This window comes from Balaenoptera borealis, assembly GCF_965194805.1.
Source record: "Balaenoptera borealis genome assembly, contig: HAP1_SCAFFOLD_172, whole genome shotgun sequence".
NCBI lineage: Eukaryota > Metazoa > Chordata > Mammalia > Artiodactyla > Balaenopteridae > Balaenoptera > Balaenoptera borealis.
The window spans coordinates 603,805-747,983 of record NW_028123941.1 but is presented as its reverse complement, the minus strand read 5'-3'; positions in this window follow the sequence as shown (position 1 = coordinate 747,983).

Here is a 144,179-nt window from a genome sequence, read left to right as displayed (position 1 = left end):
TACCTAACAGAGGCCCAGATGCTAGTACTAACTAAGGCCTTGACACTGTCCCTAACTAAGGCCCTGCTGCCATCAATATCTAATGTCCTGACACTATCCTGAGGTAATTTCCGGACCCATCTCTTACCAAGCTCCTGAAACTGTCCCTAAGTAAGCCCTGACGCTGTCCCTAAGGGAGGCCCTAAGGCTGTCCCTAACAGAGGCCCTGAGAATGTCTTTAACAAAGCCCCTGAGGCTGATCCTACCAAGGCCCTTATGCTGCTCCTAAGTCATGCCCTGATACTATCCCTAGCTAAGGCTCTGACACTAGGCCTCACTCAAGCCCTGTCGCTCTCCCTAAGTCAGGCTCTGACGCTATCCCTACCTGAAGCCCTGACACTGGTCCTAAATTAGGCCCTGATGCCCTAAGTAACTAAGGTCTTGACACTATCCCTAGGTCATGCCCTGACACAATCCCTAGACCTTAACCTAACCTTGTCTTTAACTAATGTTGAGCTTCTTATGCTAAATAAATCCCTGATGCTCTTCCTAACTAAGGCCCTAAAATTAGTCCCGAGGCCATGACCCTGGCCCTAACTGAGGCCTGGAGGCTCGTCCTAACTCAGGCCCTGACACTGTACCTAACAAAGGCTCTGATGCTAGTCCTAAGTCAGGCTGAGACACTGTCTCTAAGGCCCTGCTGCAGTCAATATCTAAAGTCCTGACATTATCCCGAGCTAATATCCTGACCCATGTCTTACCAAGGTCCTGAAACTGTCCCAAAGGAAGCCCTGACGCTGTCCCTAAGTGAGGCCCTGAGGCGGTCCCTAACAGAGGCCCTGAGAATGTCTTTAACGAAGACCCTAATGCTGATCCTACAGAGGCCCTTATGCGGCTCCTAAGTCATGCCCTGACACTGTCCCTAACTCAGGCCCTAAAGATAGGCCTCACTTAGGCCCCGTTGCCGTACCTTAGTTAGGCTCTGACGCTGTCCGTAAGTGAAGCCCTGACACTGGTCCTGATGAAGGCCCTGACGCTGGTCCTAACTAAGGCCCTGATGCTCTCAATAACTAAGGTCTTCACCCTATCCCTAGCTCACATCCTGACACTACCACTGGCCTGGAACCTGACTCTGTCCCGAGCTAACGTCCTGCCCCTTATCCTCACCGAAGCCGTAATGCTCTCCCTAACTAAGGCCCAGACTAGTCCTAATTAAGGCCCTGACACTGTCCCTAACTAAGGCCCGGAATCTATCTCTAATATAGGCCTTGCTGCCGGTAATAACTAAAATCCGGACACTATCCTGAGCTAATATCCTGACCCATTTCTAACCAAGGTCCTGACACCGTCCCTAAGAAAGCCCTGTCGCTGTTCCTAAGTGAAGACCTGAGGCTGTCCGTAACTCAGTCCCTGAAGCTATGCCTAACTGAGGCCTTGACGCTGTGACTAACTCAGGCCCTGATCATGTCTGTAACTAAGACACTAATGCTGATGCAACAAAGGCCCTGATGCTGCTCCTACATCATGCCCTGACAGTGTCCCCAGCTATGGGCCTGACGCTAAGCCTCACTCAGGCCCTGTTGCTCTCCCAGAGTCAGGCACTGACGCTATCCCTACCTGAAGCCCTGACACGGGTCCTAAATAAGGCCCTGATACTGTAACTAAGCTCTTGACACTATCCCTAGGTCATTTCCTGACACGATCCCTAAACTTTACCCTAACCCTGTCCCTAGCAAATGTCCTGCCTCTTATGCTAACTAAAGCCCTTAGGCTGTGACTACCTCAGGCCCTGAATTTAGTCCCAAGGCCGTGATACTGTCCCTAACTAAGGCCCTAACACTATTCCTAACTCAGGCCCTGACACTGTACCTAACAGAGGCCCAGATGCTAGTACTAACTAAGGCCTTGACACTGTCCCTAACTAAGGCCCTGCTGCCGTCAATATCTAATGTCCTGACACTATCCTGAGGTAATTTCCGGACCCATCTCTTACCAAGCTCCTGAAACTGTCCCTAAGTAAGCCCTGACGCTGTCCCTAAGGGAGGCCCTAAGGCTGTCCCTAACAGAGGCCCTGAGAATGTCTTTAACAAAGCCCCTGAGGCTGATCCTACCAAGGCCCTTATGCTGCTCCTAAGTCATGCCCTGATACTATCCCTAGCTAAGGCTCTGACACTAGGCCTCACTCAAGCCCTGTCGCTCTCCCTAAGTCAGGCTCTGACGCTATCCCTACCTGAAGCCCTGACACTGGTCCTAAATTAGGCCCTGATGCCCTAAGTAACTAAGGTCTGGACACTATCCCTAGGTCATGCCCTGACACAATCCCTAGACCTTAACCTAACCTTGTCTTTAACTAATGTTGAGCTTCTTATGCTAAATAAATCCCTGATGCTCTTCCTAACTAAGGCCCTAAAATTAGTCCCGAGGCCGTGACCCTGGCCCTAAATGAGGCCTGGAGGCTCGTCCTAACTCAGGCCCTGACACTGTACCTAACAAAGGCTCTGATGCTAGTCCTAAGTCAGGCTGAGACACTGTCTCTAAGGCCCTGCTGCAGTCAATATCTAAAGTCCTGACATTATCCCGAGCTAATATCCTGACCCATGTCTTACCAAGGTCCTGAAACTGTCCCAAAGGAAGCCCTGACGCTGTCCCTAAGTGAGGCCCTGAGGCGGTCCCTAACAGAGGCCCTGAGAATGTCTTTAACGAAGACCCTAATGCTGATCCTACAGAGGCCCTTATACGGCTCCTAAGTCATGCCCTGACACTGTCCCTAACTCAGGCCCTAAAGATAGGCCTCACTTAGGCCCCGTTGCCGTACCTTAGTTAGGCTCTGACGCTGTCCGTAAGTGAAGCCCTGACACTGGTCCTGATGAAGGCCCTGACGCTGGTCCTAACTAAGGCCCTGATGCTCTCAATAACTAAGGTCTTCACCCTATCCCTAGCTCACATCCTGACACTACCACTGGCCTGGAACCTGACTCTGTCCCGAGCTAACGTCCTGCCCCTTATCCTCACCGAAGCCGTAATGCTCTCCCTAACTAAGGCCCAGACTAGTCCTAATTAAGGCCCTGACACTGTCCCTAACTAAGGCCCGGAATCTATCTCTAATATAGGCCCTGCTGCCGGCAATAACTAAAATCCGGACACTATCCTGAGCTAATATCCTGACCCATTTCTAACCAAGGTCCTGACACCGTCCCTAAGAAAGCCCTGTCGCTGTTCCTAAGTGAAGACCTGAGGCTGTCCGTAACTCAGTCCCTGAAGCTATGCCTAACTGAGGCCTTGACGCTGTGACTAACTCAGGCCCTGATCATGTCTGTAACTAAGACACTAATGCTGATGCAACAAAGGCCCTGATGCTGCTCCTACATCATGCCCTGACAGTGTCCCCAGCTATGGGCCTGACGCTAAGCCTCACTCAGGCCCTGTTGCTCTCCCAGAGTCAGGCACTGACGCTGTCCCTACCTGAAGCCCTGACACGGGTCCTAAATAAGGCCCTGATACTGTAACTAAGCTCTTGACACTATCCCTAGGTCATTTCCTGACACGATCCCTAAACTTTACCCTAACCCTGTCCCTAGCAAATGTCCTGCCTCTTATGCTAACTAAAGCCCTTAGGCTGTGACTACCTCAGGCCCTGAATTTAGTCCCAAGGCCGTGATACTGTCCCTAACTAAGGCCCTAACACTATTCCTAACTCAGGCCCTGACACTGTACCTAACAGAGGCCCAGATGCTAGTACTAACTAAGGCCTTGACACTGTCCCTAACTAAGGCCCTGCTGCCATCAATATCTAATGTCCTGACACTATCCTGAGGTAATTTCCGGACCCATCTCTTACCAAGCTCCTGAAACTGTCCCTAAGTAAGCCCTGACGCTGTCCCTAAGGGAGGCCCTAAGGCTGTCCCTAACAGAGGCCCTGAGAATGTCTTTAACAAAGCCCCTGAGGCTGATCCTACCAAGGCCCTTATGCTGCTCCTAAGTCATGCCCTGATACTATCCCTAGCTAAGGCTCTGACACTAGGCCTCACTCAAGCCCTGTCGCTCTCCCTAAGTCAGGCTCTGACGCTATCCCTACCTGAAGCCCTGACACTGGTCCTAAATTAGGCCCTGATGCCCTAAGTAACTAAGGTCTTGACACTATCCCTAGGTCATGCCCTGACACAATCCCTAGACCTTAACCTAACCTTGTCTTTAACTAATGTTGAGCTTCTTATGCTAAATAAATCCCTGATGCTCTTCCTAACTAAGGCCCTAAAATTAGTCCCGAGGCCATGACCCTGGCCCTAACTGAGGCCTGGAGGCTCGTCCTAACTCAGGCCCTGACACTGTACCTAACAAAGGCTCTGATGCTAGTCCTAAGTCAGGCTGAGACACTGTCTCTAAGGCCCTGCTGCAGTCAATATCTAAAGTCCTGACATTATCCCGAGCTAATATCCTGACCCATGTCTTACCAAGGTCCTGAAACTGTCCCAAAGGAAGCCCTGACGCTGTCCCTAAGTGAGGCCCTGAGGCGGTCCCTAACAGAGGCCCTGAGAATGTCTTTAACGAAGACCCTAATGCTGATCCTACAGAGGCCCTTATACGGCTCCTAAGTCATGCCCTGACACTGTCCCTAACTCAGGCCCTAAAGATAGGCCTCACTTAGGCCCCGTTGCCGTACCTTAGTTAGGCTCTGACGCTGTCCGTACGTGAAGCCCTGGCACTGGTCCTGATGAAGGCCCTGACGCTGGTCCTAACTAAGGCCCTGATGCTCTCAATAACTAAGGTCTTCACCCTATCCCTAGCTCACATCCTGACACTACCACTGGCCTGGAACCTGACTCTGTCCCGAGCTAACGTCCTGCCCCTTATCCTCACCGAAGCCGTAATGCTCTCCCTAACTAAGGCCCAGACTAGTCCTAATTAAGGCCCTGACACTGTCCCTAACTAAGGCCCGGAATCTATCTCTAATATAGGCCCTGCTGCCGGCAATAACTAAAATCCGGACACTATCCTGAGCTAATATCCTGACCCATTTCTAACCAAGGTCCTGACACCGTCCCTAAGAAAGCCCTGTCGCTGTTCCTAAGTGAAGACCTGAGGCTGTCCGTAACTCAGTCCCTGAAGCTATGCCTAACTGAGGCCTTGACGCTGTGACTAACTCAGGCCCTGATCATGTCTGTAACTAAGACACTAATGCTGATGCAACAAAGGCCCTGATGCTGCTCCTACATCATGCCCTGACAGTGTCCCCAGCTATGGGCCTGACGCTAGGCCTCACTCAGGCCCTGTTGCTCTCCCAGAGTCAGGCACTGACGCTGTCCCTACCTGAAGCCCTGACACGGGTCCTAAATAAGGCCCTGATACTGTAACTAAGCTCTTGACACTATCCCTAGGTCATTTCCTGACACGATCCCTAAACTTTACCCTAACCCTGTCCCTAGCAAATGTCCTGCCTCTTATGCTAACTAAAGCCCTTATGCTGTGACTAACTCAGGCCCTGATACTGTAACTAAGCTCTTGACACTATCCCTAGGTCATTTCCTGACACGATCCCTAAACTTTACCCTAACCCTGTCCCTAGCAAATGTCCTGCCTCTTATGCTAACTAAAGCCCTTATGCTGTGACTACCTCAGGCCCTGAATTTAGTCCCAAGGCCGTGATACTGTCCCTAACTAAGGCCCTAACACTATTCCTAACTCAGGCCCTGACACTGTACCTAACAGAGGCCCAGATGCTAGTACTAACTAAGGCCTTGACACTGTCCCTAACTAAGGCCCTGCTGCCGTCAATATCTAATGTCCTGACACTATCCTGAGGTAATTTCCGGAACCATCTCTTACCAAGCTCCTGAAACTGTCCCTAAGTAAGCCCTGACGCTGTCCCTAAGGGAGGCCCTAAGGCTGTCCCTAACAGAGGCCCTGAGAATGTCTTTAACAAAGCCCCTGAGGCTGATCCTACCAAGGCCCTTATGCTGCTCCTAAGTCATGCCCTGATACTATCCCTAGCTAAGGCTCTGACACTAGGCCTCACTCAAGCCCTGTCGCTCTCCCTAAGTCAGGCTCTGACGCTATCCCTACCTGAAGCCCTGACACTGGTCCTAAATTAGGCCCTGATGCCCTAAGTAACTAAGGTCTTGACACTATCCCTAGGTCATGCCCTGACACAATCCCTAGACCTTAACCTAACCTTGTCTTTAACTAATGTTGAGCTTCTTATGCTAAATAAATCCCTGATGCTCTTCCTAACTAAGGCCCTAAAATTAGTCCCGAGGCCGTGACCCTGGCCCTAACTGAGGCCTGGAGGCTCGTCCTATCTCAGGCCCTGACACTACACCTAACTCAGTCCCTGACACTGTACCTAACAAAGGCTCTGATGCTAGGCCTAAGTCAGGCTGAGACACTGTCTCTAAGGCCCTGCTGCAGTCAATATCTAAAGTCCTGACATTATCCCGAGCTAATATCCTGACCCATGTCTTACCAAGGTCCTGAAACTGTCCCAAAGGAAGCCCTGACGCTGTCCCTAAGTGAGGCCCTGAGGCGGTCCCTAACAGAGGCCCTGAGAATGTCTTTAACGAAGACCCTAATGCTGATCCTACAGAGACCCTTATACGGCTCCTAAGTCATGCCCTGACACTGCCCCTAACTCAGGCCCTAAAGATAGGCCTCACTTAGGCCCTGTTGCCGTACCTTAGTTAGGCTCTGACGCTGTCCGTACGTGAAGCCCTGGCACTGGTCCTGATGAAGGCCCTGACGCTGGTCCTAACTAAGGCCCTGATGCTCTCAATAACTAAGGTCTTCACCCTATCCCTAGCTCACATCCTGACACTACCACTGGCCTGGAACCTGACTCTGTCCCGAGCTAACGTCCTGCCCCTTATCCTCACCGAAGCCGTAATGCTCTCCCTAACTAAGGCCCAGACTAGTCCTAATTAAGGCCCTGACACTGTCCCTAACTAAGGCCCGGAATCTATCTCTAATATAGGCCCTGCTGCCGGCAATAACTAAAATCCGGACACTATCCTGAGCTAATATCCTGACCCATTTCTAACCAAGGTCCTGACACCGTCCCTAAGAAAGCCCTGTCGCTGTTCCTAAGTGAAGACCTGAGGCTGTCCGTAACTCAGTCCCTGAAGCTATGCCTAACTGAGGCCTTGACGCTGTGACTAACTCAGGCCCTGATCATGTCTGTAACTAAGACACTAATGCTGATGCAACAAAGGCCCTGATGCTGCTCCTACATCATGCCCTGACAGTGTCCCCAGCTATGGGCCTGACGCTAAGCCTCACTCAGGCCCTGTTGCTCTCCCAGAGTCAGGCACTGACGCTGTCCCTACCTGAAGCCCTGACACGGGTCCTAAATAAGGCCCTGATACTGTAACTAAGCTCTTGACACTATCCCTAGGTCATTTCCTGACACGATCCCTAAACTTTACCCTAACCCTGTCCCTAGCAAATGTCCTGCCTCTTATGCTAACTAAAGCCCTTAGGCTGTGACTACCTCAGGCCCTGAATTTAGTCCCAAGGCCGTGATACTGTCCCTAACTAAGGCCCTAACACTATTCCTAACTCAGGCCCTGACACTGTACCTAACAGAGGCCCAGATGCTAGTACTAACTAAGGCCTTGACACTGTCCCTAACTAAGGCCCTGCTGCCATCAATATCTAATGTCCTGACACTATCCTGAGGTAATTTCCGGACCCATCTCTTACCAAGCTCCTGAAACTGTCCCTAAGTAAGCCCTGACGCTGTCCCTAAGGGAGGCCCTAAGGCTGTCCCTAACAGAGGCCCTGAGAATGTCTTTAACAAAGCCCCTGAGGCTGATCCTACCAAGGCCCTTATGCTGCTCCTAAGTCATGCCCTGATACTATCCCTAGCTAAGGCTCTGACACTAGGCCTCACTCAAGCCCTGTCGCTCTCCCTAAGTCAGGCTCTGACGCTATCCCTACCTGAAGCCCTGACACTGGTCCTAAATTAGGCCCTGATGCCCTAAGTAACTAAGGTCTTGACACTATCCCTAGGTCATGCCCTGACACAATCCCTAGACCTTAACCTAACCTTGTCTTTAACTAATGTTGAGCTTCTTATGCTAAATAAATCCCTGATGCTCTTCCTAACTAAGGCCCTAAAATTAGTCCCGAGGCCATGACCCTGGCCCTAACTGAGGCCTGGAGGCTCGTCCTAACTCAGGCCCTGACACTGTACCTAACAAAGGCTCTGATGCTAGTCCTAAGTCAGGCTGAGACACTGTCTCTAAGGCCCTGCTGCAGTCAATATCTAAAGTCCTGACATTATCCCGAGCTAATATCCTGACCCATGTCTTACCAAGGTCCTGAAACTGTCCCAAAGGAAGCCCTGACGCTGTCCCTAAGTGAGGCCCTGAGGCGGTCCCTAACAGAGGCCCTGAGAATGTCTTTAACGAAGACCCTAATGCTGATCCTACAGAGGCCCTTATACGGCTCCTAAGTCATGCCCTGACACTGTCCCTAACTCAGGCCCTAAAGATAGGCCTCACTTAGGCCCCGTTGCCGTACCTTAGTTAGGCTCTGACGCTGTCCGTACGTGAAGCCCTGGCACTGGTCCTGATGAAGGCCCTGACGCTGGTCCTAACTAAGGCCCTGATGCTCTCAATAACTAAGGTCTTCACCCTATCCCTAGCTCACATCCTGACACTACCACTGGCCTGGAACCTGACTCTGTCCCGAGCTAACGTCCTGCCCCTTATCCTCACCGAAGCCGTAATGCTCTCCCTAACTAAGGCCCAGACTAGTCCTAATTAAGGCCCTGACACTGTCCCTAACTAAGGCCCGGAATCTATCTCTAATATAGGCCCTGCTGCCGGCAATAACTAAAATCCGGACACTATCCTGAGCTAATATCCTGACCCATTTCTAACCAAGGTCCTGACACCGTCCCTAAGAAAGCCCTGTCGCTGTTCCTAAGTGAAGACCTGAGGCTGTCCGTAACTCAGTCCCTGAAGCTATGCCTAACTGAGGCCTTGACGCTGTGACTAACTCAGGCCCTGATCATGTCTGTAACTAAGACACTAATGCTGATGCAACAAAGGCCCTGATGCTGCTCCTACATCATGCCCTGACAGTGTCCCCAGCTATGGGCCTGACGCTAGGCCTCACTCAGGCCCTGTTGCTCTCCCAGAGTCAGGCACTGACGCTGTCCCTACCTGAAGCCCTGACACGGGTCCTAAATAAGGCCCTGATACTGTAACTAAGCTCTTGACACTATCCCTAGGTCATTTCCTGACACGATCCCTAAACTTTACCCTAACCCTGTCCCTAGCAAATGTCCTGCCTCTTATGCTAACTAAAGCCCTTATGCTGTGACTAACTCAGGCCCTGATACTGTAACTAAGCTCTTGACACTATCCCTAGGTCATTTCCTGACACGATCCCTAAACTTTACCCTAACCCTGTCCCTAGCAAATGTCCTGCCTCTTATGCTAACTAAAGCCCTTATGCTGTGACTACCTCAGGCCCTGAATTTAGTCCCAAGGCCGTGATACTGTCCCTAACTAAGGCCCTAACACTATTCCTAACTCAGGCCCTGACACTGTACCTAACAGAGGCCCAGATGCTAGTACTAACTAAGGCCTTGACACTGTCCCTAACTAAGGCCCTGCTGCCGTCAATATCTAATGTCCTGACACTATCCTGAGGTAATTTCCGGAACCATCTCTTACCAAGCTCCTGAAACTGTCCCTAAGTAAGCCCTGACGCTGTCCCTAAGGGAGGCCCTAAGGCTGTCCCTAACAGAGGCCCTGAGAATGTCTTTAACAAAGCCCCTGAGGCTGATCCTACCAAGGCCCTTATGCTGCTCCTAAGTCATGCCCTGATACTATCCCTAGCTAAGGCTCTGACACTAGGCCTCACTCAAGCCCTGTCGCTCTCCCTAAGTCAGGCTCTGACGCTATCCCTACCTGAAGCCCTGACACTGGTCCTAAATTAGGCCCTGATGCCCTAAGTAACTAAGGTCTTGACACTATCCCTAGGTCATGCCCTGACACAATCCCTAGACCTTAACCTAACCTTGTCTTTAACTAATGTTGAGCTTCTTATGCTAAATAAATCCCTGATGCTCTTCCTAACTAAGGCCCTAAAATTAGTCCCGAGGCCGTGACCCTGGCCCTAACTGAGGCCTGGAGGCTCGTCCTATCTCAGGCCCTGACACTACACCTAACTCAGTCCCTGACACTGTACCTAACAAAGGCTCTGATGCTAGGCCTAAGTCAGGCTGAGACACTGTCTCTAAGGCCCTGCTGCAGTCAATATCTAAAGTCCTGACATTATCCCGAGCTAATATCCTGACCCATGTCTTACCAAGGTCCTGAAACTGTCCCAAAGGAAGCCCTGACGCTGTCCCTAAGTGAGGCCCTGAGGCGGTCCCTAACAGAGGCCCTGAGAATGTCTTTAACGAAGACCCTAATGCTGATCCTACAGAGACCCTTATACGGCTCCTAAGTCATGCCCTGACACTGCCCCTAACTCAGGCCCTAAAGATAGGCCTCACTTAGGCCCTGTTGCCGTACCTTAGTTAGGCTCTGACGCTGTCCGTACGTGAAGCCCTGGCACTGGTCCTGATGAAGGCCCTGACGCTGGTCCTAACTAAGGCCCTGATGCTCTCAATAACTAAGGTCTTCACCCTATCCCTAGCTCACATCCTGACACTACCACTGGCCTGGAACCTGACTCTGTTCCGAGCTAACGTCCTGCCCCTTATCCTCACCGAAGCCGTAATGCTCTCCCTAACTAAGGCCCAGACTAGTCCTAATTAAGGCCCTGACACTGTCCTTAACTAAGGCCCGGAATCTATCTCTAATATAGGCCTTGCTGCCGGCAATAACTAAAATCTGGACACTATCCTGAGCTAATATCCTGACCCATTTCTAACCAAGGTCCTGACACCGTCCCTAAGAAAGCCCTGTCGCTGTTCCTAAGTGAAGACCTGAGGCTGTCCGTAACTCAGTCCCTGAAGCTATGCCTAACTGAGGCCTTGACGCTGTGACTAACTCAGGCCCTGATCATGTCTGTAACTAAGACACTAATGCTGATGCAACAAAGGCCCTGATGCTGCTCCTACATCATGCCCTGACAGTGTCCCCAGCTATGGGCCTGACGCTAAGCCTCACTCAGGCCCTGTTGCTCTCCCAGAGTCAGGCACTGACGCTGTCCCTACCTGAAGCCCTGACACGGGTCCTAAATAAGGCCCTGATACTGTAACTAAGCTCTTGACACTATCCCTAGGTCATTTCCTGACACGATCCCTAAACTTTACCCTAACCCTGTCCCTAGCAAATGTCCTGCCTCTTATGCTAACTAAAGCCCTTAGGCTGTGACTACCTCAGGCCCTGAATTTAGTCCCAAGGCCGTGATACTGTCCCTAACTAAGGCCCTAACACTATTCCTAACTCAGGCCCTGACACTGTACCGAACAGAGGCCCAGATGCTAGTACTAACTAAGGCCTTGACACTGTCCCTAACTAAGGCCCTGCTGCCATCAATATCTAATGTCCTGACACTATCCTGAGGTAATTTCCGGACCCATCTCTTACCAAGCTCCTGAAACTGTCCCTAAGTAAGCCCTGACGCTGTCCCTAAGGGAGGCCCTAAGGCTGTCCCTAACAGAGGCCCTGAGAATGTCTTTAACAAAGCCCCTGAGGCTGATCCTACCAAGGCCCTTATGCTGCTCCTAAGTCATGCCCTGATACTATCCCTAGCTAAGGCTCTGACACTAGGCCTCACTCAAGCCCTGTCGCTCTCCCTAAGTCAGGCTCTGACGCTATCCCTACCTGAAGCCCTGACACTGGTCCTAAATTAGGCCCTGATGCCCTAAGTAACTAAGGTCTGGACACTATCCCTAGGTCATGCCCTGACACAATCCCTAGACCTTAACCTAACCTTGTCTTTAACTAATGTTGAGCTTCTTATGCTAAATAAATCCCTGATGCTCTTCCTAACTAAGGCCCTAAAATTAGTCCCGAGGCCGTGACCCTGGCCCTAAATGAGGCCTGGAGGCTCGTCCTAACTCAGGCCCTGACACTGTACCTAACAAAGGCTCTGATGCTAGTCCTAAGTCAGGCTGAGACACTGTCTCTAAGGCCCTGCTGCAGTCAATATCTAAAGTCCTGACATTATCCCGAGCTAATATCCTGACCCATGTCTTACCAAGGTCCTGAAACTGTCCCAAAGGAAGCCCTGACGCTGTCCCTAAGTGAGGCCCTGAGGCGGTTCCTAACAGAGGCCCTGAGAATGTCTTTAACGAAGACCCTAATGCTGATCCTACAGAGGCCCTTATACGGCTCCTAAGTCATGCCCTGACACTGTCCCTAACTCAGGCCCTAAAGATAGGCCTCACTTAGGCCCCGTTGCCGTACCTTAGTTAGGCTCTGACGCTGTCCGTAAGTGAAGCCCTGACACTGGTCCTGATGAAGGCCCTGACGCTGGTCCTAACTAAGGCCCTGATGCTCTCAATAACTAAGGTCTTCACCCTATCCCTAGCTCACATCCTGACACTACCACTGGCCTGGAACCTGACTCTGTCCCGAGCTAACGTCCTGCCCCTTATCCTCACCGAAGCCGTAATGCTCTCCCTAACTAAGGCCCAGACTAGTCCTAATTAAGGCCCTGACACTGTCCCTAACTAAGGCCCGGAATCTATCTCTAATATAGGCCCTGCTGCCGGCAATAACTAAAATCCGGACACTATCCTGAGCTAATATCCTGACCCATTTCTAACCAAGGTCCTGACACCGTCCCTAAGAAAGCCCTGTCGCTGTTCCTAAGTGAAGACCTGAGGCTGTCCGTAACTCAGTCCCTGAAGCTATGCCTAACTGAGGCCTTGATGCTGTGACTAACTCAGGCCCTGATCATGTCTGTAACTAAGACACTAATGCTGATGCAACAAAGGCCCTGATGCTGCTCCTACATCATGCCCTGACAGTGTCCCCAGCTATGGGCCTGACGCTAGGCCTCACTCAGGCCCTGTTGCTCTCCCAGAGTCAGGCACTGACGCTGTCCCTACCTGAAGCCCTGACACGGGTCCTAAATAAGGCCCTGATACTGTAACTAAGCTCTTGACACTATCCCTAGGTCATTTCCTGACACGATCCCTAAACTTTACCCTAACCCTGTCCCTAGCAAATGTCCTGCCTCTTATGCTAACTAAAGCCCTTATGCTGTGACTAACTCAGGCCCTGATACTGTAACTAAGCTCTTGACACTATCCCTAGGTCATTTCCTGACACGATCCCTAAACTTTACCCTAACCCTGTCCCTAGCAAATGTCCTGCCTCTTATGCTAACTAAAGCCCTTATGCTGTGACTACCTCAGGCCCTGAATTTAGTCCCAAGGCCGTGATACTGTCCCTAACTAAGGCCCTAACACTATTCCTAACTCAGGCCCTGACACTGTACCTAACAGAGGCCCAGATGCTAGTACTAACTAAGGCCTTGACACTGTCCCTAACTAAGGCCCTGCTGCCGTCAATATCTAATGTCCTGACACTATCCTGAGGTAATTTCCGGAACCATCTCTTACCAAGCTCCTGAAACTGTCCCTAAATAAGCCCTGACGCTGTCCCTAAGGGAGGCCCTAAGGCTGCCCCTAACAGAGGCCCTGATAATGTCTTTAACAAAGCCCCTGAGGCTGATCCTACCAAGGCCCTTATGCTGCTCCTAAGTCATGCCCTGATACTATCCCTAGCTAAGGCTCTGACACTAGGCCTCACTCAAGCCCTGTCGCTCTCCCTAAGTCAGGCTCTGACGCTATCCCAACCTGAAGCCCTGACACTGGTCCTAAATTAGGCCCTGATGCCCTAAGTAACTAAGGTCTGGACACTATCCCTAGGTCATGCCCTGACACAATCCCTAGACCTTAACCTAACCTTGTCTTTAACTAATGTTGAGCTTCTTATGCTAAATAAATCCCTGATGCTCTTCCTAACTAAGGCCCTAAAATTAGTCCCGAGGCCGTGACCCTGGCCCTAACTGAGGCCTGGAGGCTCGTCCTAACTCAGGCCCTGACACTACACCTAACTCAGTCCCTGACACTGTACCTAACAAAGGCTCTGATGCTAGTCCTAAGTCAGGCTGAGACACTGTCTCTAAGGCCCTGCTGCAGTCAATATCTAAAGTCCTGACATTATCCCGAGCTAATATCCTGACCCATGTCTTACCAAGGTCCTGAAACTGTCCCAAAGTAAGCCCTGACGCTGTCCCTAAGTGAGGCCCTGAGGCGGTCCCTAACAGAGGCCCTGAGAATGTCTTTAACGAAGACCCTAATGCTGATCCTACAGAGGCCCTTATACGGCTCCTAAGTCATGCCCTGACACTGCCCCTAACTCAGGCCCTAAAGATAGGCCTCACTTAGGCCCTGTTGCCGTACCTTAGTTAGGCTCTGACGCTGTCCGTACGTGAAGCCCTGGCACTGGTCCTGATGAAGGCCCTGACGCTGGTCCTAACTAAGGCCCTGATGCTCTCAATAACTAAGGTCTTCACCCTATCCCTAGCTCACATCCTGACACTACCACTGGCCTGGAACCTGACTCTGTCCCGAGCTAACGTCCTGCCCCTTATCCTCACCGAAGCCGTAATGCTCTCCCTAACTAAGGCCCAGACTAGTCCTAATTAAGGCCCTGACACTGTCCTTAACTAAGGCCCGGAATCTATCTCTAATATAGGCCTTGCTGCCGGTAATAACTAAAATCCGGACACTATCCTGAGCTAATATCCTGACCCATTTCTAACCAAGGTCCTGACACCGTCCCTAAGAAAGCCCTGTCGCTGTTCCTAAGTGAAGACCTGAGGCTGTCCGTAACTCAGTCCCTGAAGCTATGCCTAACTGAGGCCTTGACGCTGTGACTAACTCAGGCCCTGATCATGTCTGTAACTAAGACACTAATGCTGATGCAACAAAGGCCCTGATGCTGCTCCTACATCATGCCCTGACAGTGTCCCCAGCTATGGGCCTGACGCTAAGCCTCACTCAGGCCCTGTTGCTCTCCCAGAGTCAGGCACTGACGCTGTCCCTACCTGAAGCCCTGACACGGGTCCTAAATAAGGCCCTGATACTGTAACTAAGCTCTTGACACTATCCCTAGGTCATTTCCTGACACGATCCCTAAACTTTACCCTAACCCTGTCCCTAGCAAATGTCCTGCCTCTTATGCTAACTAAAGCCCTTAGGCTGTGACTACCTCAGGCCCTGAATTTAGTCCCAAGGCCGTGATACTGTCCCTAACTAAGGCCCTAACACTATTCCTAACTCAGGCCCTGACACTGTACCTAACAGAGGCCCAGATGCTAGTACTAACTAAGGCCTTGACACTGTCCCTAACTAAGGCCCTGCTGCCATCAATATCTAATGTCCTGACACTATCCTGAGGTAATTTCCGGACCCATCTCTTACCAAGCTCCTGAAACTGTCCCTAAGTAAGCCCTGACGCTGTCCCTAAGGGAGGCCCTAAGGCTGTCCCTAACAGAGGCCCTGAGAATGTCTTTAACAAAGCCCCTGAGGCTGATCCTACCAAGGCCCTTATGCTGCTCCTAAGTCATGCCCTGATACTATCCCTAGCTAAGGCTCTGACACTAGGCCTCACTCAAGCCCTGTCGCTCTCCCTAAGTCAGGCTCTGACGCTATCCCTACCTGAAGCCCTGACACTGGTCCTAAATTAGGCCCTGATGCCCTAAGTAACTAAGGTCTGGACACTATCCCTAGGTCATGCCCTGACACAATCCCTAGACCTTAACCTAACCTTGTCTTTAACTAATGTTGAGCTTCTTATGCTAAATAAATCCCTGATGCTCTTCCTAACTAAGGCCCTAAAATTAGTCCCGAGGCCGTGACCCTGGCCCTAAATGAGGCCTGGAGGCTCGTCCTAACTCAGGCCCTGACACTGTACCTAACAAAGGCTCTGATGCTAGTCCTAAGTCAGGCTGAGACACTGTCTCTAAGGCCCTGCTGCAGTCAATATCTAAAGTCCTGACATTATCCCGAGCTAATATCCTGACCCATGTCTTACCAAGGTCCTGAAACTGTCCCAAAGGAAGCCCTGACGCTGTCCCTAAGTGAGGCCCTGAGGCGGTCCCTAACAGAGGCCCTGAGAATGTCTTTAACGAAGACCCTAATGCTGATCCTACAGAGGCCCTTATACGGCTCCTAAGTCATGCCCTGACACTGTCCCTAACTCAGGCCCTAAAGATAGGCCTCACTTAGGCCCCGTTGCCGTACCTTAGTTAGGCTCTGACGCTGTCCGTAAGTGAAGCCCTGACACTGGTCCTGATGAAGGCCCTGACGCTGGTCCTAACTAAGGCCCTGATGCTCTCAATAACTAAGGTCTTCACCCTATCCCTAGCTCACATCCTGACACTACCACTGGCCTGGAACCTGACTCTGTCCCGAGCTAACGTCCTGCCCCTTATCCTCACCGAAGCCGTAATGCTCTCCCTAACTAAGGCCCAGACTAGTCCTAATTAAGGCCCTGACACTGTCCCTAACTAAGGCCCGGAATCTATCTCTAATATAGGCCCTGCTGCCGGCAATAACTAAAATCCGGACACTATCCTGAGCTAATATCCTGACCCATTTCTAACCAAGGTCCTGACACCGTCCCTAAGAAAGCCCTGTCGCTGTTCCTAAGTGAAGACCTGAGGCTGTCCGTAACTCAGTCCCTGAAGCTATGCCTAACTGAGGCCTTGATGCTGTGACTAACTCAGGCCCTGATCATGTCTGTAACTAAGACACTAATGCTGATGCAACAAAGGCCCTGATGCTGCTCCTACATCATGCCCTGACAGTGTCCCCAGCTATGGGCCTGACGCTAGGCCTCACTCAGGCCCTGTTGCTCTCCCAGAGTCAGGCACTGACGCTGTCCCTACCTGAAGCCCTGACACGGGTCCTAAATAAGGCCCTGATACTGTAACTAAGCTCTTGACACTATCCCTAGGTCATTTCCTGACACGATCCCTAAACTTTACCCTAACCCTGTCCCTAGCAAATGTCCTGCCTCTTATGCTAACTAAAGCCCTTATGCTGTGACTAACTCAGGCCCTGATACTGTAACTAAGCTCTTGACACTATCCCTAGGTCATTTCCTGACACGATCCCTAAACTTTACCCTAACCCTGTCCCTAGCAAATGTCCTGCCTCTTATGCTAACTAAAGCCCTTATGCTGTGACTACCTCAGGCCCTGAATTTAGTCCCAAGGCCGTGATACTGTCCCTAACTAAGGCCCTAACACTATTCCTAACTCAGGCCCTGACACTGTACCTAACAGAGGCCCAGATGCTAGTACTAACTAAGGCCTTGACACTGTCCCTAACTAAGGCCCTGCTGCCGTCAATATCTAATGTCCTGACACTATCCTGAGGTAATTTCCGGAACCATCTCTTACCAAGCTCCTGAAACTCTCCCTAAATAAGCCCTGACGCTGTCCCTAAGGGAGGCCCTAAGGCTGCCCCTAACAGAGGCCCTGATAATGTCTTTAACAAAGCCCCTGAGGCTGATCCTACCAAGGCCCTTATGCTGCTCCTAAGTCATGCCCTGATACTATCCCTAGCTAAGGCTCTGACACTAGGCCTCACTCAAGCCCTGTCGCTCTCCCTAAGTCAGGCTCTGACGCTATCCCAACCTGAAGCCCTGACACTGGTCCTAAATTAGGCCCTGATGCCCTAAGTAACTAAGGTCTGGACACTATCCCTAGGTCATGCCCTGACACAATCCCTAGACCTTAACCTAACCTTGTCTTTAACTAATGTTGAGCTTCTTATGCTAAATAAATCCCTGATGCTCTTCCTAACTAAGGCCCTAAAATTAGTCCCGAGGCCGTGACCCTGGCCCTAACTGAGGCCTGGAGGCTCGTCCTAACTCAGGCCCTGACACTACACCTAACTCAGTCCCTGACACTGTACCTAACAAAGGCTCTGATGCTAGTCCTAAGTCAGGCTGAGACACTGTCTCTAAGGCCCTGCTGCAGTCAATATCTAAAGTCCTGACATTATCCCGAGCTAATATCCTGACCCATGTCTTACCAAGGTCCTGAAACTGTCCCAAAGGAAGCCCTGACGCTGTCCCTAAGTGAGGCCCTGAGGCGGTCCCTAACAGAGGCCCTGAGAATGTCTTTAACGAAGACCCTAATGCTGATCCTACAGAGGCCCTTATACGGCTCCTAAGTCATGCCCTGACACTGCCCCTAACTCAGGCCCTAAAGATAGGCCTCACTTAGGCCCTGTTGCCGTACCTTAGTTAGGCTCTGACGCTGTCCGTACGTGAAGCCCTGGCACTGGTCCTGATGAAGGCCCTGACGCTGGTCCTAACTAAGGCCCTGATGCTCTCAATAACTAAGGTCTTCACCCTATCCCTAGCTCACATCCTGACACTACCACTGGCCTGGAACCTGACTCTGTCCCGAGCTAACGTCCTGCCCCTTATCCTCACCGAAGCCGTAATGCTCTCCCTAACTAAGGCCCAGACTAGTCCTAATTAAGGCCCTGACACTGTCCTTAACTAAGGCCCGGAATCTATCTCTAATATAGGCCTTGCTGCCGGTAATAACTAAAATCCGGACACTATCCTGAGCTAATATCCTGACCCATTTCTAACCAAGGTCCTGACACCGTCCCTAAGAAAGCCCTGTCGCTGTTCCTAAGTGAAGACCTGAGGCTGTCCGTAACTCAGTCCCTGAAGCTATGCCTAACTGAGGCCTTGACGCTGTGACTAACTCAGGCCCTGATCATGTCTGTAACTAAGACACTAATGCTGATGCAACAAAGGCCCTGATGCTGCTCCTACATCATGCCCTGACAGTGTCCCCAGCTATGGGCCTGACGCTAAGCCTCACTCAGGCCCTGTTGCTCTCCCAGAGTCAGGCACTGACGCTGTCCCTACCTGAAGCCCTGACACGGGTCCTAAATAAGGCCCTGATACTGTAACTAAGCTCTTGACACTATCCCTAGGTCATTTCCTGACACGATCCCTAAACTTTACCCTAACCCTGTCCCTAGCAAATGTCCTGCCTCTTATGCTAACTAAAGCCCTTAGGCTGTGACTACCTCAGGCCCTGAATTTAGTCCCAAGGCCGTGATACTGTCCCTAACTAAGGCCCTAACACTATTCCTAACTCAGGCCCTGACACTGTACCTAACAGAGGCCCAGATGCTAGTACTAACTAAGGCCTTGACACTGTCCCTAACTAAGGCCCTGCTGCCATCAATATCTAATGTCCTGACACTATCCTGAGGTAATTTCCGGACCCATCTCTTACCAAGCTCCTGAAACTGTCCCTAAGTAAGCCCTGACGCTGTCCCTAAGGGAGGCCCTAAGGCTGTCCCTAACAGAGGCCCTGAGAATGTCTTTAACAAAGCCCCTGAGGCTGATCCTACCAAGGCCCTTATGCTGCTCCTAAGTCATGCCCTGATACTATCCCTAGCTAAGGCTCTGACACTAGGCCTCACTCAAGCCCTGTCGCTCTCCCTAAGTCAGGCTCTGACGCTATCCCTACCTGAAGCCCTGACACTGGTCCTAAATTAGGCCCTGATGCCCTAAGTAACTAAGGTCTTGACACTATCCCTAGGTCATGCCCTGACACAATCCCTAGACCTTAACCTAACCTTGTCTTTAACTAATGTTGAGCTTCTTATGCTAAATAAATCCCTGATGCTCTTCCTAACTAAGGCCCTAAAATTAGTCCCGAGGCCGTGACCCTGGCCCTAAATGAGGCCTGGAGGCTCGTCCTAACTCAGGCCCTGACACTGTACCTAACAAAGGCTCTGATGCTAGTCCTAAGTCAGGCTGAGACACTGTCTCTAAGGCCCTGCTGCAGTCAATATCTAAAGTCCTGACATTATCCCGAGCTAATATCCTGACCCATGTCTTACCAAGGTCCTGAAACTGTCCCAAAGGAAGCCCTGACGCTGTCCCTAAGTGAGGCCCTGAGGCGGTCCCTAACAGAGGCCCTGAGAATGTCTTTAACGAAGACCCTAATGCTGATCCTACAGAGGCCCTTATACGGCTCCTAAGTCATGCCCTGACACTGCCCCTAACTCAGGCCCTAAAGATAGGCCTCACTTAGGCCCCGTTGCCGTACCTTAGTTAGGCTCTGACGCTGTCCGTACGTGAAGCCCTGGCACTGGTCCTGATGAAGGCCCTGACGCTGGTCCTAACTAAGGCCCTGATGCTCTCAATAACTAAGGTCTTCACCCTATCCCTAGCTCACATCCTGACACTACCACTGGCCTGGAACCTGACTCTGTCCCGAGCTAACGTCCTGCCCCTTATCCTCACCGAAGCCGTAATGCTCTCCCTAACTAAGGCCCAGACTAGTCCTAATTAAGGCCCTGACACTGTCCCTAACTAAGGCCCGGAATCTATCTCTAATATAGGCCCTGCTGCCGGCAATAACTAAAATCCGGACACTATCCTGAGCTAATATCCTGACCCATTTCTAACCAAGGTCCTGACACCGTCCCTAAGAAAGCCCTGTCGCTGTTCCTAAGTGAAGACCTGAGGCTGTCCGTAACTCAGTCCCTGAAGCTATGCCTAACTGAGGCCTTGATGCTGTGACTAACTCAGGCCCTGATCATGTCTGTAACTAAGACACTAATGCTGATGCAACAAAGGCCCTGATGCTGCTCCTACATCATGCCCTGACAGTGTCCCCAGCTATGGGCCTGACGCTAGGCCTCACTCAGGCCCTGTTGCTCTCCCAGAGTCAGGCACTGACGCTGTCCCTACCTGAAGCCCTGACACGGGTCCTAAATAAGGCCCTGATACTGTAACTAAGCTCTTGACACTATCCCTAGGTCATTTCCTGACACGATCCCTAAACTTTACCCTAACCCTGTCCCTAGCAAATGTCCTGCCTCTTATGCTAACTAAAGCCCTTATGCTGTGACTAACTCAGGCCCTGATACTGTAACTAAGCTCTTGACACTATCCCTAGGTCATTTCCTGACACGATCCCTAAACTTTACCCTAACCCTGTCCCTAGCAAATGTCCTGCCTCTTATGCTAACTAAAGCCCTTATGCTGTGACTACCTCAGGCCCTGAATTTAGTCCCAAGGCCGTGATACTGTCCCTAACTAAGGCCCTAACACTATTCCTAACTCAGGCCCTGACACTGTACCTAACAGAGGCCCAGATGCTAGTACTAACTAAGGCCTTGACACTGTCCCTAACTAAGGCCCTGCTGCCGTCAATATCTAATGTCCTGACACTATCCTGAGGTAATTTCCGGAACCATCTCTTACCAAGCTCCTGAAACTCTCCCTAAATAAGCCCTGACGCTGTCCCTAAGGGAGGCCCTAAGGCTGCCCCTAACAGAGGCCCTGATAATGTCTTTAACAAAGCCCCTGAGGCTGATCCTACCAAGGCCCTTATGCTGCTCCTAAGTCATGCCCTGATACTATCCCTAGCTAAGGCTCTGACACTAGGCCTCACTCAAGCCCTGTCGCTCTCCCTAAGTCAGGCTCTGACGCTATCCCAACCTGAAGCCCTGACACTGGTCCTAAATTAGGCCCTGATGCCCTAAGTAACTAAGGTCTGGACACTATCCCTAGGTCATGCCCTGACACAATCCCTAGACCTTAACCTAACCTTGTCTTTAACTAATGTTGAGCTTCTTATGCTAAATAAATCCCTGATGCTCTTCCTAACTAAGGCCCTAAAATTAGTCCCGAGGCCGTGACCCTGGCCCTAACTGAGGCCTGGAGGCTCGTCCTAACTCAGGCCCTGACACTACACCTAACTCAGTCCCTGACACTGTACCTAACAAAGGCTCTGATGCTAGTCCTAAGTCAGGCTGAGACACTGTCTCTAAGGCCCTGCTGCAGTCAATATCTAAAGTCCTGACATTATCCCGAGCTAATATCCTGACCCATGTCTTACCAAGGTCCTGAAACTGTCCCAAAGGAAGCCCTGACGCTGTCCCTAAGTGAGGCCCTGAGGCGGTCCCTAACAGAGGCCCTGAGAATGTCTTTAACGAAGACCCTAATGCTGATCCTACAGAGGCCCTTATACGGCTCCTAAGTCATGCCCTGACACTGCCCCTAACTCAGGCCCTAAAGATAGGCCTCACTTAGGCCCTGTTGCCGTACCTTAGTTAGGCTCTGACGCTGTCCGTACGTGAAGCCCTGGCACTGGTCCTGATGAAGGCCCTGACGCTGGTCCTAACTAAGGCCCTGATGCTCTCAATAACTAAGGTCTTCACCCTATCCCTAGCTCACATCCTGACACTACCACTGGCCTGGAACCTGACTCTGTCCCGAGCTAACGTCCTGCCCCTTATCCTCACCGAAGCCGTAATGCTCTCCCTAACTAAGGCCCAGACTAGTCCTAATTAAGGCCCTGACACTGTCCTTAACTAAGGCCCGGAATCTATCTCTAATATAGGCCTTGCTGCCGGTAATAACTAAAATCCGGACACTATCCTGAGCTAATATCCTGACCCATTTCTAACCAAGGTCCTGACACCGTCCCTAAGAAAGCCCTGTCGCTGTTCCTAAGTGAAGACCTGAGGCTGTCCGTAACTCAGTCCCTGAAGCTATGCCTAACTGAGGCCTTGACGCTGTGACTAACTCAGGCCCTGATCATGTCTGTAACTAAGACACTAATGCTGATGCAACAAAGGCCCTGATGCTGCTCCTACATCATGCCCTGACAGTGTCCCCAGCTATGGGCCTGACGCTAAGCCTCACTCAGGCCCTGTTGCTCTCCCAGAGTCAGGCACTGACGCTGTCCCTACCTGAAGCCCTGACACGGGTCCTAAATAAGGCCCTGATACTGTAACTAAGCTCTTGACACTATCCCTAGGTCATTTCCTGACACGATCCCTAAACTTTACCCTAACCCTGTCCCTAGCAAATGTCCTGCCTCTTATGCTAACTAAAGCCCTTAGGCTGTGACTACCTCAGGCCCTGAATTTAGTCCCAAGGCCGTGATACTGTCCCTAACTAAGGCCCTAACACTATTCCTAACTCAGGCCCTGACACTGTACCTAACAGAGGCCCAGATGCTAGTACTAACTAAGGCCTTGACACTGTCCCTAACTAAGGCCCTGCTGCCATCAATATCTAATGTCCTGACACTATCCTGAGGTAATTTCCGGACCCATCTCTTACCAAGCTCCTGAAACTGTCCCTAAGTAAGCCCTGACGCTGTCCCTAAGGGAGGCCCTAAGGCTGTCCCTAACAGAGGCCCTGAGAATGTCTTTAACAAAGCCCCTGAGGCTGATCCTACCAAGGCCCTTATGCTGCTCCTAAGTCATGCCCTGATACTATCCCTAGCTAAGGCTCTGACACTAGGCCTCACTCAAGCCCTGTCGCTCTCCCTAAGTCAGGCTCTGACGCTATCCCTACCTGAAGCCCTGACACTGGTCCTAAATTAGGCCCTGATGCCCTAAGTAACTAAGGTCTTGACACTATCCCTAGGTCATGCCCTGACACAATCCCTAGACCTTAACCTAACCTTGTCTTTAACTAATGTTGAGCTTCTTATGCTAAATAAATCCCTGATGCTCTTCCTAACTAAGGCCCTAAAATTAGTCCCGAGGCCGTGACCCTGGCCCTAAATGAGGCCTGGAGGCTCGTCCTAACTCAGGCCCTGACACTGTACCTAACAAAGGCTCTGATGCTAGTCCTAAGTCAGGCTGAGACACTGTCTCTAAGGCCCTGCTGCAGTCAATATCTAATGTCCTGACATTATCCCGAGCTAATATCCTGACCCATGTCTTACCAAGGTCCTGAAACTGTCCCAAAGGAAGCCCTGACGCTGTCCCTAAGTGAGGCCCTGAGGCGGTCCCTAACAGAGGCCCTGAGAATGTCTTTAACGAAGACCCTAATGCTGATCCTACAGAGGCCCTTATACGGCTCCTAAGTCATGCCCTGACACTGCCCCTAACTCAGGCCCTAAAGATAGGCCTCACTTAGGCCCCGTTGCCGTACCTTAGTTAGGCTCTGACGCTGTCCGTACGTGAAGCCCTGGCACTGGTCCTGATGAAGGCCCTGACGCTGGTCCTAACTAAGGCCCTGATGCTCTCAATAACTAAGGTCTTCACCCTATCCCTAGCTCACATCCTGACACTACCACTGGCCTGGAACCTGACTCTGTCCCGAGCTAACGTCCTGCCCCTTATCCTCACCGAAGCCGTAATGCTCTCCCTAACTAAGGCCCAGACTAGTCCTAATTAAGGCCCTGACACTGTCCCTAACTAAGGCCCGGAATCTATCTCTAATATAGGCCCTGCTGCCGGCAATAACTAAAATCCGGACACTATCCTGAGCTAATATCCTGACCCATTTCTAACCAAGGTCCTGACACCGTCCCTAAGAAAGCCCTGTCGCTGTTCCTAAGTGAAGACCTGAGGCTGTCCGTAACTCAGTCCCTGAAGCTATGCCTAACTGAGGCCTTGACGCTGTGACTAACTCAGGCCCTGATCATGTCTGTAACTAAGACACTAATGCTGATGCAACAAAGGCCCTGATGCTGCTCCTACATCATGCCCTGACAGTGTCCCCAGCTATGGGCCTGACGCTAGGCCTCACTCAGGCCCTGTTGCTCTCCCAGAGTCAGGCACTGACGCTGTCCCTACCTGAAGCCCTGACACGGGTCCTAAATAAGGCCCTGATACTGTAACTAAGCTCTTGACACTATCCCTAGGTCATTTCCTGACACGATCCCTAAACTTTACCCTAACCCTGTCCCTAGCAAATGTCCTGCCTCTTATGCTAACTAAAGCCCTTATGCTGTGACTAACTCAGGCCCTGATACTGTAACTAAGCTCTTGACACTATCCCTAGGTCATTTCCTGACACGATCCCTAAACTTTACCCTAACCCTGTCCCTAGCAAATGTCCTGCCTCTTATGCTAACTAAAGCCCTTATGCTGTGACTACCTCAGGCCCTGAATTTAGTCCCAAGGCCGTGATACTGTCCCTAACTAAGGCCCTAACACTATTCCTAACTCAGGCCCTGACACTGTACCTAACAGAGGCCCAGATGCTAGTACTAACTAAGGCCTTGACACTGTCCCTAACTAAGGCCCTGCTGCCGTCAATATCTAATGTCCTGACACTATCCTGAGGTAATTTCCGGAACCATCTCTTACCAAGCTCCTGAAACTCTCCCTAAATAAGCCCTGACGCTGTCCCTAAGGGAGGCCCTAAGGCTGCCCCTAACAGAGGCCCTGATAATGTCTTTAACAAAGCCCCTGAGGCTGATCCTACCAAGGCCCTTATGCTGCTCCTAAGTCATGCCCTGATACTATCCCTAGCTAAGGCTCTGACACTAGGCCTCACTCAAGCCCTGTCGCTCTCCCTAAGTCAGGCTCTGACGCTATCCCAACCTGAAGCCCTGACACTGGTCCTAAATTAGGCCCTGATGCCCTAAGTAACTAAGGTCTGGACACTATCCCTAGGTCATGCCCTGACACAATCCCTAGACCTTAACCTAACCTTGTCTTTAACTAATGTTGAGCTTCTTATGCTAAATAAATCCCTGATGCTCTTCCTAACTAAGGCCCTAAAATTAGTCCCGAGGCCGTGACCCTGGCCCTAACTGAGGCCTGGAGGCTCGTCCTAACTCAGGCCCTGACACTACACCTAACTCAGTCCCTGACACTGTACCTAACAAAGGCTCTGATGCTAGTCCTAAGTCAGGCTGAGACACTGTCTCTAAGGCCCTGCTGCAGTCAATATCTAAAGTCCTGACATTATCCCGAGCTAATATCCTGACCCATGTCTTACCAAGGTCCTGAAACTGTCCCAAAGGAAGCCCTGACGCTGTCCCTAAGTGAGGCCCTGAGGCGGTCCCTAACAGAGGCCCTGAGAATGTCTTTAACGAAGACCCTAATGCTGATCCTACAGAGGCCCTTATACGGCTCCTAAGTCATGCCCTGACACTGCCCCTAACTCAGGCCCTAAAGATAGGCCTCACTTAGGCCCTGTTGCCGTACCTTAGTTAGGCTCTGACGCTGTCCGTACGTGAAGCCCTGGCACTGGTCCTGATGAAGGCCCTGACGCTGGTCCTAACTAAGGCCCTGATGCTCTCAATAACTAAGGTCTTCACCCTATCCCTAGCTCACATCCTGACACTACCACTGGCCTGGAACCTGACTCTGTCCCGAGCTAACGTCCTGCCCCTTATCCTCACCGAAGCCGTAATGCTCTCCCTAACTAAGGCCCAGACTAGTCCTAATTAAGGCCCTGACACTGTCCTTAACTAAGGCCCGGAATCTATCTCTAATATAGGCCTTGCTGCCGGTAATAACTAAAATCCGGACACTATCCTGAGCTAATATCCTGACCCATTTCTAACCAAGGTCCTGACACCGTCCCTAAGAAAGCCCTGTCGCTGTTCCTAAGTGAAGACCTGAGGCTGTCCGTAACTCAGTCCCTGAAGCTATGCCTAACTGAGGCCTTGACGCTGTGACTAACTCAGGCCCTGATCATGTCTGTAACTAAGACACTAATGCTGATGCAACAAAGGCCCTGATGCTGCTCCTACATCATGCCCTGACAGTGTCCCCAGCTATGGGCCTGACGCTAAGCCTCACTCAGGCCCTGTTGCTCTCCCAGAGTCAGGCACTGACGCTGTCCCTACCTGAAGCCCTGACACGGGTCCTAAATAAGGCCCTGATACTGTAACTAAGCTCTTGACACTATCCCTAGGTCATTTCCTGACACGATCCCTAAACTTTACCCTAACCCTGTCCCTAGCAAATGTCCTGCCTCTTATGCTAACTAAAGCCCTTAGGCTGTGACTACCTCAGGCCCTGAATTTAGTCCCAAGGCCGTGATACTGTCCCTAACTAAGGCCCTAACACTATTCCTAACTCAGGCCCTGACACTGTACCTAACAGAGGCCCAGATGCTAGTACTAACTAAGGCCTTGACACTGTCCCTAACTAAGGCCCTGCTGCCATCAATATCTAATGTCCTGACACTATCCTGAGGTAATTTCCGGACCCATCTCTTACCAAGCTCCTGAAACTGTCCCTAAGTAAGCCCTGACGCTGTCCCTAAGGGAGGCCCTAAGGCTGTCCCTAACAGAGGCCCTGAGAATGTCTTTAACAAAGCCCCTGAGGCTGATCCTACCAAGGCCCTTATGCTGCTCCTAAGTCATGCCCTGATACTATCCCTAGCTAAGGCTCTGACACTAGGCCTCACTCAAGCCCTGTCGCTCTCCCTAAGTCAGGCTCTGACGCTATCCCTACCTGAAGCCCTGACACTGGTCCTAAATTAGGCCCTGATGCCCTAAGTAACTAAGGTCTTGACACTATCCCTAGGTCATGCCCTGACACAATCCCTAGACCTTAACCTAACCTTGTCTTTAACTAATGTTGAGCTTCTTATGCTAAATAAATCCCTGATGCTCTTCCTAACTAAGGCCCTAAAATTAGTCCCGAGGCCGTGACCCTGGCCCTAAATGAGGCCTGGAGGCTCGTCCTAACTCAGGCCCTGACACTGTACCTAACAAAGGCTCTGATGCTAGTCCTAAGTCAGGCTGAGACACTGTCTCTAAGGCCCTGCTGCAGTCAATATCTAAAGTCCTGACATTATCCCGAGCTAATATCCTGACCCATGTCTTACCAAGGTCCTGAAACTGTCCCAAAGGAAGCCCTGACGCTGTCCCTAAGTGAGGCCCTGAGGCGGTCCCTAACAGAGGCCCTGAGAATGTCTTTAACGAAGACCCTAATGCTGATCCTACAGAGGCCCTTATACGGCTCCTAAGTCATGCCCTGACACTGCCCCTAACTCAGGCCCTAAAGATAGGCCTCACTTAGGCCCCGTTGCCGTACCTTAGTTAGGCTCTGACGCTGTCCGTACGTGAAGCCCTGGCACTGGTCCTGATGAAGGCCCTGACGCTGGTCCTAACTAAGGCCCTGATGCTCTCAATAACTAAGGTCTTCACCCTATCCCTAGCTCACATCCTGACACTACCACTGGCCTGGAACCTGACTCTGTCCCGAGCTAACGTCCTGCCCCTTATCCTCACCGAAGCCGTAATGCTCTCCCTAACTAAGGCCCAGACTAGTCCTAATTAAGGCCCTGACACTGTCCCTAACTAAGGCCCGGAATCTATCTCTAATATAGGCCCTGCTGCCGGCAATAACTAAAATCCGGACACTATCCTGAGCTAATATCCTGACCCATTTCTAACCAAGGTCCTGACACCGTCCCTAAGAAAGCCCTGTCGCTGTTCCTAAGTGAAGACCTGAGGCTGTCCGTAACTCAGTCCCTGAAGCTATGCCTAACTGAGGCCTTGACGCTGTGACTAACTCAGGCCCTGATCATGTCTGTAACTAAGACACTAATGCTGATGCAACAAAGGCCCTGATGCTGCTCCTACATCATGCCCTGACAGTGTCCCCAGCTATGGGCCTGACGCTAGGCCTCACTCAGGCCCTGTTGCTCTCCCAGAGTCAGGCACTGACGCTGTCCCTACCTGAAGCCCTGACACGGGTCCTAAATAAGGCCCTGATACTGTAACTAAGCTCTTGACACTATCCCTAGGTCATTTCCTGACACGATCCCTAAACTTTACCCTAACCCTGTCCCTAGCAAATGTCCTGCCTCTTATGCTAACTAAAGCCCTTATGCTGTGACTAACTCAGGCCCTGATACTGTAACTAAGCTCTTGACACTATCCCTAGGTCATTTCCTGACACGATCCCTAAACTTTACCCTAACCCTGTCCCTAGCAAATGTCCTGCCTCTTATGCTAACTAAAGCCCTTAGGCTGTGACTACCTCAGGCCCTGAATTTAGTCCCAAGGCCGTGATACTGTCCCTAACTAAGGCCCTAACACTATTCCTAACTCAGGCCCTGACACTGTACCTAACAGAGGCCCAGATGCTAGTACTAACTAAGGCCTTGACACTGTCCCTAACTAAGGCCCTGCTGCCGTCAATATCTAATGTCCTGACACTATCCTGAGGTAATTTCCGGAACCATCTCTTACCAAGCTCCTGAAACTCTCCCTAAATAAGCCCTGACGCTGTCCCTAAGGGAGGCCCTAAGGCTGCCCCTAACAGAGGCCCTGATAATGTCTTTAACAAAGCCCCTGAGGCTGATCCTACCAAGGCCCTTATGCTGCTCCTAAGTCATGCCCTGATACTATCCCTAGCTAAGGCTCTGACACTAGGCCTCACTCAAGCCCTGTCGCTCTCCCTAAGTCAGGCTCTGACGCTATCCCAACCTGAAGCCCTGACACTGGTCCTAAATTAGGCCCTGATGCCCTAAGTAACTAAGGTCTTGACACTATCCCTAGGTCATGCCCTGACACAATCCCTAGACCTTAACCTAACCTTGTCTTTAACTAATGTTGAGCTTCTTATGCTAAATAAATCCCTGATGCTCTTCCTAACTAAGGCCCTAAAATTAGTCCCGAGGCCGTGACCCTGGCCCTAACTGAGGCCTGGAGGCTCGTCCTAACTCAGGCCCTGACACTACACCTAACTCAGTCCCTGACACTGTACCTAACAAAGGCTCTGATGCTAGTCCTAAGTCAGGCTGAGACACTGTCTCTAAGGCCCTGCTGCAGTCAATATCTAAAGTCCTGACATTATCCCGAGCTAATATCCTGACCCATGTCTTACCAAGGTCCTGAAACTGTCCCAAAGGAAGCCCTGACGCTGTCCCTAAGTGAGGCCCTGAGGCGGTCCCTAACAGAGGCCCTGAGAATGTCTTTAACGAAGACCCTAATGCTGATCCTACAGAGGCCCTTATACGGCTCCTAAGTCATGCCCTGACACTGCCCCTAACTCAGGCCCTAAAGATAGGCCTCACTTAGGCCCTGTTGCCGTACCTTAGTTAGGCTCTGACGCTGTCCGTACGTGAAGCCCTGGCACTGGTCCTGATGAAGGCCCTGACGCTGGTCCTAACTAAGGCCCTGATGCTCTCAATAACTAAGGTCTTCACCCTATCCCTAGCTCACATCCTGACACTACCACTGGCCTGGAACCTGACTCTGTCCCGAGCTAACGTCCTGCCCCTTATCCTCACCGAAGCCGTAATGCTCTCCCTAACTAAGGCCCAGACTAGTCCTAATTAAGGCCCTGACACTGTCCTTAACTAAGGCCCGGAATCTATCTCTAATATAGGCCTTGCTGCCGGTAATAACTAAAATCCGGACACTATCCTGAGCTAATATCCTGACCCATTTCTAACCAAGGTCCTGACACCGTCCCTAAGAAAGCCCTGTCGCTGTTCCTAAGTGAAGACCTGAGGCTGTCCGTAACTCAGTCCCTGAAGCTATGCCTAACTGAGGCCTTGACGCTGTGACTAACTCAGGCCCTGATCATGTCTGTAACTAAGACACTAATGCTGATGCAACAAAGGCCCTGATGCTGCTCCTACATCATGCCCTGACAGTGTCCCCAGCTATGGGCCTGACGCTAAGCCTCACTCAGGCCCTGTTGCTCTCCCAGAGTCAGGCACTGACGCTGTCCCTACCTGAAGCCCTGACACGGGTCCTAAATAAGGCCCTGATACTGTAACTAAGCTCTTGACACTATCCCTAGGTCATTTCCTGACACGATCCCTAAACTTTACCCTAACCCTGTCCCTAGCAAATGTCCTGCCTCTTATGCTAACTAAAGCCCTTAGGCTGTGACTACCTCAGGCCCTGAATTTAGTCCCAAGGCCGTGATACTGTCCCTAACTAAGGCCCTAACACTATTCCTAACTCAGGCCCTGACACTGTACCTAACAGAGGCCCAGATGCTAGTACTAACTAAGGCCTTGACACTGTCCCTAACTAAGGCCCTGCTTCCATCAATATCTAATGTCCTGACACTATCCTGAGGTAATTTCCGGACCCATCTCTTACCAAGCTCCTGAAACTGTCCCTAAGTAAGCCCTGACGCTGTCCCTAAGGGAGGCCCTAAGGCTGTCCCTAACAGAGGCCCTGAGAATGTCTTATCAAAGCCCCTGAGGCTGATCCTACCAAGGCCCTTATGCTGCTCCTAAGTCATGCCCTGATACTATCCCTAGCTAAGGCTCTGACACTAGGCCTCACTCAAGCCCTGTCGCTCTCCCTAAGTCAGGCTCTGACGCTATCCCTACCTGAAGCCCTGACACTGGTCCTAAATTAGGCCCTGATGCCCTAAGTAACTAAGGTCTTGACACTATCCCTAGGTCATGCCCTGACACAATCCCTAGACCTTAACCTAACCTTGTCTTTAACTAATGTTGAGCTTCTTATGCTAAATAAATCCCTGATGCTCTTCCTAACTAAGGCCCTAAAATTAGTCCCGAGGCCATGACCCTGGCCCTAAATGAGGCCTGGAGGCTCGTCCTAACTCAGGCCCTGACACTGTACCTAACAAAGGCTCTGATGCTAGTCCTAAGTCAGGCTGAGACACTGTCTCTAAGGCCCTGCTGCAGTCAATATCTAAAGTCCTGACATTATCCCGAGCTAATATCCTGACCCATGTCTTACCAAGGTCCTGAAACTGTCCCAAAGGAAGCCCTGACGCTGTCCCTAAGTGAGGCCCTGAGGCGGTCCCTAACAGAGGCCCTGAGAATGTCTTTAACGAAGACCCTAATGCTGATCCTACAGAGGCCCTTATACGGCTCCTAAGTCATGCCCTGACACTGCCCCTAACTCAGGCCCTAAAGATAGGCCTCACTTAGGCCCCGTTGCCGTACCTTAGTTAGGCTCTGACGCTGTCCGTACGTGAAGCCCTGGCACTGGTCCTGATGAAGGCCCTGACGCTGGTCCTAACTAAGGCCCTGATGCTCTCAATAACTAAGGTCTTCACCCTATCCCTAGCTCACATCCTGACACTACCACTGGCCTGGAACCTGACTCTGTCCCGAGCTAACGTCCTGCCCCTTATCCTCACCGAAGCCGTAATGCTCTCCCTAACTAAGGCCCAGACTAGTCCTAATTAAGGCCCTGACACTGTCCCTAACTAAGGCCCGGAATCTATCTCTAATATAGGCCCTGCTGCCGGCAATAACTAAAATCCGGACACTATCCTGAGCTAATATCCTGACCCATTTCTAACCAAGGTCCTGACACCGTCCCTAAGAAAGCCCTGTCGCTGTTCCTAAGTGAAGACCTGAGGCTGTCCGTAACTCAGTCCCTGAAGCTATGCCTAACTGAGGCCTTGACGCTGTGACTAACTCAGGCCCTGATCATGTCTGTAACTAAGACACTAATGCTGATGCAACAAAGGCCCTGATGCTGCTCCTACATCATGCCCTGACAGTGTCCCCAGCTATGGGCCTGACGCTAGGCCTCACTCAGGCCCTGTTGCTCTCCCAGAGTCAGGCACTGACGCTGTCCCTACCTGAAGCCCTGACACGGGTCCTAAATAAGGCCCTGATACTGTAACTAAGCTCTTGACACTATCCCTAGGTCATTTCCTGACACGATCCCTAAACTTTACCCTAACCCTGTCCCTAGCAAATGTCCTGCCTCTTATGCTAACTAAAGCCCTTATGCTGTGACTAACTCAGGCCCTGATAGTGTAACTAAGCTCTTGACACTATCCCTAGGTCATTTCCTGACACGATCCCTAAACTTTACCCTAACCCTGTCCCTAGCAAATATCCTGCCTCTTATGCTAACTAAAGCCCTTATGCTGTGACTACCTCAGGCCCTGAATTTAGTCCCAAGGCCGTGATACTGTCCCTAACTAAGGCCCTAACACTATTCCTAACTCAGGCCCTGACACTGTACCTAACAGAGGCCCAGATGCTAGTACTAACTAAGGCCTTGACACTGTCCCTAACTAAGGCCCTGCTGCCGTCAATATCTAATGTCCTGACACTATCCTGAGGTAATTTCCGGAACCATCTCTTACCAAGCTCCTGAAACTCTCCCTAAATAAGCCCTGACACTGTCCCTAAGGGAGGCCCTAAGGCTGCCCCTAACAGAGGCCCTGATAATGTCTTTAACAAAGCCCCTGAGGCTGATCCTACCAAGGCCCTTATGCTGCTCCTAAGTCATGCCCTGATACTATCCCTAGCTAAGGCTCTGACACTAGGCCTCACTCAAGCCCTGTCGCTCTCCCTAAGTCAGGCTCTGACGCTATCCCAACCTGAAGCCCTGACACTGGTCCTAAATTAGGCCCTGATGCCCTAAGTAACTAAGGTCTTGACACTATCCCTAGGTCATGCCCTGACACAATCCCTAGACCTTAACCTAACCTTGTCTTTAACTAATGTTGAGCTTCTTATGCTAAATAAATCCCTGATGCTCTTCCTAACTAAGGCCCTAAAATTAGTCCCGAGGCCGTGACCCTGGCCCTAACTGAGGCCTGGAGGCTCGTCCTAACTCAGGCCCTGACACTACACCTAACTCAGTCCCTGACACTGTACCTAACAAAGGCTCTGATGCTAGTCCTAAGTCAGGCTGAGACACTGTCTCTAAGGCCCTGCTGCAGTCAATATCTAAAGTCCTGACATTATCCCGAGCTAATATCCTGACCCATGTCTTACCAAGGTCCTGAAACTGTCCCAAAGGAAGCCCTGACGCTGTCCCTAAGTGAGGCCCTGAGGCGGTCCCTAACAGAGGCCCTGAGAATGTCTTTAACGAAGACCCTAATGCTGATCCTACAGAGGCCCTTATACGGCTCCTAAGTCATGCCCTGACACTGCCCCTAACTCAGGCCCTAAAGATAGGCCTCACTTAGGCCCTGTTGCCGTACCTTAGTTAGGCTCTGACGCTGTCCGTACGTGAAGCCCTGGCACTGGTCCTGATGAAGGCCCTGACGCTGGTCCTAACTAAGGCCCTGATGCTCTCAATAACTAAGGTCTTCACCCTATCCCTAGCTCACATCCTGACACTACCACTGGCCTGGAACCTGACTCTGTCCCGAGCTAACGTCCTGCCCCTTATCCTCACCGAAGCCGTAATGCTCTCCCTAACTAAGGCCCAGACTAGTCCTAATTAAGGCCCTGACACTGTCCTTAACTAAGGCCCGGAATCTATCTCTAATATAGGCCTTGCTGCCGGTAATAACTAAAATCCGGACACTATCCTGAGCTAATATCCTGACCCATTTCTAACCAAGGTCCTGACACCGTCCCTAAGAAAGCCCTGTCGCTGTTCCTAAGTGAAGACCTGAGGCTGTCCGTAACTCAGTCCCTGAAGCTATGCCTAACTGAGGCCTTGACGCTGTGACTAACTCAGGCCCTGATCATGTCTGTAACTAAGACACTAATGCTGATGCAACAAAGGCCCTGATGCTGCTCCTACATCATGCCCTGACAGTGTCCCCAGCTATGGGCCTGACGCTAAGCCTCACTCAGGCCCTGTTGCTCTCCCAGAGTCAGGCACTGACGCTGTCCCTACCTGAAGCCCTGACACGGGTCCTAAATAAGGCCCTGATACTGTAACTAAGCTCTTGACACTATCCCTAGGTCATTTCCTGACACGATCCCTAAACTTTACCCTAACCCTGTCCCTAGCAAATGTCCTGCCTCTTATGCTAACTAAAGCCCTTAGGCTGTGACTACCTCAGGCCCTGAATTTAGTCCCAAGGCCGTGATACTGTCCCTAACTAAGGCCCTAACACTATTCCTAACTCAGGCCCTGACACTGTACCTAACAGAGGCCCAGATGCTAGTACTAACTAAGGCCTTGACACTGTCCCTAACTAAGGCCCTGCTGCCGTCAATATCTAATGTCCTGACACTATCCTGAGGTAATTTCCGGAACCATCTCTTACCAAGCTCCTGAAACTCTCCCTAAATAAGCCCTGACGCTGTCCCTAAGGGAGGCCCTAAGGCTGCCCCTAACAGAGGCCCTGATAATGTCTTTAACAAAGCCCCTGAGGCTGATCCTACCAAGGCCCTTATGCTGCTCCTAAGTCATGCCCTGATACTATCCCTAGCTAAGGCTCTGACACTAGGCCTCACTCAAGCCCTGTCGCTCTCCCTAAGTCAGGCTCTGACGCTATCCCAACCTGAAGCCCTGACACTGGTCCTAAATTAGGCCCTGATGCCCTAAGTAACTAAGGTCTGGACACTATCCCTAGGTCATGCCCTGACACAATCCCTAGACCTTAACCTAACCTTGTCTTTAACTAATGTTGAGCTTCTTATGCTAAATAAATCCCTGATGCTCTTCCTAACTAAGGCCCTAAAATTAGTCCCGAGGCCGTGACCCTGGCCCTAACTGAGGCCTGGAGGCTCGTCCTAACTCAGGCCCTGACACTACACCTAACTCAGTCCCTGACACTGTACCTAACAAAGGCTCTGATGCTAGTCCTAAGTCAGGCTGAGACACTGTCTCTAAGGCCCTGCTGCAGTCAATATCTAAAGTCCTGACATTATCCCGAGCTAATATCCTGACCCATGTCTTACCAAGGTCCTGAAACTGTCCCAAAGGAAGCCCTGACGCTGTCCCTAAGTGAGGCCCTGAGGCGGTCCCTAACAGAGGCCCTGAGAATGTCTTTAACGAAGACCCTAATGCTGATCCTACAGAGGCCCTTATACGGCTCCTAAGTCATGCCCTGACACTGCCCCTAACTCAGGCCCTAAAGATAGGCCTCACTTAGGCCCTGTTGCCGTACCTTAGTTAGGCTCTGACGCTGTCCGTACGTGAAGCCCTGGCACTGGTCCTGATGAAGGCCCTGACGCTGGTCCTAACTAAGGCCCTGATGCTCTCAATAACTAAGGTCTTCACCCTATCCCTAGCTCACATCCTGACACTACCACTGGCCTGGAACCTGACTCTGTCCCGAGCTAACGTCCTGCCCCTTATCCTCACCGAAGCCGTAATGCTCTCCCTAACTAAGGCCCAGACTAGTCCTAATTAAGGCCCTGACACTGTCCTTAACTAAGGCCCGGAATCTATCTCTAATATAGGCCTTGCTGCCGGCAATAACTAAAATCCGGACACTATCCTGAGCTAATATCCTGACCCATTTCTAACCAAGGTCCTGACACCGTCCCTAAGAAAGCCCTGTCGCTGTTCCTAAGTGAAGACCTGAGGCTGTCCGTAACTCAGTCCCTGAAGCTATGCCTAACTGAGGCCTTGACGCTGTGACTAACTCAGGCCCTGATCATGTCTGTAACTAAGACACTAATGCTGATGCAACAAAGGCCCTGATGCTGCTCCTACATCATGCCCTGACAGTGTCCCCAGCTATGGGCCTGACGCTAAGCCTCACTCAGGCCCTGTTGCTCTCCCAGAGTCAGGCACTGACGCTGTCCCTACCTGAAGCCCTGACACGGGTCCTAAATAAGGCCCTGATACTGTAACTAAGCTCTTGACACTATCCCTAGGTCATTTCCTGACACGATCCCTAAACTTTACCCTAACCCTGTCCCTAGCAAATGTCCTGCCTCTTATGCTAACTAAAGCCCTTAGGCTGTGACTACCTCAGGCCCTGAATTTAGTCCCAAGGCCGTGATACTGTCCCTAACTAAGGCCCTAACACTATTCCTAACTCAGGCCCTGACACTGTACCTAACAGAGGCCCAGATGCTAGTACTAACTAAGGCCTTGACACTGTCCCTAACTAAGGCCCTGCTGCCATCAATATCTAATGTCCTGACACTATCCTGAGGTAATTTCCGGACCCATCTCTTACCAAGCTCCTGAAACGGTCCCTAAGTAAGCCCTGACGCTGTCCCTAAGGGAGGCCCTAAGGCTGTCCCTAACAGAGGCCCTGAGAATGTCTTTAACAAAGCCCCTGAGGCTGATCCTACCAAGGCCCTTATGCTGCTCCTAAGTCATGCCCTGATACTATCCCTAGCTAAGGCTCTGACACTAGGCCTCACTCAAGCCCTGTCGCTCTCCCTAAGTCAGGCTCTGACGCTATCCCTACCTGAAGCCCTGACACTGGTCCTAAATTAGGCCCTGATGCCCTAAGTAACTAAGGTCTTGACACTAACCCTAGGTCATGCCCTGACACAATCCCTAGACCTTAACCTAACCTTGTCTTTAACTAATGTTGAGCTTCTTATGCTAAATAAATCCCTGATGCTCTTCCTAACTAAGGCCCTAAAATTAGTCCCGAGGCCGTGACCCTGGCCCTAACTGAGGCCTGGAGGCTCGTCCTAACTCAGGCCCTGACACTGTACCTAACAAAGGCTCTGATGCTAGTCCTAAGTCAGGCTGAGACACTGTCTCTAAGGCCCTGCTGCAGTCAATATCTAAAGTCCTGACATTATCCCGAGCTAATATCCTGACCCATGTCTTACCAAGGTCCTGAAACTGTCCCAAAGGAAGCCCTGACGCTGTCCCTAAGTGAGGCCCTGAGGCGGTCCCTAACAGAGGCCCTGAGAATGTCTTTAACGAAGACCCTAATGCTGATCCTACAGAGGCCCTTATACGGCTCCTAAGTCATGCCCTGACACTGCCCCTAACTCAGGCCCTAAAGATAGGCCTCACTTAGGCCCCGTTGCCGTACCTTAGTTAGGCTCTGACGCTGTCCGTACGTGAAGCCCTGGCACTGGTCCTGATGAAGGCCCTGACGCTGGTCCTAACTAAGGCCCTGATGCTCTCAATAACTAAGGTCTTCACCCTATCCCTAGCTCACATCCTGACACTACCACTGGCCTGGAACCTGACTCTGTCCCGAGCTAACGTCCTGCCCCTTATCCTCACCGAAGCCGTAATGCTCTCCCTAACTAAGGCCCAGACTAGTCCTAATTAAGGCCCTGACACTGTCCCTAACTAAGGCCCGGAATCTATCTCTAATATAGGCCCTGCTGCCGGCAATAACTAAAATCCGGACACTATCCTGAGCTAATATCCTGACCCATTTCTAACCAAGGTCCTGACACCGTCCCTAAGAAAGCCCTGTCGCTGTTCCTAAGTGAAGACCTGAGGCTGTCCGTAACTCAGTCCCTGAAGCTATGCCTAACTGAGGCCTTGACGCTGTGACTAACTCAGGCCCTGATCATGTCTGTAACTAAGACACTAATGCTGATGCAACAAAGGCCCTGATGCTGCTCCTACATCATGCCCTGACAGTGTCCCCAGCTATGGGCCTGACGCTAGGCCTCACTCAGGCCCTGTTGCTCTCCCAGAGTCAGGCACTGACGCTGTCCCTACCTGAAGCCCTGACACGGGTCCTAAATAAGGCCCTGATACTGTAACTAAGCTCTTGACACTATCCCTAGGTCATTTCCTGACACGATCCCTAAACTTTACCCTAACCCTGTCCCTAGCAAATGTCCTGCCTCTTATGCTAACTAAAGCCCTTATGCTGTGACTAACTCAGGCCCTGATACTGTAACTAAGCTCTTGACACTATCCCTAGGTCATTTCCTGACACGATCCCTAAACTTTACCCTAACCCTGTCCCTAGCAAATGTCCTGCCTCTTATGCTAACTAAAGCCCTTATGCTGTGACTACCTCAGGCCCTGAATTTAGTCCCAAGGCCGTGATACTGTCCCTAACTAAGGCCCTAACACTATTCCTAACTCAAGCCCTGACACTGTACCTAACAGAGGCCCAGATGCTAGTACTAACTAAGGCCTTGACACTGTCCCTAACTAAGGCCCTGCTGCCGTCAATATCTAATGTCCTGACACTATCCTGAGGTAATTTCCGGAACCATCTCTTACCAAGCTCCTGAAACTCTCCCTAAATAAGCCCTGACGCTGTCCCTAAGGGAGGCCCTAAGGCTGCCCCTAACAGAGGCCCTGATAATGTCTTTAACAAAGCCCCTGAGGCTGATCCTACCAAGGCCCTTATGCTGCTCCTAAGTCATGCCCTGATACTATCCCTAGCTAAGGCTCTGACACTAGGCCTCACTCAAGCCCTGTCGCTCTCCCTAAGTCAGGCTCTGACGCTATCCCAACCTGAAGCCCTGACACTGGTCCTAAATTAGGCCCTGATGCCCTAAGTAACTAAGGTCTTGACACTATCCCTAGGTCATGCCCTGACACAATCCCTAGACCTTAACCTAACCTTGTCTTTAACTAATGTTGAGCTTCTTATGCTAAATAAATCCCTGATGCTCTTCCTAACTAAGGCCCTAAAATTAGTCCCGAGGCCGTGACCCTGGCCCTAACTGAGGCCTGGAGGCTCGTCCTAACTCAGGCCCTGACACTACACCTAACTCAGTCCCTGACACTGTACCTAACAAAGGCTCTGATGCTAGTCCTAAGTCAGGCTGAGACACTGTCTCTAAGGCCCTGCTGCAGTCAATATCTAAAGTCCTGACATTATCCCGAGCTAATATCCTGACCCATGTCTTACCAAGGTCCTGAAACTGTCCCAAAGGAAGCCCTGACGCTGTCCCTAAGTGAGGCCCTGAGGCGGTCCCTAACAGAGGCCCTGAGAATGTCTTTAACGAAGACCCTAATGCTGATCCTACAGAGGCCCTTATACGGCTCCTAAGTCATGCCCTGACACTGCCCCTAACTCAGGCCCTAAAGATAGGCCTCACTTAGGCCCTGTTGCCGTACCTTAGTTAGGCTCTGACGCTGTCCGTACGTGAAGCCCTGGCACTGGTCCTGATGAAGGCCCTGACGCTGGTCCTAACTAAGGCCCTGATGCTCTCAATAACTAAGGTCTTCACCCTATCCCTAGCTCACATCCTGACACTACCACTGGCCTGGAACCTGACTCTGTCCCGAGCTAACGTCCTGCCCCTTATCCTCACCGAAGCCGTAATGCTCTCCCTAACTAAGGCCCAGACTAGTCCTAATTAAGGCCCTGACACTGTCCTTAACTAAGGCCCGGAATCTATCTCTAATATAGGCCTTGCTGCCGGCAATAACTAAAATCCGGACACTATCCTGAGCTAATATCCTGACCCATTTCTAACCAAGGTCCTGACACCGTCCCTAAGAAAGCCCTGTCGCTGTTCCTAAGTGAAGACCTGAGGCTGTCCGTAACTCAGTCCCTGAAGCTATGCCTAACTGAGGCCTTGACGCTGTGACTAACTCAGGCCCTGATCATGTCTGTAACTAAGACACTAATGCTGATGCAACAAAGGCCCTGATGCTGCTCCTACATCATGCCCTGACAGTGTCCCCAGCTATGGGCCTGACGCTAGGCCTCACTCAGGCCCTGTTGCTCTCCCAGAGTCAGGCACTGACGCTGTCCCTACCTGAAGCCCTGACACGGGTCCTAAATAAGGCCCTGATACTGTAACTAAGCTCTTGACACTATCCCTAGGTCATTTCCTGACACGATCCCTAAACTTTACCCTAACCCTGTCCCTAGCAAATGTCCTGCCTCTTATGCTAACTAAAGCCCTTAGGCTGTGACTACCTCAGGCCCTGAATTTAGTCCCAAGGCCGTGATACTGTCCCTAACTAAGGCCCTAACACTATTCCTAACTCAGGCCCTGACACTGTACCTAACAGAGGCCCAGATGCTAGTACTAACTAAGGCCTTGACACTGTCCCTAACTAAGGCCCTGCTGCCATCAATATCTAATGTCCTGACACTATCCTGAGGTAATTTCCGGACCCATCTCTTACCAAGCTCCTGAAACTGTCCCTAAGTAAGCCCTGACGCTGTCCCTAAGGGAGGCCCTAAGGCTGTCCCTAACAGAGGCCCTGAGAATGTCTTTAACAAAGCCCCTGAGGCTGATCCTACCAAGGCCCTTATGCTGCTCCTAAGTCATGCCCTGATACTATCCCTAGCTAAGGCTCTGACACTAGGCCTCACTCAAGCCCTGTCGCTCTCCCTAAGTCAGGCTCTGACGCTATCCCTACCTGAAGCCCTGACACTGGTCCTAAATTAGGCCCTGATGCCCTAAGTAACTAAGGTCTTGACACTATCCCTAGGTCATGCCCTGACACAATCCCTAGACCTTAACCTAACCTTGTCTTTAACTAATGTTGAGCTTCTTATGCTAAATAAATCCCTGATGCTCTTCCTAACTAAGGCCCTAAAATTAGTCCCGAGGCCATGACCCTGGCCCTAAATGAGGCCTGGAGGCTCGTCCTAACTCAGGCCCTGACACTGTACCTAACAAAGGCTCTGATGCTAGTCCTAAGTCAGGCTGAGACACTGTCTCTAAGGCCCTGCTGCAGTCAATATCTAAAGTCCTGACATTATCCCGAGCTAATATCCTGACCCATGTCTTACCAAGGTCCTGAAACTGTCCCAAAGGAAGCCCTGACGCTGTCCCTAAGTGAGGCCCTGAGGCGGTCCCTAACAGAGGCCCTGAGAATGTCTTTAACGAAGACCCTAATGCTGATCCTACAGAGGCCCTTATACGGCTCCTAAGTCATGCCCTGACACTGCCCCTAACTCAGGCCCTAAAGATAGGCCTCACTTAGGCCCCGTTGCCGTACCTTAGTTAGGCTCTGACGCTGTCCGTACGTGAAGCCCTGGCACTGGTCCTGATGAAGGCCCTGACGCTGGTCCTAACTAAGGCCCTGATGCTCTCAATAACTAAGGTCTTCACCCTATCCCTAGCTCACATCCTGACACTACCACTGGCCTGGAATCTGACTCTGTCCCGAGCTAACGTCCTGCCCCTTATCCTCACCGAAGCCGTAATGCTCTCCCTAACTAAGGCCCAGACTAGTCCTAATTAAGGCCCTGACACTGTCCCTAACTAAGGCCCGGAATCTATCTCTAATATAGGCCCTGCTGCCGGCAATAACTAAAATCCGGACACTATCCTGAGCTAATATCCTGACCCATTTCTAACCAAGGTCCTGACACCGTCCCTAAGAAAGCCCTGTCGCTGTTCCTAAGTGAAGACCTGAGGCTGTCCGTAACTCAGTCCCTGAAGCTATGCCTAACTGAGGCCTTGACGCTGTGACTAACTCAGGCCCTGATCATGTCTGTAACTAAGACACTAATGCTGATGCAACAAAGGCCCTGATGCTGCTCCTACATCATGCCCTGACAGTGTCCCCAGCTATGGGCCTGACGCTAGGCCTCACTCAGGCCCTGTTGCTCTCCCAGAGTCAGGCACTGACGCTGTCCCTACCTGAAGCCCTGACACGGGTCCTAAATAAGGCCCTGATACTGTAACTAAGCTCTTGACACTATCCCTAGGTCATTTCCTGACACGATCCCTAAACTTTACCCTAACCCTGTCCCTAGCAAATGTCCTGCCTCTTATGCTAACTAAAGCCCTTATGCTGTGACTAACTCAGGCCCTGATACTGTAACTAAGCTCTTGACACTATCCCTAGGTCATTTCCTGACACGATCCCTAAACTTTACCCTAACCCTGTCCCTAGCAAATGTCCTGCCTCTTATGCTAACTAAAGCCCTTATGCTGTGACTACCTCAGGCCCTGAATTTAGTCCCAAGGCCGTGATACTGTCCCTAACTAAGGCCCTAACACTATTCCTAACTCAAGCCCTGACACTGTACCTAACAGAGGCCCAGATGCTAGTACTAACTAAGGCCTTGACACTGTCCCTAACTAAGGCCCTGCTGCCGTCAATATCTAATGTCCTGACACTATCCTGAGGTAATTTCCGGAACCATCTCTTACCAAGCTCCTGAAACTCTCCCTAAATAAGCCCTGACGCTGTCCCTAAGGGAGGCCCTAAGGCTGCCCCTAACAGAGGCCCTGATAATGTCTTTAACAAAGCCCCTGAGGCTGATCCTACCAAGGCCCTTATGCTGCTCCTAAGTCATGCCCTGATACTATCCCTAGCTAAGGCTCTGACACTAGGCCTCACTCAAGCCCTGTCGCTCTCCCTAAGTCAGGCTCTGACGCTATCCCAACCTGAAGCCCTGACACTGGTCCTAAATTAGGCCCTGATGCCCTAAGTAACTAAGGTCTTGACACTATCCCTAGGTCATGCCCTGACACAATCCCTAGACCTTAACCTAACCTTGTCTTTAACTAATGTTGAGCTTCTTATGCTAAATAAATCCCTGATGCTCTTCCTAACTAAGGCCCTAAAATTAGTCCCGAGGCCGTGACCCTGGCCCTAACTGAGGCCTGGAGGCTCGTCCTAACTCAGGCCCTGACACTACACCTAACTCAGTCCCTGACACTGTACCTAACAAAGGCTCTGATGCTAGTCCTAAGTCAGGCTGAGACACTGTCTCTAAGGCCCTGCTGCAGTCAATATCTAAAGTCCTGACATTATCCCGAGCTAATATCCTGACCCATGTCTTACCAAGGTCCTGAAACTGTCCCAAAGGAAGCCCTGACGCTGTCCCTAAGTGAGGCCCTGAGGCGGTCCCTAACAGAGGCCCTGAGAATGTCTTTAACGAAGACCCTAATGCTGATCCTACAGAGGCCCTTATACGGCTCCTAAGTCATGCCCTGACACTGCCCCTAACTCAGGCCCTAAAGATAGGCCTCACTTAGGCCCTGTTGCCGTACCTTAGTTAGGCTCTGACGCTGTCCGTACGTGAAGCCCTGGCACTGGTCCTGATGAAGGCCCTGACGCTGGTCCTAACTAAGGCCCTGATGCTCTCAATAACTAAGGTCTTCACCCTATCCCTAGTTCACATCCTGACACTACCACTGGCCTGGAACCTGACTCTGTCCCGAGCTAACGTCCTGCCCCTTATCCTCACCGAAGCCGTAATGCTCTCCCTAACTAAGGCCCAGACTAGTCCTAATTAAGGCCCTGACACTGTCCTTAACTAAGGCCCGGAATCTATCTCTAATATAGGCCTTGCTGCCGGCAATAACTAAAATCCGGACACTATCCTGAGCTAATATCCTGACCCATTTCTAACCAAGGTCCTGACACCGTCCCTAAGAAAGCCCTGTCGCTGTTCCTAAGTGAAGACCTGAGGCTGTCCGTAACTCAGTCCCTGAAGCTATGCCTAACTGAGGCCTTGACGCTGTGACTAACTCAGGCCCTGATCATGTCTGTAACTAAGACACTAATGCTGATGCAACAAAGGCCCTGATGCTGCTCCTACATCATGCCCTGACAGTGTCCCCAGCTATGGGCCTGACGCTAGGCCTCACTCAGGCCCTGTTGCTCTCCCAGAGTCAGGCACTGACGCTGTCCCTACCTGAAGCCCTGACACGGGTCCTAAATAAGGCCCTGATACTGTAACTAAGCTCTTGACACTATCCCTAGGTCATTTCCTGACACGATCCCTAAACTTTACCCTAACCCTGTCCCTAGCAAATGTCCTGCCTCTTATGCTAACTAAAGCCCTTAGGCTGTGACTACCTCAGGCCCTGAATTTAGTCCCAAGGCCGTGATACTGTCCCTAACTAAGGCCCTAACACTATTCCTAACTCAGGCCCTGACACTGTACCGAACAGAGGCCCAGATGCTAGTACTAACTAAGGCCTTGACACTGTCCCTAACTAAGGCCCTGCTGCCATCAATATCTAATGTCCTGACACTATCCTGAGGTAATTTCCGGACCCATCTCTTACCAAGCTCCTGAAACTGTCCCTAAGTAAGCCCTGACGCTGTCCCTAAGGGAGGCCCTAAGGCTGTCCCTAACAGAGGCCCTGAGAATGTCTTTAACAAAGCCCCTGAGGCTGATCCTACCAAGGCCCTTATGCTGCTCCTAAGTCATGCCCTGATACTATCCCTAGCTAAGGCTCTGACACTAGGCCTCACTCAAGCCCTGTCGCTCTCCCTAAGTCAGGCTCTGACGCTATCCCTACCTGAAGCCCTGACACTGGTCCTAAATTAGGCCCTGATGCCCTAAGTAACTAAGGTCTTGACACTATCCCTAGGTCATGCCCTGACACAATCCCTAGACCTTAACCTAACCTTGTCTTTAACTAATGTTGAGCTTCTTATGCTAAATAAATCCCTGATGCTCTTCCTAACTAAGGCCCTAAAATTAGTCCCGAGGCCATGACCCTGGCCCTAAATGAGGCCTGGAGGCTCGTCCTAACTCAGGCCCTGACACTGTACCTAACAAAGGCTCTGATGCTAGTCCTAAGTCAGGCTGAGACACTGTCTCTAAGGCCCTGCTGCAGTCAATATCTAAAGTCCTGACATTATCCCGAGCTAATATCCTGACCCATGTCTTACCAAGGTCCTGAAACTGTCCCAAAGGAAGCCCTGACGCTGTCCCTAAGTGAGGCCCTGAGGCGGTCCCTAACAGAGGCCCTGAGAATGTCTTTAACGAAGACCCTAATGCTGATCCTACAGAGGCCCTTATACGGCTCCTAAGTCATGCCCTGACACTGCCCCTAACTCAGGCCCTAAAGATAGGCCTCACTTAGGCCCCGTTGCCGTACCTTAGTTAGGCTCTGACGCTGTCCGTACGTGAAGCCCTGGCACTGGTCCTGATGAAGGCCCTGACGCTGGTCCTAACTAAGGCCCTGATGCTCTCAATAACTAAGGTCTTCACCCTATCCCTAGCTCACATCCTGACACTACCACTGGCCTGGAACCTGACTCTGTCCCGAGCTAACGTCCTGCCCCTTATCCTCACCGAAGCCGTAATGCTCTCCCTAACTAAGGCCCAGACTAGTCCTAATTAAGGCCCTGACACTGTCCCTAACTAAGGCCCGGAATCTATCTCTAATATAGGCCCTGCTGCCGGCAATAACTAAAATCCGGACACTATCCTGAGCTAATATCCTGACCCATTTCTAACCAAGGTCCTGACACCGTCCCTAAGAAAGCCCTGTCGCTGTTCCTAAGTGAAGACCTGAGGCTGTCCGTAACTCAGTCCCTGAAGCTATGCCTAACTGAGGCCTTGACGCTGTGACTAACTCAGGCCCTGATCATGTCTGTAACTAAGACACTAATGCTGATGCAACAAAGGCCCTGATGCTGCTCCTACATCATGCCCTGACAGTGTCCCCAGCTATGGGCCTGACGCTAGGCCTGACTCAGGCCCTGTTGCTCTCCCAGAGTCAGGCACTGACGCTGTCCCTACCTGAAGCCCTGACACGGGTCCTAAATAAGGCCCTGATACTGTAACTAAGCTCTTGACACTATCCCTAGGTCATTTCCTGACACGATCCCTAAACTTTACCCTAACCCTGTCCCTAGCAAATGTCCTGCCTCTTATGCTAACTAAAGCCCTTATGCTGTGACTAACTCAGGCCCTGATACTGTAACTAAGCTCTTGACACTATCCCTAGGTCATTTCCTGACACGATCCCTAAACTTTACCCTAACCCTGTCCCTAGCAAATGTCCTGCCTCTTATGCTAACTAAAGCCCTTATGCTGTGACTACCTCAGGCCCTGAATTTAGTCCCAAGGCCGTGATACTGTCCCTAACTAAGGCCCTAACACTATTCCTAACTCAAGCCCTGACACTGTACCTAACAGAGGCCCAGATGCTAGTACTAACTAAGGCCTTGACACTGTCCCTAACTAAGGCCCTGCTGCCGTCAATATCTAATGTCCTGACACTATCCTGAGGTAATTTCCGGAACCATCTCTTACCAAGCTCCTGAAACTCTCCCTAAATAAGCCCTGACGCTGTCCCTAAGGGAGGCCCTAAGGCTGCCCCTAACAGAGGCCCTGATAATGTCTTTAACAAAGCCCCTGAGGCTGATCCTACCAAGGCCCTTATGCTGCTCCTAAGTCATGCCCTGATACTATCCCTAGCTAAGGCTCTGACACTAGGCCTCACTCAAGCCCTGTCGCTCTCCCTAAGTCAGGCTCTGACGCTATCCCAACCTGAAGCCCTGACACTGGTCCTAAATTAGGCCCTGATGCCCTAAGTAACTAAGGTCTTGACACTATCCCTAGGTCATGCCCTGACACAATCCCTAGACCTTAACCTAACCTTGTCTTTAACTAATGTTGAGCTTCTTATGCTAAATAAATCCCTGATGCTCTTCCTAACTAAGGCCCTAAAATTAGTCCCGAGGCCGTGACCCTGGCCCTAACTGAGGCCTGGAGGCTCGTCCTAACTCAGGCCCTGACACTACACCTAACTCAGTCCCTGACACTGTACCTAACAAAGGCTCTGATGCTAGTCCTAAGTCAGGCTGAGACACTGTCTCTAAGGCCCTGCTGCAGTCAATATCTAAAGTCCTGACATTATCCCGAGCTAATATCCTGACCCATGTCTTACCAAGGTCCTGAAACTGTCCCAAAGGAAGCCCTGACGCTGTCCCTAAGTGAGGCCGTGAGGCGGTCCCTAACAGAGGCCCTGAGAATGTCTTTAACGAAGACCCTAATGCTGATCCTACAGAGGCCCTTATACGGCTCCTAAGTCATGCCCTGACACTGCCCCTAACTCAGGCCCTAAAGATAGGCCTCACTTAGGCCCTGTTGCCGTACCTTAGTTAGGCTCTGACGCTGTCCGTACGTGAAGCCCTGGCACTGGTCCTGATGAAGGCCCTGACGCTGGTCCTAACTAAGGCCCTGATGCTCTCAATAACTAAGGTCTTCACCCTATCCCTAGCTCACATCCTGACACTACCACTGGCCTGGAACCTGACTCTGTCCCGAGCTAACGTCCTGCCCCTTATCCTCACCGAAGCCGTAATGCTCTCCCTAACTAAGGCCCAGACTAGTCCTAATTAAGGCCCTGACACTGTCCTTAACTAAGGCCCGGAATCTATCTCTAATATAGGCCTTGCTGCCGGCAATAACTAAAATCCGGACACTATCCTGAGCTAATATCCTGACCCATTTCTAACCAAGGTCCTGACACCGTCCCTAAGAAAGCCCTGTCGCTGTTCCTAAGTGAAGACCTGAGGCTGTCCGTAACTCAGTCCCTGAAGCTATGCCTAACTGAGGCCTTGACGCTGTGACTAACTCAGGCCCTGATCATGTCTGTAACTAAGACACTAATGCTGATGCAACAAAGGCCCTGATGCTGCTCCTACATCATGCCCTGACAGTGTCCCCAGCTATGGGCCTGACGCTAGGCCTCACTCAGGCCCTGTTGCTCTCCCAGAGTCAGGCACTGACGCTGTCCCTACCTGAAGCCCTGACACGGGTCCTAAATAAGGCCCTGATACTGTAACTAAGCTCTTGACACTATCCCTAGGTCATTTCCTGACACGATCCCTAAACTTTACCCTAACCCTGTCCCTAGCAAATGTCCTGCCTCTTATGCTAACTAAAGCCCTTAGGCTGTGACTACCTCAGGCCCTGAATTTAGTCCCAAGGCCGTGATACTGTCCCTAACTAAGGCCCTAACACTATTCCTAACTCAGGCCCTGACACTGTACCGAACAGAGGCCCAGATGCTAGTACTAACTAAGGCCTTGACACTGTCCCTAACTAAGGCCCTGCTGCCATCAATATCTAATGTCCTGACACTATCCTGAGGTAATTTCCGGACCCATCTCTTACCAAGCTCCTGAAACTGTCCCTAAGTAAGCCCTGACGCTGTCCCTAAGGGAGGCCCTAAGGCTGTCCCTAACAGAGGCCCTGAGAATGTCTTTAACAAAGCCCCTGAGGCTGATCCTACCAAGGCCCTTATGCTGCTCCTAAGTCATGCCCTGATACTATCCCTAGCTAAGGCTCTGACACTAGGCCTCACTCAAGCCCTGTCGCTCTCCCTAAGGCAGGCTCTGACGCTATCCCTACCTGAAGCCCTGACACTGGTCCTAAATTAGGCCCTGATGCCCTAAGTAACTAAGGTCTGGACACTATCCCTAGGTCATGCCCTGACACAATCCCTAGACCTTAACCTAACCTTGTCTTTAACTAATGTTGAGCTTCTTATGCTAAATAAATCCCTGATGCTCTTCCTAACTAAGGCCCTAAAATTAGTCCCGAGGCCGTGACCCTGGCCCTAAATGAGGCCTGGAGGCTCGTCCTAACTCAGGCCCTGACACTGTACCTAACAAAGGCTCTGATGCTAGTCCTAAGTCAGGCTGAGACACTGTCTCTAAGGCCCTGCTGCAGTCAATATCTAAAGTCCTGACATTATCCCGAGCTAATATCCTGACCCATGTCTTACCAAGGTCCTGAAACTGTCCCAAAGGAAGCCCTGACGCTGTCCCTAAGTGAGGCCCTGAGGCGGTCCCTAACAGAGGCCCTGAGAATGTCTTTAACGAAGACCCTAATGCTGATCCTACAGAGGCCCTTATACGGCTCCTAAGTCATGCCCTGACACTGCCCCTAACTCAGGCCCTAAAGATAGGCCTCACTTAGGCCCCGTTGCCGTACCTTAGTTAGGCTCTGACGCTGTCCGTACGTGAAGCCCTGGCACTGGTCCTGATGAAGGCCCTGACGCTGGTCCTAACTAAGGCCCTGATGCTCTCAATAACTAAGGTCTTCACCCTATCCCTAGCTCACATCCTGACACTACCACTGGCCTGGAACCTGACTCTGTCCCGAGCTAACGTCCTGCCCCTTATCCTCACCGAAGCCGTAATGCTCTCCCTAACTAAGGCCCAGACTAGTCCTAATTAAGGCCCTGACACTGTCCCTAACTAAGGCCCGGAATCTATCTCTAATATAGGCCCTGCTGCCGGCAATAACTAAAATCCGGACACTATCCTGAGCTAATATCCTGACCCATTTCTAACCAAGGTCCTGACACCGTCCCTAAGAAAGCCCTGTCGCTGTTCCTAAGTGAAGACCTGAGGCTGTCCGTAACTCAGTCCCTGAAGCTATGCCTAACTGAGGCCTTGACGCTGTGACTAACTCAGGCCCTGATCATGTCTGTAACTAAGACACTAATGCTGATGCAACAAAGGCCCTGATGCTGCTCCTACATCATGCCCTGACAGTGTCCCCAGCTATGGGCCTGACGCTAGGCCTCACTCAGGCCCTGTTGCTCTCCCAGAGTCAGGCACTGACGCTGTCCCTACCTGAAGCCCTGACACGGGTCCTAAATAAGGCCCTGATACTGTAACTAAGCTCTTGACACTATCCCTAGGTCATTTCCTGACACGATCCCTAAACTTTACCCTAACCCTGTCCCTAGCAAATGTCCTGCCTCTTATGCTAACTAAAGCCCTTATGCTGTGACTACCTCAGGCCCTGAATTTAGTCCCAAGGCCGTGATACTGTCCCTAACTAAGGCCCTAACACTATTCCTAACTCAGGCCCTGACACTGTACCTAACAGAGGCCCAGATGCTAGTACTAACTAAGGCCTTGACACTGTCCCTAACTAAGGCCCTGCTGCCGTCAATATCTAATGTCCTGACACTATCCTGAGGTAATTTCCGGACCCATCTCTTACCAAGCTCCTGAAACTGTCCCTAAATAAGCCCTGACGCTGTCCCTAAGGGAGGCCCTAAGGCTGCCCCTAACAGAGGCCCTGATAATGTCTTTAACAAAGCCCCTGAGGCTGATCCTACCAAGGCCCTTATGCTGCTCCTAAGTCATGCCCTGATACTATCCCTAGCTAAGGCTCTGACACTAGGCCTCACTCAAGCCCTGTCGCTCTCCCTAAGTCAGGCTCTGACGCTATCCCAACCTGAAGCCCTGACACTGGTCCTAAATTAGGCCCTGATGCCCTAAGTAACTAAGGTCTTGACACTATCCCTAGGTCATGCCCTGACACAATCCCTAGACCTTAACCTAACCTTGTCTTTAACTAATGTTGAGCTTCTTATGCTAAATAAATCCCTGATGCTCTTCCTAACTAAGGCCCTAAAATTAGTCCCGAGGCCGTGACCCTGGCCCTAACTGAGGCCTGGAGGCTCGTCCTAACTCAGGCCCTGACACTACACCTAACTCAGTCCCTGACACTGTACCTAACAAAGGCTCTGATGCTAGTCCTAAGTCAGGCTGAGACACTGTCTCTAAGGCCCTGCTGCAGTCAATATCTAAAGTCCTGACATTATCCCGAGCTAATATCCTGACCCATGTCTTACCAAGGTCCTGAAACTGTCCCAAAGGAAGCCCTGACGCTGTCCCTAAGTGAGGCCCTGAGGCGGTCCCTAACAGAGGCCCTGAGAATGTCTTTAACGAAGACCCTAATGCTGATCCTACAGAGGCCCTTATACGGCTCCTAAGTCATGCCCTGACACTGCCCCTAACTCAGGCCCTAAAGATAGGCCTCACTTAGGCCCTGTTGCCGTACCTTAGTTAGGCTCTGACACTGTCCGTACGTGAAGCCCTGGCACTGGTCCTGATGAAGGCCCTGACGCTGGTCCTAACTAAGGCCCTGATGCTCTCAATAACTAAGGTCTTCACCCTATCCCTAGCTCACATCCTGACACTACCACTGGCCTGGAACCTGACTCTGTCCCGAGCTAACGTCCTGCCCCTTATCCTCACCGAAGCCGTAATGCTCTCCCTAACTAAGGCCCAGACTAGTCCTAATTAAGGCCCTGACACTGTCCTTAACTAAGGCCCGGAATCTATCTCTAATATAGGCCTTGCTGCCGGCAATAACTAAAATCCGGACACTATCCTGAGCTAATATCCTGACCCATTTCTAACCAAGGTCCTGACACCGTCCCTAAGAAAGCCCTGTCGCTGTTCCTAAGTGAAGACCTGAGGCTGTCCGTAACTCAGTCCCTGAAGCTATGCCTAACTGAGGCCTTGACGCTGTGACTAACTCAGGCCCTGATCATGTCTGTAACTAAGACACTAATGCTGATGCAACAAAGGCCCTGATGCTGCTCCTACATCATGCCCTGACAGTGTCCCCAGCTATGGGCCTGACGCTAAGCCTCACTCAGGCCCTGTTGCTCTCCCAGAGTCAGGCACTGACGCTGTCCCTACCTGAAGCCCTGACACGGGTCCTAAATAAGGCCCTGATACTGTAACTAAGCTCTTGACACTATCCCTAGGTCATTTCCTGACACGATCCCTAAACTTTACCCTAACCCTGTCCCTAGCAAATGTCCTGCCTCTTATGCTAACTAAAGCCCTTATGCTGTGACTACCTCAGGCCCTGAATTTAGTCCCAAGGCCGTGATACTGTCCCTAACTAAGGCCCTAACACTATTCCTAACTCAGGCCCTGACACTGTACCTAACAGAGGCCCAGATGCTAGTACTAACTAAGGCCTTGACACTGTCCCTAACTAAGGCCCTGCTGCCGTCAATATCTAATGTCCTGACACTATCCTGAGGTAATTTCCGGACCCATCTCTTACCAAGCTCCTGAAACTGTCCCTAAATAAGCCCTGACGCTGTCCCTAAGGGAGGCCCTAAGGCTGCCCCTAACAGAGGCCCTGATAATGTCTTTAACAAAGCCCCTGAGGCTGATCCTACCAAGGCCCTTATGCTGCTCCTAAGTCATGCCCTGATACTATCCCTAGCTAAGGCTCTGACACTAGGCCTCACTCAAGCCCTGTCGCTCTCCCTAAGTCAGGCTCTGACGCTATCCCAACCTGAAGCCCTGACACTGGTCCTAAATTAGGCCCTGATGCCCTAAGTAACTAAGGTCTTGACACTATCCCTAGGTCATGCCCTGACACAATCCCTAGACCTTAACCTAACCTTGTCTTTAACTAATGTTGAGCTTCTTATGCTAAATAAATCCCTGATGCTCTTCCTAACTAAGGCCCTAAAATTAGTCCCGAGGCCGTGACCCTGGCCCTAACTGAGGCCTGGAGGCTCGTCCTAACTCAGGCCCTGACACTACACCTAACTCAGTCCCTGACACTGTACCTAACAAAGGCTCTGATGCTAGTCCTAAGTCAGGCTGAGACACTGTCTCTAAGGCCCTGCTGCAGTCAATATCTAAAGTCCTGACATTATCCCGAGCTAATATCCTGACCCATGTCTTACCAAGGTCCTGAAACTGTCCCAAAGGAAGCCCTGACGCTGTCCCTAAGTGAGGCCCTGAGGCGGTCCCTAACAGAGGCCCTGAGAATGTCTTTAACGAAGACCCTAATGCTGATCCTACAGAGGCCCTTATACGGCTCCTAAGTCATGCCCTGACACTGCCCCTAACTCAGGCCCTAAAGATAGGCCTCACTTAGGCCCTGTTGCCGTACCTTAGTTAGGCTCTGACACTGTCCGTACGTGAAGCCCTGGCACTGGTCCTGATGAAGGCCCTGACGCTGGTCCTAACTAAGGCCCTGATGCTCTCAATAACTAAGGTCTTCACCCTATCCCTAGCTCACATCCTGACACTACCACTGGCCTGGAACCTGACTCTGTCCCGAGCTAACGTCCTGCCCCTTATCCTCACCGAAGCCGTAATGCTCTCCCTAACTAAGGCCCAGACTAGTCCTAATTAAGGCCCTGACACTGTCCTTAACTAAGGCCCGGAATCTATCTCTAATATAGGCCTTGCTGCCGGCAATAACTAAAATCCGGACACTATCCTGAGCTAATATCCTGACCCATTTCTAACCAAGGTCCTGACACCGTCCCTAAGAAAGCCCTGTCGCTGTTCCTAAGTGAAGACCTGAGGCTGTCCGTAACTCAGTCCCTGAAGCTATGCCTAACTGAGGCCTTGACGCTGTGACTAACTCAGGCCCTGATCATGTCTGTAACTAAGACACTAATGCTGATGCAACAAAGGCCCTGATGCTGCTCCTACATCATGCCCTGACAGTGTCCCCAGCTATGGGCCTGACGCTAGGCCTCACTCAGGCCCTGTTGCTCTCCCAGAGTCAGGCACTGACGCTGTCCCTACCTGAAGCCCTGACACGGGTCCTAAATAAGGCCCTGATACTGTAACTAAGCTCTTGACACTATCCCTAGGTCATTTCCTGACACGATCCCTAAACTTTACCCTAACCCTGTCCCTAGCAAATGTCCTGCCTCTTATGCTAACTAAAGCCCTTAGGCTGTGACTACCTCAGGCCCTGAATTTAGTCCCAAGGCCGTGATACTGTCCCTAACTAAGGCCCTAACACTATTCCTAACTCAGGCCCTGACACTGTACTTAACAGAGGCCCAGATGCTAGTACTAACTAAGGCCTTGACACTGTCCCTAACTAAGGCCCTGCTGCCATCAATATCTAATGTCCTGACACTATCCTGAGGTAATTTCCGGACCCATCTCTTACCAAGCTCCTGAAACTGTCCCTAAGTAAGCCCTGACGCTGTCCCTAAGGGAGGCCCTAAGGCTGTCCCTAACAGAGGCCCTGAGAATGTCTTTAACAAAGCCCCTGAGGCTGATCCTACCAAGGCCCTTATGCTGCTCCTAAGTCATGCCCTGATACTATCCCTAGCTAAGGCTCTGACACTAGGCCTCACTCAAGCCCTGTCGCTCTCCCTAAGTCAGGCTCTGACACTATCCCTACCTGAAGCCCTGACACTGGTCCTAAATTAGGCCCTGATGCCCTAAGTAACTAAGGTCTGGACACTATCCCTAGGTCATGCCCTGACACAATCCCTAGACCTTAACCTAACCTTGTCTTTAACTAATGTTGAGCTTCTTATGCTAAATAAATCCCTGATGCTCTTCCTAACTAAGGCCCTAAAATTAGTCCCGAGGCCGTGACCCTGGCCCTAACTGAGGCCTGGAGGCTCGTCCTAACTCAGGCCCTGACACTGTACCTAACAAAGGCTCTGATGCTAGTCCTAAGTCAGGCTGAGACACTGTCTCTAAGGCCCTGCTGCAGTCAATATCTAAAGTCCTGACATTATCCCGAGCTAATATCCTGACCCATGTCTTACCAAGGTCCTGAAACTGTCCCAAAGGAAGCCCTGACGCTGTCCCTAAGTGAGGCCCTGAGGCGGTCCCTAACAGAGGCCCTGAGAATGTCTTTAACGAAGACCCTAATGCTGATCCTACAGAGGCCCTTATACGGCTCCTAAGTCATGCCCTGACACTGCCCCTAACTCAGGCCCTAAAGATAGGCCTCACTTAGGCCCTGTTGCCGTACCTTAGTTAGGCTCTGACGCTGTCCGTACGTGAAGCCCTGGCACTGGTCCTGATGAAGGCCCTGACGCTGGTCCTAACTAAGGCCCTGATGCTCTCAATAACTAAGGTCTTCACCCTATCCCTAGCTCACATCCTGACACTACCACTGGCCTGGAACCTGACTCTGTCCCGAGCTAACGTCCTGCCCCTTATCCTCACCGAAGCCGTAATGCTCTCCCTAACTAAGGCCCAGACTAGTCCTAATTAAGGCCCTGACACTGTCCTTAACTAAGGCCCGGAATCTATCTCTAATATAGGCCTTGCTGCCGGCAATAACTAAAATCCGGACACTATCCTGAGCTAATATCCTGACCCATTTCTAACCAAGGTCCTGACACCGTCCCTAAGAAAGCCCTGTCGCTGTTCCTAAGTGAAGACCTGAGGCTGTCCGTAACTCAGTCCCTGAAGCTATGCCTAACTGAGGCCTTGACGCTGTGACTAACTCAGGCCCTGATCATGTCTGTAACTAAGACACTAATGCTGATGCAACAAAGGCCCTGATGCTGCTCCTACATCATGCCCTGACAGTGTCCCCAGCTATGGGCCTGACGCTAGGCCTCACTCAGGCCCTGTTGCTCTCCCAGAGTCAGGCACTGACGCTGTCCCTACCTGAAGCCCTGACACGGGTCCTAAATAAGGCCCTGATACTGTAACTAAGCTCTTGACACTATCCCTAGGTCATTTCCTGACACGATCCCTAAACTTTACCCTAACCCTGTCCCTAGCAAATGTCCTGCCTCTTATGCTAACTAAAGCCCTTAGGCTGTGACTACCTCAGGCCCTGAATTTAGTCCCAAGGCCGTGATACTGTCCCTAACTAAGGCCCTAACACTATTCCTAACTCAGGCCCTGACACTGTACCGAACAGAGGCCCAGATGCTAGTACTAACTAAGGCCTTGACACTGTCCCTAACTAAGGCCCTGCTGCCATCAATATCTAATGTCCTGACACTATCCTGAGGTAATTTCCGGACCCATCTCTTACCAAGCTCCTGAAACTGTCCCTAAGTAAGCCCTGACGCTGTCCCTAAGGGAGGCCCTAAGGCTGTCCCTAACAGAGGCCCTGAGAATGTCTTTAACAAAGCCCCTGAGGCTGATCCTACCAAGGCCCTTATGCTGCTCCTAAGTCATGCCCTGATACTATCCCTAGCTAAGGCTCTGACACTAGGCCTCACTCAAGCCCTGTCGCTCTCCCTAAGTCAGGCTCTGACGCTATCCCTACCTGAAGCCCTGACACTGGTCCTAAATTAGGCCCTGATGCCCTAAGTAACTAAGGTCTTGACACTATCCCTAGGTCATGCCCTGACACAATCCCTAGACCTTAACCTAACCTTGTCTTTAACTAATGTTGAGCTTCTTATGCTAAATAAATCCCTGATGCTCTTCCTAACTAAGGCCCTAAAATTAGTCCCGAGGCCATGACCCTGGCCCTAAATGAGGCCTGGAGGCTCGTCCTAACTCAGGCCCTGACACTGTACCTAACAAAGGCTCTGATGCTAGTCCTAAGTCAGGCTGAGACACTGTCTCTAAGGCCCTGCTGCAGTCAATATCTAAAGTCCTGACATTATCCCGAGCTAATATCCTGACCCATGTCTTACCAAGGTCCTGAAACTGTCCCAAAGGAAGCCCTGACGCTGTCCCTAAGTGAGGCCCTGAGGCGGTCCCTAACAGAGGCCCTGAGAATGTCTTTAACGAAGACCCTAATGCTGATCCTACAGAGGCCCTTATACGGCTCCTAAGTCATGCCCTGACACTGCCCCTAACTCAGGCCCTAAAGATAGGCCTCACTTAGGCCCCGTTGCCGTACCTTAGTTAGGCTCTGACGCTGTCCGTACGTGAAGCCCTGGCACTGGTCCTGATGAAGGCCCTGACGCTGGTCCTAACTAAGGCCCTGATGCTCTCAATAACTAAGGTCTTCACCCTATCCCTAGCTCACATCCTGACACTACCACTGGCCTGGAACCTGACTCTGTCCCGAGCTAACGTCCTGCCCCTTATCCTCACCGAAGCCGTAATGCTCTCCCTAACTAAGGCCCAGACTAGTCCTAATTAAGGCCCTGACACTGTCCCTAACTAAGGCCCGGAATCTATCTCTAATATAGGCCCTGCTGCCGGCAATAACTAAAATCCGGACACTATCCTGAGCTAATATCCTGACCCATTTCTAACCAAGGTCCTGACACCGTCCCTAAGAAAGCCCTGTCGCTGTTCCTAAGTGAAGACCTGAGGCTGTCCGTAACTCAGTCCCTGAAGCTATGCCTAACTGAGGCCTTGACGCTGTGACTAACTCAGGCCCTGATCATGTCTGTAACTAAGACACTAATGCTGATGCAACAAAGGCCCTGATGCTGCTCCTACATCATGCCCTGACAGTGTCCCCAGCTATGGGCCTGACGCTAGGCCTCACTCAGGCCCTGTTGCTCTCCCAGAGTCAGGCACTGACGCTGTCCCTACCTGAAGCCCTGACACGGGTCCTAAATAAGGCCCTGATACTGTAACTAAGCTCTTGACACTATCCCTAGGTCATTTCCTGACACGATCCCTAAACTTTACCCTAACCCTGTCCCTAGCAAATGTCCTGCCTCTTATGCTAACTAAAGCCCTTATGCTGTGACTAACTCAGGCCCTGATACTGTAACTAAGCTCTTGACACTATCCCTAGGTCATTTCCTGACACGATCCCTAAACTTTACCCTAACCCTGTCCCTAGCAAATGTCCTGCCTCTTATGCTAACTAAAGCCCTTATGCTGTGACTACCTCAGGCCCTGAATTTAGTCCCAAGGCCGTGATACTGTCCCTAACTAAGGCCCTAACACTATTCCTAACTCAGGCCCTGACACTGTACCTAACAGAGGCCCAGATGCTAGTACTAACTAAGGCCTTGACACTGTCCCTAACTAAGGCCCTGCTGCCGTCAATATCTAATGTCCTGACACTATCCTGAGGTAATTTCCGGAACCATCTCTTACCAAGCTCCTGAAACTCTCCCTAAATAAGCCCTGACGCTGTCCCTAAGGGAGGCCCTAAGGCTGCCCCTAACAGAGGCCCTGATAATGTCTTTAACAAAGCCCCTGAGGCTGATCCTACCAAGGCCCTTATGCTGCTCCTAAGTCATGCCCTGATACTATCCCTAGCTAAGGCTCTGACACTAGGCCTCACTCAAGCCCTGTCGCTCTCCCTAAGTCAGGCTCTGACGCTATCCCAACCTGAAGCCCTGACACTGGTCCTAAATTAGGCCCTGATGCCCTAAGTAACTAAGGTCTTGACACTATCCCTAGGTCATGCCCTGACACAATCCCTAGACCTTAACCTAACCTTGTCTTTAACTAATGTTGAGCTTCTTATGCTAAATAAATCCCTGATGCTCTTCCTAACTAAGGCCCTAAAATTAGTCCCGAGGCCGTGACCCTGGCCCTAAATGAGGCCTGGAGGCTCGTCCTAACTCAGGCCCTGACACTGTACCTAACAAAGGCTCTGATGCTAGTCCTAAGTCAGGCTGAGACACTGTCTCTAAGGCCCTGCTGCAGTCAATATCTAAAGTCCTGACATTATCCCGAGCTAATATCCTGACCCATGTCTTACCAAGGTCCTGAAACTGTCCCAAAGGAAGCCCTGACGCTGTCCCTAAGTGAGGCCCTGAGGCGGTCCCTAACAGAGGCCCTGAGAATGTCTTTAACGAAGACCCTAATGCTGATCCTACAGAGGCCCTTATACGGCTCCTAAGTCATGCCCTGACACTGCCCCTAACTCAGGCCCTAAAGATAGGCCTCACTTAGGCCCCGTTGCCGTACCTTAGTTAGGCTCTGACGCTGTCCGTACGTGAAGCCCTGGCACTGGTCCTGATGAAGGCCCTGACGCTGGTCCTAACTAAGGCCCTGATGCTCTCAATAACTAAGGTCTTCACCCTATCCCTAGCTCACATCCTGACACTACCACTGGCCTGGAACCTGACTCTGTCCCGAGCTAACGTCCTGCCCCTTATCCTCACCGAAGCCGTAATGCTCTCCCTAACTAAGGCCCAGACTAGTCCTAATTAAGGCCCTGACACTGTCCCTAACTAAGGCCCGGAATCTATCTCTAATATAGGCCCTGCTGCCGGCAATAACTAAAATCCGGACACTATCCTGAGCTAATATCCTGACCCATTTCTAACCAAGGTCCTGACACCGTCCCTAAGAAAGCCCTGTCGCTGTTCCTAAGTGAAGACCTGAGGCTGTCCGTAACTCAGTCCCTGAAGCTATGCCTAACTGAGGCCTTGACGCTGTGACTAACTCAGGCCCTGATCATGTCTGTAACTAAGACACTAATGCTGATGCAACAAAGGCCCTGATGCTGCTCCTACATCATGCCCTGACAGTGTCCCCAGCTATGGGCCTGACGCTAGGCCTCACTCAGGCCCTGTTGCTCTCCCAGAGTCAGGCACTGACGCTGTCCCTACCTGAAGCCCTGACACGGGTCCTAAATAAGGCCCTGATACTGTAACTAAGCTCTTGACACTATCCCTAGGTCATTTCCTGACACGATCCCTAAACTTTACCCTAACCCTGTCCCTAGCAAATGTCCTGCCTCTTATGCTAACTAAAGCCCTTATGCTGTGACTACCTCAGGCCCTGAATTTAGTCCCAAGGCCGTGATACTGTCCCTAACTAAGGCCCTAACACTATTCCTAACTCAGGCCCTGACACTGTACCTAACAGAGGCCCAGATGCTAGTACTAACTAAGGCCTTGACACTGTCCCTAACTAAGGCCCTGCTGCCGTCAATATCTAATGTCCTGACACTATCCTGAGGTAATTTCCGGACCCATCTCTTACCAAGCTCCTGAAACTGTCCCTAAATAAGCCCTGACGCTGTCCCTAAGGGAGGCCCTAAGGCTGCCCCTAACAGAGGCCCTGATAATGTCTTTAACAAAGCCCCTGAGGCTGATCCTACCAAGGCCCTTATGCTGCTCCTAAGTCATGCCCTGATACTATCCCTAGCTAAGGCTCTGACACTAGGCCTCACTCAAGCCCTGTCGCTCTCCCTAAGTCAGGCTCTGACGCTATCCCAACCTGAAGCCCTGACACTGGTCCTAAATTAGGCCCTGATGCCCTAAGTAACTAAGGTCTTGACACTATCCCTAGGTCATGCCCTGACACAATCCCTAGACCTTAACCTAACCTTGTCTTTAACTAATGTTGAGCTTCTTATGCTAAATAAATCCCTGATGCTCTTCCTAACTAAGGCCCTAAAATTAGTCCCGAGGCCGTGACCCTGGCCCTAACTGAGGCCTGGAGGCTCGTCCTAACTCAGGCCCTGACACTACACCTAACTCAGTCCCTGACACTGTACCTAACAAAGGCTCTGATGCTAGTCCTAAGTCAGGCTGAGACACTGTCTCTAAGGCCCTGCTGCAGTCAATATCTAAAGTCCTGACATTATCCCGAGCTAATATCCTGACCCATGTCTTACCAAGGTCCTGAAACTGTCCCAAAGGAAGCCCTGACGCTGTCCCTAAGTGAGGCCCTGAGGCGGTCCCTAACAGAGGCCCTGAGAATGTCTTTAACGAAGACCCTAATGCTGATCCTACAGAGGCCCTTATACGGCTCCTAAGTCATGCCCTGACACTGCCCCTAACTCAGGCCCTAAAGATAGGCCTCACTTAGGCCCTGTTGCCGTACCTTAGTTAGGCTCTGACACTGTCCGTACGTGAAGCCCTGGCACTGGTCCTGATGAAGGCCCTGACGCTGGTCCTAACTAAGGCCCTGATGCTCTCAATAACTAAGGTCTTCACCCTATCCCTAGCTCACATCCTGACACTACCACTGGCCTGGAACCTGACTCTGTCCCGAGCTAACGTCCTGCCCCTTATCCTCACCGAAGCCGTAATGCTCTCCCTAACTAAGGCCCAGACTAGTCCTAATTAAGGCCCTGACACTGTCCTTAACTAAGGCCCGGAATCTATCTCTAATATAGGCCTTGCTGCCGGCAATAACTAAAATCCGGACACTATCCTGAGCTAATATCCTGACCCATTTCTAACCAAGGTCCTGACACCGTCCCTAAGAAAGCCCTGTCGCTGTTCCTAAGTGAAGACCTGAGGCTGTCCGTAACTCAGTCCCTGAAGCTATGCCTAACTGAGGCCTTGACGCTGTGACTAACTCAGGCCCTGATCATGTCTGTAACTAAGACACTAATGCTGATGCAACAAAGGCCCTGATGCTGCTCCTACATCATGCCCTGACAGTGTCCCCAGCTATGGGCCTGACGCTAAGCCTCACTCAGGCCCTGTTGCTCTCCCAGAGTCAGGCACTGACGCTGTCCCTACCTGAAGCCCTGACACGGGTCCTAAATAAGGCCCTGATACTGTAACTAAGCTCTTGACACTATCCCTAGGTCATTTCCTGACACGATCCCTAAACTTTACCCTAACCCTGTCCCTAGCAAATGTCCTGCCTCTTATGCTAACTAAAGCCCTTAGGCTGTGACTACCTCAGGCCCTGAATTTAGTCCCAAGGCCGTGATACTGTCCCTAACTAAGGCCCTAACACTATTCCTAACTCAGGCCCTGACACTGTACTTAACAGAGGCCCAGATGCTAGTACTAACTAAGGCCTTGACACTGTCCCTAACTAAGGCCCTGCTGCCATCAATATCTAATGTCCTGACACTATCCTGAGGTAATTTCCGGACCCATCTCTTACCAAGCTCCTGAAACTGTCCCTAAGTAAGCCCTGACGCTGTCCCTAAGGGAGGCCCTAAGGCTGTCCCTAACAGAGGCCCTGAGAATGTCTTTAACAAAGCCCCTGAGGCTGATCCTACCAAGGCCCTTATGCTGCTCCTAAGTCATGCCCTGATACTATCCCTAGCTAAGGCTCTGACACTAGGCCTCACTCAAGCCCTGTCGCTCTCCCTAAGTCAGGCTCTGACACTATCCCTACCTGAAGCCCTGACACTGGTCCTAAATTAGGCCCTGATGCCCTAAGTAACTAAGGTCTGGACACTATCCCTAGGTCATGCCCTGACACAATCCCTAGACCTTAACCTAACCTTGTCTTTAACTAATGTTGAGCTTCTTATGCTAAATAAATCCCTGATGCTCTTCCTAACTAAGGCCCTAAAATTAGTCCCGAGGCCGTGACCCTGGCCCTAACTGAGGCCTGGAGGCTCGTCCTAACTCAGGCCCTGACACTGTACCTAACAAAGGCTCTGATGCTAGTCCTAAGTCAGGCTGAGACACTGTCTCTAAGGCCCTGCTGCAGTCAATATCTAAAGTCCTGACATTATCCCGAGCTAATATCCTGACCCATGTCTTACCAAGGTCCTGAAACTGTCCCAAAGGAAGCCCTGACGCTGTCCCTAAGTGAGGCCCTGAGGCGGTCCCTAACAGAGGCCCTGAGAATGTCTTTAACGAAGACCCTAATGCTGATCCTACAGAGGCCCTTATACGGCTCCTAAGTCATGCCCTGACACTGTCCCTAACTCAGGCCCTAAAGATAGGCCTCACTTAGGCCCCGTTGCCGTACCTTAGTTAGGCTCTGACGCTGTCCGTAAGTGAAGCCCTGACACTGGTCCTGATGAAGGCCCTGACGCTGGTCCTAACTAAGGCCCTGATGCTCTCAATAACTAAGGTCTTCACCCTATCCCTAGCTCACATCCTGACACTACCACTGGCCTGGAACCTGACTCTGTCCCGAGCTAACGTCCTGCCCCTTATCCTCACCGAAGCCGTAATGCTCTCCCTAACTAAGGCCCAGACTAGTCCTAATTAAGGCCCTGACACTGTCCCTAACTAAGGCCCGGAATCTATCTCTAATAAAGGCCCTGCTGCCGGCAATAACTAAAATCCGGACACTATCCTGAGCTAATATCCTGACCCATTTCTAACCAAGGTCCTGACACCGTCCCTAAGGAAGCCCTGTCGCTGTTCCTAAGTGAACACCTGAGGCTGTCCGTAACTCAGTCCCTGAAGCTATGCCTAACTGAGGCCTTGACGCTGTGACTAACTCAGGCCCTGATCATGTCTGTAACTAAGACACTAATGCTGATGCAACAAAGGCCCTGATGCTGCTCCTACATCATGCCCTGACAGTGTCCCCAGCTATGGGCCTGACGCTAGGCCTCACTCAGGCCCTGTTGCTCTCCCAGAGTCAGGCACTGACGCTGTCCCTACCTGAAGCCCTGACACGGGTCCTAAATAAGGCCCTGATACTGTAACTAAGCTCTTGACACTATCCCTAGGTCATTTCCTGACACGATCCCTAAACTTTTCCCTAACCCTGTCCCTAGCAAATGTCCTGCCTCTTATGCTAACTAAAGCCCTTAGGCTGTGACTACCTCAGGCCCTGAATTTAGTCCCAAGGCCGTGATACTGTCCCTAACTAAGGCCCTAACACTATTCCTAACTCAGGCCCTGACACTGTACCTAACAGAGGCCCAGATGCTAGTACTAACTAAGGCCTTGACACTGTCCCTAACTAAGGCCCTGCTGCCGTCAATATCTAATGTCCTGACACTATCCTGAGGTAATTTCCGGACCCATCTCTTACCAAGCTCCTGAAACTGTCCCTAAGTAAGCCCTGACGCTGTCCCTAAGGGAGGCCCTAAGGCTGTCCCTAACAGAGGCCCTGAGAATGTCTTTAACAAAGCCCCTGAGGCTGATCCTACCAAGGCCCTTATGCTGCTCCTAAGTCATGCCCTGATACTATCCCTAGCTAAGGCTCTGACACTAGGCCTCACTCAAGCCCTGTCGCTCTCCCTAAGTCAGGCTCTGACGCTATCCCTACCTGAAGCCCTGACACTGGTCCTAAATTAGGCCCTGATGCCCTAAGTAACTAAGGTCTGGACACTATCCCTAGGTCATGCCCTGACACAATCCCTAGACCTTAACCTAACCTTGTCTTTAACTAATGTTGAGCTTCTTATGCTAAATAAATCCCTGATGCTGTTCCTAACTAAGGCCCTAAAATTAGTCCCGAGGCCGTGACCCTGGCCCTAACTGAGGCCTGGAGGCTCGTCCTAACTCAGGCCCTGACACTGTACCTAACAAAGGCTCTGATGCTAGTCCTAAGTCAGGCTGAGACACTGTCTCTAAGGCCCTGCTACAGTCAATATCTAAAGTCCTGACATTATCCCGAGCTAGTATCCTGACCCATGTCTTACCAAGGTCCTGAAACTGTCCCAAAGTAAGCCCTGACGCTGTCCCTAAGTGAGGCCCTGAGGCGGTCCCTAACAGAGGCCCTGAGAATGTCTTTAACGAAGACCCTAATGCTGATCCTACAGAGGCCCTTATACGGCTCCTAAGTCATGCCCTGACACTGCCCCTAACTCAGGCCCTAAAGATAGGCCTCACTTAGGCCCTGTTGCCGTACCTTAGTTAGGCTCTGACGCTGTCCGTACGTGAAGCCCTGGCACTGGTCCTGATGAAGGCCCTGACGCTGGTCCTAACTAAGGCCCTGATGCTCTCAATAACTAAGGTCTTCACCCTATCCCTAGCTCACATCCTGACACTACCACTGGCCTGGAACCTGACTCTGTCCCGAGCTAACGTCCTGCCCCTTATCCTCACCGAAGCCGTAATGCTCTCCCTAACTAAGGCCCAGACTAGTCCTAATTAAGGCCCTGACACTGTCCTTAACTAAGGCCCGGAATCTATCTCTAATATAGGCCTTGCTGCCGGTAATAACTAAAATCCGGACACTATCCTGAGCTAATATCCTGACCCATTTCTAACCAAGGTCCTGACACCGTCCCTAAGAAAGCCCTGTCGCTGTTCCTAAGTGAAGACCTGAGGCTGTCCGTAACTCAGTCCCTGAAGCTATGCCTAACTGAGGCCTTGACGCTGTGACTAACTCAGGCCCTGATCATGTCTGTAACTAAGACACTAATGCTGATGCAACAAAGGCCCTGATGCTGCTCCTACATCATGCCCTGACAGTGTCCCCAGCTATGGGCCTGACGCTAAGCCTCACTCAGGCCCTGTTGCTCTCCCAGAGTCAGGCACTGACGCTGTCCCTACCTGAAGCCCTGACACGGGTCCTAAATAAGGCCCTGATACTGTAACTAAGCTCTTGACACTATCCCTAGGTCATTTCCTGACACGATCCCTAAACTTTACCCTAACCCTGTCCCTAGCAAATGTCCTGCCTCTTATGCTAACTAAAGCCCTTAGGCTGTGACTACCTCAGGCCCTGAATTTAGTCCCAAGGCCGTGATACTGTCCCTAACTAAGGCCCTAACACTATTCCTAACTCAGGCCCTGACACTGTACCGAACAGAGGCCCAGATGCTAGTACTAACTAAGGCCTTGACACTGTCCCTAACTAAGGCCCTGCTGCCGTCAATATCTAATGTCCTGACACTATCCTGAGGTAATTTCCGGACCCATCTCTTACCAAGCTCCTGAAACTGTCCCTAAGTAAGCCCTGACGCTGTCCCTAAGGGAGGCCCTAAGGCTGTCCCTAACAGAGGCCCTGAGAATGTCTTTAACAAAGCCCCTGAGGCTGATCCTACCAAGGCCCTTGTGCTGCTCCTAAGTCATGCCCTGATACTATCCCTAGCTAAGGCTCTGACACTAGGCCTCACTCAAGCCCTGTCGCTCTCCCTAAGTCAGGCTCTGACGCTATCCCTACCTGAAGCCCTGACACTGGTCCTAAATTAGGCCCTGATGCCCTAAGTAACTAAGGTCTTGACACTATCCCTAGGTCATGCCCTGACACAATCCCTAGACCTTAACCTAACCTTGTCTTTAACTAATGTTGAGCTTCTTATGCTATATAAATCCCTGATGCTATTCCTTACTACGGCCCTAAAATTAGTCCTGAGGCCGTGACCCTGGCCCTAACTGAGGCCTGGAGGCTCGTCCTAACTCAGGCCCTGACACTGTCCCTAACTAAGGCCCTGACACTACACCTAACTCAGTCCCTGACACTGTACCTAACAAAGGCTCTGATGCTAGTCCTAAGTCAGGCTGAGACACTGTCTCTAAGGCCCTGCTGCAGTCAATATCTAAAGTCCTGACATTATCCCGAGCTAATATCCTGACCCATGTCTTACCAAGGTCCTGAAACTGTCCCAAAGTAAGCCCTGACGCTGTCCCTACGTGAAGCCCTGAGGCGGTCCCTAACAGAGGCCCTGAGAATGTCTTTAACGAAGACCCTAATGCTGATCCTACAGAGGCCCTTATACTGCTCCTAAGTCATGCCCTGACACTGTCCCTAACTCAGGCCCTAAAGATAGGCCTCACTTAGGCCCCGTTGCCGTACCTTAGTTAGGCTCTGACGCTGTCCGTACGTGAAGCCCTGACACTGGTCCTGATGAAGGCCCTGACGCTGGTCCTAAGTAGGGCCCTGATGCTCTCAATAACTAAGATCTTCACCCTATCGCTAGCTCACATCCTGACACTACCACTGGCCTGGAACCTGACTCTGTCCCGAGCTAACGTCCTGCCCCTTATCCTCACCGAAGCCGTAATGCTCTCCCTAACTAAGGCCCAGACTAGTCCTAATTAAGGCCCTGACACTGTCCCTAACTAAGGCCCGGAATCTATCTCTAATAAAGGCCCTGCTGCCGGCAATAACTAAAATCCGGACACTATCCTGAGCTAATATCCTGACCCATTTCTAACCAAGGTCCTGACACCGTCCCTAAGGAAGCCCTGTCGCTGTTCCTAAGTGAAGACCTGAGGCTGTCCGTAACTCAGTCCCTGAAGCTATGCCTAACTGAGGCCTTGACGCTGTGACTAACTCAGGCCCTGATCATGTCTGTAACTAAGACACTAATGCTGATGCAACAAAGGCCCTGATGCTGCTCCTACATCATGCCCTGACAGTGTCCCCAGCTATGGGCCTGACGCTAGGCCTCACTCAGGCCCTGTTGCTCTCCCAGAGTCAGGCACTGACGCTGTCCCTACCTGAAGCCCTGACACGGGTCCTAAATAAGGCCCTGATACTGTAACTAAGCTCTTGACACTATCCCTAGGTCATTTCCTGACACGATCCCTAAACTTTACCCTAACCCTGTCCCTAGCAAATGTCCTGCCTCTTATGCTAACTAAAGCCCTTAGGCTGTGACTACCTCAGGCCCTGAATTTAGTCCCAAGGCCGTGATACTGTCCCTAACTAAGGCCCTAACACTATTCCTAACTCAGGCCCTGACACTGTACTTAACAGAGGCCCAGATGCTAGTAGTAACTAAGGCCTTGACACTGTCCCTAACTAAGGCCCTGCTGCCGTCAATATCTAATGTCCTGACACTATCCTGAGGTAATTTCCGGACCCATCTCTTACCAAGCTCCTGAAACTGTCCCTAAATAAGCCCTGACGCTGTCCCTAAGGGAGGCCCTAAGGCTGCCCCTAACAGAGGCCCTGATAATGTCTTTAACAAAGCCCCTGAGGCTGATCCTACCAAGGCCCTTATGCTGCTCCTAAGTCATGCCCTGATACTATCCCTAGCTAAGGCTCTGACACTAGGCCTCACTCAAGCCCTGTCGCTCTCCCTAAGTCAGGCTCTGACGCTATCCCAACCTGAAGCCCTGACACTGGTCCTAAATTAGGCCCTGATGCCCTAAGTAACTAAGGTCTTGACACTATCCCTAGGTCATGCCCTGACACAATCCCTAGACCTTAACCTAACCTTGTCTTTAACTAATGTTGAGCTTCTTATGCTAAATAAATCCCTGATGCTCTTCCTAACTAAGGCCCTAAAATTAGTCCCGAGGCCGTGACCCTGGCCCTAACTGAGGCCTGGAGGCTCGTCCTAACTCAGGCCCTGACACTACACCTAACTCAGGCCCTGACACTGTACCTAACAAAGGCTCTGATGCTAGTCCTAAGTCAGGCTGAGACACTGTCTCTAAGGCCCTGCTGCAGTCAATATCTAAAGTCCTGACATTATCCCGAGCTAATATCCTGACCCATGTCTTACCAAGGTCCTGAAACTGTCCCAAAGGAAGCCCTGACGCTGTCCCTAAGTGAGGCCCTGAGGCGGTCCCTAACAGAGGCCCTGAGAATGTCTTTAACGAAGACCCTAATGCTGATCCTACAGAGGCCCTTATACGGCTCCTAAGTCATGCCCTGACACTGTCCCTAACTCAGGCCCTAAAGATAGGCCTCACTTAGGCCCCGTTGCCGTACCTTAGTTAGGCTCTGACGCTGTCCGTAAGTGAAGCCCTGACACTGGTCCTGATGAAGGCCCTGACGCTGGTCCTAACTAAGGCCCTGATGCTCTCAATAACTAAGGTCTTCACCCTATCCCTAGCTCACATCCTGACACTACCACTGGCCTGGAACCTGACCCTGTCCCGAGCTAACGTCCTGCCCCTTATCCTCACCGAAGCCGTAATGCTCTCCGTAACTAAGGCCCAGACTAGTCCTAATTAAGGCCCTGACACTGTCCCTAACTAAGGCCCGGAATCTATCTCTAATATAGGCCCTGCTGCCGGCAATAACTAAAATCCGGACACTATCCTGAGCTAATATCCTGACCCATTTCTAACCAAGGTCCTGACACCGTCCCTAAGAAAGCCCTGTCGCTGTTCCTAAGTGAAGACCTGAGGCTGTCCGTAACTCAGTCCCTGAAGCTATGCCTAACTGAGGCCTTGACGCTGTGACTAACTCAGGCCCTGATCATGTCTGTAACTAAGACACTAATGCTGATGCAACAAAGGCCCTGATGCTGCTCCTACATCATGCCCTGACAGTGTCCCCAGCTATGGGCCTGACGCTAGGCCTCACTCAGGCCCTGTTGCTCTCCCAGAGTCAGGCACTGACGCTGTCCCTACCTGAAGCCCTGACACGGGTCCTAAATAAGGCCCTGATACTGTAACTAAGCTCTTGACACTATCCCTAGGTCATTTCCTGACACGATCCCTAAACTTTACCCTAACCCTGTCCCTAGCAAATGTCCTGCCTCTTATGCTAACTAAAGCCCTTATGCTGTGACTAACTCAGGCCCTGATACTGTAACTAAGCTCTTGACACTATCCCTAGGTCATTTCCTGACACGATCCCTAAACTTTACCCTAACCCTGTCCCTAGCAAATGTCCTGCCTCTTATGCTAACTAAAGCCCTTAGGCTGTGACTACCTCAGGCCCTGAATTTAGTCCCAAGGCCGTGATACTGTCCCTAACTAAGGCCCTAACACTATTCCTAACTCAGGCCCTGACACTGTACCTAACAGAGGCCCAGATGCTAGTACTAACTAAGGCCTTGACACTGTCCCTAACTAAGGCCCTGCTGCCGTCAATATCTAATGTCCTGACACTATCCTGAGGTAATTTCCGGACCCATCTCTTACCAAGCTCCTGAAACTGTCCCTAAGTAAGCCCTGACGCTGTCCCTAAGGGAGGCCCTAAGGCTGTCCCTAACAGAGGCCCTGAGAATGTCTTTAACAAAGCCCCTGAGGCTGATCCTACCAAGGCCCTTATGCTGCTCCTAAGTCATGCCCTGATACTATCCCTAGCTAAGGCTCTGACACTAGGCCTCACTCAAGCCCTGTCGCTCTCCCTAAGTCAGGCTCTGACGCTATCCCTACCTGAAGCCCTGACACTGGTCCTAAATTAGGCCCTGATGCCCTAAGTAACTAAGGTCTGGACACTATCCCTAGGTCATGCCCTGACACAATCCCTAGACCTTAACCTAACCTTGTCTTTAACTAATGTTGAGCTTCTTATGCTAAATAAATCCCTGATGCTCTTCCTAACTAAGGCCCTAAAATTAGTCCCGAGCCCGTGACCCTGGCCCTAACTGAGGCCTGGAGGCTCGTCCTAACTCAGGCCCTGACACTGTACCTAACAAAGGCTCTGATGCTAGTCCTAAGTCAGGCTGAGACACTGTCTCTAAGGCCCTGCTACAGTCAATATCTAAAGTCCTGACATTATCCCGAGCTAATATCCTGACCCATGTCTTACCAAGGTCCTGAAACTGTCCCAAAGGAAGCCCTGACGCTGTCCCTAAGTGAGGCCCTGAGGCGGTCCCTAACAGAGGCCCTGAGAATGTCTTTAACGAAGACCCTAATGCTGATCCTACAGAGGCCCTTATACGTCTCCTAAGTCATGCCCTGACACTGTCCCTAACTCAGGCCCTAAAGATAGGCCTCACTTAGGCCCCGTTGCCGTACCTTAGTTAGGCTCTGACGCTGTCCGTAAGTGAAGCCCTGACACTGGTCCTGATGAAGGCCCTGACGCTGGTCCTAACTAAGGCCCTGATGCTCTCAATAACTAAGGTCTTCACCCTATCCCTAGCTCACATCCTGACACTACCACTGGCCTGGAACCTGACTCTGTCCCGAGCTAACGTCCTGCCCCTTATCCTCACCGAAGCCGTAATGCTCTCCCTAACTAAGGCCCAGACTAGTCCTAATTAAGGCCCTGACACTGTCCCTAACTAAGGCCCGGAATCTATCTCTAATATAGGCCCTGCTGCCGGCAATAACTAAAATCCGGACACTATCCTGAGCTAATATCCTGACCCATTTCTAACCAAGGTCCTGACACCGTCCCTAAGAAAGCCCTGTCGCTGTTCCTAAGTGAAGACCTGAGGCTGTCCGTAACTCAGTCCCTGAAGCTATGCCTAACCTGAAGCTATGCCTAACTGAGGCCTTGACGCTGTGACTAACTCAGGCCCTGATCATGTCTGTAACTAAGACACTAATGCTGATGCAACAAAGGCCCTGATGCTGCTCCTACATCATGCCCTGACAGTGTCCCCAGCTATGGGCCTGACGCTAGGCCTCACTCAGGCCCTGTTGCTCTCCCAGAGTCAGGCACTGACGCTGTCCCTACCTGAAGCCCTGACACGGGTCCTAAATAAGGCCCTGATACTGTAACTAAGCTCTTGACACTATCCCTAGGTCATTTCCTGACACGATCCCTAAACTTTACCCTAACCCTGTCCCTAGCAAATGTCCTGCCTCTTATGCTAACTAAAGCCCTTAGGCTGTGACTACCTCAGGCCCTGAATTTAGTCCCAAGGCCGTGATACTGTCCCTAACTAAGGCCCTAACACTATTCCTAACTCAGGCCCTGACACTGTACCTAACAGAGGCCCAGATGCTAGTACTAACTAAGGCCTTGACACTGTCCCTAACTAAGGCCCTGCTGCCGTCAATATCTAATGTCCTGACACTATCCTGAGGTAATTTCCGGACCCATCTCTTACCAAGCTCCTGAAACTGTCCCTAAGTAAGCCCTGACGCTGTCCCTAAGGGAGGCCCTAAGGCTGTCCCTAACAGAGGCCCTGAGAATGTCTTTAACAAAGCCCCTGAGGCTGATCCTACCAAGGCCCTTATGCTGCTCCTAAGTCATGCCCTGATACTATCCCTAGCTAAGGCTCTGACACTAGGCCTCACTCAAGCCCTGTCGCTCTCCCTAAGTCAGGCTCTGACGCTATCCCTACCTGAAGCCCTGACACTGGTCCTAAATTAGGCCCTGATGCCCTAAGTAACTAAGGTCTGGACACTATCCCTAGGTCATGCCCTGACACAATCCCTAGACCTTAACCTAACCTTGTCTTTAACTAATGTTGAGCTTCTTATGCTAAATAAATCCCTGATGCTGTTCCTAACTAAGGCCCTAAAATTAGTCCCGAGGCCGTGACCCTGGCCCTAACTGAGGCCTGGAGGCTCGTCCTAACTCAGGCCCTGACACTGTACCTAACAAAGGCTCTGATGCTAGTCCTAAGTCAGGCTGAGACACTGTCTCTAAGGCCCTGCTACAGTCAATATCTAAAGTCCTGACATTATCCCGAGCTAGTATCCTGACCCATGTCTTACCAAGGTCCTGAAACTGTCCCAAAGTAAGCCCTGACGCTGTCCCTAAGTGAGGCCCTGAGGCGGTCCCTAACAGAGGCCCTGAGAATGTCTTTAACGAAGACCCTAATGCTGATCCTACAGAGGCCCTTATACGGCTCCTAAGTCATGCCCTGACACTGCCCCTAACTCAGGCCCTAAAGATAGGCCTCACTTAGGCCCTGTTGCCGTACCTTAGTTAGGCTCTGACGCTGTCCGTACGTGAAGCCCTGGCACTGGTCCTGATGAAGGCCCTGACGCTGGTCCTAACTAAGGCCCTGATGCTCTCAATAACTAAGGTCTTCACCCTATCCCTAGCTCACATCCTGACACTACCACTGGCCTGGAACCTGACTCTGTCCCGAGCTAACGTCCTGCCCCTTATCCTCACCGAAGCCGTAATGCTCTCCCTAACTAAGGCCCAGACTAGTCCTAATTAAGGCCCTGACACTGTCCTTAACTAAGGCCCGGAATCTATCTCTAATATAGGCCTTGCTGCCGGTAATAACTAAAATCCGGACACTATCCTGAGCTAATATCCTGACCCATTTCTAACCAAGGTCCTGACACCGTCCCTAAGAAAGCCCTGTCGCTGTTCCTAAGTGAAGACCTGAGGCTGTCCGTAACTCAGTCCCTGAAGCTATGCCTAACTGAGGCCTTGACGCTGTGACTAACTCAGGCCCTGATCATGTCTGTAACTAAGACACTAATGCTGATGCAACAAAGGCCCTGATGCTGCTCCTACATCATGCCCTGACAGTGTCCCCAGCTATGGGCCTGACGCTAAGCCTCACTCAGGCCCTGTTGCTCTCCCAGAGTCAGGCACTGACGCTGTCCCTACCTGAAGCCCTGACACGGGTCCTAAATAAGGCCCTGATACTGTAACTAAGCTCTTGACACTATCCCTAGGTCATTTCCTGACACGATCCCTAAACTTTACCCTAACCCTGTCCCTAGCAAATGTCCTGCCTCTTATGCTAACTAAAGCCCTTAGGCTGTGACTACCTCAGGCCCTGAATTTAGTCCCAAGGCCGTGATACTGTCCCTAACTAAGGCCCTAACACTATTCCTAACTCAGGCCCTGACACTGTACCGAACAGAGGCCCAGATGCTAGTACTAACTAAGGCCTTGACACTGTCCCTAACTAAGGCCCTGCTGCCGTCAATATCTAATGTCCTGACACTATCCTGAGGTAATTTCCGGACCCATCTCTTACCAAGCTCCTGAAACTGTCCCTAAGTAAGCCCTGACGCTGTCCCTAAGGGAGGCCCTAAGGCTGTCCCTAACAGAGGCCCTGAGAATGTCTTTAACAAAGCCCCTGAGGCTGATCCTACCAAGGCCCTTGTGCTGCTCCTAAGTCATGCCCTGATACTATCCCTAGCTAAGGCTCTGACACTAGGCCTCACTCAAGCCCTGTCGCTCTCCCTAAGTCAGGCTCTGACGCTATCCCTACCTGAAGCCCTGACACTGGTCCTAAATTAGGCCCTGATGCCCTAAGTAACTAAGGTCTTGACACTATCCCTAGGTCATGCCCTGACACAATCCCTAGACCTTAACCTAACCTTGTCTTTAACTAATGTTGAGCTTCTTATGCTATATAAATCCCTGATGCTATTCCTTACTACGGCCCTAAAATTAGTCCTGAGGCCGTGACCCTGGCCCTAACTGAGGCCTGGAGGCTCGTCCTAACTCAGGCCCTGACACTGTCCCTAACTAAGGCCCTGACACTACACCTAACTCAGTCCCTGACACTGTACCTAACAAAGGCTCTGATGCTAGTCCTAAGTCAGGCTGAGACACTGTCTCTAAGGCCCTGCTGCAGTCAATATCTAAAGTCCTGACATTATCCCGAGCTAATATCCTGACCCATGTCTTACCAAGGTCCTGAAACTGTCCCAAAGTAAGCCCTGACGCTGTCCCTACGTGAAGCCCTGAGGCGGTCCCTAACAGAGGCCCTGAGAATGTCTTTAACGAAGACCCTAATGCTGATCCTACAGAGGCCCTTATACTGCTCCTAAGTCATGCCCTGACACTGTCCCTAACTCAGGCCCTAAAGATAGGCCTCACTTAGGCCCCGTTGCCGTACCTTAGTTAGGCTCTGACGCTGTCCGTACGTGAAGCCCTGACACTGGTCCTGATGAAGGCCCTGACGCTGGTCCTAAGTAGGGCCCTGATGCTCTCAATAACTAAGATCTTCACCCTATCGCTAGCTCACATCCTGACACTACCACTGGCCTGGAACCTGACTCTGTCCCGAGCTAACGTCCTGCCCCTTATCCTCACCGAAGCCGTAATGCTCTCCCTAACTAAGGCCCAGACTAGTCCTAATTAAGGCCCTGACACTGTCCCTAACTAAGGCCCGGAATCTATCTCTAATAAAGGCCCTGCTGCCGGCAATAACTAAAATCCGGACACTATCCTGAGCTAATATCCTGACCCATTTCTAACCAAGGTCCTGACACCGTCCCTAAGGAAGCCCTGTCGCTGTTCCTAAGTGAAGACCTGAGGCTGTCCGTAACTCAGTCCCTGAAGCTATGCCTAACTGAGGCCTTGACGCTGTGACTAACTCAGGCCCTGATCATGTCTGTAACTAAGACACTAATGCTGATGCAACAAAGGCCCTGATGCTGCTCCTACATCATGCCCTGACAGTGTCCCCAGCTATGGGCCTGACGCTAGGCCTCACTCAGGCCCTGTTGCTCTCCCAGAGTCAGGCACTGACGCTGTCCCTACCTGAAGCCCTGACACGGGTCCTAAATAAGGCCCTGATACTGTAACTAAGCTCTTGACACTATCCCTAGGTCATTTCCTGACACGATCCCTAAACTTTACCCTAACCCTGTCCCTAGCAAATGTCCTGCCTCTTATGCTAACTAAAGCCCTTAGGCTGTGACTACCTCAGGCCCTGAATTTAGTCCCAAGGCCGTGATACTGTCCCTAACTAAGGCCCTAACACTATTCCTAACTCAGGCCCTGACACTGTACTTAACAGAGGCCCAGATGCTAGTAGTAACTAAGGCCTTGACACTGTCCCTAACTAAGGCCCTGCTGCCGTCAATATCTAATGTCCTGACACTATCCTGAGGTAATTTCCGGACCCATCTCTTACCAAGCTCCTGAAACTGTCCCTAAATAAGCCCTGACGCTGTCCCTAAGGGAGGCCCTAAGGCTGCCCCTAACAGAGGCCCTGATAATGTCTTTAACAAAGCCCCTGAGGCTGATCCTACCAAGGCCCTTATGCTGCTCCTAAGTCATGCCCTGATACTATCCCTAGCTAAGGCTCTGACACTAGGCCTCACTCAAGCCCTGTCGCTCTCCCTAAGTCAGGCTCTGACGCTATCCCAACCTGAAGCCCTGACACTGGTCCTAAATTAGGCCCTGATGCCCTAAGTAACTAAGGTCTTGACACTATCCCTAGGTCATGCCCTGACACAATCCCTAGACCTTAACCTAACCTTGTCTTTAACTAATGTTGAGCTTCTTATGCTAAATAAATCCCTGATGCTCTTCCTAACTAAGGCCCTAAAATTAGTCCCGAGGCCGTGACCCTGGCCCTAACTGAGGCCTGGAGGCTCGTCCTAACTCAGGCCCTGACACTACACCTAACTCAGGCCCTGACACTGTACCTAACAAAGGCTCTGATGCTAGTCCTAAGTCAGGCTGAGACACTGTCTCTAAGGCCCTGCTGCAGTCAATATCTAAAGTCCTGACATTATCCCGAGCTAATATCCTGACCCATGTCTTACCAAGGTCCTGAAACTGTCCCAAAGGAAGCCCTGACGCTGTCCCTAAGTGAGGCCCTGAGGCGGTCCCTAACAGAGGCCCTGAGAATGTCTTTAACGAAGACCCTAATGCTGATCCTACAGAGGCCCTTATACGGCTCCTAAGTCATGCCCTGACACTGTCCCTAACTCAGGCCCTAAAGATAGGCCTCACTTAGGCCCCGTTGCCGTACCTTAGTTAGGCTCTGACGCTGTCCGTAAGTGAAGCCCTGACACTGGTCCTGATGAAGGCCCTGACGCTGGTCCTAACTAAGGCCCTGATGCTCTCAATAACTAAGGTCTTCACCCTATCCCTAGCTCACATCCTGACACTACCACTGGCCTGGAACCTGACCCTGTCCCGAGCTAACGTCCTGCCCCTTATCCTCACCGAAGCCGTAATGCTCTCCGTAACTAAGGCCCAGACTAGTCCTAATTAAGGCCCTGACACTGTCCCTAACTAAGGCCCGGAATCTATCTCTAATATAGGCCCTGCTGCCGGCAATAACTAAAATCCGGACACTATCCTGAGCTAATATCCTGACCCATTTCTAACCAAGGTCCTGACACCGTCCCTAAGAAAGCCCTGTCGCTGTTCCTAAGTGAAGACCTGAGGCTGTCCGTAACTCAGTCCCTGAAGCTATGCCTAACTGAGGCCTTGACGCTGTGACTAACTCAGGCCCTGATCATGTCTGTAACTAAGACACTAATGCTGATGCAACAAAGGCCCTGATGCTGCTCCTACATCATGCCCTGACAGTGTCCCCAGCTATGGGCCTGACGCTAGGCCTCACTCAGGCCCTGTTGCTCTCCCAGAGTCAGGCACTGACGCTGTCCCTACCTGAAGCCCTGACACGGGTCCTAAATAAGGCCCTGATACTGTAACTAAGCTCTTGACACTATCCCTAGGTCATTTCCTGACACGATCCCTAAACTTTACCCTAACCCTGTCCCTAGCAAATGTCCTGCCTCTTATGCTAACTAAAGCCCTTATGCTGTGACTAACTCAGGCCCTGATACTGTAACTAAGCTCTTGACACTATCCCTAGGTCATTTCCTGACACGATCCCTAAACTTTACCCTAACCCTGTCCCTAGCAAATGTCCTGCCTCTTATGCTAACTAAAGCCCTTAGGCTGTGACTACCTCAGGCCCTGAATTTAGTCCCAAGGCCGTGATACTGTCCCTAACTAAGGCCCTAACACTATTCCTAACTCAGGCCCTGACACTGTACCTAACAGAGGCCCAGATGCTAGTACTAACTAAGGCCTTGACACTGTCCCTAACTAAGGCCCTGCTGCCGTCAATATCTAATGTCCTGACACTATCCTGAGGTAATTTCCGGACCCATCTCTTACCAAGCTCCTGAAACTGTCCCTAAGTAAGCCCTGACGCTGTCCCTAAGGGAGGCCCTAAGGCTGTCCCTAACAGAGGCCCTGAGAATGTCTTTAACAAAGCCCCTGAGGCTGATCCTACCAAGGCCCTTATGCTGCTCCTAAGTCATGCCCTGATACTATCCCTAGCTAAGGCTCTGACACTAGGCCTCACTCAAGCCCTGTCGCTCTCCCTAAGTCAGGCTCTGACGCTATCCCTACCTGAAGCCCTGACACTGGTCCTAAATTAGGCCCTGATGCCCTAAGTAACTAAGGTCTGGACACTATCCCTAGGTCATGCCCTGACACAATCCCTAGACCTTAACCTAACCTTGTCTTTAACTAATGTTGAGCTTCTTATGCTAAATAAATCCCTGATGCTCTTCCTAACTAAGGCCCTAAAATTAGTCCCGAGGCCGTGACCCTGGCCCTAACTGAGGCCTGGAGGCTCGTCCTAACTCAGGCCCTGACACTGTACCTAACAAAGGCTCTGATGCTAGTCCTAAGTCAGGCTGAGACACTGTCTCTAAGGCCCTGCTACAGTCAATATCTAAAGTCCTGACATTATCCCGAGCTAATATCCTGACCCATGTCTTACCAAGGTCCTGAAACTGTCCCAAAGGAAGCCCTGACGCTGTCCCTAAGTGAGGCCCTGAGGCGGTCCCTAACAGAGGCCCTGAGAATGTCTTTAACGAAGACCCTAATGCTGATCCTACAGAGGCCCTTATACGTCTCCTAAGTCATGCCCTGACACTGTCCCTAACTCAGGCCCTAAAGATAGGCCTCACTTAGGCCCCGTTGCCGTACCTTAGTTAGGCTCTGACGCTGTCCGTAAGTGAAGCCCTGACACTGGTCCTGATGAAGGCCCTGACGCTGGTCCTAACTAAGGCCCTGATGCTCTCAATAACTAAGGTCTTCACCCTATCCCTAGCTCACATCCTGACACTACCACTGGCCTGGAACCTGACTCTGTCCCGAGCTAACGTCCTGCCCCTTATCCTCACCGAAGCCGTAATGCTCTCCCTAACTAAGGCCCAGACTAGTCCTAATTAAGGCCCTGACACTGTCCCTAACTAAGGCCCGGAATCTATCTCTAATATAGGCCCTGCTGCCGGCAATAACTAAAATCCGGACACTATCCTGAGCTAATATCCTGACCCATTTCTAACCAAGGTCCTGACACCGTCCCTAAGAAAGCCCTGTCGCTGTTCCTAAGTGAAGACCTGAGGCTGTCCGTAACTCAGTCCCTGAAGCTATGCCTAACTGAGGCCTTGACGCTGTGACTAACTCAGGCCCTGATCATGTCTGTAACTAAGACACTAATGCTGATGCAACAAAGGCCCTGATGCTGCTCCTACATCATGCCCTGACAGTGTCCCCAGCTATGGGCCTGACGCTAGGCCTCACTCAGGCCCTGTTGCTCTCCCAGAGTCAGGCACTGACGCTGTCCCTACCTGAAGCCCTGACACGGGTCCTAAATAAGGCCCTGATACTGTAACTAAGCTCTTGACACTATCCCTAGGTCATTTCCTGACACGATCCCTAAACTTTACCCTAACCCTGTCCCTAGCAAATGTCCTGCCTCTTATGCTAACTAAAGCCCTTATGCTGTGACTACCTCAGGCCCTGAATTTAGTCCCAAGGCCGTGATACTGTCCCTAACTCAGGCCCTAACACTATTCCTAACTCAGGCCCTGACACTGTACCTAACAGAGGCCCAGATGCTAGTACTAACTAAGGCCTTGACACTGTCCCTAATTAAGGCCCTGCTGCCATCAATATCTAATGTCCTGACACTATCCTGAGGTAATTTCCGGACCCATCTCTTACCAAGCTCTTGAAACTGTCCCTAAGTAAGCCCTGACGCTCTCCCTAATGGTGGCCTTAGGGCTGTCCCAAACAGAGGCCCTGATAATGTCTTTAACAAAGCCCCTGAGGCTGATCCTACCAAGGCCCTTATGCTGCTCCTAAGTCATGCCCTGATACTATCCCTAGCTAAGGCTCTGACACTAGGCCTCACTCAAGCCCTGTCGCTCTCCCTATGTCAGGCTCTGACGCTATCCCTATCTGAAGCCCTGACACTGGTCCTAAATTAGGCCCTGATGCCCTAAGTAACTAAGGTCTTGACACTATCCCTAGGTCATGCCCTGACACAATCCCTAGACCTTAACCTAACCTTGTCTTTAACTAATGTTGAGCTTCTTATGCTAAATAAATCCCTGATGCTCTTCCTAACTAAGGCCCTAAAATTAGTCCCGAGGCCGTGACCCTGGCCCTAACTGAGGCCTGGAGGCTCGTCCTAACTCAGGCCCTGACACTACACCTAACTCAGTCCCTGACACTGTACCTAACAAAGGCTCTGATGCTAGTCCTAAGTCAGGCTGAGACACTGTCTCTAAGGCCCTGCTGCAGTCAATATCTAAAGTCCTGACATTATCCCGAGCTAGTATCCTGACCCATGTCTTACCAAGGTCCTGAAACTGTCCCAAAGGAAGCCCTGACGCTGTCCCTAAGTGAGGCCCTGAGGCGGTCCCTAACAGAGGCCCTGAGAATGTCTTTAACGAAGACCCTAATGCTGATCCTACAGAGGCCCTTATACGGCTCCTAAGTCATGCCCTGACACTGCCCCTAACTCAGGCCCTAAAGATAGGCCTCACTTAGGCCCTGTTGCCGTACCTTAGTTAGGCTCTGACGCTGTCCGTACGTGAAGCCCTGGCACTGGTCCTGATGAAGGCCCTGACGCTGGTCCTAACTAAGGCCCTGATGCTCTCAATAACTAAGGTCTTCACCCTATCCCTAGCTCACATCCTGACACTACCACTGGCCTGGAACCTGACTCTGTCCCGAGCTAACGTCCTGCCCCTTATCCTCACCGAAGCCGTAATGCTCTCCCTAACTAAGGCCCAGACTAGTCCTAATTAAGGCCCTGACACTGTCCTTAACTAAGGCCCGGAATCTATCTCTAATATAGGCCTTGCTGCCGGTAATAACTAAAATCCGGACACTATCCTGAGCTAATATCCTGACCCATTTCTAACCAAGGTCCTGACACCGTCCCTAAGAAAGCCCTGTCGCTGTTCCTAAGTGAAGACCTGAGGCTGTCCGTAACTCAGTCCCTGAAGCTATGCCTAACTGAGGCCTTGACGCTGTGACTAACTCAGGCCCTGATCATGTCTGTAACTAAGACACTAATGCTGATGCAACAAAGGCCCTGATGCTGCTCCTACATCATGCCCTGACAGTGTCCCCAGCTATGGGCCTGACGCTAAGCCTCACTCAGGCCCTGTTGCTCTCCCAGAGTCAGGCACTGACGCTGTCCCTACCTGAAGCCCTGACACGGGTCCTAAATAAGGCCCTGATACTGTAACTAAGCTCTTGACACTATCCCTAGGTCATTTCCTGACACGATCCCTAAACTTTACCCTAACCCTGTCCCTAGCAAATGTCCTGCCTCTTATGCTAACTAAAGCCCTTAGGCTGTGACTACCTCAGGCCCTGAATTTAGTCCCAAGGCCGTGATACTGTCCCTAACTAAGGCCCTAACACTATTCCTAACTCAGGCCCTGACACTGTACCGAACAGAGGCCCAGATGCTAGTACTAACTAAGGCCTTGACACTGTCCCTAACTAAGGCCCTGCTGCCGTCAATATCTAATGTCCTGACACTATCCTGAGGTAATTTCCGGACCCATCTCTTACCAAGCTCCTGAAACTGTCCCTAAGTAAGCCCTGACGCTGTCCCTAAGGGAGGCCCTAAGGCTGTCCCTAACAGAGGCCCTGAGAATGTCTTTAACAAAGCCCCTGAGGCTGATCCTACCAAGGCCCTTGTGCTGCTCCTAAGTCATGCCCTGATACTATCCCTAGCTAAGGCTCTGACACTAGGCCTCACTCAAGCCCTGTCGCTCTCCCTAAGTCAGGCTCTGACGCTATCCCTACCTGAAGCCCTGACACTGGTCCTAAATTAGGCCCTGATGCCCTAAGTAACTAAGGTCTGGACACTATCCCTAGGTCATGCCCTGACACAATCCCTAGACCTTAACCTAACCTTGTCTTTAACTAATGTTGAGCTTCTTATGCTATATAAATCCCTGATGCTATTCCTTACTACGGCCCTAAAATTAGTCCTGAGGCCGTGACCCTGGCCCTAACTGAGGCCTGGAGGCTCGTCCTAACTCAGGCCCTGACACTACACCTAACTCAGGCCCTGACACTGTCCCTAACAAAGGCTCTGATGCTAGTCCTAAGTCAGGCTGAGACACTGTCTCTAAGGCCCTGCTGCAGTCAATATCTAAAGTCCTGACATTATCCCGAGCTAATATCCTGACCCATGTCTTACCAAGGTCCTGAAACTGTCCCAAAGGAAGCCCTGACGCTGTCCCTAAGTGAGGCCCTGAGGCGGTCCCTAACAGAGGCCCTGAGAATGTCTTTAACGAAGACCCTAATGCTGATCCTACAGAGGCCCTTATACGGCTCCTAAGTCATGCCCTGACACTGTCCCTAACTCAGGCCCTAAAGATAGGCCTCACTTAGGCCCCGTTGCCGTACCTTAGTTAGGCTCTGACGCTGTCCGTAAGTGAAGCCCTGACACTGGTCCTGATGAAGGCCCTGACGCTGGTCCTAACTAAGGCCCTGATGCTCTCAAAACTAAGGTCTTCACCCTATCCCTAGCTCACATCCTGACACTACCACTGGCCTGGAACCTGACCCTGTCCCGAGCTAACGTCCTGCCCCTTATCCTCACCGAAGCCGTAATGCTCTCCCTAACTAAGGCCCAGACTAGTCCTAATTAAGGCCCTGACACTGTCCCTAACTAAGGCCCGGAATCTATCTCTAATATAGGCCCTGCTGCCGGCAATAACTAAAATCCGGACACTATCCTGAGCTAATATCCTGACCCATTTCTAACCAAGGTCCTGACACCGTCCCTAAGAAAGCCCTGTCGCTGTTCCTAAGTGAAGACCTGAGGCTGTCCGTAACTCAGTCCCTGAAGCTATGCCTAACTGAGGCCTTGACGCTGTGACTAACTCAGGCCCTGATCATGTCTGTAACTAAGACACTAATGCTGATGCAACAAAGGCCCTGATGCTGCTCCTACATCATGCCCTGACAGTGTCCCCAGCTATGGGCCTGACGCTAGGCCTCACTCAGGCCCTGTTGCTCTCCCAGAGTCAGGCACTGACGCTGTCCCTACCTGAAGCCCTGACACGGGTCCTAAATAAGGCCCTGATACTGTAACTAAGCTCTTGACACTATCCCTAGGTCATTTCCTGACACGATCCCTAAACTTTACCCTAACCCTGTCCCTAGCAAATGTCCTGCCTCTTATGCTAACTAAAGCCCTTATGCTGTGACTAACTCAGGCCCTGATACTGTAACTAAGCTCTTGACACTATCCCTAGGTCATTTCCTGACACGATCCCTAAACTTTACCCTAACCCTGTCCCTAGCAAATGTCCTGCCTCTTATGCTAACTAAAGCCCTTATGCTGTGACTACCTCAGGCCCTGAATTTAGTCCCAAGGCCGTGATACTGTCCCTAACTAAGGCCCTAACACTATTCCTAACTCAGGCCCTGACACTGTACCTAACAGAGGCCCAGATGCTAGTACTAACTAAGGCCTTGACACTGTCCCTAACTAAGGCCCTGCTGCCGTCAATATCTAATGTCCTGACACTATCCTGAGGTAATTTCCGGACCCATCTCTTACCAAGCTCCTGAAACTGTCCCTAAGTAAGCCCTGACGCTGTCCCTAAGGGAGGCCCTAAGGCTGTCCCTAACAGAGGCCCTGATAATGTCTTTAACAAAGCCCCTGAGGCTGATCCTACCAAGGCCCTTATACTGCTCCTAAGTCATGCCCTGATACTATCCCTAGCTAAGGCTCTGACACTAGGCCTCACTCAAGCCCTGTCGCTCTCCCTAAGTCAGGCTCTGACGCCATCCCTACCTGAAGCCCTGACACTGGTCCTAAATTAGGCCCTGATGCCCTAAGTAACTAAGGTCTTCACACTATCCCTAGGTCATGCCCTGACACAATCCCTAGATCTTAACCTAACCTTGTCTTTAACTAATGTTGAGCTTCTTATGCTAAATAAATCCCTGATGCTCTTCCTAACTAAGGCCCTAAAATTAGTCCCGAGGCCGTGACCCTGGCCCTAACTGAGGCCTGGAGGCTCGTCCTAACTCAGGCCCTGACACTGTACCTAACAAAGGCTCTGATGCTAGTCCTAAGTCAGGCTGAGACACTGTCTCTAAGGCCCTGCTACAGTCAATATCTAAAGTCCTGACATTATCCCGAGCTAATATCCTGACCCATGTCTTACCAAGGTCCTGAAACTGTCCCAAAGGAAGCCCTGACGCTGTCCCTAAGTGAGGCCCTGAGGCGGTCCCTAACAGAGGCCCTGAGAATGTCTTTAACGAAGACCCTAATGCTGATCCTACAGAGGCCCTTATACGTCTCCTAAGTCATGCCCTGACACTGTCCCTAACTCAGGCCCTAAAGATAGGCCTCACTTAGGCCCCGTTGCCGTACCTTAGTTAGGCTCTGACGCTGTCCGTAAGTGAAGCCCTGACACTGGTCCTGATGAAGGCCCTGACGCTGGTCCTAACTAAGGCCCTGATGCTCTCAATAACTAAGGTCTTCACCCTATCCCTAGCTCACATCCTGACACTACCACTGGCCTGGAACCTGACTCTGTCCCGAGCTAACGTCCTGCCCCTTATCCTCACCGAAGCCGTAATGCTCTCCCTAACTAAGGCCCAGACTAGTCCTAATTAAGGCCCTGACACTGTCCCTAACTAAGGCCCGGAATCTATCTCTAATATAGGCCCTGCTGCCGGCAATAACTAAAATCCGGACACTATCCTGAGCTAATATCCTGACCCATTTCTAACCAAGGTCCTGACACCGTCCCTAAGAAAGCCCTGTCGCTGTTCCTAAGTGAAGACCTGAGGCTGTCCGTAACTCAGTCCCTGAAGCTATGCCTAACTGAGGCCTTGACGCTGTGACTAACTCAGGCCCTGATCATGTCTGTAACTAAGACACTAATGCTGATGCAACAAAGGCCCTGATGCTGCTCCTACATCATGCCCTGACAGTGTCCCCAGCTATGGGCCTGACGCTAGGCCTCACTCAGGCCCTGTTGCTCTCCCAGAGTCAGGCACTGACGCTGTCCCTACCTGAAGCCCTGACACGGGTCCTAAATAAGGCCCTGATACTGTAACTAAGCTCTTGACACTATCCCTAGGTCATTTCCTGACACGATCCCTAAACTTTACCCTAACCCTGTCCCTAGCAAATGTCCTGCCTCTTATGCTAACTAAAGCCCTTATGCTGTGACTACCTCAGGCCCTGAATTTAGTCCCAAGGCCGTGATACTGTCCCTAACTCAGGCCCTAACACTATTCCTAACTCAGGCCCTGACACTGTACCTAACAGAGGCCCAGATGCTAGTACTAACTAAGGCCTTGACACTGTCCCTAATTAAGGCCCTGCTGCCATCAATATCTAATGTCCTGACACTATCCTGAGGTAATTTCCGGACCCATCTCTTACCAAGCTCTTGAAACTGTCCCTAAGTAAGCCCTGACGCTCTCCCTAATGGTGGCCTTAGGGCTGTCCCAAACAGAGGCCCTGATAATGTCTTTAACAAAGCCCCTGAGGCTGATCCTACCAAGGCCCTTATGCTGCTCCTAAGTCATGCCCTGATACTATCCCTAGCTAAGGCTCTGACACTAGGCCTCACTCAAGCCCTGTCGCTCTCCCTATGTCAGGCTCTGACGCTATCCCTATCTGAAGCCCTGACACTGGTCCTAAATTAGGCCCTGATGCCCTAAGTAACTAAGGTCTTGACACTATCCCTAGGTCATGCCCTGACACAATCCCTAGACCTTAACCTAACCTTGTCTTTAACTAATGTTGAGCTTCTTATGCTAAATAAATCCCTGATGCTCTTCCTAACTAAGGCCCTAAAATTAGTCCCGAGGCCGTGACCCTGGCCCTAACTGAGGCCTGGAGGCTCGTCCTAACTCAGGCCCTGACACTACACCTAACTCAGTCCCTGACACTGTACCTAACAAAGGCTCTGATGCTAGTCCTAAGTCAGGCTGAGACACTGTCTCTAAGGCCCTGCTGCAGTCAATATCTAAAGTCCTGACATTATCCCGAGCTAGTATCCTGACCCATGTCTTACCAAGGTCCTGAAACTGTCCCAAAGGAAGCCCTGACGCTGTCCCTAAGTGAGGCCCTGAGGCGGTCCCTAACAGAGGCCCTGAGAATGTCTTTAACGAAGACCCTAATGCTGATCCTACAGAGGCCCTTATACGGCTCCTAAGTCATGCCCTGACACTGCCCCTAACTCAGGCCCTAAAGATAGGCCTCACTTAGGCCCTGTTGCCGTACCTTAGTTAGGCTCTGACGCTGTCCGTACGTGAAGCCCTGGCACTGGTCCTGATGAAGGCCCTGACGCTGGTCCTAACTAAGGCCCTGATGCTCTCAATAACTAAGGTCTTCACCCTATCCCTAGCTCACATCCTGACACTACCACTGGCCTGGAACCTGACTCTGTCCCGAGCTAACGTCCTGCCCCTTATCCTCACCGAAGCCGTAATGCTCTCCCTAACTAAGGCCCAGACTAGTCCTAATTAAGGCCCTGACACTGTCCTTAACTAAGGCCCGGAATCTATCTCTAATATAGGCCTTGCTGCCGGTAATAACTAAAATCCGGACACTATCCTGAGCTAATATCCTGACCCATTTCTAACCAAGGTCCTGACACCGTCCCTAAGAAAGCCCTGTCGCTGTTCCTAAGTGAAGACCTGAGGCTGTCCGTAACTCAGTCCCTGAAGCTATGCCTAACTGAGGCCTTGACGCTGTGACTAACTCAGGCCCTGATCATGTCTGTAACTAAGACACTAATGCTGATGCAACAAAGGCCCTGATGCTGCTCCTACATCATGCCCTGACAGTGTCCCCAGCTATGGGCCTGACGCTAAGCCTCACTCAGGCCCTGTTGCTCTCCCAGAGTCAGGCACTGACGCTGTCCCTACCTGAAGCCCTGACACGGGTCCTAAATAAGGCCCTGATACTGTAACTAAGCTCTTGACACTATCCCTAGGTCATTTCCTGACACGATCCCTAAACTTTACCCTAACCCTGTCCCTAGCAAATGTCCTGCCTCTTATGCTAACTAAAGCCCTTAGGCTGTGACTACCTCAGGCCCTGAATTTAGTCCCAAGGCCGTGATACTGTCCCTAACTAAGGCCCTAACACTATTCCTAACTCAGGCCCTGACACTGTACCGAACAGAGGCCCAGATGCTAGTACTAACTAAGGCCTTGACACTGTCCCTAACTAAGGCCCTGCTGCCGTCAATATCTAATGTCCTGACACTATCCTGAGGTAATTTCCGGACCCATCTCTTACCAAGCTCCTGAAACTGTCCCTAAGTAAGCCCTGACGCTGTCCCTAAGGGAGGCCCTAAGGCTGTCCCTAACAGAGGCCCTGAGAATGTCTTTAACAAAGCCCCTGAGGCTGATCCTACCAAGGCCCTTGTGCTGCTCCTAAGTCATGCCCTGATACTATCCCTAGCTAAGGCTCTGACACTAGGCCTCACTCAAGCCCTGTCGCTCTCCCTAAGTCAGGCTCTGACGCTATCCCTACCTGAAGCCCTGACACTGGTCCTAAATTAGGCCCTGATGCCCTAAGTAACTAAGGTCTTGACACTATCCCTAGGTCATGCCCTGACACAATCCCTAGACCTTAACCTAACCTTGTCTTTAACTAATGTTGAGCTTCTTATGCTATATAAATCCCTGATGCTATTCCTTACTACGGCCCTAAAATTAGTCCTGAGGCCGTGACCCTGGCCCTAACTGAGGCCTGGAGGCTCGTCCTAACTCAGGCCCTGACACTGTCCCTAACTAAGGCCCTGACACTACACCTAACTCAGTCCCTGACACTGTACCTAACAAAGGCTCTGATGCTAGTCCTAAGTCAGGCTGAGACACTGTCTCTAAGGCCCTGCTGCAGTCAATATCTAAAGTCCTGACATTATCCCGAGCTAATATCCTGACCCATGTCTTACCAAGGTCCTGAAACTGTCCCAAAGTAAGCCCTGACGCTGTCCCTACGTGAAGCCCTGAGGCGGTCCCTAACAGAGGCCCTGAGAATGTCTTTAACGAAGACCCTAATGCTGATCCTACAGAGGCCCTTATACTGCTCCTAAGTCATGCCCTGACACTGTCCCTAACTCAGGCCCTAAAGATAGGCCTCACTTAGGCCCCGTTGCCGTACCTTAGTTAGGCTCTGACGCTGTCCGTACGTGAAGCCCTGACACTGGTCCTGATGAAGGCCCTGACGCTGGTCCTAAGTAGGGCCCTGATGCTCTCAATAACTAAGATCTTCACCGTATCCCTAGCTCACATCCTGACACTACCACTGGCCTGGAACCTGACTCTGTCCCGAGCTAACGTCCTGCCCCTTATCCTCACCGAAGCCGTAATGCTCTCCCTAACTAAGGCCCAGACTAGTCCTAATTAAGGCCCTGACACTGTCCCTAACTAAGGCCCGGAATCTATCTCTAATATAGGCCCTGCTGCCGGCAATAACTAAAATCCGGACACTATCCTGAGCTAATATCCTGACCCATTTCTAACCAAGGTCCTGACACCGTCCCTAAGGAAGCCCTGTCGCTGTTCCTAAGTGAAGACCTGAGGCTGTCCGTAACTCAGTCCCTGAAGCTATGCCTAACTGAGGCCTTGACGCTGTGACTAACTCAGGCCCTGATCATGTCTGTAACTAAGACACTAATGCTGATGCAACAAAGGCCCTGATGCTGCTCCTACATCATGCCCTGACAGTGTCCCCAGCTATGGGCCTGACGCTAGGCCTCACTCAGGCCCTGTTGCTCTCCCAGAGTCAGGCACTGACGCTGTCCCTACCTGAAGCCCTGACACGGGTCCTAAATAAGGCCCTGATACTGTAACTAAGCTCTTGACACTATCCCTAGGTCATTTCCTGACACGATCCCTAAACTTTACCCTAACCCTGTCCCTAGCAAATGTCCTGCCTCTTATGCTAACTAAAGCCCTTAGGCTGTGACTACCTCAGGCCCTGAATTTAGTCCCAAGGCCGTGATACTGTCCCTAACTAAGGCCCTAACACTATTCCTAACTCAGGCCCTGACACTGTACTTAACAGAGGCCCAGATGCTAGTACTAACTAAGGCCTTGACACTGTCCCTAAATAAGGCCCTGCTGCCGTCAATATCTAATGTCCTGACACTATACTGAGGTAATTTCCGGACCCATCTCTTACCAAGCTCCTGAAACTGTCCCTAAATAAGCCCTGACGCTGTCCCTAAGGGAGGCCCTAAGGCTGCCCCTAACAGAGGCCCTGATAATGTCTTTAACAAAGCCCCTGAGGCTGATCCTACCAAGGCCCTTATGCTGCTCCTAAGTCATGCCCTGATACTATCCCTAGCTAAGGCTCTGACACTAGGCCTCACTCAAGCCCTGTCGCTCTCCCTAAGTCAGGCTCTGACGCTATCCCAACCTGAAGCCCTGACACTGGTCCTAAATTAGGCCCTGATGCCCTAAGTAACTAAGGTCTTGACACTATCCCTAGGTCATGCCCTGACACAATCCCTAGACCTTAACCTAACCTTGTCTTTAACTAATGTTGAGCTTCTTATGCTAAATAAATCCCTGATGCTCTTCCTAACTAAGGCCCTAAAATTAGTCCCGAGGCCGTGACCCTGGCCCTAACTGAGGCCTGGAGGCTCGTCCTAACTCAGGCCCTGACACTACACCTAACTCAGGCCCTGACACTGTACCTAACAAAGGCTCTGATGCTAGTCCTAAGTCAGGCTGAGACACTGTCTCTAAGGCCCTGCTGCAGTCAATATCTAAAGTCCTGACATTATCCCGAGCTAATATCCTGACCCATGTCTTACCAAGGTCCTGAAACTGTCCCAAAGGAAGCCCTGACGCTGTCCCTAAGTGAGGCCCTGAGGCGGTCCCTAACAGAGGCCCTGAGAATGTCTTTAACGAAGACCCTAATGCTGATCCTACAAAGGCCCTTATACGGCTCCTAAGTCATGCCCTGACACTGTCCCTAACTCAGGCCCTAAAGATAGGCCTCACTTAGGCCCCGTTGCCGTACCTTAGTTAGGCTCTGACGCTGTCCGTAAGTGAAGCCCTGACACTGGTCCTGATGAAGGCCCTGACGCTGGTCCTAACTAAGGCCCTGATGCTCTCAATAACTAAGGTCTTCACCCTATCCCTAGCTCACATCCTGACACTACCACTGGCCTGGAACCTGACTCTGTCCCGAGCTAACGTCCTGCCCCTTATCCTCACCGAAGCCGTAATGCTCTCCCTAACTAAGGCCCAGACTAGTCCTAATTAAGGCCCTGACACTGTCCCTAACTAAGGCCCGGAATCTATCTCTAATATAGGCCCTGCTGCCGGCAATAACTAAAATCCGGACACTATCCTGAGCTAATATCCTGACCCATTTCTAACCAAGGTCCTGACACCGTCCCTAAGAAAGCCCTGTCGCTGTTCCTAAGTGAAGACCTGAGGCTGTCCGTAACTCAGTCCCTGAAGCTATGCCTAACTGAGGCCTTGACGCTGTGACTAACTCAGGCCCTGATCATGTCTGTAACTAAGACACTAATGCTGATGCAACAAAGGCCCTGATGCTGCTCCTACATCATGCCCTGACAGTGTCCCCAGCTATGGGCCTGACGCTAGGCCTCACTCAGGCCCTGTTGCTCTCCCAGAGTCAGGCACTGACGCTGTCCCTACCTGAAGCCCTGACACGGGTCCTAAATAAGGCCCTGATACTGTAACTAAGCTCTTGACACTATCCCTAGGTCATTTCCTGACACAATCCCTAAACTTTACCCTAACCCTGTCCCTAGCAAATGTCCTGCCTCTTATGCTAACTAAAGCCCTTATGCTGTGACTAACTCAGGCCCTGATACTGTAACTAAGCTCTTGACACTATCCCTAGGTCATTTCCTGACACGATCCCTAAACTTTACCCTAACCCTGTCCCTAGCAAATGTCCTGCCTCTTATGCTAACTAAAGCCCTTATGCTGTGACTACCTCAGGCCCTGAATTTAGTCCCAAGGCCGTGATACTGTCCCTAACTAAGGCCCTAACACTATTCCTAACTCAGGCCCTGACACTGTACCTAACAGAGGCCCAGATGCTAGTACTAACTAAGGCCTTGACACTGTCCCTAACTAAGGCCCTGCTGCCGTCAATATCTAATGTCCTGACACTATCCTGAGGTAATTTCCGGACCCATCTCTTACCAAGCTCCTGAAACTGTCCCTAAGTAAGCCCTGACGCTGTCCCTAAGGGAGGCCCTAAGGCTGTCCCTAACAGAGGCCCTGATAATGTCTTTAACAAAGCCCCTGAGGCTGATCCTACCAAGGCCCTTATACTGCTCCTAAGTCATGCCCTGATACTATCCCTAGCTAAGGCTCTGACACTAGGCCTCACTCAAGCCCTGTCGCTCTCCCTAAGTCAGGCTCTGACGCCATCCCTACCTGAAGCCCTGACACTGGTCCTAAATTAGGCCCTGATGCCCTAAGTAACTAAGGTCTTCACACTATCCCTAGGTCATGCCCTGACACAATCCCTAGACCTTAACCTAACCTTGTCTTTAACTAATGTTGAGCTTCTTATGCTAAATAAATCCCTGATGCTCTTCCTAACTAAGGCCCTAAAATTAGTCCCGAGGCCGTGACCCTGGCCCTAACTGAGGCCTGGAGGCTCGTCCTAACTCAGGCCCTGACACTGTCCCTAACTAAGGCCCTGACACTACACCTAACTCAGTCCCTGACACTGTACCTAACAAAGGCTCTGATGCTAGTCCTAAGTCAGGCTGAGACACTGTCTCTAAGGCCCTGCTGCAGTCAATATCTAAAGTCCTGACATTATCCCGAGCTAATATCCTGACCCATGTCTTACCAAGGTCCTGAAACTGTCCCAAAGGAAGCCCTGACGCTGTCCCTACGTGAAGCCCTGAGGCGGTCCCTAACAGAGGCCCTGAGAATGTCTTTAACGAAGACCCTAATGCTGATCCTACAGAGGCCCTTATACTGCTCCTAAGTCATGCCCTGACACTGTCCCTAACTCAGGCCCTAAAGATAGGCCTCACTTAGGCCCCGTTGCCGTACCTTAGGCTCTGACGCTGTCCGTACGTGAAGCCCTGACACTGGTCCTGATGAAGGCCCTGACGCTGGTCCTAAGTAGGGCCCTGATGCTCTAAATAACTAAGATCTTCACCGTATCCCTAGCTCACATCCTGACACTACCACTGGCCTGGAACCTGACTCTGTCCCGAGCTAACGTCCTGCCCCTTATCCTCACCGAAGCCGTAATGCTCTCCCTAACTAAGGCCCAGACTAGTCCTAATTAAGGCCCTGACACTGTCCCTAACTAAGGCCCGGAATCTATCTCTAATAAAGGCCCTGCTGCCGGCAATAACTAAAATCCGGACACTATCCTGAGCTAATATCCTGACCCATTTCTAACCAAGGTCCTGACACCGTCCCTAAGGAAGCCCTGTCGCTGTTCCTAAGTGAAGACCTGAGGCTGTCCGTAACTCAGTCCCTGAAGCTATGCCTAACTGAGGCCTTGACGCTGTGACTAACTCAGGCCCTGATCATGTCTGTAACTAAGACACTAATGCTGATGCAACAAAGGCCCTGATGCTGCTCCTACATCATGCCCTGACAGTGTCCCCAGCTATGGGCCTGACGCTAGGCCTCACTCAGGCCCTGTTGCTCTCCCAGAGTCAGGCACTGACGCTGTCCCTACCTCAAGCCCTGACACGGGTCCTAAATAAGGCCCTGATACTGTAACTAAGCTCTTGACACTATCCCTAGGTCGTTTCCTGACACGATCCCTAAACTTTACCCTAACCCTGTCCCTAGCAAATGTCCTGCCTCTTATGCTAACTAAAGCCCTTAGGCTGTGACTACCTCAGGCCCTGAATTTAGTCCCAAGGCCGTGATACTGTCCCTAACTAAGGCCCTAACACTATTCCTAACTCAGGCCCTGACACTGTACTTAACAGAGGCCCAGATGCTAGTAGTAACTAAGGCCTTGACACTGTCCCTAAGTAAGGCCCTGCTGCCGTCAATATCTAATGTCCTGACACTATCCTGAGGTAATTTCCGGACCCATCTCTTACCAAGCTCCTGAAACTGTCCCTAAATAAGCCCTGACGCTGTCCCTAAGGGAGGCCCTAAGGCTGCCCCTAACAGAGGCCCTGATAATGTCTTTAACAAAGCCCCTGAGGCTGATCCTACCAAGGCCCTTATGCTGCTCCTAAGTCATGCCCTGATACTATCCCTAGCTAAGGCTCTGACACTAGGCCTCATTCAAGCCCTGTCGCTCTCCCTAAGTCAGGCTCTGACGCTATCCCAACCTGAAGCCCTGACACTGGTCCTAAATTAGGCCCTGATGCCCTAAGTAACTAAGGTCTTGACACTATCCCTAGGTCATGCCCTGACACAATCCCTAGACCTTAACCTAACCTTGTCTTTAACTAATGTTGAGCTTCTTATGCTAAATAAATCCCTGATGCTCTTCCTAACTAAGGCCCTAAAATTAGTCCCGAGGCCGTGACCCTGGCCCTAACTGAGGCCTGGAGGCTCGTCCTAACTCAGGCCCTGACACTGTCCCTAACTAAGGCCCTGACACTACACCTAACTCAGTCCCTGACACTGTACCTAACAAAGGCTCTGATGCTAGTCCTAAGTCAGGCTGAGACACTGTCTCTAAGGCCCTGCTGCAGTCAATATCTAAAGTCCTGACATTATCCCGAGCTAATATCCTGACCCATGTCTTACCAAGGTCCTGAAACTGTCCCAAAGTAAGCCCTGACGCTGTCTCTAAGCGAGGCCCTGAGGCTGTCCCTAACAGAGGCCCTGATAATGTCTTTAACAAAGCCCCTGAGGCTGATCCTACAGAGGCCCTTATACGGCTCCTAAGTCATGCCCTGATACTGTCCCTAACTCAGGCCCTAAAGATAGGCCTCACTTAGGGCCTGCTGACGTACCTTAGTTAGGCTCTGACGCTGTCCGTACGTGAAGCCCTGACAATGGTCCTGATGAAGGTCCTGACACTGGTCCTAACTAAGGCCCTGATGCTCTCAATAACTTAGACCCTCACCCTATCCCTAGCTCACATCCTGACACTACCACTGGCCTGGAACCTGACTCTGTCCCGAGCTAACGTCCTGCCCCTTATCCTCACCGAAGCCGTAATGCTCTCCCTAACTAAGGCCCAGACTAGTCCTAATTAAGGCCCTGACACTGTCCCTAACTAAGGCCCGGAATCTATCTCTAATATAGGCCCTGCTGCCGGCAATAACTAAAATCCGGACACTACCCTGAGCTAATATCCTGACCCATTTCTAACCAAGGTCCTGACACCGTCCCTAAGAAAGCCCTGTCGCTGTTCCTAAGTGAAGACATGAGGCTGTCCGTAACTCAGGCCCTGAAGCTATGCCTAACTGAGGCCTTGACGCTGTGACTAACTCAGGCCCTGATCACGTCTGTAACAAAGACACTAATGCTGATGCAACAAAGGCCCTGATGCTGCTCCTACATCATGCCCTGACAGTGTCCCCAGCTATGGGCCTGACACTAAGCCTCACTCAGGCCCTGTTGCTCTCCCAGAGTCAGGCACTGACGCTGTCCCTACCTGAAGCCCTGACACGGGTCCTAAATAAGGCCCTGATACTGTAACTAAGCTCTTGACACTATCCCTAGGTCATTTCCTGACACGATCCCTAAACTTTACCCTAACCCTGTCCCTAGCAAATGTCCTGCCTCTTATGCTAACTAAAGCCCTTATGCTGTGACTACCTCAGGCCCTGAATTTAGTCCCAAGGCCGTGATACTGTCCCTAACTAAGGCCCTAACACTATTCCTAACTCAGGCCCTGACACTGTACCTAACAGAGGCCCAGATGCTAGTACTAACTAAGGCCTTGACACTGTCCCTAACTAGGGCCCTGCTGCCGTCAATATCTAATGTCCTGACACTATCCTCAGGTAATTTCCGGACCCATCTCTTACCAAGCTCCTGAAACTGTCCCTAAGTAAGCCCTGACGCTGTCCCTACGTGAAGCCCTGAGGCGGTCCCTAACAGAGGCCCTGAGAATGTCTTTAACGAAGACCCTAATGCTGATCCTACAGAGGCCCTTATTCTGCTCCTAAGTCATGCCCTGACACTGTCCCTAACTCAGGGCCTAAAGATAGGCCTCACTTAGGCCCTGTTGCCATACCTTAGTTAGGCTCTGACGCTGTCCCTACATAAAACCTTGACACTGGTCCTGATGAAGGCCCTGATGCTGGTCCTAACTAAGGTCCTGATGCTCTCAGTAACTAAGGCCTTCACGCTATCCCTCACTCATTTCCTTACACTTTCCCTGGCCTTGAACCTGACTGTGTCTGGAGCTAATGTCCTGCTTCTTATCCTAACTGAAACCCTAATGCTCTCGATAACTAAGGCTCTGACTAGTCCTAACTAAGGCCCTGGCACTGTCTCTAACTAAGGCCCGGAATCTATCTCTAATATAGGTCCTGCTGCCGGCAATAACTAAAACCCTGACACTATCCTGAGCTAATATCCTGACCCATCTCTAACCAAGGTCCTGACACCGTCCCTAAGAAAGCCCTGTGGCTCTCCCTAAGTGAAGACCTGAGGCTGTGCCTAACTCAGGCCCTGAAGCTATGCCTAACTGAGGCCTTGACGCTGTGACTAACTCAGGCCCTGATCATGTCTTTAACTAAGACCCTAATGCTGATGCAACAAAGGCCCTGATGCTGCTCCTACATCATGCCCTGACAGGGTCCCCAGCTAAGGGCCTGACGCTAGGCCTCACTCAGGCCCTGTTGCTCTCCCAGAGTCAGGCACTGACACTGTCCCTACCTGAAGCCATGATACTGGTTCTAAGTAAGGCCCTGATACTCTCAGGGACTAAGGTCTTGACACAATCCCTAGGTCATTTCCTAACACGATCCTTAGACTTTACCCTAACGCTGTCCCTAGCAAATGTCCTGCCCCTTATGCTAACTGAAGCCCTTATGCTGTGCCTAACTCAGGCCCTGATTTTAGTCCCAAGGCCGTGACACTGTCCCTAACTAAGGCCTAGATGCTCGTCCTAAATCCGCCCCAAAACTGTCCCTAACTAATGCCCTAACTGAGGCCCTGCTGCCGTCAATATCTAAAGTCCTGACATTATCCTGAGCTAATATCCTCACCCATGTCTTACTAAGGTCCTGAAACCGTCCCAAAGTAAGCCCTGACGCTGTCCCTATGTGAGGCGCTGATGCTGTCTCTACCTCGGAATTTGACATTCTAGTGTCCTGACTCTCCCTAACTGACATCCTGACATCAGGATGACGTCAGGATAAGTGAGGCTCCGACACTCTTCTTAACTCAGGACTTGCCGCTGTCCCTACCTAAAACCCTGACACTCTCTGTAACTAATGACCTGACTTTTTCCCTAACGAACACCCCAGTTTTGGCCCTGACTAACGCCCTGACACTGGTTCTAATTATGGCCATGATGCTGGCTCGAAGGCCCTGAAGATATCCCTAAGTAACAGCCTGAACTCTGTCTAACTAAAGCTCTCACGTTATCTCTAACTGAAGCACTGACACTGTCCCTAACTTAGGCTCTGACACTGTCCCTTATAGTCTAAGCTGTCACTAAATAATGCCCTGATCCTGTCCATAACTAAGGCCCTGAATATGTCCCTAAGTACATTTCTGATGATGTCCCTAACAGCCTGAACTCTCTTCAAGTTATCTCTGAGGCTCTGACACTGGCCCTTCCTAAGGCCTCACCCCGGGGTTGTCCCAGGCTGCTGGGCAGTTTTCTCTTGTCCGCATCTCTAGCCAGCTGCCTGCCATTGGCCACTCTAAGATTCTGTGATGCAGTGGTCCCACGTGGGATGTGCCTGTGTAGGCTCACCTGCGGGAGGAGAGTCATGGCCACTCCGCCCTCCAGGGGACTGCGGCTCAGGGTAGGAATCTCTCAGCCAGTGTCTGGACACAGGGTTCTGTGTCCTTGTTTGTTGTAAATCCCGTGGAGTTACCTCTAACATTTTGTAAATGGATCTCCCCCTCAGCATATTTGTGATTTAAATTATTTACCACATTAAAATTCAGGAATGACATTATTAGAATGAGCAGGAAGATATCGGATGCTCCCCCCCCCAAATGATCTATTACTTGGAGGATTTAAAATTCTAATGAGAAAACACTCACTCTCCTCACCCTCTTGGGCGTCAGCACAGGCGGGAATCAGCTGCATTCTTTATTTATCCCTCTGATTTTCCAGAACCTTTCCTTCAAGGAGAAGTCTCTGGGCTCTGCGGGAACTGTGAGTGGTGACCATCAGGTAAATCTGAGACTGAAAAGCAAGGGGAAAAGAGAGAGGGGAGGAGATGAGGATCGGTGATGGGGAGAAGCAGGATGCTGAGAGTCTGGGTTAGTCTCCAATGAAGCTAAGGACCACCAGGATCTGGCCCCACCGGCCTTGTCACCTGGTGTGGGGACTGGGGACAGCCAAACCACCATGGCCACTCTCAGAGAAATAAAGAAGGTGGGAGGGCACCCTTGAGAGCCAGGTTGAAAATGGTCATGCTGTGAAATAATAAGATGCCCTTTTCAGAAAAGTGAAGACGGTTCTCTTGGTTCTTAAAGACTTGAAAATACTCTGTGTCCTTCTGGAGGCATGCTGAAGCCGTCAGCCTTTGAGGGCAGTAATGGGAGTGCATCTGGGCTCAAGACCATCCAGCGCTCACTCCTTGAGGGTGCAGAAGATGACCAGTGTCCACCACTCGGGTGCTGTGGGGCCTGAGAGCCCCTGATCACCGAGGACGGGAGGGGCCACACAGACACTCCACTGGACCACTGGGGGCTTGGCTGGTGGGCTACAGTCCTTTATCAGATACATGGTTTGCAAACATTTTGTGCCATTTTGGATGGTGGATTATCTTATTCCTTGCTCCTTTTATACACAACTGTTTTTCATTTTGAGGAAGTCCAATTCATCTATTTTGTCTTTTGTTGCTTGTGCTTTTGGTAGCAGATCTAAGAAATCATGACTAAATCCAAGGTCATGAAGATTTACTCTCATGTTTTCTTCTACGAGTTTTATAATTTTGGTTCTTGCATCTAGGCCTTTGGTCCATTTTGCGTTGATTTTTGTATACAGGGTGAGGGGAGGTAAGGGTCCAAGTTTATTCTTCTGCATGTGGGTATCCAGTCGTTCCAGAACCTGTGCTAACTGTTTGGGAGAAAATACGCGCAAATGATGCAACCAACAAGGGCCTCATTCTAAAATATACAAACAGCTCATACAACTCAAAAAAGAAAAAAAATCAAAAAACAGGCAGAAGGTCTAAATAGACATTTCTGCAAAGACATACAGATGGCCAATAGGCACATGAAAAGATGCTCCACGTCGCTAATTATTAGAGAATGCAAATCAAAACTACAGTGAGTTATCACCTCATAGTGGTCAGAATGGCCATCATTAAAGTGTCTAGAAATAAATGCTCGAGGGGGTGTGGAGAAAAGGGAACCCTCCTACACTACTGGTGGGAATGTAAATTGATGCAGCCACTATGGAGAACAGTATGGAGGTTCCTCAAACACTAAAACTAGAATTACCGTATGAACCAGCAATCCCACTCCTGGGCACACATCCAGACAAAAGTATAATTTGAAAAGATACACGCGCCCCAGCATTCACAGCAGCACTATGCACAACAGCCAAGACATGGAAGCAACCTGAGTGTCCCTCAGCAGATGAACGGATATAGAAGATGTGGTACATATATACAATGGAATACTACTCAGCCATAAAACAGAATGAAATAATGCCATCTGCAGCTACATGGATGGACCTAGAGATTATCATACAAAGTGAAGTAAGTCAGACAGAGAACGACAAATACCATATGATATCACTTATATGTGGATTATAAAATGAGACCCAAATGAACCTATCTACAGAACAAAAACAGACTCTCAAATATAGAAAACAGACTTGTGGTTGTCAAGGGGAAGACAGGGGAGAGGGATGGATTGGGAGTTTGGGATTAGTAGATGCAAATTATTATATATAGGATGGATAAACAAGGTCTTACTGTACAGCACAGGGAACTGTATTCAATACCCTGTAATAAACCATAATGGAAAAGAATATGAAAAATATGTATATATGTATGTATGTATATAGGAATCACTTTGCTGTACAGTAGAAATTAACACCACATTGTAGGTCAACTATACTTCAGTATCGATTAGTTTGAAGGCACTTTTATAAATCAGGCCTTATTTCTCTTGTCCTTTCATCCTGGGACAAATGTATAACAGAAACTAACCTGGATTACTCCGGGATGAACTCATATCACACAGAACTTTAACTGTTTAACAAACCATGAATATCAGTTACACCATGGGATGTCCTGATCCAATATGAAGTTTGTATACCTTGTATCAAGCCTGCAGAATCCACGAAATTTGGAATTTCAAACTGAAATGAAGCCACCTATCCCATGACTTCTCCACAACTAGTTATACAACATCAATTGGAAACCATATACAATCAAATGAATGCAGACAGAAACCACTATAGCCTTCCTTTTTTTTCCTTTTGGATAAAGACGGTGTTTAAGGTGATGTCTTGGGCCGTTTCAGGGTGTTACTCAATTTCCTGGGAATCTGCCATGCACACAGGAGGTACACATGTTAGTTAACTTGTTTGTGCAACTATATGAAGGTAGTTAATACCACAAAACTGTATACATAAAGTGAACTAAATGCTAAAGTCATGTTTTGTATTTCTAAGGACAAAGAAAAAAAAGTGTAGCGCTTACACTTGTTACAAAAATGAACATTAAAAACATTCTTAGTGAAAAAAGCCATACAGAAAAGGCCACCTAGATCCCATACTCATCTTGTCTGCTTCAAATCCATCAAGGTTGTCCAAATGAGGGGGAAACTCAGTAATGGTTCCAGAAAAAGAAAACTGGATCAGGATGGAAAAAGACATTTTCATACAGTTGGGACAGCAGGTGAAAGTTGAAGTGGGGCTCAGTATTAAATTATAATGTGGACATCAGGATTTCCTCATTTAGGGGTTATGTGCTGGTTCCTTGGGCAAAACACACTGAGTATTTTGTGTGACGTGGCAAATGTGAGTACTTTTTGCCATTATTGCAACTTTTCTGTACATTTTAAATTACTGGAAAGTAAATTACTTTTCTAGACAACCATGTCAGTATCATGCCAGAAAATCAGATAAGACAGACATCAAATTTTGTTATACAGGCCAAGACTCACCCAGACCAAGTTCAACCAAAGTTGTGATACTTATTTCCCTTGTAGGAGTCCGCATGGTATTAAGAGGCACCGTGGGAAGAGTATATTAGTAGCTACCATGTCTTGGGTCCTGTGGATTACCTGGGGTGCAGTAGACACTGAGATTTTAGTATTGCAATTTTTCACATTACTTCAAAAAATATGTTAAAAAATAAATTCAGTAAAGTTGCAAAATATGGAATCAATATACACAAATCAGTTTTGTTTCTATACACTAATAATGAACCACCAGCAAGAAAAATTAAGAAAACAATCCCATTTACAATTCCATCAAAAAGAACAAACTATTTAGCAATAAATTTAACCAAGGACATGAAAGACCTATACTCAGAAAACTATAAAGCATTGATAAACTGAACACACAATAGAAAACAATATTCCATGCTCATGCATCAGAAAAATTACTACTATTAAAATGTTTATTCTACCCAAAGCCATCAACAAACAGCGCCAGGAAAACTAGACACCAGACTCCAAAGAATGACACTGGTCACCATCTACACGGCACATAAAACTAACTAAAAGCGCACAGTATTCCACATTAAACCCTTTCTCTCCTGAGGCCCCTGAAGATGCGCCCCACCCACCCAGCAGTCAGCTGCACAGGAAGATTCTCCACACTTGCTCATTTTTTCCTCTTGTGGAGTCTCCTCACCAGTGGCTCCTGAGAAAACCCAGCTGCTGTCAGTGTGCACAATGCCTCATGATCCAGAAACCTAAGCCCTGACAGGAGACAAAGCTCCTGTCTGCTTGTCACGGAGCAAAGTCTGTGGGCAGGGTGCACCTGTGCCCCCAGGGTCAGACAGGTGGGTTCGGCGCCCCCTGTGGGACGTCAGAGAAGTGCCGGGAGCGCCGCACTCACAAACCCAGAGGCCTCATCCGGAAGGCAGTTCTGTTGTATATACTAAGTTTGGAAATCCAAACTGAAATGGAGCCAAGTATCTCACTGTATCTTCTCAAAAGATGCTTAAGGAGCAATTAATTACAAACCATATATAATGAAATGAATGTAGACACAAACTTTACAACTTAAACCAAAATTCACTCAAAATTGCCCATAGACAAATTTAAATTACCAAACTATAAAAGTCCTAGAAAAAAAAGAGATAATCTACATGACTTTGGGTCTGGTGACCTTATTCAGAAAACCGGAAGACAAACCACAAACTGCAAGAAACTATTTCCAAAACACATATCTGATAAAAGATTTGTACTCAAATTATGCCAACAATGCCATTAAAATTTGGTAAAGATTGAAACACACACCTGGCCCAAGAAGATAAACAGGCAGTAAATAAGCATACAAGAATATACTCAAGATGCTGGTGGAATGAATAAGCATACAAGACTATATTCAAGATGCTGGTGGAATGCACGTACAACCAACTTTGGAAGACAGTTTTGGCAGTTTTTTCCAAATCTAAAAAGTCTCACCTTAGGATCCAAGAAGTGTACCTCTTGTATTTAGACAACTGCTTTGAAAAACTGTGTTCAAACCAAAACTAGCATCAAGTAATGCACAGCAGCTCTATTCATAATGGCTAAAAACTTAAAGATATCAGGATGTCCTTCTGTAGATGAATTCATAAGCAAATTAGGGCACATACATGTCAAGGGGAGAAGAATACACCACCCCAAAATATGCCCATTTGACAAAAGGATTATTTTGGACTGATTAATTTAAGAAACAGCAGACCCAGGAGAATCTTTCAAAACCAAGTAGAAAATGCCCTTTTAGAAGGTAAATTTACATTTATTAAGGATATCTCCATTTGTAAGGGTATGTCCCTCTCTGGACCAGGAACTGAATGATGACTAAATATCAAGAAAAGCTTGTTGGGACTTCCCTGCTGGTCCAGTGGTTAAGACTCCATGCTCCCAATGCAGGGGACCAGGGTTCAATCCCTGGTCAGGGAACTAGATCCCGCATGCTGCAATTAAGAGCCCGCATGCCGCAACTAAAGATCCCACAGGCCGCAACTGAAACCCGGCACAGCCAAATAAGTAAATGTTTAAAAAAAAAAACTTGTCAATGAAACAGGCCTGGATGTAAATCTGTGTAACAACCATACCCTTGTTTACTGGGCTTTGACTAATAACATCCCTTAAATGGCTTCCTCCATTCCCTAACATCTTTCTTTTGTTCTCAGCAGAAGATAGCATTTAAGGTAATGGCTTGGGCCATTTCAGGGAGTGACTCAGTTTTCCTGGGTATCTTTCAAGTATACAGGAGGTACGCATGGTATATATTAAACTTCTGATTGTTTTCTCCAGTTCGTCTTTTTTTCATTACAAGGGAGATCTCAATAAAGAACATAGAAATGTAGAGGGAAAACTATTTTTCCTCTCATATACAGGCAGTGCAATAGTATTCAGAGATATAAAGGAATGGACCATCAACCCGTGCAAAAAAAAAAAAAAAAAAAAAAAAGATACATCTAACACTTACATTGCTAAGTGAAAGAATCCAGTCTGAAGTGCTACACACTGTATGACCTCATTTATATGACATTCTAGAAAAGGCAAAACTGACAATGGTAAACAGTTTATGGAATATGTGGTTGAAATAGTCCACATGATACTTTAGTGGTGAATACCTGTCACTATGCATTTGTCTACACCCACAGATTTTTACAACCCAACAAGTAATTTACAATCTATTCAAACTTAGCTACTTAGGATATGGGAGTGTCAAAGACTGGAATACAGAATGTAACAAAGAATCTAACTGATTCAGAAATGTATGAAAAAACTCACTGTTGGTAGTGGGACAAATGGGCTGACCTAAGTTAACTTTGGAAATGTACAGAATCTGTAGGCCAAAGACAAAATGTGCCATACATACACAGTGGACTCTGTGTTCTTTCCATGAGGGGTAGTAGCTAGCAGTACCGAAACTACTATATCAGTAATCGAATGGAACAAGCACTGAATTTAATAAATGACAAATGGTGGAAGCCAGGTTTCTTACCACTGCAGTGGGATGTTACAGTCAAACAAAGGGAGAAGGTTACACTATCCATGTCATAACAGATCCGCTTGGAGATATCAGTATAAACTCTCTTTAGCCTACACATAGTTCCACATGGAAATCTTTATAATTATGGGTATATGCATAAGCTGGGATACATGCACATATTTCCATGTACTGTCAGCTGAGCATATTTAGCTCCCACGTGTAAGTTTTTAATACCATTCTCTAATAAAAGGAACAAGGGCTCTTTGAAGAAAGGGCTGATGCTAGGACTGAGACAGTAAATATATGAAGCAGGATAATCTTAAAATATCAGAAAGTAAAGAAGTACCAAAAATTTTTAAAACCCACAGAAGAAAAATTATGTAAAATGAAAACAGGAGCAAATGGAAAAAGCTCTCAACAGCCAAAGCAAGAATTAAGTAAGCAGTCTAATAATGTAGTGCTGGATTATAACCAAAAGTTGACAGTAATTATTCACGTGTCCAAACTGGTAAAAATAAATTACATAGTTTTTGATGAATGGTGTTAAATAGAAATCTCCTATGCAGAAAGCTTCTAAACAATGTATATAGCCACTCAGCTGTCCATCAAGGATGTGAAGCTAACCCCTCTCTCCTCAAGTGTGGGTTCTGCATTATGACTTCCTCCTAAATAAGGCACACAGGATGGACATGGGAAAAAAATTAACCTCACTGTGGGAAAACTTGACACACACTACTTCAGCTAGGTGACCAAAGTTAAGAATATAAGTGAGAAGTTTCCTTAAGAGCCTGTCCTCTTGATATATAGTGAAGAGGAAGCACTACACCTCTGTGGTCTGCTTTTTCAAAGCCAAGTCTAACCACGACAAAACCACCAAGCAAATCCCAGTGCCCGGCAGTCTATAAAATACCTGACCAGTCCTCCTCCACACTGGCAAGGTCATGGAAACAAGGAGAGTCTGAGCAACTGTCAAAGCCCAGAAGAGACCAAATAGATATGATGACCCCATGTCCTTTGAGATCCTGGAACAAGGAAAGGTATAACAAAGGGAACGTGAATAGGGACTTCACTTAATAATAAAGTATCAATATTTGTTCATTATTTGTCATGATTCTGTAGAAAATTTGACAGGAAAGATTCAAAGTCAAATAAGAGAAACCTACTGTAACAAATTGGAAATCTAGAGGAAAAGGGGGATTTCTTCGTAAAAACACATTACCAAAATGAACCCTAAATTAAGGAAAATACAAAAAGACCAGTTAATCACTGAGGAACCTCTTCCCCATACTGGTTATCCTATCACTGTTCCAGGGTTTCCCTCTCCCGGGACAGGGAAGGAACAGGGACAGAGCTGTTTGGCAGCTCCCCTAGTATCTGACCCCACCCAGTGTCTTCATCTCCCCCAGCCACGCCTACCCAGTGAGGACACCTGAGGAAGGATCAGGGATTATTGATTCAGATGTATCAACCAGGACTTTTTCTTTTCCCAGCGACTGGACACACTTACTGAAGGAAAATAAATTAGTATTTATTGTAAGGATAGAAATAAATTAATAACTTGCAAGTGGCAAGTTGAAGAATGGGTTTGGACCTGGCAGGTCCAGTGGCTCGCACTATCTCAGTGTGACCTTGCTTCTCTCCAAAACTTTGTCCTGCTCAGTGCCTTTGGGGGACCCCATTCATAGGCACAGGCTCTCTCACTGCCCTTGGGCCAACAGCAATTCTAGGCTGACAACCACTCACCATCCATTCTCCGAGAAAGAGTTTCTCCTTTTCATGGATTCCAAGAAAGTCATGGTTTTAAATGCCTTTGATCTGGCTTGGGTTGCATTCTCATCCTTGACCCATCACCAGAAGATGGAAAGTGGGACTGGCTAGATGTGGGCAGTAAACCCATCTTCGAGCTGGGTGGAACATGGGCTCATCCTTCTGCAACTGTTTGGACTGGAAGCAGGTGAGATGTAATTCCCAAAGGAAAACTGAGGCACTTGGGCCTCAGAACAGATGCTGGCTGGCAGAAAGCAACAGATTCTAAGTCAATGACTGATCACTGCACAGCACAGAATCTGACACAAAAGGAAGAAAGGGGTTCACTCAGGGTCAGGGGCTGCAGCTACTCATCCAGTGCTCTTACTGTCCTCCCAAGACTGCAAGAAGTTCTTTCACTTACTGAAAATTCAGGATCGTTGGTGGTGGTCAACTCAAGTCTCTTTCCTTGGGCATCAGGTCCTCACATCTCAGAGGCTGGCCCAGAACAGCCCATGTGCCCTCAGAAGACACACAGACCTCATTCCTGCCCCTGAGAGGTGGGAGCCCTTGAGTTATGCCATCTCCATGGCCATATTAATTGCCCATCCCTGAAAAACAATACTGCTCCTTTTCCAGTTTCTTCTCTCTCCTTTACTAAGAGGAAGAAACCAAATGCTAGGGTGGTAAGGAAACTCTGGTGCAATGAAGTAATGGGAGGCTCAAGAATAATTCCAAGCCATGGAACCCATAATTGGCAGGCTTTCCAGAGGCCACATGGATGCATATGGCTCTCCAAGACAATGCAGTGTCAGTGTGAACCTTCCATTGGGAGGTCCAGTTGCCCCCATATCTTTGATTCTTAATGACTATGAATGTCAACAGTTTCTAACGGGGGCTTCCCTGGTGGCGCAGTGGTTTAGAATCTGCCTGCCAATGCAGGGGACACGGGTTCGAGCCCTGGTCTGGGAAGATCCCACATGCCGCAGAGCAACTAGGCCCGTGAGCCACAACTACTGAGCCTGCGCGTCTGGAGCCTGTACTCCGCAACAAGGGAGGCCGCGATAATGAGAGGCCCGTGCACCGCGATGAAGAGTGGCCCCCACTTGCCACAACTAGAGAAAGCCCTTGCACAGAAACGAAGACCCAACACAGCCATAAATAAATAAATAAATAAATAAAAATTAAATTTAAAAAAAAAAGTTTCTAACGACTGAAAGGACAAAGGATTGCAGGGCCATGGTCTGCTGTATGGTTGTTGTGTCAGGGACGCACTCCAATGTTTAGAGGGTTATTACTTCTCTTGGCAGCCTATGAGGCTGTGAGCAGGAGGCCTTTTTCTCAACCACATGCATGTTGGTAGTTGAAACTTCTCAAAGGAATGTCTACACTGACCAGGCAGTTCTTGAATTGCCCAGCATCCTGGTCAGCTCCGTAACTGTACGTGAGGGCCTGACAATGCCCAGGCTAGACTGAGCTAGAGGAACACAGAGGCCTACCTGGATTGTCAGAGGTCAAGGGCTGTCCTGCCTGAGACGTGATCATCTATTCATGCCCACTCAGATGGGACAAAGGATGCCTCCAGTGCCAGGAGGGCCCCACCAGCCCTTAAGAAGGCAGCATCTGGGGGCTGGCAGGTCACTGCACCCACTCCTGTATAAATCCACACGTGTCCACTGAGTGCCCTGCTGTCTGGGCTGTGCTGGAACCTGGGGCTTCCCAGGCAGAGTAGGGCCGGCATCACCCTTCCCAGGTGGGAGGGCAGAAGGAAACCATTCATGACTTCTGACACTCTCCCTAATCCTTGACAGAGGTTGAGTTGGATAAGAAACAGTCCGAGACAAGAACAGACATTTCATTCTTCTCTCAGAGCCCAGGACTGGGGGAAGGGAGGCCAGAAAAACAGTTACTGACCTCAGCTCCCTGACTCCTGTTTGACCCTGGGCAAGTCCTATCCCTTCTGGAGGCTTCAGAGAGAAGGAGAGGGGAAGGCAATGAGGGTCAACTGTGCTTAAACCTAACTCTAACCTTTACCCTAAGAACCCTAACCTCTAACCTTAACCCCCTAACAACCCTAGCCCCAGACCCTCACCCCTGACCCTTTAACCACAACCCTCTACCATAACTCTCCAACCATGACTCTCCAACAATGACCCATAACCCTAAACCGTGACCCCTGAACCCTCACACTGACCCAACCCCAGGCCTAAAGCCTGGCCTAGTGGGTACCGAGGGATGACTGTATGAACTCTCAAATAAACCAAGGAATTAAATCTTCCTGACCATGAATTTAGCAATGGTTTCTTAGATTTGACAGTAAAGCATAAGAAATGAAAGAAAAAAATAGATAAATTGGATTTCCTCAGAATTACAAACCTTTGTGCATCAAAAGAGGTTATCCAGAAAGTAAAAAGACAGCCCACAGAATGGAAGACAATATTGGCACATTATATATATGATAAGACTCTTTACCTAGGATATACCCAGGGCTTTTACAACTCATCAACAAAAAGACAAACAATAAAATTTTTGAAACAGACAAATGGCTTGCATGGACTGCTCTTCAGGCAAGACATACAAATGGTCAATAAGGACATGAAAAGATGTCAAACATCAGTAGTCATGATGAAAATGCAAATTAAAGCCACAGTGTGATGCCCCTTCACACACACTAGAATAAAAATAAATTTTAAAATAAATTTTAAAATATATAAATAAAAGTAACAAATGTTGGCAACAATGTAGAGAAATTGAAACCCTTAAAAGTTACTTGTGGAGATGTACAATGGTGCAGTCTATGTGTACAAAACTTTAGCATTTACTCAAAAATATAAAATATAATTACCATGTGGTTCAACAACTCCACTCCTAGATATATACCCAAAAAATGGAAAACAGGTGTTCAAACAAAACCTTGTACACCAATTATTCATAGCAGCACTGTTCACAATAGCTCAAGGTAGAAAAGATTTAAATGTCCATCAGCAGGTAAATGGATAAGCAAAATAAGGTAGATCCATAAGCTGCATTATTCTGTCATATAAAGGAATAAAGTAAAATGATACAGTCGCTGTAGAAAACTCTATGGTGGCTCCTCAAAAACATGGAAAATGTATGAGCCCTTGATTCCGCTCCAGGGTGTACACCCAAAATATTAGAAAGCAAGGACTGGAACAGATATTTGTACCCCATATTCATAGCAACATTATTCACAATAGCCAAAAGGTGGAAGCAACACAACACATCCTTCAACAGATGAATGGATAAGTACAGTGTAGTATATACACAATGGGATATGATTCAACCTTTAAAACTAAGGTAATTCTCACACATGCTACAATGTGGATGAACCTTGACGTCATTATGCTAAGTGAAACAAGCCAGACACAAAAAGGACAAACGTTCTATGATTCCACTAGTATGAGGTATCCAGATAAGTCAAATTCAAAGACAAAGTAGAATAAGGTTGCCAGGGGTTGAGGTGAGTTAGTGTTTAATGGCTACGGTTTCACATGGGGAAAATAAAGTTCTGGAGAAGGATGGTGAGGATATTTTTACAACAATGTGAATGTAGTTAATGCCATAGAACTGTATACTTAAAAATGGTTTAAATGGGGCTTCCCTCGTGGTACAGTGGTTAAGAATCCGCCTGCCAATGCAGGGGACATGGGTTCAAGCGCTGGTCCTGGAAGATCCCGCATGCCACAGAGCAACTAAGCCCACGAGCCACAGCTACTGAGCCCTTGTGCCACAACTACTGAAGCCCATGCACCTAGAGCCCGTGCTCCACAACAAGAGAAGCCACTGCAATGAGAAGTCTGCACACGGCAACGAAGAGTAGCCCCCTCTCGCCGCAACTAGAGAAAGCCTGCACACAGCAACAAACACCCGACACAGCCACAAAATAAAATACATTTTTTTAAAAAGCTTTAAAAAAAATGGTTTAAATGGTAAATGTTATGTGTTTTTAATCACGATGGAAAAAATGAATGAAATAATGATCAATGTTACAATGTGGATAAACACTGAAAACATCCTAAGTGAAAGAAGCCACACAGAAAAACCACCCAGATCATGCTCATCTTGTACACTTTACATCCAGCAAGGTTTTTAAAGTGAGGAAAAGCCCAGTGATGGTTCTAGGAAAAGAAAACTGTATTCGAATGGGAAAATACATTTCCACAAAGCTGGGGCAGCTGGTGAAAGTTGAAGCAGGTCTGTGGATAGGATTATAATGTGGAAACCATAATTATTCCTCATTTGGGGGTTATGTGCTGGTTCTCTGGGAGAGCGGTCCTCCCACTCTCACAGGGTAAAATAAACTGGAGTATTTTGTGAATGTGGAAAACTTGATACTGCTATTTAAAATATTTTATACACTTGAAATTTACTAGAAAATAAAGTACTTATCAAAACAACCATGTCATAGCACGCCAGAAATACAGACATCAAACTCTGTTAAAGAGGCCAAGCCCTACCCAGATCCAGCTCACCCGCAGTGGGGACGCCAATCACCCTTGTAGGAGTCCACATACTATGAGAAGCACCGTGGGAAGATTACATTGGGAGCCACTATGTCTTGGGTGCTGTGGATGACCTGGATGTAGTTGAAACAGTGGGATTTCTGAATTCTAGTTTTCCACATTCAACCACCAAAAAACTGTTACAACTAAAAAATGAATTCAGTAAAGCTGCAGGATACAAGAAAAGAAAAATCAATGCACAAAAATCATTTGTGATTCTACACACTGATAATGAACCATCAGAAAAAGAATTTTAAAAAAAATCCCACTTACAATTGTATCCAAAAAGATAACCAGGAGTAAATTTAACCAAAGACGTGAAGGACCTGCACACTGAAAACTGGAAGACACTGATAAAGGAAACCGAACAGACAAAAATAAATGGAAAGATACCCCGTGCTCATGGGTAAAAAGAATAGTGTGAAAATATGCATTCTAAGGTGGGACTTCCCTGGCTGTCCAGGGGTTGGGACTCTGCGCTCCCACTGCAGGGGGCACGGGTTCGATCCCTGGCTGGGGAACTAACATCCCGCATCCTGCATGCCACATGGTGTGGCCCGAAATATTTTTTTAATTAAAAAAAAATATGCCGGGCTTCCCTGGTGGCGCATTGGTTGAGAGTCTGCCTGCTGGTGCAGGGGACACGGGTTCGAGCCCTGGTCTGGGGGGATCCCACATGCCGCGGAGCAACTAGGCCCGTGAACCAAAATTACTGAGCCTGCGCGTCTGGAGCCTGTGCTCCGCAACAAGAGAGGCCACGATGGTGAAGAGGCCCGTGCACCGCGATGAAGGGTGGCCCCCGCTTGCCGCAACTGGAGAGAGCCCTCGCACAGAAATGAGGACCCAACACAGCCATAAATAAATAAAAAAATAATTTTAAAAAAATATGCCTCCTAGCCAAATTAATGTACACATTCAATGCAATCCCTACCAAAAGTGCAATGACATTTTCCGTAGAAACAGAACAAACAATCTTAAGATGTGTGTGGAACCACAAAGGACCCAGAAGAGCTAAAGCGACCCTGAGGAAGGAGAACGGGCTGGAGGCATCTCGCTCCCTGACTTCACACTTCATTACGAAGCTACAGTCCCAAAAAAGTGTGGAATTGGCACAAAAACAGGCTCACAGACCAGAGGAACAGAGCAGAGAGCCCAGGAATCAACCTACAGGTATGTGATCAGTTAATTCACAAGAAAGGAGCCAAGAACATACACCAGGGAAAGGACAGTCCCCTCAATAAACGGTGCTGGGAAACCGGACGCCACACGCAAAAGAACAACACTGCACTCTGTCTACACCACACACAAAAGGGGCCAAAAACCCAGTTTTCCACATCAAGCCCCTCCTCTCCTGGCTCCTCTGAAGACAGACAGCCTCAGCGGTCAGCCACGTACAGGAACCTTCTGCCCACTTTTCCTCACCTTTTCCCTCAGCGGCGTCACTTCCCGGCAGGTCCTGAGGAGACCAGGCTCCTGTCAGCATGAACTGGACCCCACAGTGTCCCAAAGCTGAAGCCCCAGGGGGTCCTGAGGAGACCCGGCTTCCGTTAGTGTGGACTTGACCCCGGCTTGTCCCGAAGCCCGGCCATCAGTGTAGACTCAGCCCCGCGTGTCCCAGAAGCCAAAGCCCCAGCGGGTCCTGAGGAGACAGGGCTCCTCTCAGCGTGAACGTGAACAGCATGATCTGAACAGACATCCCACCAAAAAAGATATACAGAGAGTAAAAGTCATACAGAAACAAGCTCAACATCATATACCATTAGGGAATTACAAATTAAAATCGTGAGATATCACAGCACACCTATTAGCACTGCTAAGCTCCAAAAATATGACAATACCAATGGCTAGAGGGTGAGGAACAAAAGGAGCTCTCCCTCATAGCTGGGGGGAGGCATGTGCAGCCACTTTGTAAGACAATTTGGCATTTTTTTCCAAAGCTAAACAAGTCTCACGTTGGGATCCAACAATCATGCTTCCAGCATTTAGGCAACTGCTTTGAAAATCTATGTCCAAATGCAAACGAGGATGCAATTATGCACAACAGCACTTTCATAATGGCTAAAAACTTGAAGAAATCAGGATATCCTTCAAAAGATGAATGCGTAAGCAAATTGGGGTATATCCATGTCAAGGCGAGTAGAATATGCCACCCCAAAATATGTCTCTCTGGCAAAAGGATTATTGGTCTGCTTTGAAAAAAAAAAAAAAAGGGCCTCCTTGGCGGCTCAGTGGTTAAGAGTCCGCCTGCCAATGCAGGGAACACGGGCTCAAGCCCTGGTCCGGGAAGATCCCACATGCCGTGGAGCAACTAAGCCCGTGCGCCACAACTACTGAGCCTGTGCTCTAGAGCTCGCGAGCCACAACTACTGAGCCTGTGTGCCACAACTACTGAAGCCTGCACACCTAGAGCCTGTGCTCCATGACAAGAAAGGCCACCACAATGAGAAGCCTGCGCACCGCAATGAAGAGTAGCCCCTGCTCGCCACAACCAGAGAAACGCCTGCATGCAGCAACGAAGACCCAATGCAGCCAAAAATAAAATAATAAATTTATTCTAAAAAACAATCTCAGAAAACAAAGATTGCCATTTTATGAAGGACATTTACAATAGAGAAGTCTCCATTTATAAGGGTATGTCCCTCTTTGCACTAAAAATAGAAGGATAATTAAATCTTAAGTAACTCTTTTCACTGGAGAAGTCCTGACTTAAATGTGCAAACACTCATACCCTTGTTTACTGTGCTTTGCAGGATAACCTGCCAAAACTGGCCTTCCCCCCCTTCCCCAGCATCTTTCTTCTGTTTTTAGCTGAAGACGGTATTTAAGGGGATGGTTTTGGCCATTTCAGGGAGTGACTCAGTTTTCCTTGCTATCCCCCCTGTATTCAGAAGGTATACATGTAATTAAACTTCTGCTTTTCTCCTGGTAATCTGTCTTTTATTTCAGGGGCAGGGGGGCCTCAACCAAGAACCTAGGAAAGTAGAGGGGAAATTGTCTTTCCGCCCATACACATGCAGTGGACTACTACTCAGCAGGAAGGAATGCACCATCAGCCTATGGAAAGACATGGATAAATCCTCAGTATGTACTGCTACGTGAAAGCATCCAGGCTGAGGAGGCTGCACACAGTATGACCCCATTGGTGACACTCTGGGAAAGGCAAAGCTACACAGATGATAAGCAGATCATGGGGTGGGGGTTTGAAGTGTTCCATGTGACACTCTAGGATGGATACCTGTCACTGTGCATTTGTCTAAGCCCACAGATGTGTGTAGCCCAAGGGGCCAATCATAATCTATTCAAATTTAGTTATTTGGGATGTAGGAGTGTTGCAGGATGGAATACATAATGTGACAGAGTCTAACTGTATTAGAAATATATGGAAACAACTCACTGTAGGGGATGGGATAAAAGGTGCTGACCTAAGTTACCTTTGGAAATGAATGGAATCTGTAGACTAAAGGCAAACTGGACCGTACATATACAGTGGGCTTCATTTTACAAAGTTCTTTCCAGGGTGTAGTAGCTAACAATTCTGAAACCTCTGCACGTGTAACCTGGAAAGGAGCAATGCATACATAACTGGCAGATGGTGGGAGCCAGGCTCCTTGTTGTGGGAGTGGGAAGTTACAGATAAGCAAGGGGAGAGCCTCTGCCCTCGTAATCCTGGATCTGGGCTTCCTGGGAGGATGTTGACTGGCCGGGGGAAACACACAGATCTTCATGCTGGGAAGACCCTGTAGACATAGGAACTTCACGCCCCATCTTTCCACCCATACCTGCTGGAAACACTCAGCCCTCCATCATCAGTCAATTGCAGCGTTTAAGACATTCTCGCCCCCAGGCAGATAAAGGAGCATGAGGGTCTTGCTTACCCCTAAGCTGTCCCAGAATCCAGGCCAGGTTGGGGCTTCCTGGGCCTCTGACCAGCAGGTGAGAGGAAGGAGGAGGACCAGTCCTGAGGACAGAGGTTCCCTCAAGTCTGTGAGCCCAGGAGCCCCGATGGGATTCATTCCCAGTGCGGACATGGGCGGGGTCTGCAGTGGTTCTGTGCTCCCCCTGGACCCCTTTGATGAAGCCATGGCAGCACTGGCCCCAGACGTCTCCTGGCAGTGTCTCAAACTCTGACACAGCGGTTTTACAAAGGAACACGAGAATGGAGCTGAGCCCCTGACGGCCACTCTTTTCTGGCTCTGAGTTGCTTCCAACAGGACCGCAGTCACCTGCACGTAGTCTGCTGTGACCTACCTGCCCCCATTGTCCTTTCCTCTCCCTCCCTGTGATGATTCCCGTGACATTTCCAGCCTGGAACCCTCTCGCAGGCCAGACGCCTCTGTCCAGCCACTGCACCCCCATCTCACCTTGGGGGCTAACAGGGCCCTCAGAGGACCGGGATCCTGCAGCTCCCCACACCCAGGAGCAGCCCCACCTTCCCAGGTTGCTGAGCCCAGGCACCGGGTGTAACCGAGCAGGACCCTACGGGGCCTTCCCAGGACAGAGCCCTCCCCCACATCCTCTGCTGTAGCTCCTCTCTGAAGTACCTGGATAACAGTATCTGAGGCACGCTTCCTGAGTTGTTTTACAGATGCTGAAACCACCACCAAACGGAAGAAATTAACTACCTGATGATCTTGAACAGGTAGCCCCGGAACTTATGCCTAAGAATTTAGAATGTTAACTGCCTGTTACCTCACCATCAACCAGAGAATTGTGCACCAGCTGATCTCATACCCTGCAACCCCCCTCCTTCACTTGGCCTTTAAAACTGCTGTGCTGAAATCCTTCAGGGAGTTCGGGGATTTAGAGCACAAGCCGCCTGTTCTCCTTGTATTGGCACTTTTACAATTAAAGCTGCACTTCCCTTCACCACACCCGGTGTCAGTAGACTGGCTTTACTGCACTCGGGCAAGCGGACCCAAGTTTGGTTCGGTAACACTGGGGTCTCCCAGGCTCCCACTCTCCTTGTGCCCCACTGACTGTCATCTGCTCCTCCAGAGTCTTGTTGCAGCAAAAATAGAAATGAAGTTCTCCCTCCGCTGAGAACAAGGAAAACAATGGGAACAGCGAACAGGCTAGAGAAGAAACATAACCTGGCCTGAAAGAGTTCATCACTCCTTGTTTTACTTTGTCACTAATTTGTAGTAACTAGATTTGTACTTTACAAAGCTAACCTCACTCCTTGACACTATGTAATTTACCTCTGGCACCCATCACCCCTAACTCTGTGTGAGTTACATCCCCTGCCTCATACTCCCTAACCTTATTATGTCCAGCACTTACATTCTATATGCCCCTCATAACAAATCACCCCCTATAGTCTTTGCATTTCAGAAACAAGGTCACCGGCCGATAAACCAGAGGCAAACGGACGCAATTACCAGACTGCTGGACCCCAATTACCGGGCGGCCTGATGCCAACTATGACTGTTTTGAAATAATGCAAAGAAAAGGAGGAATGCAAGACCTTCACTACTTTGATCCTCATCCTATACCCCGGACTGCGAGAGCCCCACGTATAAAACCTTCCCTGATTCTCAAGGAGGACGGGCCCAGTTCTTGAGGCGCTAGCCGGCTGTGTCTTCCCTTCTGCCTGGCAGAAAAATAAAGCCATCTCTCTCTTCCTCCAAAATCCCTGTCTCCGTATTTCCATTCGGCCTCGGTGCACAGGGAAGCCGAGATTTCGACAACAGTCTGTGGCCAGTTCCCACACTAATTCACCTCTACGCCCACAGCCCTGGCCCAAGCCCGATCTTGTGCCTGGTTCCTCCACCAGGCCCTGACAAAACTCCCTGCCCGCACGGTGCACCTCACATCCCACCCCAACGTGGTCTTTCTGAAGCATAAACGAGACTGTGACTCTCCCCCCACTGTAATCCCCCAAATGCTTCCCCACTTTCGCTAGGGTATCTGCTGGGAGAGACATCTGCCAAGGCCCTGAGAGTCCCCGGCACCCCCACGAGGCTGCTGGCTCCTGGGTTCCCTGACAATGAGCACCTCAGCCGGCCAGGAGACACGGCAGGAAAGCCCAGAACCGCTCACCTCAGGAGGGGACTGGCACGGCCACGGCCTGATCAGAGAGAGCAGAGAAGGGCTCCCCAGCTGGGACACAGACTCTGCACGAGTGGCCTCTCCGTGAGCCACTACATCACCTTGTGTGACTTGAGGGAAGGAAGGACCGAGGCACAGTTGGCTCCTAAGGAGGATGGGATAGGCTCAGTCATGTCCCCCCAAATTCACATGCTGAATCCCTAACCCCCAGGACCCCAGGATGTGGCTGTATTTGGAGATGGGATTTTTAAAGAGGCGATCAAGGTAAAAATGAGGTCACTAGGGTGGATCCTAATCCAATAGGATTGAGGTCCTACAAGAAGAGATTAGGACACAGATAGGCACAGGGGGAGACCACGTGAGGACCTGGGGAGAAGATGGCTGTCTAAGCACCAAGGAGAGAGGCCTCAGGAGAAGCCAGCCTGCACACACCTTGATCTCGGACAGCATTCAGGACTGGGAGATAGGTCTGCTATTCAAGCTGCCCAGTCTGTGGTATTTGTTTCGGCGGTCCTGAGCAGACTCACACGCAGGGTAACTCAGGGCTCAGACTGGACAGAGCCCACTCTCCATCCCCCTGTACGGGAGTTACAGGATCCTCAGGAACTGAGGAGGGGGTCCCTGAGGAGAGGCACAAGATAGAAGATGCCAGGCATTAACACGACTGCATTCGTGTTAAACGTGCCTGAAGTCCATTCAAACGAGATGGTCTTGTCCTGTATGTACATCGGCACCTTCAGTCTGAACTGAGATCTTTGGCTTCACCACCTCCACTGAGAGCATTAGCTTCACCTGCTGTGCATCGTCTCCTATAGGATTTCCAGAACCACAAAGCATCGACGCTTCACAGGACCCAGAGTCTGTGCGCTACCGTCCAGGTGACCCTCACAGCAGAGCCACGCAGCTGCCCACCAGATCCCATTTCCCTTTTTCCTGTTCACAGCTACCCTGCACCTCCCAGCCTTCCCACCCCTTACAGCTGGGGCACAGTGTCTCGTGTTACCAAGGGGGAGAGGTGGAGGTGGTGAGGGCCTTGGCCAGACTGCATCCTAGGACGGAGGGCATGATGCCCACCTGGTCACCCCACCCTGCTGGTTGGAGCCCTCACCTGGAAGCAGGGAGGAGAAACAAGGGGAACAGAGCCTGGGCCCTGCCACCCACCTGCCCTGGACTCTCACATGAAAGGGACAGAGACATCTTGAGCTTCAGCCCATTTTGGGGGGGACACTTTGTTCCAGTAACAAACCTTTGCCCTAAAAGCCAAGGTGCTTTACAAACCCCTCCCCAGCTGTCACAGAAAGTCAGACTTAACTTCATCACACTTTTCTCAAACCCCAGCTCATGCTGAGACCACCACTCAGCCTTAGAGTCAGCATTGGGCCCCCAGAAACCCTAAATCAGTGGCTGGACACCACAGTGTTGAGGGGTCAAGTAGGAAGCCCATCCCTAAAGGTGTGGGTTGCACACGGCCTCCCGAGGTTCTTACACCGGTACATGTTGGGGGTATTTCAATCCTGACTGAGGACATTTAATGTCACCTTTCATGTTGCTAATTAAGAACCCACTAGTTAGAGGAAAACCTATCAAGATACTTGCTACACTGATAGAAATTTCTGAACCTGGTCGGAGGCGGGTCGTTTTCTCACATGCTGCCAGCAGCCCCCCACAAGGGGCATCCTCATTGGAAAGCGGCTTGGGCCGTTCGGAGGCGTCTCTTTGTAAACGTTAGCTGACCTCCAAGCCAGCTGCTCCTGAACTTTACCCACCCTTCCCAGGAAAGCCGCCTGAATATGTGCAAGGACCTCACAGGCTGAGGAAAGGGCTTGCAGCCACCCCAGCGACAGCACACGTGCTACGTGGGCTCCTGCACGTCACGCAGGACGGTCCTGGCCCCGGCTGCTCTTCTGGAAGCTTTCCATTCCCCTACCCGAGTTACCCGTCCTGTCCTGGCCCCCACTGCCCTTTTCTCGCTTCCTCACCTCTGCCCGGGGAGAACTTCCAGCAGAGCCTCACTCAGACCGGGCCACCCTCACGGCCGTGACCCCTCACTCCCTCCCACCAGCCCAGCCCCGAGACTGCTGACGGCGCAGAGAATACGGCGTCAGGCACAGCTGCAGGGGCTCTTGCTGCCGGGAGGGGTGTTTATATTGACCTCAGCCCAGGCACACCTGGGGAGGGCTGGCCGGCCGGGTCAGGCTGCCCAGGTCAGCCAATCCTCGCCCCTCAGGGGCTCATAATTGCAGAAAACGGGCCTTGTTGTGCCGGCCAGGCCCAAGGAACAGGTGTGGGGTCCTGAGGGTCAGGATTGACATGGGGCTACAACTCTGGCTGATTTTCTAATCATTTTAACTGGCTCATGAGTAGGAAACAACTTCAAGAAGACCCTCTCCTAATGAGAGGAACCCAGGAGTCAGGGAGAGGAGGGGTGGTGGGTGGAGACAGAGGCCTGGTGCCGGGCTGCAGTGGAAGACACCGGAAGACCAGGCGGACGGAGGCCGCACAGAGTGAAGCCCAGGGTCACAGACCTGTCGGAGCTGCTGTTTGTTAGTTCAGGTCCTGCTCTGAGGTGCTCAGGGTCAGCTCTGACCAACAGGTGGGCTGGGGTGCTCTGCAACGAGGGCCACGTGCACGGTTCCTGTGTGCCCAGCCCTGCCGGGTGCCTGCCCAGGTGAGCTCTGTATCCTGGGAGGAGTCTGACCACGAGAGCCCCGGGGGCTGCTGGGTGCCTGCCCAGGTGAGCTCCATACCCTGGGAGGGGCCTGCCCACGAGAGCCCCGGGGGCTGCTGGGTGCCTGCCCAGGTGAGCTCCATACCCTGGGAGGGGTCTGCCCACGAGAGCCCCGGGGGCTGCCGGGTGCCTGCCTGCTCAGGTGAGCTCCATACCCTGGGAGGGGTCTGACCACGAGAGCCCCAGGGGCTGCCGGGTGCCTGCCCAGGTGAGCTCCGTATCCTGGGAGGGGCCTGCCCACGAGAGCCCCGGGGGCTGCCGGGTGCCTGCCCAGGTGAGCTCCGTACCCTGGGAGGGGCCTGCCCACGAGAGCCCCGGGGGCTGCCGGGTGCCTGCCTGCCCAGGTGAGCTCCATACCCTGGGAGGGGTCTGCCCACGAGAGCCCCGGGGGCTGCTGGGTGCCTGCCCAGGTGAGCTCCATACCCTGGGAGGGGTCTGCCCACGAGAGCCCCGGAGGCTGCTGGGTGCCTGCCCAGGTGAGCTCCATACCCTGGGAGAGGTCTGCCCACGAGAGCCCCGGGGGCTGCTGGGAGGAGCACGTGAATGAGCCTCCTCTCTATGTAGTCAGCACAGAGTTGCTTAGTGACTTCCCTGTGGGCGGTGCTGGGGTGAGATGAGAACCAGGAGCTACTGCGGGCCCCCTGAACCCCCATCTAGGCCCAGCCACAGTGACGAGGTCAGCAGGCGGTTGCTGGCTGCTGTGCTGCGTGACGGAGGCCCCACCAGTACCTCTTGTTTCTTCTACCTGACACCACGGAGGCCGCCCCAGGACAGAGTGGACAGCCTGCACAGGATGAGTGGGAGCTCCTGGTGACCCTGCAGGGGACGTGAGAGGGACAGACCAGGCAGGAGGGGAGTGGGCACCCAGGCAGAGCCGTGGGGCTTGGGGCCCAAGGGGGCATCTCTGGGTCTCAGCTGGGAGTGGACGGGCAGGTGGTGAGTATCACCCAGGAAAGCTGCTCTGGTGACGTGAGGCTGAACACGCTTCAGGGGGATATAAACTTCCCGGGTGACCCCAAAAACAGGATTGTGAGATGAATCCCATGAAAGGAAGGTTTTGTAACAGGAATCTTGCTGAAGGGAAGGCTTGCAAAGTGAATCCGCCTAAGAGGAGGCCCTGTGAGCCAGTCCCCGCAGAGGGGGGACGTGGAACCTGCTGGGTGCACTCATTCACCCGGGGCAGGCGATGGGCACAGACCCCACTTCCTGCTCCCACATCTGTGCTTCTGCGTAGGTTACTAGGCTTCTTGGAGTCTCAACTTCCCAGTCTGTTCATCAGGTGACAGTAGCATGGATTGACTAGTAATTTGCTCAGAACAGGGTAGAAAGGGATCCCATGGAAACTCCACAGAACACCATCAGTATGGGAATCGCAGGCCCTGTTTCCCGCAGGACTGTCTTCAGGATCAGGAGAGCAAATCTGAGCAGACTTGCAGCAGAGCCCAGGGATGGGCTCAGTTTGGTGGGTCCTCCTGTTTCCTGAACCTCAGAGAAGGGAGACTCCAGTGGGTAGTGGCATGTTTACCCCACACCTGGGAGCATCTGGACCTCAAGTCCCAGCAGCTGCTGAGCCCTATCAGCCCAGTATCTGGGGCCCCAGGAGGCAGGGGGGAAGCCTGGAGGGCTCAGGCAGGAAGCACTGGTGTGGTCATCACCCGTGCAGAAGCTTCCGAGCCAGTGTCCGGTGAGAGCTCTTGCCCTGCCCATGAGTTTCAAATCCACAGCACAAATCAGCTGCTAGCGGCTCAGTTTGTTCTCTAGACACAAAGCAAAGACCTCAGACCAAGTATATCCATGGCCTGTGAAAAGACACGTCTGGTCTGGCACCAGGAGCTGCCTCTGGGTCCCTCCTGATTGGACGCCCAGCAGCCAGTGTCACCACGTCATGACCGTCAGGTGGTGTCGGGCGTGGGGGGACGAGAGCACACGATCCAGGCCCACAGGGGACCATGCTGTCCACGGAACCAGTGTTGTGGCTATAGGTGTGCCCTCCACCACCCCACAGGCAGAGATCACCATCCCCTTACACATTGTTACCAAATTAAGTCATATAAACCCTACTCGGGCACTAGCCTGGCTGAGGATCACTGCCTCAACAAGGAACGTTTCCTTTTTCCATTCTGGTTCAAATAGGTGAATAACGAAACCAAAGCTGAGACCGACAAAGCACAGGCTTTATTCAGTGGCCAAAGAATGGAGAAGAGGGAACTAAGTTCACAAGTAAACTTCTCGCCCACCTGGAGAGAGTGATTTAATTTGAAAGAGTAAAGACACAATCAGCTCAGTAATTGGCCACGGGGGCTGGAGGGGCCAAGGCTAACCTGAGCGGGAGGAACGTGGGTGCCTGCCTGGACGCTCAGAGGCCAAGGGCTGTCCTGAGACCTGCTTGGACACCCGTGCAGATGGAACAAAGGATCCGCCCAGTCCCAAGAGGGCCCCACCAGCCCTCACGAACGCAACACCAGACTTCCCTGGTGGCGCAGTGGTTAAGAATCCACCTGCCAATGCAGGGGACACGGGTTTGAGCCCTGGTCCGGGAAGATCCCACATGCTGTGGAGCAACTAAGCCCGTGCACCACAACTACTGAGCCTGCGCTCTAGAACCCGCGAGCCCCAACTGCTGAAGCCCACGCGCTTAGAGCCTGTGCTCTGCAACAAGAGAAGCCACCGCAATGAGAAGCCCCCACTCGCCGCAACTAGAGAAAGCCTCCATGCAGCAATGCAGACTCAACACAGCCCAAAATTAATTAATTAATTAATTGAGAAAAAAAAAAAGGCAGCACCTGGGGGCTGGCAGACTGAGGCACCAAGTCTTACATCACGTCTACTTAGTATCCTGCATGTCAGGGCCATGCTGGACCTGGGGCTGCCCAGACAGAGTGGGGCCTGCATCACCCTTCCCAGGAGGGAGGGTGGAGGGAAACCCTGCATGACCTCTGAGGCCCTAAGAACCCTTGACTAAGGCTGAGCTCAATTTGAAACAGTGGGTGACCAGAGCAGACATTTCATTCATCTATCAATGAGAATCCAGCACTGGAGGAGCAGAAAACAATGGCCTCGCTCAACCTTGACGCTAATCCTGACATGGGCCCTAACCCTAAACTCTGATCCTGACCCTAAGCCCTGACCTAACCTTAGACTAACCCGTACCCTAAACCTGTACCTTACCCTAACCCATGCTCTACCCGCATCCTACCTGTACCCCAATTCTAACCCATACCCTAACACCCACTCTAACACAGAACCCTAACACCCTGAGACCAAAACCATAAACCTTAACCAATAAGCAAAACCATAACCATAACCATACCAGAAAATATATTCATTAACCATACCCATAAATAACTCATTAACCATAAAATTTAAACCATAACAGCAACCATAAACCGTACACAGCCCCAACCCTCACACCAGCCCCAGCCCTAATGCTAACCCTCCAAACCACTTACACCAAGCCAAGTCTAATCAGATTATACAAATACATCTTGAAAAAGAAAACTGGGGAATTCTCTGGTGGCCCAGTGGTTAGGACTCTGTGCTTTCACTGCCAAGGGCTCGGGTTCCATCCCTGACTGGGGAACTAAGATCCCACAAGCCATGGGACGTGGCCAAAATAAATAAATAAGTAAAATGAAATAAAACCACTATTTTAAAAAAGATTTTAAAAATAAAGGAAAAAAACAAGAAAACTACCCCAGTACAACTTATAAATAGGAATGTAAAAATCTATCACACAATAATAGCAACATGAAACCAACAGAACTTTAAATGGATAATGCCATAAGCAAGTATCTCTACACCAGGAATTTCAGGTTGCTCAACATATGAAAAGTAAGCAATGTATTCAACCACAATAATGGTGTGAAGTAAAAACACATAATCATATCAATTAATGCAAAAAATCTACAATGAAAATCCAGTGTTATTTCATGAAAAACACTCAAGAAAGCAGGAATAAAAGGAAATTTGCTCAATATGGAAAAGAGTAGTACAAAAAGCCACAGCAAACATCATGCTCAACGTTAAAGACTGAAAGATTTACTCCTGAAATCAGGAACAGGGCCAGGAAGCTGGCCTTCATCACCGTTACTCAGTAGTGTACTGGAAGTTCTACCCAGAATCTTGAGGAAAGAAAGAAAAGGCATCCATGGGTGAATGGAAAAATTAAAACCGGGTCTCTTCACAGAACATAGGTCACATCATCTTATATATAAAACTACCTATAATCAACAAAGAAATTATTTGAGCTAATCGACTCATTAATAAGCAAAGTTATAGAACAAAATATCAATTCATGAAAATCTATCTTATATGCATACGCTGGCAAAAAATAATCTGAAAAAGAATTTATGAGAACAATTCCATTTTTAAGAATGTCAACATCAATAGTTAGGAGTATATTTAATCAAGGTACAAGACTTGTTTTTATGTATGTAAAGTTGTATGTTTGAAATTACTGGAAAGTCAATTACTTTTCAAAACATCATGTATGTCAACAGCATGCCAGAAAAGCAGAGAAAACATCAAACTTCCATATAGAAGCCAAGCCTTACCCAGATCCAGTTCACCCAAAGTCCACATGTCATTTAGAGGCACTGTGGGAAGGTTATATTAGGAGCCGCTGTCCTCCGTGTTGTGGATGACCTGGATATGGTAGAAACAGTGGGATTTTTGAATTCCAATTTTCCACTTCATTCTACAAAAAAACTATTAGAACTAATAAATCAATTCAGTAAAGTTGCAAAATCAATACACAGAAATCAGTTGCCTTTCTAAACACTAATAATGAACCATCAGAAAGAGAAAGAAAGCAACCCTATTTACAACTGCATTCAAAAAGAACAAAATACCTGGGAATAAAGTCAACCAAGGAGGTGAAAGACCTGCACACTGAAAACTTGAAGACATGGATGAAGACATTGCAAAACACACCAAGAAATGGAAAGATATCCTGTTCTCATGGAATGGAACAATTAATATTGTTAAAATATCCATGCTACCCAAAGCAGTGGACACAGTGAATGCAATCCCTCCCAAAATTCCATGGTATTTTCCCCCAAAATAGAGCAAATCCTCCTAATATCTGTGGGGAACCACAAAGGACCCCAAATAGCCAAAGAAACCCTGAAAAAAGAGAACGGGCTGGAGGCATCTCCCTCCCTGACGTCACACTCTGCTGAGAAGCTACAGGCACCAAAACAGTGTGGAACTGGCTCAAAACGGGCACAGGGACCAGAGGAACAGGACAGAGAGACCAGAATTCAACCCACACGGACGGGGTCGGTGAATTTATGACACAGGGACCAAGGACACACCAAGGAGCACGACACTCCCCACGATAAATGGTGCTGGGAAAACTGGACGCCCCGTAACTCACGCTGGCTACCCTGCACACAAACCTGACCAAACACCCAGCTTTCCACGCCAAGCCCTCCCTCGCTCACACGAAGACGGACCCCCTCAACGGTCAGTCGCCCACAGGAAGCTTCTCCCCACTTTTCCTCACCGTCTCTTCACCTTTTCCTCAGGCATCACCTGGGTCCTCAGGAAACCTAGTTCCCTAGTCAGCGTGGACGCAGCCCCACTTTGTCCTGAAGCCGAAACCCCAGCGAGTCCTAAGGAGACGGAGACCGAGCTCCTCTCAGCAGAGACGCTGAGCCGGGCGTCCTACCCGAAGGCCCCCGCCCCCGCCCCCGCGCCTGAGGCGGCTCAACTCCTCTCAGCTGCCCTCACAATCGAGTTCCATGGAACGAGCATGCGCTGTGGGTCAGAGAGGCGAACTCGGCGCCACCCTGTGGGCAGTGCAGGAAGTGCAGGCCGCGCCTCCCTCACAGGTCACTGGGGGCAGCGTGCCCTACTGACAGGACTGCTGAATCCATTAAACTGGAAATTCAAACGAAAATGGAGTCTCTATCCCAAAAGTCTTCTAAAATTAGTTAAGGAACAATTAATTGGAAACCATTTGGAATGAAGTGAATGTAGATGCAAACTTTACAACTTATACCAAATTCACTCAAAGTTATTCAGAGGCAAATTTTATTTTAGTTTATAATTTATGTTTGGCTGCGTTGGGTCTTCGTTGCTGCATGTGGGCTTTCTCTAGTTGTGCCGAGCGGGGCTACTCTTCGTTGCGGTGCACGGGCTTCTCATTGCGGTGGCTTCTCTTGTGGGCGAGCACGGGCTCTAGGCGCGCAGGCTTCAGTAGTTGTGCCGCGCAGGCTTGGTTGCTCTGTGGCATGTGGGAGCTTCCCGGACCAGGGCTCGAGCCCGTGTCCCCTGCATTGGCAGGCGGACTCTTAACCACTGCATCACCAGGGAAGTCCCCACAGACAAACTTTAAATACAAAACTATTCAAGGGGCTTCCCTGGTGGCGCAGTGGTTGAGAATCTGCCTGCTAATGCAGGGGACACGGGTTCGAGCCCTGGTCTGGGAAGATCCCACATGCCGCGGAGCAACTAGGCCTGTGAGCCACAACTACAGAGCCTGCGCATCTGCAGCCTGTGCTCCGCAACAAAAGAGGCCGCGATAGTGAGAGGCCCGCGCACCGCGATGAAGAGTGGCCCCCGCTTGCCGCAGCTACAGAAAGTCTTCGCACAGAAACGAAGACCCAACACAGCCAAAAATAAATTAATTAATTCATCAATTAAAAAAACAAAAAGCTGTCTCTCAAATTTAACTTCCAGAATATATGCAGGAAAAACGCATACGCCCTTTTTGGCCAACCAAAGAAGCTGGCAATGCAAATCAACACTACAAAGAGGTATCACTTCGAATCAGAAAAAAGGACCATCCTGACAAAGGGTAAAAACCAGATATGCAGGACAAGGAGAGGAGAAAAGGGAGCCTTGTTACGCTGAAGGGGGGAATGTAAATAGCCAACGGCCACTCTGGAGAAGTGTGCTGTGCTTCCTAAAACATCTAAAAAACAGAGCTACAAAGCATAGGGCGCTTCCACTCATGGGCCTATATGTTGGCAAAACCAAAAATCCACAGGACGCAGGCACCCCGTTTACTGCTGCTATGTTTACAACAGCCTCGACTTGGGTACAACTTAATAGTCCTCGGAAGGAAAAAATGGTGAAAGAAAATTTGGTACTTAAGCACAACGGAATATTACTCAGCCCTGAAATCAATGAAATGAGGCCAGTTGCAGCAACTCAGGGGGACTTATGTAGGGTCACTGAGAGTGAAATAAGTTAGACAGCAAGAGAAACTTATCATAAGATATCACTTATAAAGGGAATCTAAAAATCGCCAACCGTGAACTGAATTACAAACAGAACACCATCACACATTTACAAAACACACTTACGGCTGCTTAAGGGGAAAAGTGTGGTGCGTTGATGCATAAACCAGGAGGTTGAAATTGGCACAGATACCGTTCCATACGCCAATAATGTAATCGCCAAGACATACTCATGGTTCAAGGAACTGGACTCAGCACACTCTATTCACAGAAAAAACATATATCTGACTACTAGAAACTAGAAAAGAATTTACTGATGTCTCTCTGTAAGTGACTTAGGTGGATGTACAGCACCAAGAAACACAACATTGCAAATCAGCTACACCCCATTATAAAAATTAATTATCAAAAAAGAAAGACAGTGAGAGAGAGAGGAATTCTTACAAAATTCAATCAGGGGCTGTGATGCAACTGGACTGACCACATCTACACTCACAGCTGAATGGGACATAAGGCTGGACACCCTAACCCTAAACCCTAACCCTAACCCTAACCCAACCCTAGCCCAACCTTAACCCTACCATAACCCTAACCCTAACCCAAAACTAACCCTAACCCTAACCTTAAACCCTAACCCTAACCCCTATCCCTAACCCAACCCTAAGCCTAACCCTAACCCCTAGCCCTAGCCCTAGCCCTAACCCTGACCCTAACCCCTAACCCTTAACCCCTAGCCCTAACCCTGACCCTAACCCCTAACCCTTAACCCCTAACCCTAGCCCTAGCCCTAACCCTGACCCTAACCCCTAACCCTTAACCCCTAACCCCTAACCCTAACCAAGTTCACAAGTAAACTTCTCGCCCACCTGGAGAGAGTGATTTAATTTGAAAGAGTAAAGACACAATCAGCTCAGTAATTGGCCACGGGGGCTGGAGGGGCCAAGGCTAACCTGAGCTGGAGGAACGTGGGTGCCTGCCTGGATGCTCAGAGGCCAAGGGCTGTCCTGAGACCTGCTTGGACACCCGTGCAGATGGAACAAAGGATCCGTCCAGTCCCAAGAGGGCCCCACCAGCCCTCACGAACGCAACACCAGACTTCCCTGGTGGCGCAGTGGTTAAGAATCCACCTGCCAATGCAGGGGACACGGGTTTGAGCCCTGGTCCGGGAAGATCCCACATGCTGTGGAGCAACTAAGCCCGTGCACCACAACTACTGAGCCTGCGCTCTAGAACCCGCGAGCCCCAACTGTTGAAGCCCACGCGCTTAGAGCCTGTGCTCTGCAACAAGAGAAGCCACCGCAATGAGAAGCCCCCACTCGCCGCAACTAGAGAAAGCCTCCGGGCAGCAATGCAGACCCAACACAGCCCAAAATTAATTAATTAATTAATTGAGAAAAAAAAAAAGGCAGCACCTGCGGGCTGGCAGACTGATGCACCAAGTCTTACATCACGTCTACTTAGTATCCTGCATGTCAGGGCCATGCTGGACCTGGGGCTGCCCAGACAGAGTGGGGCCTGCATCACCCTTCCCAGAAGGGAGGGTGGAGGGAAACCCTGCATGACCTCTGAGGCCCTAAGAACCCTTGACTAAGGCTGAGCTCAATTTGAAACAGTGGGTGACCAGAGCAGACATTTCATTCGTCTATCAATGAGAATCCAGCACTGGAGGAGCAGAAAACAATGGCCTCGCTCAACCTTGACGCTAATCCTGACATGGGCCCTAACCCTAAACTCTGATCCTGACCCTAAGCCCTGACCTAACCTTAGCCTAACCCGTACCCTAAACCTGTACCTTACCCTAACCCATGCTCTACCCGCATCCTACCTGTACCCCAATTCTCACCCATACCCTAACACCCACTCTAACACAGAACCCTAACACCCTGAGACCAAAACCATAAACCTTAACCAATAAGCAAAACCATAACCATAACCATACCAGAAAATATATTCATTAACCATACCCATAAATAACTCATTAACCATAAAATTTAAACCATAACAGCAACCATAAACCGTACACAGCCCCAACCCTCACACCAGCCCCAGCCCTAATGCTAACCCTCCAAACCACTTACACCAAGCCAAGTCTAATCAGATTATACAAATACATCTTGAAAAAGAAAACTGGGGAATTCTCTGGTGGCCCAGTGGTTAGGACTCTGTGCTTTCACTGCCAAGGGCTCGGGTTCCATCCCTGACTGGGGAACTAAGATCCCACAAGCCATGGGATATGGCCAAAATAAATAAATAATTAAAATGAAATAAAACCACTATTTTAAAAAAGATTTTAAAAATAAAGGAAAAAAACAAGAAAACTACCCCAGTACAACTTATAAATAGGAATGTAAAAATCTATCACACAATAATAGCAACATGAAACCAACAGAACTTTAAATGGATAATGCCATAAGCAAGTATCTCTACACCAGAAATTTCAGGTTGCTCAACATATTAAAAGTAAGCAATGTATTCAACCACAATAATGGTGTGAAGTAAAAACACATAATCATATCAATTAATGCAAAAAATCTACAATGAAAATCCAGTGTTATTTCATGAAAAACACTCAAGAAAGCAGGAATAAAAGGAAATTTGCTCAATATGGAAAAGAGTAGTACAAAAAGCCACAGCAAACATCATGCTCAACGTTAAAGACTGAAAGATTTACTCCTGAAATCAGGAACAGGGCCAGGAAGCTGGCCTTCATCACCGTTACTCAGTAGTGTACTGGAAGTTCTACCCAGAATCTTGAGGAAAGAAAGAAAAGGCATCCATGGGTGAATGGAAAAATTAAAACCGGGTCTCTTCACAGAACATAGGTCACATCATCTTATATATAAAACTACCTATAATCAACAAAGAAATTATTTGAGCTAATCGACTCATTAATAAGCAAAGTTATAGAACAAAATATCAATTCATGAAAATCTATCTTATATGCATACGCTGGCAAAAAATAATCTGAAAAAGAATTTATGAGAACAATTCCATTTTTAAGAATGTCAACATCAATAGTTAGGAGTATATTTAATCAAGGTACAAGACTTGTTTTTATGTATGTAAAGTTGTATGTTTGAAATTACTGGAAAGTCAATTACTTTTCAAAACATCATGTATGTCAACAGCATGCCAGAAAAGCAGAGAAAACATCAAACTTCCATATAGAAGCCAAGCCTTACCCAGATCCAGTTCACCCAAAGTCCACATGTCATTTAGAGGCACTGTGGGAAGGTTATATTAGGAGCCGCTGTCCTCCGTGTTGTGGATGACCTGGATATGGTAGAAACAGTGGGATTTTTGAATTCCAATTTTCCACTTCATTCTACAAAAAAACTATTAGAACTAATAAATCAATTCAGTAAAGTTGCAAAATCAATACACAGAAATCAGTTGCCTTTCTAAACACTAATAATGAACCATCAGAAAGAGAAAGAAAGCAACCCTATTTACAACTGCATTCAAAAAGAACAAAATACCTGGGAATAAAGTCAACCAAGGAGGTGAAAGACCTGCACACTGAAAACTTGAAGACATGGATGAAGACATTGCAAAACACACCAAGAAATGGAAAGATATCCTGTTCTCATGGAATGGAACAATTAATATTGTTAAAATATCCATGCTACCCAAAGCAGTGGACACAGTGAATGCAATCCCTCCCAAAATTCCATGGTATTTTCCCCCAAAATAGAGCAAATCCTCCTAATATCTGTGAGGAACCACAAAGGACCCCAAATAGCCAAAGAAACCCTGAAAAAAGAGAACGGGCTGGAGGCATCTCCCTCCCTGACGTCACACTCTGCTGAGAAGCTACAGGCACCAAAACAGTGTGGAACTGGCTCAAAACGGGCACAGGGACCAGAGGAACAGGACAGAGAGACCAGAATTCAACCCACACGGACGGGGTCGGTGAATTTATGACACAGGGACCAAGGACACACCAAGGAGCACGACACTCCCCACGATAAATGGTGCTGGGAAAACTGGACGCCCCGTAACTCACGCTGGCTACCCTGCACACAAACCTGACCAAACACCCAGCTTTCCACGCCAAGCCCTCCCTCGCTCACACGAAGACGGACCCCCTCAACGGTCAGTCGCCCACAGGAAGCTTCTCCCCACTTTTCCTCACCGTCTCTTCACCTTTTCCTCAGGCATCACCTGGGTCCTCAGGAAACCTAGTTCCCTAGTCAGCGTGGACGCAGCCCCACTTTGTCCTGAAGCCGAAACCCCAGCGAGTCCTAAGGAGACGGAGACCGAGCTCCTCTCAGCAGAGACGCTGAGCCGGGCGTCCTACCCGAAGGCCCCCGCCCCCGCCCCCGCGCCTGAGGCGGCTCAACTCCTCTCAGCTGCCCTCACAATCGAGTTCCATGGAACGAGCATGCGCTGTGGGTCAGAGAGGCGAACTCGGCGCCACCCTGTGGGCAGTGCAGGAAGTGCAGGCCGCGCCTCCCTCACAGGTCACTGGGGGCAGCGTGCCCTACTGACAGGACTGCTGAATCCATTAAACTGGAAATTCAAACGAAAATGGAGTCTCTATCCCAAAAGTCTTCTAAAATTAGTTAAGGAACAATTAATTGGAAACCATTTGGAATGAAGTGAATGTAGATGCAAACTTTACAACTTATACCAAATTCACTCAAAGTTATTCAGAGGCAAATTTTATTTTAGTTTATAATTTATGTTTGGCTGCGTTGGGTCTTCGTTGCTGCATGTGGGCTTTCTCTAGTTGTGCCGAGCGGGGCTACTCTTCGTTGCGGTGCACGGGCTTCTCATTGCGGTGGCTTCTCTTGTGGGCGAGCACGGGCTCTAGGCGCGCAGGCTTCAGTAGTTGTGCCGCGCAGGCTTGGTTGCTCTGTGGCATGTGGGAGCTTCCCGGACCAGGGCTCGAGCCCGTGTCCCCTGCATTGGCAGGCGGACTCTTAACCACTGCATCACCAGGGAAGTCCCCACAGACAAACTTTAAATACAAAACTATTCAAGGGGCTTCCCTGGTGGCGCAGTGGTTGAGAATCTGCCTGCTAATGCAGGGGACACGGGTTCGAGCCCTGGTCTGGGAAGATCCCACATGCCGCGGAGCAACTAGGCCTGTGAGCCACAACTACAGAGCCTGCGCATCTGCAGCCTGTGCTCCGCAACAAAAGAGGCCGCGATAGTGAGAGGCCCGCGCACCGCGATGAAGAGTGGCCCCCGCTTGCCGCAGCTACAGAAAGTCTTCGCACAGAAACGAAGACCCAACACAGCCAAAAATAAATTAATTAATTCATCAATTAAAAAAACAAAAAGCTGTCTCTCAAATTTAACTTCCAGAATATATGCAGGAAAAACGCATACGCCCTTTTTGGCCAACCAAAGAAGCTGGCAATGCAAATCAACACTACAAAGAGGTATCACTTCGAATCAGAAAAAAGGACCATCCTGACAAAGGGTAAAAACCAGATATGCAGGACAAGGAGAGGAGAAAAGGGAGCCTTGTTACGCTGAAGGGGGGAATGTAAATAGCCAACGGCCACTCTGGAGAAGTGTGCTGTGCTTCCTAAAACATCTAAAAAACAGAGCTACAAAGCATAGGGCGCTTCCACTCATGGGCCTATATGTTGGCAAAACCAAAAATCCACAGGACGCAGGCACCCCGTTTACTGCTGCTATGTTTACAACAGCCTCGATTTGGGTACAACTTAATAGTCCTCGGAAGGAAAAAATGGTGAAAGAAAATTTGGTACTTAAGCACAACGGAATATTACTCAGCCCTGAAATCAATGAAATGAGGCCAGTTGCAGCAACTCAGGGGGACTTATGTATGGTCATTGAGAGTGAAATAAGTTAGACAGCAAGAGAAACTTATCATAAGATATCACTTATAAAGGGAATCTAAAAATCGCCAACCGTGAACTGAATTACAAACAGAACACCATCACACATTTACAAAACACACTTACGGCTGCTTAAGGGGAAAAGTGTGGTGCGTTGATGCATAAACCAGGAGGTTGAAATTGGCACAGATACCGTTCCATACGCCAATAATGTAATCGCCAAGACATACTCATGGTTCAAGGAACTGGACTCAGCACACTCTATTCACAGAAAAAACATATATCTGACTACTAGAAACTAGAAAAGAATTTACTGATGTCTCTCTGTAAGTGACTTAGGTGGATGTACAGCACCAAGAAACACAACATTGCAAATCAGCTACACCCCATTATAAAAATTAATTATCAAAAAAGAAAGACAGTGAGAGAGAGAGGAATTCTTACAAAATTCAATCAGGGGCTGTGATGCAACTGGACTGACCACATCTACACTCACAGCTGAATGGGACATAAGGCTGGACACCCTAACCCTAAACCCTAACCCTAACCCTAACCCTAACCCAACCCTAGCCCAACCTTAACCCTACCATAACCCTAACCCTAACCCAAAACTAACCCTAACCCTAACCTTAAACCCTAACCCTAACCCCTATCCCTAACCCAACCCTAAGCCTAACCCTAACCCCTAGCCCTAGCCCTAGCCCTAACCCTGACCCTAACCCCTAACCCTTAACCCCTAACCCCTAACCCTAACCAAGTTCACAAGTAAACTTCTCGCCCACCTGGAGAGAGCAATTTAATTTGAAAGAGTAAAGACACAATCAGCTCAGTAATTGGCCACGGGGGCTGGAGGGGCCAAGGCTAACCTGAGCTGGAGGAACGTGGGTGCCTGCCTGGATGCTCAGAGGCCAAGGGCTGTCCTGAGACCTGCTTGGACACCCGTGCAGATGGAACAAAGGATCCGTCCAGTCCCAAGAGGGCCCCACCAGCCCTCACGAACGCAACACCAGACTTCCCTGGTGGCGCAGTGGTTAAGAATCCACCTGCCAATGCAGGGGACACGGGTTTGAGCCCTGGTCCGGGAAGATCCCACATGCTGTGGAGCAACTAAGCCCGTGCACCACAACTACTGAGCCTGCGCTCTAGAACCCGCGAGCCCCAACTGTTGAAGCCCACGCGCTTAGAGCCTGTGCTCTGCAACAAGAGAAGCCACCGCAATGAGAAGCCCCCACTCGCCGCAACTAGAGAAAGCCTCCGGGCAGCAATGCAGACCCAACACAGCCCAAAATTAATTAATTAATTAATTGAGAAAAAAAAAAAGGCAGCACCTGCGGGCTGGCAGACTGATGCACCAAGTCTTACATCACGTCTACTTAGTATCCTGCATGTCAGGGCCATGCTGGACCTGGGGCTGCCCAGACAGAGTGGGGCCTGCATCACCCTTCCCAGGAGGGAGGGTGGAGGGAAACCCTGCATGACCTCTGAGGCCCTAAGAACCCTTGACTAAGGCTGAGCTCAATTTGAAACAGTGGGTGACCAGAGCAGACATTTCATTCGTCTATCAATGAGAATCCAGCACTGGAGGAGCAGAAAACAATGGCCTCGCTCAACCTTGACGCTAATCCTGACATGGGCCCTAACCCTAAACTCTGATCCTGACCCTAAGCCCTGACCTAACCTTAGCCTAACCCGTACCCTAAACCTGTACCTTACCCTAACCCATGCTCTACCCGCATCCTACCTGTACCCCAATTCTCACCCATACCCTAACACCCACTCTAACACAGAACCCTAACACCCTGAGACCAAAACCATAAACCTTAACCAATAAGCAAAACCATAACCATAACCATACCAGAAAATATATTCATTAACCATACCCATAAATAACTCATTAACCATAAAACTTAAACCATAACAGCAACCATAAACCGTACACAGCCCCAACCCTCACACCAGCCCCAGCCCTAATGCTAACCCTCCAAACCACTTACACCAAGCCAAGTCTAATCAGATTATACAAATACATCTTGAAAAAGAAAACTGGGGAATACTCTGGTGGCCCAGTGGTTAGGACTCTGTGCTTTCACTGCCAAGGGCTCGGGTTCCATCCCTGACTGGGGAACTAAGATCCCACAAGCCATGGGATATGGCCAAAATAAATAAATAATTAAAATGAAATAAAACCACTATTTTAAAAAAGATTTTAAAAATAAAGGAAAAAAACAAGAAAACTACCCCAGTACAACTTATAAATAGGAATGTAAAAATCTATCACACAATAATAGCAACATGAAACCAACAGAACTTTAAATGGATAATGCCATAAGCAAGTATCTCTACACCAGAAATTTCAGGTTGCTCAACATATTAAAAGTAAGCAATGTATTCAACCACAATAATGGTGTGAAGTAAAAACACATAATCATATCAATTAATGCAAAAAATCTACAATGAAAATCCAGTGTTATTTCATGAAAAACACTCAAGAAAGCAGGAATAAAAGGAAATTTGCTCAATATGGAAAAGAGTAGTACAAAAAGCCACAGCAAACATCATGCTCAACGTTAAAGACTGAAAGATTTACTCCTGAAATCAGGAACAGGGCCAGGAAGCTGGCCTTCATCACCGTTACTCAGTAGTGTACTGGAAGTTCTACCCAGAATCTTGAGGAAAGAAAGAAAAGGCATCCATGGGTGAATGGAAAAATTAAAACCGGGTCTCTTCACAGAACATAGGTCACATCATCTTATATATAAAACTACCTATAATCAACAAAGAAATTATTTGAGCTAATCGACTCATTAATAAGCAAAGTTATAGAACAAAATATCAATTCATGAAAATCTATCTTATATGCATACGCTGGCAAAAAATAATCTGAAAAAGAATTTATGAGAACAATTCCATTTTTAAGAATGTCAACATCAATAGTTAGGAGTATATTTAATCAAGGTACAAGACTTGTTTTTATGTATGTAAAGTTGTATGTTTGAAATTACTGGAAAGTCAATTACTTTTCAAAACATCATGTATGTCAACAGCATGCCAGAAAAGCAGAGAAAACATCAAACTTCCATATAGAAGCCAAGCCTTACCCAGATCCAGTTCACCCAAAGTCCACATGTCATTTAGAGGCACTGTGGGAAGGTTATATTAGGAGCCGCTGTCCTCCGTGTTGTGGATGACCTGGATATGGTAGAAACAGTGGGATTTTTGAATTCCAATTTTCCACTTCATTCTACAAAAAAACTATTAGAACTAATAAATCAATTCAGTAAAGTTGCAAAATCAATACACAGAAATCAGTTGCCTTTCTAAACACTAATAATGAACCATCAGAAAGAGAAAGAAAGCAACCCTATTTACAACTGCATTCAAAAAGAACAAAATACCTGGGAATAAAGTCAACCAAGGAGGTGAAAGACCTGCACACTGAAAACTTGAAGACATTGATGAAGACATTGCAAAACACACCAAGAAATGGAAAGATATCCTGTTCTCATGGAATGGAACAATTAATATTGTTAAAATATCCATGCTACCCAAAGCAGTGGACACAGTGAATGCAATCCCTCCCAAAATTCCATGGTATTTTCCCCCAAAATAGAGCAAATCCTCCTAATATCTGTGAGGAACCACAAAGGACCCCAAATAGCCAAAGAAACCCTGAAAAAAGAGAACGGGCTGGAGGCATCTCCCTCCCTGACGTCACACTCTGCTGAGAAGCTACAGGCACCAAAACAGTGTGGAACTGGCTCAAAACGGGCACAGGGACCAGAGGAACAGGACAGAGAGACCAGAATTCAACCCACACGGACGGGGTCGGTGAATTTATGACACAGGGACCAAGGACACACCAAGGAGCACGACACTCCCCACGATAAATGGTGCTGGGAAAACTGGACGCCCCGTAACTCACGCTGGCTACCCTGCACACAAACCTGACCAAACACCCAGCTTTCCACGCCAAGCCCTCCCTCGCTCACACGAAGATGGACCCCCTCAACGGTCAGTCGCCCACAGGAAGCTTCTCCCCACTTTTCCTCACCGTCTCTTCACCTTTTCCTCAGGCATCACCTGGGTCCTCAGGAAACCTAGTTCCCTAGTCAGCGTGGACGCAGCCCCACTTTGTCCTGAAGCCGAAACCCCAGCGAGTCCTAAGGAGACGGAGACCGAGCTCCTCTCAGCAGAGACGCTGAGCCGGGCGTCCTACCCGAAGGCCCCCGCCCCCGCCCCCGCGCCTGAGGCGGCTCAACTCCTCTCAGCTGCCCTCACAATCGAGTTCCATGGAACGAGCATGCGCTGTGGGTCAGAGAGGCGAACTCGGCGCCACCCTGTGGGCAGTGCAGGAAGTGCAGGCCGCGCCTCCCTCACAGGTCACTGGGGGCAGCGTGCCCTACTGACAGGACTGCTGAATCCATTAAACTGGAAATTCAAACGAAAATGGAGTCTCTATCCCAAAAGTCTTCTAAAATTAGTTAAGGAACAATTAATTGGAAACCATTTGGAATGAAGTGAATGTAGATGCAAACTTTACAACTTATACCAAATTCACTCAAAGTTATTCAGAGGCAAATTTTATTTTAGTTTATAATTTATGTTTGGCTGCGTTGGGTCTTCGTTGCTGCATGTGGGCTTTCTCTAGTTGTGCCGAGCGGGGCTACTCTTCGTTGCGGTGCACGGGCTTCTCATTGCGGTGGCTTCTCTTGTGGGCGAGCACGGGCTCTAGGCGCGCAGGCTTCAGTAGTTGTGCCGCGCAGGCTTGGTTGCTCTGTGGCATGTGGGAGCTTCCCGGACCAGGGCTCGAGCCCGTGTCCCCTGCATTGGCAGGCGGACTCTTAACCACTGCATCACCAGGGAAGTCCCCACAGACAAACTTTAAATACAAAACTATTCAAGGGGCTTCCCTGGTGGCGCAGTGGTTGAGAATCTGCCTGCTAATGCAGGGGACACGGGTTCGAGCCCTGGTCTGGGAAGATCCCACATGCCGCGGAGCAACTAGGCCTGTGAGCCACAACTACAGAGCCTGCGCATCTGCAGCCTGTGCTCCGCAACAAAAGAGGCCGCGATAGTGAGAGGCCCGCGCACCGCGATGAAGAGTGGCCCCCGCTTGCCGCAGCTACAGAAAGTCTTCGCACAGAAACGAAGACCCAACACAGCCAAAAATAAATTAATTAATTCATCAATTAAAAAAACAAAAAGCTGTCTCTCAAATTTAACTTCCAGAATATATGCAGGAAAAACGCATACGCCCTTTTTGGCCAACCAAAGAAGCTGGCAATGCAAATCAACACTACAAAGAGGTATCACTTCGAATCAGAAAAAAGGACCATCCTGACAAAGGGTAAAAACCAGATATGCAGGACAAGGAGAGGAGAAAAGGGAGCCTTGTTACGCTGAAGGGGGGAATGTAAATAGCCAACGGCCACTCTGGAGAAGTGTGCTGTGCTTCCTAAAACATCTAAAAAACAGAGCTACAAAGCATAGGGCGCTTCCACTCATGGGCCTATATGTTGGCAAAACCAAAAATCCACAGGACGCAGGCACCCCGTTTACTGCTGCTATGTTTACAACAGCCTCGATTTGGGTACAACTTAATAGTCCTCGGAAGGAAAAAATGGTGAAAGAAAATTTGGTACTTAAGCACAACGGAATATTACTCAGCCCTGAAATCAATGAAATGAGGCCAGTTGCAGCAACTCAGGGGGACTTATGTATGGTCATTGAGAGTGAAATAAGTTAGACAGCAAGAGAAACTTATCATAAGATATCACTTATAAAGGGAATCTAAAAATCGCCAACCGTGAACTGAATTACAAACAGAACACCATCACACATTTACAAAACACACTTACGGCTGCTTAAGGGGAAAAGTGTGGTGCGTTGATGCATAAACCAGGAGGTTGAAATTGGCACAGATACCGTTCCATACGCCAATAATGTAATCGCCAAGACATACTCATGGTTCAAGGAACTGGACTCAGCACACTCTATTCACAGAAAAAACATATATCTGACTACTAGAAACTAGAAAAGAATTTACTGATGTCTCTCTGTAAGTGACTTAGGTGGATGTACAGCACCAAGAAACACAACATTGCAAATCAGCTACACCCCATTATAAAAATTAATTATCAAAAAAGAAAGACAGTGAGAGAGAGAGGAATTCTTACAAAATTCAATCAGGGGCTGTGATGCAACTGGACTGACCACATCTACACTCACAGCTGAATGGGACATAAGGCTGGACACCCTAACCCTAAACCCTAACCCTAACCCTAACCCTAACCCAACCCTAGCCCAACCTTAACCCTACCATAACCCTAACCCTAACCCAAAACTAACCCTAACCCTAACCTTAAACCCTAACCCTAACCCCTATCCCTAACCCAACCCTAAGCCTAACCCTAACCCCTAGCCCTAGCCCTAGCCCTAACCCTGACCCTAACCCCTAACCCTTAACCCCTAACCCCTAACCCTAACCAAGTTCACAAGTAAACTTCTCGCCCACCTGGAGAGAGCAATTTAATTTGAAAGAGTAAAGACACAATCAGCTCAGTAATTGGCCACGGGGGCTGGAGGGGCCAAGGCTAACCTGAGCTGGAGGAACGTGGGTGCCTGCCTGGATGCTCAGAGGCCAAGGGCTGTCCTGAGACCTGCTTGGACACCCGTGCAGATGGAACAAAGGATCCGTCCAGTCCCAAGAGGGCCCCACCAGCCCTCACGAACGCAACACCAGACTTCCCTGGTGGCGCAGTGGTTAAGAATCCACCTGCCAATGCAGGGGACACGGGTTTGAGCCCTGGTCCGGGAAGATCCCACATGCTGTGGAGCAACTAAGCCCGTGCACCACAACTACTGAGCCTGCGCTCTAGAACCCGCGAGCCCCAACTGTTGAAGCCCACGCGCTTAGAGCCTGTGCTCTGCAACAAGAGAAGCCACCGCAATGAGAAGCCCCCACTCGCCGCAACTAGAGAAAGCCTCCGGGCAGCAATGCAGACCCAACACAGCCCAAAATTAATTAATTAATTAATTGAGAAAAAAAAAAAAAGGCAGCACCTGGGGGCTGGCAGACTGATGCACCAAGTCTTACATCACGTCTACTTAGTATCCTGCATGTCAGGGCCATGCTGGACCTGGGGCTGCCCAGACAGAGTGGGGCCTGCATCACCCTTCCCAGGAGGGAGGGTGGAGGGAAACCCTGCATGACCTCTGAGGCCCTAAGAACCCTTGACTAAGGCTGAGCTCAATTTGAAACAGTGGGTGACCAGAGCAGACATTTCATTCGTCTATCAATGAGAATCCAGCACTGGAGGAGCAGAAAACAATGGCCTCGCTCAACCTTGACGCTAATCCTGACATGGGCCCTAACCCTAAACTCTGATCCTGACCCTAAGCCCTGACCTAACCTTAGCCTAACCCGTACCCTAAACCTGTACCTTACCCTAACCCATGCTCTACCCGTATCCTACCTGTACCCCAATTCTAACCCATACACTAACATCCACTCTAACACAGAACCCTAACACCCTGAGACCAAAACCATAAACCTTAACCAATAAGCAAAACCATAACCATAACCATACCAGAAAATATAGTCATTAACCATACCCATAAATAACTCATTAACCATAAAACTTAAACCATAACAGCAACCATAAACCGTACACAGCCCCAACCCTCACACCAGCCCCAGCCCTAATGCTAACCCTCCAAACCACTTACACCAAGCCAAGTCTAATCAGATTATACAAATACATCTTGAAAAAGAAAACTGGGGAATACTCTGGTGGCCCAGTGGTTAGGACTCTGTGCTTTCACTGCCAAGGGCTCGGGTTCCATCCCTGACTGGGGAACTAAGATCCCACAAGCCATGGGATATGGCCAAAATAAATAAATAATTAAAATGAAATAAAACCACTATTTTAAAAAAGATTTTAAAAATAAAGGAAAAAAACAAGAAAACTACCCCAGTACAACTTATAAATAGGAATGTAAAAATCTATCACACAATAATAGCAACATGAAACCAACAGAACTTTAAATGGATAATGCCATAAGCAAGTATCTCTACACCAGAAATTTCAGGTTGCTCAACATATTAAAAGTAAGCAATGTATTCAACCACAATAATGGTGTGAAGTAAAAACACATAATCATATCAATTAATGCAAAAAATCTACAATGAAAATCCAGTGTTATTTCATGAAAAACACTCAAGAAAGCAGGAATAAAAGGAAATTTGCTCAATATGGAAAAGAGTAGTACAAAAAGCCACAGCAAACATCATGCTCAACGTTAAAGACTGAAAGATTTACTCCTGAAATCAGGAACAGGGCCAGGAAGCTGGCCTTCATCACCGTTACTCAGTAGTGTACTGGAAGTTCTACCCAGAATCTTGAGGAAAGAAAGAAAAGGCATCCATGGGTGAATGGAAAAATTAAAACCGGGTCTCTTCACAGAACATAGGTCACATCATCTTATATATAAAACTACCTATAATCAACAAAGAAATTATTTGAGCTAATCGACTCATTAATAAGCAAAGTTATAGAACAAAATATCAATTCATGAAAATCTATCTTATATGCATACGCTGGCAAAAAATAATCTGAAAAAGAATTTATGAGAACAATTCCATTTTTAAGAATGTCAACATCAATAGTTAGGAGTATATTTAATCAAGGTACAAGACTTGTTTTTATGTATGTAAAGTTGTATGTTTGAAATTACTGGAAAGTCAATTACTTTTCAAAACATCATGTATGTCAACAGCATGCCAGAAAAGCAGAGAAAACATCAAACTTCCATATAGAAGCCAAGCCTTACCCAGATCCAGTTCACCCAAAGTCCACATGTCATTTAGAGGCACTGTGGGAAGGTTATATTAGGAGCCGCTGTCCTCCGTGTTGTGGATGACCTGGATATGGTAGAAACAGTGGGATTTTTGAATTCCAATTTTCCACTTCATTCTACAAAAAAACTATTAGAACTAATAAATCAATTCAGTAAAGTTGCAAAATCAATACACAGAAATCAGTTGCCTTTCTAAACACTAATAATGAACCATCAGAAAGAGAAAGAAAGCAACCCTATTTACAACTGCATTCAAAAAGAACAAAATACCTGGGAATAAAGTCAACCAAGGAGGTGAAAGACCTGCACACTGAAAACTTGAAGACATGGATGAAGACATTGCAAAACACACCAAGAAATGGAAAGATATCCTGTTCTCATGGAATGGAACAATTAATATTGTTAAAATATCCATGCTACCCAAAGCAGTGGACACAGTGAATGCAATCCCTCCCAAAATTCCATGGTATTTTCCCCCAAAATAGAGCAAATCCTCCTAATATCTGTGGGGAACCACAAAGGACCCCAAATAGCCAAAGAAACCCTGAAAAAAGAGAACGGGCTGGAGGCATCTCCCTCCCTGACGTCACACTCTGCTGAGAAGCTACAGGCACCAAAACAGTGTGGAACTGGCTCAAAACGGGCACAGGGACCAGAGGAACAGGACAGAGAGACCAGAATTCAACCCACACGGACGGGGTCGGTGAATTTATGACACAGGGACCAAGGACACACCAAGGAGCACGACACTCCCCACGATAAATGGTGCTGGGAAAACTGGACGCCCCGTAACTCACGCTGGCTACCCTGCACACAAACCTGACCAAACACCCAGCTTTCCACGCCAAGCCCTCCCTCGCTCACACGAAGACGGACCCCCTCAACGGTCAGTCGCCCACAGGAAGCTTCTCCCCACTTTTCCTCATCGTCTCTTCACCTTTTCCTCAGGCATCACCTGGGTCCTCAGGAAACCTAGTTCCCTAGTCAGCGTGGAGGCAGCCCCACTTTGTCCTGAAGCCGAAACCCCACCGAGTCCTGAGGAGATGGAGACAGAGCTCCTCTCAGCCGAGAGGCTGAGCCGGGCGTCCTACCCGAAGGCCCCCGCCCCCGCCCCCGCGCCTGAGGCGGCTCAACTCCACTCAGCTGCCCTCACAATCGAGTTCCATGGAACGAGCATGCGCTGTGGGTCAGAGAGGCGAACTCGGCGCCACCCTGTGGGCAGTGCAGGAAGTGCAGGCCGCGCCTCCCTCACAGGTCACTGGGGGCAGCGTGCCCTACTGACAGGACTGCTGAATCCATTAAACTGGAAATTCAAACGAAAATGGAGTCTCTATCCCAAAAGTCTTCTAAAATTAGTTAAGGAACAATTAATTGGAAACCATTTGGAATGAAGTGAATGTAGATGCAAACTTTACAACTTATACCAAATTCACTCAAAGTTATTCAGAGGCAAATTTTATTTTAGTTTATAATTTATGTTTGGCTGCGTTGGGTCTTCGTTGCTGCATGTGGGCTTTCTCTAGTTGTGCCGAGCGGGGCTACTCTTCGTTGCGGTGCACGGGCTTCTCATTGCGGTGGCTTCTCTTGTGGGCGAGCACGGGCTCTAGGCGCGCAGGCTTCAGTAGTTGTGCCGCGCAGGCTTGGTTGCTCTGTGGCATGTGGGAGCTTCCCGGACCAGGGCTCGAGCCCGTGTCCCCTGCATTGGCAGGCGGACTCTTAACCACTGCATCACCAGGGAAGTCCCCACAGACAAACTTTAAATACAAAACTATTCAAGGGGCTTCCCTGGTGGCGCAGTGGTTGAGAATCTGCCTGCTAATGCAGGGGACACGGGTTCGAGCCCTGGTCTGGGAAGATCCCACATGCCGCGGAGCAACTAGGCCTGTGAGCCACAACTACAGAGCCTGCGCATCTGCAGCCTGTGCTCCGCAACAAAAGAGGCCGCGATAGTGAGAGGCCCGCGCACCGCGATGAAGAGTGGCCCCCGCTTGCCGCAGCTACAGAAAGTCTTCGCACAGAAACGAAGACCCAACACAGCCAAAAATAAATTAATTAATTCATCAATTAAAAAAACAAAAAGCTGTCTCTCAAATTTAACTTCCAGAATATATGCAGGAAAAACGCATACGCCCTTTTTGGCCAACCAAAGAAGCTGGCAATGCAAATCAACACTACAAAGAGGTATCACTTCGAATCAGAAAAAAGGACCATCCTGACAAAGGGTAAAAACCAGATATGCAGGACAAGGAGAGGAGAAAAGGGAGCCTTGTTACGCTGAAGGGGGGAATGTAAATAGCCAACGGCCACTCTGGAGAAGTGTGCTGTGCTTCCTAAAACATCTAAAAAACAGAGCTACAAAGCATAGGGCGCTTCCACTCATGGGCCTATATGTTGGCAAAACCAAAAATCCACAGGACGCAGGCACCCCGTTTACTGCTGCTATGTTTACAACAGCCTCGACTTGGGTACAACTTAATAGTCCTTGGAAGGAAAAAATGGTGAAAGAAAATTTGGTACTTAAGCACAACGGAATATTACTCAGCCCTGAAATCAATGAAATGAGGCCAGTTGCAGCAACTCAGGGGGACTTATGTATGGTCATTGAGAGTGAAATAAGTTAGACAGCAAGAGAAACTTATCATAAGATATCACTTATAAAGGGAATCTAAAAATCGCCAACCGTGAACTGAATTACAAACAGAACACCATCACACATTTACAAAACACACTTACGGCTGCTTAAGGGGAAAAGTGCGGTGCGGTGATGCATAAACCAGGAGGTTGAAATTGGCACAGATACCGTTCCATACGCCAATAATGTAATCGCCAAGACATACTCATGGTTCAAGGAACTGGACTCAGCACACTCTATTCACAGAAAAAACATATATCTGACTACTAGAAACTAGAAAAGAATTTACTGATGTCTCTCTGTAAGTGACTTAGGTGGATGTACAGCACCAAGAAACACAACATTGCAAATCAGCTACACCCCATTATAAAAATTAATTATCAAAAAAGAAAGACAGTGAGAGAGAGAGGAATTCTTACAAAATTCAATCAGGGGCTGTGATGCAACTGGACTGACCACATCTACACTCACAGCTGAATGGGACATAAGGCTGGACACCCTAACCCTAAACCCTAACCCTAACCCTAACCCTAACCCAACCCTAGCCCAACCTTAACCCTACCATAACCCTAACCCTAACCCAAAACTAACCCTAACCCTAACCTTAAACCCTAACCCTAACCCCTATCCCTAACCCAACCCTAAGCCTAACCCTAACCCCTAGCCCTAGCCCTAGCCCTAACCCTGACCCTAACCCCTAACCCTTAACCCCTAACCCCTAACCCTAACCAAGTTCACAAGTAAACTTCTCGCCCACCTGGAGAGAGCGATTTAATTTGAAAGAGTAAAGACACAATCAGCTCAGTAATTGGCCACGGGGGCTGGAGGGGCCAAGGCTAACCTGAGCTGGAGGAACGTGGGTGCCTGCCTGGATGCTCAGAGGCCAAGGGCTGTCCTGAGACCTGCTTGGACACCCGTGCAGATGGAACAAAGGATCCGTCCAGTCCCAAGAGGGCCCCACCAGCCCTCACGAACGCAACACCAGACTTCCCTGGTGGCGCAGTGGTTAAGAATCCACCTGCCAATGCAGGGGACACGGGTTTGAGCCCTGGTCCGGGAAGATCCCACATGCTGTGGAGCAACTAAGCCCGTGCACCACAACTACTGAGCCTGCGCTCTAGAACCCGCGAGCCCCAACTGTTGAAGCCCACGCGCTTAGAGCCTGTGCTCTGCAACAAGAGAAGCCACCGCAATGAGAAGCCCCCACTCGCCGCAACTAGAGAAAGCCTCCGGGCAGCAATGCAGACCCAACACAGCCCAAAATTAATTAATTAATTAATTGAGAAAAAAAAAAAAAGGCAGCACCTGGGGGCTGGCAGACTGATGCACCAAGTCTTACATCACGTCTACTTAGTATCCTGCATGTCAGGGCCATGCTGGACCTGGGGCTGCCCAGACAGAGTGGGGCCTGCATCACCCTTCCCAGGAGGGAGGGTGGAGGGAAACCCTGCATGACCTCTGAGGCCCTAAGAACCCTTGACTAAGGCTGAGCTCAATTTGAAACAGTGGGTGACCAGAGCAGACATTTCATTCGTCTATCAATGAGAATCCAGCACTGGAGGAGCAGAAAACAATGGCCTCGCTCAACCTTGACGCTAATCCTGACATGGGCCCTAACCCTAAACTCTGATCCTGACCCTAAGCCCTGACCTAACCTTAGCCTAACCCGTACCCTAAACCTGTACCTTACCCTAACCCATGCTCTACCCGTATCCTACCTGTACCCCAATTCTAACCCATACACTAACATCCACTCTAACACAGAACCCTAACACCCTGAGACCAAAACCATAAACCTTAACCAATAAGCAAAACCATAACCATAACCATACCAGAAAATATAGTCATTAACCATACCCATAAATAACTCATTAACCATAAAACTTAAACCATAACAGCAACCATAAACCGTACACAGCCCCAACCCTCACACCAGCCCCAGCCCTAATGCTAACCCTCCAAACCACTTACACCAAGCCAAGTCTAATCAGATTATACAAATACATCTTGAAAAAGAAAACTGGGGAATACTCTGGTGGCCCAGTGGTTAGGACTCTGTGCTTTCACTGCCAAGGGCTCGGGTTCCATCCCTGACTGGGGAACTAAGATCCCACAAGCCATGGGATATGGCCAAAATAAATAAATAATTAAAATGAAATAAAACCACTATTTTAAAAAAGATTTTAAAAATAAAGGAAAAAAACAAGAAAACTACCCCAGTACAACTTATAAATAGGAATGTAAAAATCTATCACACAATAATAGCAACATGAAACCAACAGAACTTTAAATGGATAATGCCATAAGCAAGTATCTCTACACCAGAAATTTCAGGTTGCTCAACATATTAAAAGTAAGCAATGTATTCAACCACAATAATGGTGTGAAGTAAAAACACATAATCATATCAATTAATGCAAAAAATCTACAATGAAAATCCAGTGTTATTTCATGAAAAACACTCAAGAAAGCAGGAATAAAAGGAAATTTGCTCAATATGGAAAAGAGTAGTACAAAAAGCCACAGCAAACATCATGCTCAACGTTAAAGACTGAAAGATTTACTCCTGAAATCAGGAACAGGGCCAGGAAGCTGGCCTTCATCACCGTTACTCAGTAGTGTACTGGAAGTTCTACCCAGAATCTTGAGGAAAGAAAGAAAAGGCATCCATGGGTGAATGGAAAAATTAAAACCGGGTCTCTTCACAGAACATAGGTCACATCATCTTATATATAAAACTACCTATAATCAACAAAGAAATTATTTGAGCTAATCGACTCATTAATAAGCAAAGTTATAGAACAAAATATCAATTCATGAAAATCTAT